The following is a 144179-nucleotide window of genomic DNA, read 5'->3' on the forward strand; positions in this document are numbered from 1 at the left end:
AATTTCTGGGACTGTTTTTACAAGTTAGTTATAAGACTGAAATTATTTCATTAAAAAAATGTTAAAACATCCCTAAATAAATTAAAAGACAAACAAAAAACACAAACACCTAAATACATAAAATGAGAGGGAGACAATTTCTATGCAAAGAAAGTTATAAAGATTTATGTTTTCAGACAGGGTTGGTTCAAAGCACAAAAACAAGATGAGCAGAAAAACAGAATGGATCCTATTGTGCCTATGCTCCTCAACACAATGGAGTTCTTTATACAACAGAAGAAGAACAAATCGCCACCAGTGGTCTCAGCAGACGCAACAGTAGTAGCACAGAACAAGTACCAGCCCTCCAGATAGGACCCAGAAGCCTTAATTCTAGTGGCGCCCATTAAGTATAGATCTAAGTCTTATCTAAAGTGGCTGGGCATCAGGTCTGCTCTGTCCAAATACAAGTACGCCACCAGTCGTTTTCAAACAGACACCTAAAAACAAGTCACATGCTGACATTTCAAATATAGCATTGGTTCCACAACTCAGACTGCTGTACTGTAATCAAGTTATTTGAACTATTTTACCTATAAGGTCTATAGACTTCAAACAGAGAAGCTGCTGACCAGGGGGGAAATAAAATCTTTTTTCAAAGTAGTATCAACAAAAAAGCAGATTGTGTGATCTGTTCATGATGATGGAGTAGGTAAATGCTGTGCTCACCTCCTCTCACTACCATATCAAAATTACAACTAAACTGCAGAACAACCATCATTGAGAATTGCCTGAAATCTAGCTGAACTGAAACCCTACAAGTAAGGACATACAGAAGATGCCACTTCACAACTGGTAGGAGGGGCAGAGATGCAGAACGGGCCGGTCCCACACTTGGTGTGACCATTGAAACACAGGAGGGATATCTCAGCTGTGGACGGCCTCCCTGGAGGAGTGAGGGGTCCCAGCTCCATACCACACTCCCCAGTCCAGGGTTCCAGTGCCAGAGGAGGAGATCCCATAATTCTTGGCTGTGAAAACCAGTGGAGATATGGCTGAGTGAGACAGAAAGTGGCTGTGCTCCCAGGCGCTCCACTTACAGGGCCCGCACATGGACTTCCTTGCTGAGGGACTCACTCACTCTGAACTCCAGTACAGGAGCTGTGATTAGAGGAGCACCAGGGACGTGTGGGGAGGAATTGAGTTGTCTGGCTTTAGGATGAGGGCTGGAGGGACAGCTTTCCCTTGGACGGAGGAGCTGGCGAAAGCCATTGTTTTTGTTGTGCCCGCCCACTCACAGCGTGCATATGAAGGCAGCTGCCATATCTCCATGTCCATCAACCATTAGCCTGATTCCCCACCACACCCAACTTCTGGGCCCACCCAACCTGCTTCCAGTGGCTTTTCTGTAAAAATGTCTTGTCTTGGCTCAGGCTGCAGACTGTCCTAAAATCTCTCAAAAGTTTACAAACCCAAACAAGCAGCATCTGGCTTTGGTGTGTCCTGTACCTCTGGCTGAGCAGCCATACACCTGGCACTAGTTACTGTTGGTGTTTGTTTGCGGCTTGCCTTCTTGAGATACCTCCAAGCCCAGAGCAACTGGTGGCCATCTGCAGATTGCTTTGTGGCTCATGAAAGGTGGCCCTGGGCAGGGCACAGGCTGTGGCTGAATTTGGCCTACAGTGGGTACCCTCCCAGGAAGCCTTTGGGCTGGCATGCCTAGTTGCCAGCTTCAGACCCAGCCTGAGGATCACGCAAAGGGCAAACCCAAAGGTTATACCGGGTGGGCACCAGAGCCCTGCTAAAGTGAATCCTGCTCCACAGGGTCAGCCCCTGCTCCACAGCTCCTCCACTGTAGTCATAGCCAGTCCTCACAACAAATCAGCCTGAGGATCAGTCTTTCTCATTGATGTGAAAACAAGCAACCAAGGTTCAACTATTATAGGAGGACACACACAACCCACACAAGGAACACACCTGAAGTGCCCCATTCAGGTGACATGGGAGACTGCACCACTGAGCCCCACAGAACCCCTGTTATATAAGGCCACTCTCCTAAGACTGGGAGACGTAATAACCCTACCTAATACAGAGAAACAAACACAGCAATGGGGAGACAAAGAAAAAGTTCCAAATAAAAGAACAGAACAAAGCTCCAGAAAAATAACTAAACAAAATGGAGACAAGCAATCTACCAAACTGAGTTCAAAACACTGGTTACAAGGATGCTCAGTGATCTCAGGCAGGACTTCAACAAAGAGATAGGAAACACAACAATGAAGATAGGAAACATATAAAAGAACCAATCAGAAATAAAGAATACAGTTAATTGAAATAAAGACTATGTTAGAGGGAATTAACAGTTGATTAGGGAATATAATCAATAATATGGTAATAACTATATATGGTGTCAGGTGGTACAGTGTCAGATGGTTGCTGGACTTATGTTGATCACTTCTTTAGGTATATAAATGTTGAAAAACTTGTGTGTACCTAAAACTAACATAATATTGTATGTTAGCTATATTTTAATAAAAATATTTTTTAAAAGCAGATTGTCCCAAAGATCCTTCTCTTTAAAACAATTATGATCCATGTTGTCCATGAAGAAACCTAGGCTCAAAGGAGCTTACTGACTTGCTGAAGATGAAAGGGGATTAAAGCGATCCCGGTGATTTAAGCCTAAACCCAACACACCACTGAGAGGAGTGACTCCTCTCATCCTCCCAGGCTTCAGTTTTCTAACTGGTACATGTAGGCAGCTGAGCTAGGTCATTCTCAATGTCTCTTCTAACTTTAATAACCTATAATTTAATTAAAGAATATTCATTCAAACAAAGAATAGAAACCAAAACCAATTGCCACAATTATTAATATCATTACAATCAAAAGTTTGGCATTACTAAATGATAGGTACTTATCTCTCGAAGGGAAAAATAATGTGTTATGTCTCTACCTGTGTGCTCTGGGACCTATGTCCGCTTAGCTTTTCAGGTACTGTATCATATCCTTTTATTTGTGTATTTTCAATCCTCTTCCTTTGGCATTTACGCATCTTTACATGTCTTCTCTTCTAGCTCAAAACAAATAAACATATGAAAATCTTTCTTCACAGCCTCTTTGAAGAAAACCTTTCTTCAAACCTTTCTTCAAAAGCCTCTTTCTTCATAGCTCTCTCTACCCCTTCACAGTCAAACTTCAGGGAAAAAAAAAAAAAAAAAAAAAAAAATATATATATATATATATATATATATATATATATATATATATATATATTTTTTTTTATATATCCTCTGGCTCCTCAATCTACTCTGTCATGCTATGGGAGTGGAAAAGACACTCAATAAGTCACCAATAACCTCTATATCATAAAACCCAAGGGTGATTTTCAGTTCTAATCTAACTGGACTTCTCAGACCATTGAGTACCTTGAACTATGTCCTTGAAATACTTTCTGTTCTCAGTTTCCCTGATACTATCCTCTTCTGGCTTTTCTCCTATTTCTCTGGCAACTCCCCCTCAAAACCCTTTGTATACTTGTCCTGTGCTACCCAGCCTATTAAATGTTGGAATTTCTTAAGACTAGATCGTAAGATCTCAATTCTTCTACTTGTTACTCTTTCCCTAAGCAATCTCATCCAGTGGTTTTAAATATCATTTGTATGTTCAGAATTTCCACATACTGAACTCTGAATTCCTGACTAGCAACTCAACAGTTCTACTTGGCTGTCTCAAAAGCACCCAAAATTCAACGTGTCTAAAACTAATCCACTTTCCACACCCAAATCCCTGCACACCTGCCTGTTCTTTCTTCATTGTAATTGTGCCATCCACAAACCTGGGAGTTTTGCTGACAATTTCCTCTCCATCATCCCATATCCACACCAAGGAAATACTTCCTATCTTACTACCTAAAAATCTCTCATATCCATTCACTTTTCTCTATTTCTACCACTTGTAGCCTGGTTAGACTACATTTTCAGCAATTTCATGGATGAGTGCAGAACACTTCCTAATTGGTCTCTTGTCACTTCCCCCGCACCCACACCATTCTACCATTTCTTCTCTGCAGTCTCTTTTCCATAACATATTCAAAGCAGCCTCTTTTTTTTTTTTTTTTAACTTTTTGTTTTAAAATAATTACAGATTCACATGAAGTTAAAAAGAGAGTACTGAGACAATCCATGTATTCTGCACCCAGCATCGTTACTTCAATGGTTACCTCTTACATAAGTATGGTACAATACCAAAACCAGGAATTTGATATTGATACAAGATGTATGTACAGGTCTGTGTCATTTGATCACACGAATAAGTTGATGTTACCACCAGTACAACAATCAAGATACAGAACTATTCTATCACCACAGAGATTTCCCTCATGCTACGCCTTTATAGTCAGTCATATCTACCTCTCTCCACTGCCTGACCCCACGATCTCTAGCCCCTGCAACCTCTAATCTGTTCTCCATCTCTACAATTTTGTCTTTTCAATAATTCTACATACAAAAATATCATCGAGTATGTAACTTTTTTGAGACAGACTTTTTTCACTCAACATAATGCCTTTGAGATCTATGTAAGTTGTTGAATGTATCAATGGTTTGTTCTTTTTTATTGCTGAGTAGTATCCATGCTATGGATGAATGAATTTCTATAATTCATTTTGGTTGTTTCCAGTTTCTGGCTACTATAAATCAGACTTAAATGAATTACTGTGTACAGGTGTTAATGTGGACGTAAGTCTTCATTTCTCTGAAAAGCCTAAGAGAGCAACTGCTGGGTCATATGGTTTGCATATATTTGGTTTTATAAGGAACTACCAAACCATTTCCCAGAGTGTCCGTATCATTCTTCATTACTACTAGCAATGTGTGAGTGAGTCACGTTCTCCACATTCTTGCCAGCTTTTGCTTTCATCACTATTTTTTTATTTTAGCTGTTTTAATGGGCACATGGTGATAGCTCATCTTGGTCTTCATTTGCATTTACCTAATGGCTAGTGGTGTTGAACATTTTTAATTTGCTTATTTGCCATCCATACATCTTCTTTGGTACAATGTCTCTTCATATCTTTTGCCTATTTTTCTAATTGGATTGTTTGCTATTGTTTCTGAAGTTGCACTTAGAGAATTCTTTATATGTTCTAGATATAATTCCCTTGTCAGATGTGGTTTGCAAATGTTTTGTCCCAGTCTGTAGTTTGTCTTTTCATGCTAACAGCTTTTTGAACAGCAAAAGTTTTTAATTTTGATGAAGTCAAATTCATTGATATTTTTCTTTTGTGGATCATTCTTTTAGTGTCATGTCTAAGAATTCTTAACCAAACCCTAGGTCTCAAAGATTTTCTCCTATATTATCTTCTAAAAGTTTTATAGTTTTACGTCTTACTTTTAAATTTATGATGAATTTTAAGTTAATTGTTACAGAAGGTGTGGAGTCTAGGTCAAGGCTCATTCTTAAGCCTGTGGATATCCAATTGCTCCAACACCATGTGTTGGAAAAAAAAAAAAAAATCCACACCAAAAATACCCCTATTCTTCCTCCACTGAATTGTTTTTGCAACATTGTCAAATGTCAGTGACTGTATTTGTATAGAGCCTATTTCTAGGTTCTCTAATCTATTCTGATCCTACATTAATGTATCTTATAGAAGAGCTTGCTGATTTATTTAATTATGATTGTTATTGCTGTTAACATTATTATTATACCTCAGGCTTGTATAATGTTTTATAGAGCACTTCCATGTACATTATCTCATTTTACCTTCTAACCAACTAGTGAAATAGGCCAGGAAACATTGTTAGAACCTACAATTTATTGAATAAAAAACAGACTCAAAGGACTTCCTGTTACATTCAAATTGAATTATCTAGTAATAGACTTGTTCTTTAATTGTAAACAAATATAAACCCAGGCAAAATATATAAAACAACTATTTCAGTTATTGGAAAATAGGCAGTGTAAAACTATAATCATTAAAAGAACAAAAGCAAGTAATGTGAGTATGACAATTTTTCCAACTTTCTTCTTGTAGGCAGTTTCTGGACCTTGACACATAACAGGGGAACCCAAGGAACGCATGGCAGTCTCAGTAAATAGAAAATACAGACATTTCATTTCAGGGAGGCTGAGGTGGTTAGAATATATAGGGCAGTATTGGAGAAGAGGGTGCTACACAAAGAAAATGCTTCATAAATTTCCATAGGGCTAGCCTTGATTTTTTGCTGAATATTATCTTGTGGATACATAAGGTAAGTTTCTACAAAGCCAGGTATAGAATAACTACCATCGATTATAAGATGAATAATTCCTAGGACTCACTGTAGCCATAGGAACATTTGCATTCCAACCAGCTAGAGTGAAGAGAACGCACTAAACACCAGGGCATTAGCATAGGCCCCAGAAGAATCATACCTTAGAAGTAGGGTTAAACTGACCCTAAAGTAAAGGCTACTCTTGGCCTGCCTTAATAAAACTTAAAAGCAGCCTATAAAGGACCACGTTCATCTACAAAATAAATACCTGCCAACAAAAAATTCAAAATCTTAAAGGAAGGAAAAAAAACCCCAGCCCCTCATCACATAATATTCATATACTCCATCATCCTATCAATAATCACTAGACATAAAAAGAAACAGGAAAATATGATAAATAATCAAGGAGGAAATCAGTAAATCAAAACAGACATAGAAATGACAAAGATGATAACATTGCTTGAAAAATGTTAACATAGCTATTATAAATGTTCTCGAGGATTTAAAGAAAAATATGAATATAATGAGAGAAATAGAAAATATATAAAAATCAAATGGGACTTCTAGAGATGAAAACTCTAATAGCTAAAAACATATTTATTCTATTTATTTATATATTTATTTTTCGGTGATAAAAATGAGTTATCATTTTGTGATACTTGATATATTGTGTGTGTGTGTGTATATATATATATATATATATGTATATTACTTTTTTCACAGAAGAGGGCCACCTGTGCCTGGAGTTCCTCACCCAGCCCCCAGCCCAGGTAGAGAAGCATAGATATCCCAGGAACCTCTTCCCAAGAAGGCAGGACAAAGACTAACTGGGTGCATGGGAACAGCAGTGCACCCAGGCTGGCCCTTACCTCGATGATGCTGCAGCATCCTTCAACCTTTAGTCACCAGGAAGATCTTAAAGTACTGACTGTCCTCCTCAGGGATGAAGGCCTCAGGCCCAGCAACAGGAATCTGTGGCTGTCCCCACAGAGGGGCTTCAGATTGACACAGAACCCAGAGACCAAGGCCCAGATGTTGTCCTACTGCAGCTGTGCAGCTGTCCTGCACCAAGAGCCAGGTGTGCAGCGTCAGCCTTGGTCTGGACAGCACTGCTGCCTGGGTGCTCCAAGTGCTCTCGGCATGTCCTGCATGAGGTGGAATGTCTCATGAGTGTTCATTCTCAGGGAGGTAGGACGTGCTGACTTTGTTCTCACTCTTTTGGGAGTGTCAGTCACTTTTTGTGAAAGGACAGGTGATAAGCATGTGTTGAGGCCCCATTATATATTGCCCTGTACAGAAAGTCAGGGGTAGACTCCATGAAAACAATCTGGAGGACTTGGCGGAGTAGGGAGCACTCTTCCCAGTGACCTTCTTCTCCACGTCTGGGATCACCAGTCAGGTCACCTCCACAGGCTCCGCTTTGCTCTCAGACAGAGAGCCTGCGGTGAGGCCTCTGAAACTTTCTGTATAGACTCTGGCTGGGGAAATGCTGGGGTCCTGGACTGTTTTCAGGACCACCAGGTGCAAAGCATCATCCAGGAAGTAGGAGATGGCACGTGTCATAGATGGGTACCCTGAAACAGTGTCTTTTCCATCCCTCCAGCCCAGCTTGATATTGTAGGCAGGCAGGCTGATCACAGCATCGTGATCCTGAGTCAAGTGTCGGGGAGCTGGTGGGCTCTCTGACTGTCTGTGAAATGCAGGATTTCATTTCTACTGAAGGCCTTTGAGTGTCCTGGTCTGGATGTTAACTAACGGAAGTACTTCACCTCTTTCTGGAAATGGTCGCTCAGCAGTCTGTCAGACTCCACATGCTCAGGGGAGGACAGTACCACACTGTGCAGAGGACGCCTTTTTGTTACCTTCTCCTGGGCTTTCTCTCTCTACTCTCTAACCTTTCAGAAATACTCATTTAAATGGCAACACAATCCCAGGCTTCTTGTGTTTCTTACCTGCTCGTCCGTGTCACCATCAAAATTAAGTGACACTAAGTATAAATTTTATTGGTCAAATGTTAATACATTAACTGTGTCTTAATTCAGTGTTTTACCCTAGTAATAAGGAGGAGGACTTTAGGTTTTTTTTTTTTTTTACAAGGAGAGCTATTTTTACAGCTTTTATATACGAAAGGCAGTTGATAGCAGTTTGCATGTTTGGTAGTTTATCAAGTTAAAAAAACTCTGCATTTTAGGCGTTCTGTACCATTTAACCTTTAATTTTATTTTTGGTATCAGATTTTATCTACATCTGTGTATAAAACCAACACTCTTATGCACACAAGCAAGATTTTTGGTAACAAAATAAAAAGGTATTCTTAGATATCATGATATTTATATGTTTATAAATATGTAAATATTAATATTTATCATGATAGATTTCTTTTTTTTCTATATTAAGAAATAGTATGTAAGATAGTTGAAGAAACACTTTCTTCTCTAAAACAATTGATAATTTAATACATTTGCCACTAAAACTGAACTACCAAATATCTCAAATTCATTTATAGAAATAGCATGATTTTAGATTTTTAAACTTTATTTAACAGGATAATATGCATAGTTTCATCTTCCACTGAAGTCCCCCAGTGACCAGGTCTAGAAAACTGAGAAAGAATATTTAATAAGATAATTATTTAATAAAATAAGCCAGGTAATTCTAAATTATGTCAACATGTTATAGTTCCTATTTAAGTTGTTTTTTTCCCTAACATTAATAGAAATACTTTTCTTGTATGAAAACATTTAAATATAAAATACCTAATAATTATTTTTTCTCCTCCGTATGTAATTTAAACTCAAATTTTTAATGAAAGTTTTAAAACTTAAAGATGTATTCATCTTTAAATAATAAAACCCAATATTGACAATAGTGCTTAAATTAAAATTGCAATAATATAAAGTTAAAATTATAATAAATGGTGTTAAGCAGTACATATTCATGCAACATAGGATAGTGTTTGAATAATTATGTTCAAGAGTAGCACATCATTACACATATTTATGAGTCATTTCAAATCCTGCTAACTCCAAATATTTTTGTGATTTTATTGGCATCATTCACCAAGAATTTATAATAGTTTTATTCAAACAATGTTCTTATTTTATAATATCAATGAAAGCTTTTTCCATCATATTTTATATATTTATTTATGTCTATGCAGTATTATATTCAAGTGAACAAAATAATTATCACTTTATATTGAATGATTACTTCAACTACATTAAATGTTACAGAAATGATTTTGAAACATTTTTCCAAATCAACATTTTTATTTTAGTAACCTCACAAAAATTATAGTAGTAAATGTATACTTTGATATTATACACTTATATGATAAAACTTTATTTTCATGACAGAACATTTTTTCTACTTTATAAAAATGTTAGTAAAAAGTAAAAATGTTTTTGAATGGATGCTTATAAAGACAAGGCAGTCATGTCTATGAATAAAAATAAATTCAGAATATTTTCAATCATAATATTTTACTTTTAAAATTAGAATATGGCATATCATTCAGCAAAGCTTCATTAATTTCTTTTAGTGATATACAAAGTAACATAGATATTTTTCAGAGTATTTTTACACATAACATATTGGAAATCAGAGCAAATAAATATGAGAATTCAAAGAATATATGATTGCGGAAACATATTCCAAAGAAATCTGTTGTAAGATTCAGAGCTCTGAATGCTCAACATTGTCTAAACATAATGCAAGTGGATAAATATATGTAATTTTTCAAGTTATGAATTCTTCTATACATGTAAAAGTTGTGTATGGAGGAAGGACCAAAACTGATGAAAAGCCAAAACAGGATAAACATCTAGATAATTCAAGTTCCCGTGGTCAGCTATTATTACTTCAATTTATCGTTAATATAAGACCAGGGTCAGATCTAGGACTATCAAGATCTCTTATGAATGCTTCAAATTGGTTGAACACTAACTTGCAATTTAGCTGCCATCTGTTAAAAAGGTTCTGCATAAAAATTCTAATGTAAGGAGTCATATTGGTATTTGTGTAGGATACAGTTGATTGACACCAGGCCGGGAAAGTTTTAACCTTATGTCTAAAAAAACTGTTTAAAAACCATTTGATGGGATTAAGAGCAAATTGAATAATGGTCAGTTACCTTGAAGACATAATTACAGAAATTATCCAAATTAAAGCACTGAGAGAAAAGACTGAAAAAGAAAATGAATAGAGCCTTAGTGGCTTGTGGGATAATATTAAACAATCTAACATAAGAGGTCAGACAATTAAATTTGCAACCTTGTTGCAATGATGTTGCTAACCTTTTTTGATATCAGAGGGATTATTCATTATGAATTTGTACCAACTGGACAGTTAACCAAGTTGACTATTTGGAAGTGCTGAAAAGACTGCGTGAAAAGTTAGATGACCTGAAATTTTGCCAACAATTCATGGCTCTTGCATCATGACAATGCACTAGATCACATAGCACTGTCTGTGGGGGGAGTTTTTAGCCAGTAAACAAGTAACTGTATTGGAACACCCTCCCTGCTCACCTGATCTGGCCCCCAGTGACTTCTTTCTTTACCCGAAGGTAAAGGAAATATTGAAAGGAAGACATTTTGATGACATTCAGGATATAAAGGGTAATATGACGACAGCTCTGATGGCCATTCCAGAAAGAGTTCCAAAATTGCTTTGAAGGGTGGACTAGGCGCTGGCATAGGTGCATAGCCTCCCAAGGCGGGTACTTCAAAGGTGACCGTAGTGATGTTCAGCAATGAGTTATGTAGCACTTTTTCTAGGATGAGTTCATGAACTTAATTGTGAGACTCCACATACTATGTTTTTTTCCTGTATGTACAAACCTTTTCACTTAAAGGAAGCCCTTTACGGCTTTTTTTCTTTCTTTCTTTTTTGCCTATCCAAATTGCCAGTATCACTAGTCTTGTCCTTTGGGCCATTATTTAGTAAAATAAGGGCTACTTGAACACAAGTACTGTAGTACCTCGACAGTCAATCTAATAACCAAGACCGCTACGAAATGACTAACAGGTGAGAAGTGTGTAGTATAGCGTGGATGCTCTCTGGACAAAGGGATGATTCATGTCCTGGGCAGGACAGAGCAGGGCGGCATGACATTTCATCACACTTCTGAGAACAGCATACAATTTAAAACTTATGAACTGTTTAGTTTTGGAATTTTCCGTTTAATATTTTCAGACCGCAGTTAACTGCAGGTAACTGAAATAATGGAAAGCGAAGTTGTGCATAAGAGGAGGCTATTGAACTGTGAATTCGTGGTGTTCAGCCCTATACTCACAGTTTAAATGGATGCATGCTTTAGAGATATTGGGTTGAGAGGAACACCTAATTCACTCCACAGCTCCAAGGCCAAAAGACCTTCTCCAATTAGCACATATATTTATCAGACTAGCAAGCGATCATCAGTACTCAATCTTGAGAGCCTGGGTAGTTCATTCAGTGCATTTCACCATCTCGTAACTGCATTTCTGTGGGAGCAAGGAAAGATGAACACAGAGGAGGAAGGAGCGTGAATGTGAGGCACTGGCAAGGACGTGCAAATCAGAATGGGATCGCTTAGGATCTGAGCAACATGGCAGATGCTCAGGCATCCAAGACAGGGCACCCACAATCAGGGGATGGAAAAACACCTAAAGCATACCGGTGGTGACTCTGTGTTTCCCCTAGAGCATGGGACAGTGTGGTTTGGTGGAAAGTACATGACTTTCAGAGCCAGGCAGATTCTGGTTTGAGTGCTGTTTCATTTCTGGGTAAACTTGGGCAAATGACTTAACCTCTCTGAACTTATACTTCCTCACCATGCAATTAAAATAATATAGTTTTCCTTTTGGTATTACTAGAAGAATTAAAGAGTCATGACACATGAAAAAGTCACAATAAATTTTGTGTTCCTCCCTCCCTTCCTTTCTTCCTTCTTTTCCTCCATCCTCTCCTTCTACCTCCCTTGATATATAAAATGGTGGAAACAGAAGAGAACTTAAACTCCTTTAGTTTAATGCCTTCCTCATATAAGCAAGAGAAGCAAGAGTCGCTTATGATCCCACCGTTGGCCATTGGCAATGCTGGGATCTCCTTAGTCATGTGATCTTTCCACCACACCTATGAGGGCACATCTAGCTGGATAATTAGTCATTCTAAGTTCCAATTCCCAAAATGTATACATGCATGCACTTAGAGGTCCAAATCCAAGGGGACATCAAAAAGGACAACTCTCTTATCTCACATTTTCCACTCAAGAAGACCGAACTAGACTGCCTCCTTTTTAAAAAGCTGCTCAGAATAATAGTTTATACAAACCTCTGGTTTATAATCCAAGACATACTTGATGTCTCCCCATAAGCACCTCTAAGTAAATTATATGTTCTGGAAGGAGACAGTACCAGGAGTTCCCAAGATGGAGCCCTCAAACCCTCAATGTCCACAGTTGTTCAGAAGTGAACAGTTATCATTTGGGGCTGCCCTATATTTAGACCACCTTCAGATTTGGAGAGAAGAACTTCCCTATTTTGTGAGTCTTCAGGGAAAGCTAGACTCAGAAGGAGAGGTAAGCAGATGTTCCCTCTTTCCACCCCTACAGCTAGGAGTGGGTCAGGTGACATATGTTCTGCCAATCAGATATTCCATCAGACCATGCTCCTTAAGTCAGTGGTACTCAGATTAAAATTCAAGGTCGCATCATTAGGAACAGCAATATAGCATTCATGGCAATAGTGTCTCGAGCTGTGCTTCTCAACCTTTTTATCATTATTGTTTTCCTAAGGAGACTTTTTAGACATTTTTCCCTATATTGCCCTCCCATGAAATTTTCAGACAACAGTTACACTATCTGTCTGTTTATGTCCATGTTTTATACATAAAAAGTAGGATGGATGTTATGTTTACCCATTGGAGGGAGGTGATATCCCCCTATTGAGAATGCATGGTCTAGAAGCTTTGAGATCCCCACCAGATGTCCCTGTGAATTGATAATGGCGGCGTATCTTATTCTCTAGTGTCTCTTGTCCCCTACTCATTTTCACAGCCTGGATCTTTATCCATCTGTGACTTACCTGGGATTTTTCCAACAAGATCCTATCTTAGTTTGGGTTTTCCTGGAAGCAGACTCTGAGACAAAGATTTAAGTGCAAGTTGTTTATTTGGGAGGTGATCCCAAGAAACTGCAGCAGGAGAGTGGGAAAGTGAAACAGGGAGGAGAAGGGAGCAAAACAATGGTTACATTACCAAGTCAGTTACCACCATGGAGCTCGAACCGATGAGGGTGCTCTAGGAAAGAGAGGAAGACACACGCCAGAAACATCCTAACCCAAGGGACAAGGCAGCTGGAGAGATTGTACACCAATCCCCACCAGTAGTTGAATGCTAGTACTTCCCCGCCCTTCTAGTCTGCTGTGCAGAAACAGAGCAGCTCTGGAGACCAGAGAAAGTCTTGTGGTAAAGCGACATACACGCTGGCCACTAGAAGTCTGGTATGTGCGCACTGAAGTGAAAAGGATCAAAGGGACATGGTCAGGACTCTGACATTGAAAGACAGATGAAAAGTACAAATCATGGATTTCAACTAAGGATTTCTATGACTATGTCAAAAGAATGAGGCTGAGGTAGCTGGAAACCAAAGGCAGAGTTTGACCTGAGGTTACCAAATTACACTACCAGTTGAACTCATAGCATCATGATGTTTCTTTTGTATGTGTAAGGACATTGATTAGAAGAGAAATAGAATGGGATATATGGGAAGATTTAAAGACCTCCAGTTTTCCCAACCCTCAACCCACTCTTAACCCCACTCCCCACCCCTTGCCTCCTCTTCTTCCTTGTCTGATTAGGCTCTTCATGCCCGTCCTGAGGACACTGCTACCTTTTCCCAGAGGCCATTAGTTACCTTGGAGGTGGGAGGCAGATTCTTTTCATTCTTTATCCTCGCGCACCGTCACCACTTATACACAAGATATCATCAATCCTTGGTATCTCCTCCAGACATGTAACTAAAGTTAGAACCCAGCATTTCCTGGGGGAGAAAGGAGATTTACAAAGTCAAACCCAATAGGAGATTTACCCACAAAAAGGCTTATAGGACTTTACTCAAGTAGATTGGCTAGGATCTCAGACTGTGTGAGGAAAGGAATTCTCAGGGTTCTTGATCAAAGAGCAACAAACATCACTTTGATCAGGATAAATATGGGTACACTCACCAATGATTCTGAATGCAGTGATGCCAGCTCGAGTAGCTGAGAGTGGTTCTGATGGTTCATTTGCTGGCTAAGGAAGAAATGGGCTCAATTGGAAGTGTAGTCTGGGGAAAGTGCAGATGCCAGAAATGGTGTGGCTCAGTAGACGAAAGAATTCAAAGATGTTGAGAGATAGGAAGGTGGCTGTAGATTTAGCTCCTCAAGGTCTGAGATATACACTGGTGAGGGAACACCAGCATCTTTGGAAAACAGCATAGTGGCTGTTCTCTATGGGCCGGGGATAATGGTAGAAGATACTGCCAGTGAAGAGGGCTCCTTGATTATGTTGAACAGGGAAAGTCCCAAAGTGGCAAAGGACAAGTACTTACACCAGAACAGTCAGATACAAATGGGTATGGCTATCTCAGTAGGTACTTAAGGCTCATCAGAATACATTGACTTGCTGAATATTTAGAGTGTGATAGATTAATCATGGGGTTTCTGGCATAGCTGGATGAATATAACTAAGAAAAAATTTCAGGTCTGGTGAATCCAGGCCACCTACCACCATATCAGAAAGTTAAGGCCATTTCTAAATCCCAGTTAGTTCAGAGATCTACATCCCATTCTAGAAACGGAAAGAGAATGTTTACAGAATCACTTTCTACTAATATTGCAAGTGTATTCTGTGAATTTTTCCTCCTAGCCTTCCCCAAAGGTGCTTGTGTCCATTGACATGGGTCACTGTACTGGGAACAGAAAAGTGCCCAAACTTTTCAGAAACATTTGGTCATTAGCTTTAGGCCAACAATACTCATAAAACCAGGGGACTAGTAGAGATCAGGTGATTAATAGAATTTTGGAATGTGTGTTGACTTTTTTTTTTTTTTGGAGGGGAACATAATAAACATGGAGAATAGTGCAAAAACCATGATGAGTGTTCATTCATGTAACAGCACCTATTCTTCCCTTCCATCGCTGAGTTCCTTCCTCACCTGGATCTCGGTGTCTCAAACTCTCCATTCCCCCCTCCCACTCTGAGGTCTTTAAACTGGCTATTCCCCAGTCTGAATATTCTTCCTACCTCTTCTCACCCCTTCACCTAATTAATTCCTCCTCATCCTTCGAATTTCAGCTCCAGGCAGGGTTACTTTCTTAGAGAAAATTGCCTACTCCCATCTCCCCAGGAATCTAGGAATCGAGGTCAACTTCTTGGTTCAACAACATCATGGAACAGTGTTGCTTTCCTTCCATCACTTTCCTCAGTCTGTTGCTGTACATTCACGTGCATGACCTGATTAGTACCTGCTTCTTCCACAAGACGACGAGCTCTCTGAGGGATGGAACCACATGTGTTTCTTCACCATGTTATCTCTGGCTTCTAAGTAAAATGCCTGGCATGGTGGACACTCGGTAAATATGTCCAATGACTGAATGGATAAATGAATGATATGCCTTTTTATTTTTAAAAAGTCTTATAAGAATTGAAATTTGACATAAATCGACCAGTCTTTTTCAGGATCTTTAGTATGGCAGCACTTTCGTCTGGTAACTGAGAGCAGAGACAGAAAAATACCATCCGGCTCCCCACACACACCTGAAGGTGTAAGTGTGCCCCTCCAAGACAGGGCCTGGATCAATAAGGTTGCATTGCGATACCCTCTTTCCTAAACAGGACAACATTTTAACCAGACCATAAAAGCTGGCTTGGGATCTGTAAAAAAGATAAGATTGTGTAGAAAGTGATAAAAAGGGAAAGTCAAACCATCCACCATCCATCTCACTGCCCTCTGCTTCAGCAGCCCTTCAGCATCCCATATACTCACTCACAAGCCTGGAAGGGACTATTGGGAGGGTTTGCGGGCTGACAGATTGGATTTTAATTGGTCTGCAGGACTTTAATAAAACTTTCAAGACTTTAATCTCACCATATTTCCCTGTTAACAAACTTCAAGGAAATAACTCACTCTGAACTGCAACACCGTGCTGCCAAAGAGCCACCAAATAAGAAAGGCACATGTTTCCTGAATTTGGGTGAATGAACCCCAACACGCCCATAAAAGGCTTTTTTACTAGCAGAGAGGATGCAAAAGAGGTTGTCCTTCACGTTGTTATTTTTCTAATGAAAACACTTAGTGCCACCTGCTGGCAAAATTCACACTGACGTCTTAGCATTCACTGAGTATAACTCTCTCAAAAGATTATACATAAAAAAAAAACACCCACTATCATTAATTTGGTGAATTTCTAAGCATATAGAGAATTTAATCGTTTTTTTATTGAGAAAAATTCCCTTCTGAGATATTCTACCACTTGGGGCAATTTGTTCCTGCAAAGGTGTCTTTCTTTCAGTGAAAAATTTCTTTAAAATAATATACTTTATGCATAGTTCATTTTTAAGTTGAAAGAAAGACCAGTGAGAGAAGAACAAAGGAGGAGCTCAGAGGCCTTAGGCTCCTTCCATCTCTAACATACTATTAATAGAAAGCTAAGAAGTTTCGAAAATGTTTCCGATGCTAACATTTGGCCCAGGCAAACTAATCCAGTTGGTCAGCCTGCACTTTGAGAAAAGTCTCACATTCCACAACCTTGGGTAAAACATAAATAGACCCAGTTAGCTCCTCTGATGTTTTATGAACTGGAGCTGTACTCCTTAACCTACCATTCATTCCTGAGTATGAGAAAAACAAGAGCAGTGATATTTAATGTCTGGACAAGCACATGCTACAATTCCAGTTTTAACTAGCTGACATAATTAACACAAATTATGTTTCAGAGTAATCCACCCCTTATAAATCAACGGTGTTTGAAAATCTCCACATGCACACGCCATGTGTATGAATAGCAAGGAGAGAAAGTAATTTTCCTGGAAATGTGTAGGTTGATTAACAGAGACAAGGCCTATCTGCGTCGTACTCCAGAGGAATGTTCACAGTGAAAGCATTACTTAGTGTGCTGGCCGCATTTATGCTGACCGTAGGAAATTTGGTCCCAAGTTTCAGCCTGTGCAGAAAAACATCTGCAAGACTTAGCAAAGGTAGTGTTTCATGCACTGGCCAGCTTATCACCAGAATTTAAGTTTGTACTTCAGAGAGAAGAGATGCTGGAAACAGACCAGCAAGAGCCTGAAGTGACTGCAAGAACTTTTAGTTCAAGCCTCTCTTTTTACAGACAAATAAATAGAGGCCGCAAGAGTGTAGGTGACTTTTTCATGGGCCATTATCGAGTTAGAGCTGAGCCAGAGAGAAATAGATGATGGAGGGATAGATGATGATCGATAGATAGATAGATAGATAGATAGATAGATAGATAGATAGATAGATAGACAGATAGACAGGCAGACAGAAGATGGATGATGGATGGATGGATGGATGGATGGATGGATGGATGGATGGATGGATGGATGTGAAGTCTCCTGATTTTGCACCTTCTGCTTCTCCCTCATCACCATGCTTGCTCTAACCAATGTCCTCCTGCAGGGTAATGAAAAATACAAAGGTGATGGAAGAAGTGGCAAAAGCCACATGAGTATATATAATTTACGTCACTCAGACTGGATGTCTTTCTCCTTTGAAGAAATAAATAAAGCCATTAATGTAAAATAAAAAGGTAAGGGAAAAAGCAGTAACTCAGCTAAGCGGAGGGCATGAAGCAAAGCAAATATTGATGTTGTTGGGCATCTACTATGTGCCCAGGTATTTTGCACACACTATCTTCAAGTCTCATGAACACTATTTAATACAGCGTCATTATGTCCATTTCAAAGGAGACAGAGTGATGTTCAGATGGGTAAATTACCTGCCGTTGTGTGGTAATAAAGGGCAGAACCCACATGTGAAACCAGGACTCCTTCACTCCAAACCTCATTGTCTGTTTGCGTCATCAGGCTGCCTTCTCTGCCTTCTACAACTGCACCCATTCTTACGTGAAACCTGGATAGGAAAAGGGGCAGAGGTCCTAAAAATCCACTTAAGTAAGTCCTGTTCCAAGAACCTAAAAAGGGGCTGTTTCTAATAAGCCAAATTAATACACGGGAGCTACTCCAGGCCATGTCACCTGGGTGGTTGTTGAGGTCAGCATTTATTTTTAAAATGTGAATTATTGACTCAGGATGAAGACTTCAGTTCAAGCATGAATCATGCATCCTAGCAGACCTGGTTTGGTTTTAGCCAAGTGTGGGGTGTCTGTGTTCACCACAAAACATGTCACAGAGGATGTACACACATACACTGTCTGCCTGTTCCAGCTGCCCCAGGCATCTCTCTCCCGACAGAATAGAGTCTGTTTCCAACCCCCACATATCCTGTAGGAATGTGATCTTTGCAGAGATCATGGACAGGAAATGACCTTGAGGAAAGTCACTTGATGTCATTCCTTGAATGTTCTGCTGTCAGCTCCCCGAACTGTCAGGAATGAGGTCGTGAGTATCCTTCAGCTGCACAAACAGAGGCCACCAAAGGATTCCCGGGGGGGTGGGGGGGGGTGGGGAGAACCAGCTGGTAATCACAGTCATTCACATTTGGACCAAATATGGTAGGAGGTTGCTTGGTATTGTGATTCAGACAAACTCAAGATCAAACCCTACAACTGCCATTTTCCAGGGGTAGGACATTGAACAGTGTCATGTCTCAGTTTTCCCATCTGTTTGGTTGGCCTCAGAGCATGATACAAGCAGGCTGCTTCTTGTTCTTTGTCTCTCCAACCCTCATGTTGTGGTTAGGGTTCGCTGGTGCCCACCCCAAACAAGAAACGTGGCCCATACAAAGGGCTTACCAGCCAGCTGCCCTGCCATCAAGGTCACGCTGATGTTAGCATGAAGCAAATCAGCAAGCTTGACAATTAATATAAAACTGATTGCATAACATTCTCAAAGGGGCCCATTTCCCTGCAAACGTTTAAGAATCACTATTACACATTCTTCTTCCTTGCAGCTTCCAGAAGTTCCCTCTTCCACTTGGTAACTGTGACCACTTCAGTTCAAGGCCGCATCACCTCTCCCCAAAGCCTGCAGCACCTCTTCACTGTTTCCATCTTCAGTTGGTCCCGGCCGCCTCATTCTCCACACTGCAGCCAGAGTGAGCTCTCTGACATGTCAATCAAAGGCAGCGGATATTATTAGTTGTTTCCCAGAATCATTCCCCTCTCTCCTTTCAAACAGAGCCTGGATTTTATTCAAGTACCCATAACGTTTGCCTGTGCCTCGAGGAAAGCTGTCCCTGCCCCCATTACCTTGGGGGGTCTAATTGGTCTAAGAGTCAGCCCATCAGCCTTCCCAGTGACTGGTTTAGTATTGGTCCCCACTCAGCTCTGGTCAATGACATGTGAGGAAAGGATTTTGGCTATTTCTGGGAATGTGAATGTTCTTCATCACTCTTATCTGTAGGTCATGAAACATGCATAACTCTGTCATATTAGCACAAAGCCTTATTCATTGACATGTTTTGGTCCCTACTAAGACTGCAAGCTCGTAAGTAGACCTTTTCTTAAGTTACTTTTCATCCCATTCCTAATACAGTACCTGGCATATAGTAGGCCTTCAAATAACATTTGTTGAATGAATGAATGAATGAACGAATACTATTATAAGCTTTCCAGAGTGGTGAATTTTCCTAATGTGCTTTCTAATAGACAAAGATCCTAGTTCATAATAAAAGAATATCCACTTGGTGATTAAGTTTGGCTACAAATTCTTATCTGTTGTAGCTGTCTTTTTCAGAATACGATGGCCAGGCTAGATTTTAACCTTCTTTCCTAATTAGGAAATTGTTCCTAAGTAATATACACAATGAGATTTCTCTGCAGGCTGTTATGATCACAACAAATCAAGGTTTTAGGACACCATAGACAAAGAGCCTTTCAACATCTTGTCCTCTCCACATAGACAATCCCACATACTAGAATGAGTCATCACAATCAGCATGACAGACAGTCCAGAAGGGATCGTGGTGGCACCTGCATGTGGAGGAAGTGAGTATAAGGCATCAGGTCTACGCTCCTAATCACCAAAAATATTGAATTAAAAATCCTGCCTGTTCCTATACAGTCCAGAGGACAGAATGGTGCATACAGATTGCTGTGGAATCATTTGCAATTAAGAGCAGTAACTTAGCTTCTGTTCCTGTAATTAAAACTTGTCCTGTGTGGACAGACAGATCCCTCATTGTGTCTGGAACAATCACAGCATTCCAAACACAAAGCGAGCCAAAGCAGCATACCCCAGGGCCGGCTCTTTCAACAATCTATCGCTCAACAGCTTCTGGCTGTAGCCAGCTAGAGGACCCAGTTTCCTGCCATTGTTAGCACGGTGAGCTTGGAATTCCATCCAAATGGATTTGACCTCTTTACTAAACAGCAGTGCATATTTCCCTGATTAGTATATTCCTGTGTTTAGATGGGAAGTGGCAGGATTGGGGGAGAGAGACAAGGAAAATAACAAGGAAAAAAAAAACAATTTCATTCTATTTGTGTTATAATGATAACAACCTGAAACTCTGGCTTTATCCACCACTGTAATGAAAATGCTCACCCAAATATAAATACACATAGGCCTATCAAAAAATCCTGTGTTATATGTGAGCAATAAAATAATTCGACACCTGGACTCATTAATAAACAGTTATTGTTATGGGGGCTCTGTTCCTTCTAAACAGGAGGACATAGAACATTATAAACAATATTCCCTTGCAAGTGTCCTTATCTACATGAGTTCTGTTCCTTAAGGATATGATTCTTCCTCATGGTGACACTTCAGAGGCCTTTTGGTAGTAGGTAACTGGGTGATTCCTAGATGTGTAAGGCTGTAAGAGCGCTTCACCCAACACCTTCTGGCACCACACCCAACTTTTTGCTCTTTCCTCTAACGCTACTTGCTCCTATCCACGTTTACTACCTTTTATATCAAGCTGAAATGACCTCATATAGATCAATCCACAGATGTTCTACAGTAAATATTTTATGACCACATATATATTAAGGTCTATTTATAAATGACCCAAAGGCAGGAAAAACAATCACCATTTAAAAAACTTCGAAGTTATCAAAATTTAAAACTTATGTGCTTTAAAAGACACCATCAAGAAATTAAAATGACAACCCATAGAGTGGAAGCAAAGTTTTGCACATCATATATCTATTTGATAAGGGACTTGTTTCTAGAATACACGGGACTATTACAACGCAAGACAAATAACCCAATTAAAAGTGGGCAAGAATCTAAATACGCATTTCTCCAAAAAGATTTACAAATGGCCAACAAGCACATATAAAGATGTTTAACATCGCCAGCCATCAGAGAAATGCAAATCAGAGCCACAGAGGTACAATGGTACCATTGTACATCCACAAGGATGGCTATAATAAAAAAAGACAGAAAATAACAAGTGCTGGTGAGAACGTGGAGAAGTTGGAATCCTCATACACTGTGAATAGAAATGTAAAATAGTGCAGCTGCTTTGGAAAACAGTCTGGCAGTCCCTTAACCACTTAAACATAGAGTTACCATATGAGTTAGCAATTGCACTCCTAGATATATACCCAAGAGAAATGAAAACATTTGTCCACACAAAAACTTGTACATGAATGTGTATAGCAGCATTATTTATAATAGCCAAAAAGGGGAAACAACCCAATGTCCAACAAATACTGATGAATAGATAAATAAAATGCAATATAACCATACAATGGAATGTTATTCAGCAATAAAAAGAAATGAAATACATGGGGTGGCCAGTTAGCTCAGTTGGTTAGAGCGTGGTGCTGGTAGTACCAAGGTTGCCGGTTCGATCCCCGCATGGGCCACTGTGAGCTGCACCCTCCTTAAAAACAGAGAAAAAAGGAGTGAAATGAAGTACAGTTGTGACCACATAATGACGTTTTGGTCAATGACAGAGCACAGACATGAGGGTGGTGTACTATATAGCCTAGATGTGTAGTAGGTTACACCATCTAGATTTGCGTAAGTGCACTCTATGATGTTTGCACAGCCATGAAATTCCCTAACAATGCATTTCTCAGACTGTATCCCCACTGTTAAACAGCACATGACAGTACAGAACACGCTGCAACACGGATGAACCTTGAAAACATACTAAGTGAGAGAAGCCAGTTGCCAAAAAATGGTATTTTATGACTTTGTTTTATTAAATGTCCAGAATTGACAAACAATAGTGACAGAAAGTAGATTGGTGGTTGCCTAGGGCTGAGGGGGCAAAGTAGCTGAATAGAAATTTCTCCAAAGAAAATCAAGAAATGGCCAAAGGGGAATATTTGGGGCTGAGAGCTAAGGGGGTTGGGGTTTCTTTTTAGAATAATGACAATGTCCTAAAATTGATTTTAGTGATGAATTCACAACTCTGTGAACCCATTAGAAATCATCAATCTAAATACTTTAAATGAGTGAATTATATGTTATGTGAACTATATCTCAAGCAAAACTTAAAAAAACAACAACTGTAAGATTAATCAAATACTCATAATGTGCTGGCAAACTTCATTAAAAGAGCACGGAACTTAAACCCCGAATCTCTGAGATCCTGTGCTAATATTGCCCCTGCTCGAAACAGCTAAGTAACCAGGGCACGTTTCTAGTTTCCAATCTCTGTGCTCACCTGTGAATGAGGAGGTGGACAGATGCTCTCTGAGGACATTCCTGCCCCTATGTCTTTTAACGGTAACCTCCTCAACAATTGTGCTGATAAAACTGTCTGACTGTTCTTTGAACTCTCTGAAATTATATGTTTTTCCTTTTGGTTCTTAAAATTCCACCATGAACTCCACTGGGTAGTTAAAATAATAAGTTAATTGTGTTTGATTTCAATGAAAGCAAAGTGTTTTTAAATTAGCATGCTCTGTTTATGTGCTGATAACAGTCTTTTTCTGCAGACTGGGTTGGGGAGCAGACTAGTGAAATCTGCACACTTAGAACCAATCAGGGTCTGTGGGGTTTCTCAGCTGAGGACCTGGGAAGCCCTTCCAACTCCTTCTAGGGAGGACCCATCCGTTCTCCTTGTCCCACCAATGCTAGTTCTTATGTCTTAGTACTCTCCTTGTATGATTTTGAGTCTGTTAATTCGCTAGCCCAGCACTACATAGACCTACAAGTTAATCACGGCCTGTGGGTGAAGCATCTCATGGCCTGACACTTTTTGGATGTAAGTGCTGTTGTTGTCATTTTAACTTTTTTTGACTTAATGGAGGTAGGCACAGGCGCTCTCCCCACCATGCTGCCACATAAATCACTGGCCAGATACCTGCTTGACACGATGTAATTCAGCCAAGACTGGCTGCAAAGAATGAGGAACAGGGTCTCTTGTGTCCCAAGCCTTCACGTTTATGGGGGACATGGCTGCACTGATGTAGAGACTGTTTGCTTTTCCTCTTTCCCATGGCCAGCCCCTTGGCTCTGTTCCAAAGAGTCTCCTTTCCCATCAAAACACATATTTATGCTTTTAAACTATAGCTTCGGCTCAAATCCTAGCTTCTCCTTAAAGCCTTCTTGTCTATCTTCCCTGAGCTCCTCTTTCTCTAAACTCCATTATAATAATGGTCATGAGCATAAATGCACAGAATGGGTCACTAATTAATGTCTGTGAAATTGGCATCCAAAACCAGTTGTTGAGGTCAGAACTGAGTGATGTTTCTCTGCTTTCCCTCTAAGTGCCTAGCACAGTCACAATAGACATTTCATAAACACTTATTAATTGGCTTTGCTAGAAATGGAAGTCAAAGAGAACGCCTACAAAGATGTGGTCAGTGTCAACATCAGGAGACAATTAACATGCTAATAGTTCTTAAACACATTTCTGAAAATGGAGGTAGAAAATTTCCGGAAATATTTTGTTCATTCCCTGCTTATAATCCAGTTAAAACTTTTCTTTTCTGGAAATAATGAACTCATCGTTTTCTTTCTCAAATTTATCTACTGGGGGTGAGGGAGGAATAAAGCTTCTGTCCTTTCATCCTGTTCAAAGATAAGGTCTCCATCCATCTGTGCCCCCTCTCCCCAGTGCTTTAGAACAGATCTTCATCTGTACTCTGAAGGCCTCCTCTAAGCAATCTTCCGTACAAGTTCTGACAATTAAGTCGTGAACTTGTTGCAATGATGTTGCTAACCCTTTTTTTGATATCAGAGGGATTATTCATTATGAATTTGTATCAACTGGACAAACAGTTAATCAAGTTTACTATTTGGAAGTGCTGAAAAGGCTGCGTGAAAAAGTTAGACGACCTGAACTTTTCGCCAACAACTCATGGCTCTTGCATCACGACAACGCACCAGCTCACACAGCACTGTCTGTGAGGGAGTTTTTAGCCAGTAAACAAATAACTGTATTGGAACACCCTCCCTACTCACCTGATCTGGCCCCCAGTGATTTCTTTCTTTACCCAAAGATAAAGGAAATATTGAAAGAAGACACTTTGATGACATTCAAGATATAAAGTGTAACACGATGACGGTGCTGATGGCCATTCCAGAAAAAGAGTTCCAAAATTGCTTTGAAGGGTGGACTAGGCACTGGCATCGGTGCATAGCTTCCCAAGGGGAGTAATTCGAAGGTGACTGTAGTGATATTCAGCAATGAGGTATGTAGCACTTTTTCTAGGATGAGTGTGCGAACTTAATTGTCAGACCTTCGTACTTGCCTTTTTATCCCTTCTTGGTCTCACTAAATCCTCTTCTACAGTATCCTTTGTCTCCTCACACTATTTTTTGGAGTAATAAAATTGTTCAGAATCCATGTAGTAAATTCTACATCACATATATAATTAACAACTCCCTGAAAAACAGGATTACTGCAAATTACTTAGTTCAATTTGGTGATGGACAACTTTCAGAGTTTGGTTTGGTACATCACAGTAGGCTTCAAGAGCATTTGAGAGGGCAATAATTAGCTTTCCTCTACAGCCTTATTAGCAAGTCATAACGAAAATAAGTCTCAGGCCAAATTCTCATACACACACCAACATCTATTTGATAAACAGTTTATTAACAAAGCAGGCTCAGAACAGTTAATCAACCAGTTCTCTAAATGTGATGAAGTCCCAGCTCTCTGTCCCTTTAGGTGCTCCAAACATGTCCTATTAAAGGTTTGCTTAGCAGATGCAGCAATGTTCCTGGGCAAGATTCAAAACACTGTAATGGACACTCTAATTTTTTAAACCAATGACTGGACGTAGGACCAACTGGGGCTCAAGTTAAGAAAATATCCCCCAAAAGACAGGCCTGTGGTTGAGTGGATTCTTAGGCCCTGTTCTTTTAGAGAAGGAGCACCTCTAAACTCTAATTTACATATTTTAAGTCCCTTTAATCTCTCCATGAGAATTAATTAACAAGATACTCCTTTCATCAGTGAAACCCCATTGTTGATACCTGGTGTAAGAATTAGCAAAGCATTGGTAGTTGAACAAGGAGGCCTTGTAAACAATGTGTCTGGCCTTTCTGATATGCTCCGGCTGGCCGTATCTTTACTAGGCATTCTTGATTAGCTCCTGGGGTTGATCTAAGCTAAAGCAACACATACAGAATATCACATACTTTTTATTCAACTGTTTCTGGTTAATTTGCAGGCATCGTAACAAATCTATACATTAACATTTTATCATTGAACCTTTTTGAAAATACATTTTGCATCATTTCACAAAGTAAAGAATTGCCCCACCTCCATACTGATCATTTAAATTACTTTTAAACTGTTTTTTATTTTACAAGTGAATATTTAATTCAACACTGAGATAAGAATTGAACGATATTAAAAACAGAAGTATATTAGAGGCTTAAAAATATATATTAATCATTAGTTTCCTTTGGAGGAGTTTTTTTGATTGCTAGTTCTCTACAGTAAAATGATGCTAGGAAAATGTTTTTAGAAGACAAAAATTCTCTGTGAATGCAAGTCTAAAGTGTTTTAAAGGGATTAAAGGTTTTTAAAGACTCAAGTCAGATATTAGCTATATCTCATTTGAATCTTAAAAGTTTGTCATAATAAACATTACATATTTTTTTTAGAAAGATGGCCACCAAATTAACAACTCAGCATTTTCTAGACACCAGCATCCCAGATGATCATGACTCTTACCCAGCACCTGGCTGTGCTTCATCCACTATCACCTGCTTTGTTCTTCTAGATCCTTCTTGGCTTCCATACGGGAACTCCAAAGGCACTGTGAGGAAAACAGATGCAGAGATGGATGCCCATTTCTTCTGCAGTCCCTCTCAGCATAGCAATTAGGCAAATAATCAATGAGAAAAAGGTACATAATCCATACTTTATAGTCCCCACAAGGCCTCACTCAATTTGATATTACTAGTTCTGTCAAATATGCCAATACTCCAATAAGGTATTTATGAGACGGGATCTTTATTTGTCCATCAGTATGTGCTGGAGCTACAGATATTGAAACACGAACCAATCTTGTGGCTGATTAATGAATTTTGAAATGCCTACAGAAATGTGAATGAAGGTGGTCCATGAATAAGTCAATTTCCTCCTGGATAACTTTCCCAGGTGTTTTGTGGACAGTGTCCCACAAAGCGTTTGCATCCTCTGGATGTATGGCATAAAAATGTCCAGACTTTGAGGGACAGAGGGTACAGACCACAGAAATTCAGTAATAGCCGTGTAATGGTCCATTTTACGTGTAGTCCACACAGCAGCCATGCAGGAAAGATTACATGTATTGATTGCTAAGGGACTGAAATAACAGTCAAAAGTTTTCTGAAAACAGGTTCCAATTATGGCTGTATTAGTCTCTGCTCCATTTGCAAGGAATAAGGGTAGACAGGTGAACTCATCTGAAACAGTATCCAGAAGACGTCTCCAAATATACAGCAGAACCAACCAGTCCACAAGACTTTACCTTCTCTGTTCTCAGATGGCAACTGAGGTTTTGACAGAATCTGGACAAGAAGTGCTTCAACGTCTCTTTGTGTTCCTTCCATTCCTTGGAGAGTAGAGAAAACCACTTTGATGTTGAGGTCTTCTCCCTTCTTGCTTTCCAACAGCCATAAATGCACTCAGAAGTTTAGAATACGCTTTGATGTTAGTATAGGAGAACTTATACGGGGGAGTTAAACTATATAAAAGTTCACTGTTTATGCAGAAGGAATGCAAACTTTTGAGGCTCAACATCTTCTGGCAACTGTGAACACGGGACAATTTTCCTTCGAGGTGGAGTCGGGACAAATGACGTCTGCTTCCTGATTGATTCTAACCTTGTCTGCAGAGGGGTGGAGCCTATAAACTAGTCTTGAAGTCTTGAGGCTGCACATTGTCTGGGAGTGGATTCTGGGGCACCGTAAGAATCCGTGGTCAATAAAAGGTTGTGATGCCGTCAATCCATTCCGGCTTAACGAGTCATTCTTCAAGTCTGGATCCAAAACTACATTGAGATGGAAATCCCCTCAAGTAGAAACGTCACCCAAAAAGCAGCTAAGAGAACAGAGGAACACCTGGCCCTCCCCAATTCTCTCATTCTCCACAACGAACGAGTTCACCAGGGAGACAAACGTGCCCAGTAAGGAGCGCTCTGCACCCTCAGACGCCATGTGAGCCCTGCCACTTCACCCCAGGAGGGGCATTTCCGTTGACCGAGCCACCCAGCTCTGCAACCCTCCCTCCAGCGGGGTCGGCTTCTGCCGGAAGAGGGGAAGGGCGAGGGACGGTGTGCCCCAACTCGCCCTCTGCACCTGATCCTTACGTGCCAAGGCCCACTACGAAATCCCATGGTTGAGAGGCAGCAATTCATCCCTCCACCGCCTCCATTTGAAATCATTTCCCAACGCTCTGCTGCCTGATGCAGGAAGCCTCCCTGGAGCCGATTCCGGGTCAGTGAAACAACTAAGGTCATCATATGAACTGAGGGCACCGTCAACCGACCTAACCATTGCCATCAATTTTCCTAGGAGGATGGCAGGTGCTGTACGGGAGTGCTTTCCTCCCAACTTCCGCCCCTAGTAAGCGTGGTGGCAGTGCCTGTGGTTGGTAGGATTGCTTGAAAGCCTTTAGGAAGTAATCTTGGGGCTAGTGGGCCTGTTTGAGGAATTCCACCCACCACCCTCCAGCCCCCACCTCCCCAGTGATCTGCTTGTGGTTTGGGGCCCTCAGAGCGTTTTGGATTTTCCCTCCTTCCTCTTTCTGCAGATCCGAGGTCGGCAGCCAGGTCTGGGAGATCTGAAACCTGAGGTTGACTTTCTCCCTGTTTTCTAGTTCTGCCCTACATCTGGTTTTCTGACAAGGCTTACATGTGACAAAATGCTGGTATTGTACAAGGCAGGCCTGTGAGCATATGGAGAGCCCTCTGAATAAGTAATGAAGATGGAAGGTGGGTGTCCACCTGGTGACATAACCTGCTGCTGCAGGAAGGGTCCTTTAAGAAATTTTGGGAGTGGAGAGACTGTGACTCCCCAAATTGCACTCCCCACTTCACCTGTGGGACCCAATATCTTACCAAAAGGGTTATGCTTGGTGAAGTTTTTTCCGGACCACTCTAGTTACACACTGGAAAGCCTGAAGGTCTTATACTTCTGTGGTTCAAGGAGCACTTTGAGAATGTTGTAAAAATCTCTTCAATAAAAATGCATGTATGCACATGCAAAACATAATCTTTAAATACCATGTCAGAGAGTTTACAGACCCCATAATTATCACCACTACCACCACCACTACCAGTTTTATCCATCAGTCTCCCAGGAATCCACTGAGGTGGCCAATAGACCACCTCTGACATTATGACATTAGGTAACCCAGTTAACTTCCCTGAGCTCCCAAGTTTCATCTTTTATAAAACCTGCTGTAGTACTTCATCCTACCCTATCATAATACTCTGAGAGCAAATATAGATTATGGAAGCACATTGGAATCGTGGATTACTGTTAAATGCATGGTGATTCTGTTAATGAAATTACAACCCATAGTGAGGACAGGCTTTTCCTGGACACGTACAATGTTATCTGGCACTGAGTCTGCCCACACTCTTCTGTGTTTTATCAGAACCAGGCAAGCAACCCTGTTTCCCAGGACTGCCCTCTGCAATGATGGGAAGTAAATAAATCCCACCTTGGGTGTCTTCTCCCCTCTTGAAACATTGCCCCTTGCTGCTGCTACCTTCTCAGTTTTCCTTCCTTGCCCATACTGACCTAGAGCTGTCAGAGGGCCCTGAGTCCCTGAGCTGCTGAAGTCACTGTAACTTCATGTGGTGTTTGTCTTCAGGAGTATTTCACATTTTAAAAGCAAGATGCACGGTTAGGGCTAGAGGTGATGTGAAAGAATGAATCTCTAATATTGAAATTCCAGTAACAATTACCCCAGTCTGAGGAAGCTTATTTTTAAGGAAGGGCCTCAAGTCAATCATATAGGCTATCACATCTCCTTCATAAGCCGGAAGACTAAGTTTGCCACTGGCTTGAAGTTTTTAGAGGAGCTGAGAAGATCCTCCCATATCCAGGCAGGAGTATTTCAAAAGGGATAGTGAAGAATTCTGCCTCTCTTTCTAGAAAGAGCTTTTCTCTAAAAAGGAAAGAGTCTGGGGTCTATTTGAATACCTGTAGTGCCAAAACCCAAGTTGGATGACATTGGTTTTCCCAAGGGCTTCCATTTCTTAGTCCTGCGGCAAGCCCTCCTGACCTTGAGCTCATGGCACATGTTCTTGGAAAGTGTATGAGCACCAAGGGATCACTTTGGGATGGAAGACTCTCCCCTCACCCCACCTCTTACCTGAAAATCATTAAAGACTCAAAGCCAAGGGACCCATTTAGCTGCCCCCACGTGGCCCTTTCACACTCAACCCTACAAACACACACCAAGCACATCTAGGCCCAGACCCCTTGATACAGCTCTTGCCTCACCCAAATATCTTATCTGACTTCTAACAGCCTGACCCTTGCCATTCTTGCTCTCCTACTGCATTTTCCCATCTGTAACCTCCCCTTGCCCAGGATCCACCTTGCCTAATGAAGTGTTGGTTTGAATGGATTTGAGAACCTTTAGATGTAACTTATGCTCCCTGACAAGTCTGAGCCCAGCCCAGTGCTGCAGGAGGAGCAGGGCTCTGCTTGGCTCCGGTTGCCAGGTTCTCTCAGCATACAGACAGCTCTGCCAATTCCTCACCACAAATTTACATTCCAAAGAAGAAACTTACAAGTTTATACACTATCCTAGAAGCCACTGGTGATGGTGCAAAAGCTTCTAAAGCAATCACATCTTTTTGAAAAATACCTGAATCTGTATGAATTTCATTTTTAATGTAATCCATCTACAAATTCTGGACCCTGTATTTCCCATCTACCTCCTATTTTCATTTTCCCTTGCTTCCCTGTCCAAGTTTTAATGGCTCAGCTGGAGTTGAGACCATATTTGCTACTCCTGTTTGTTTGAACACTTAGGTTCTGTGAAAATATTTGCCTCCCAAATTCCCAATGATAGACAGATGTCCTAGCTCATCGCTGTTGTTTTTTAAGTATCTTGGCAGGGAGAGAATTGGCTTCATATTTCAAAGAATCCCTTTTCTACTAAAAAGTTCTTGTATCACCGCACATAAGCACTTATAATATGAACTCACAAAGTGGAGCCACCAGGACGCCCTTTAAAAATAGGCAATGACTCTTTCTCTCAAGGCCTAATAGTTAGCTCAGTGAACTGGAGCGTGACCTCTCCAGGCCTTGGTTTCCGCATTTGTAAATGAGGGATTTGCTTGCTGTCCAAGGTTTCTTCCAGCCATGACCTTCTACAATCTTATCAAAACAGGTCACAACAAAGGAAACTATAATTTTACTCTGAGCACAAGGATTTTCAGGAAAATATTACGAATCTGCAAACAGAGTTTAAGATGTCATCAATGTCCCTTTGCTAACAAAATATTTCCATTTGCTCCTGCTCTACTCTTTCACTGAGTAATTGGAAATAGCTTTGAGGAGTAAAGATCTGATGGGCCTCTATGACATTAGGGCTCATTCTCCTGCCTTTAGATTCCAAAGCTGAAAAACTGTTGAAGCCAAATTTTCTCACCAGGCCGGATCCAACAGTAGCCATCTCAATTGGGTCCATCCCATCGTGAAATGAAATGAATACAAGCACATGTTTCATAGATGAAACACACACAGGAAGGACCCTTTTAATCTTGTATGTTTAATCCTTGCTTGTTTCACAGGCAAGGTAAGTTTCCCCTTTCTAGAATCAAAAAAAGTATACAAAATCCATGATCTGTTTCAGCTATCTTTGACATGCATCCACCTAAGCATTGTTCATTGAGTCAGGGCTCCGCTGGCCCCTTAAGTCCTGGGGTTGAGAGCATGGTGGGGCAGGGAGTGAGGAGACAAAGTTGCCATCTGATGATTTCTCCTGGCCTGACCGTGAGTTGATTAACACAGCTACAACCATCACTACAGCCCCTGACCTCCCAGCACAGCTCTGAAATGCCTCTGCATAGAAAAGGGCAACTCAGTGAGAATATCCCTGATCATTTTAACAACATCATGAGTCTAACAAAGACTGAGGGGTGAGCTATAAAGTAGTTAGCTGCAGAAACTTGGCCTGCTGCCTGGAGCTTATTTGGTCTTTTCTCTCCCCTATTCCCTGGATACTGTGTCTCTGTCACTTTACCATTCCTTTGGGTTTTTATTTAAACCTATGGGCTGTGTTTCTACGCACAAGCCGTAAGTGGAGATCCAGGTTGTCAGTTTCATGCAACACTCAAAAGAAATAGGTAATCTTAGCCCTTCCTTTTTATAGAGCTACAGTCACATAGGAACATTTTTGACTCATAATTCAGTCCTCAGCATCCACTCCTCCACATATCTCTTTTCTGACGAAAAGATGAAAAATAATCTGGGGGGAGAAAAACAGCTAGCTGAATCTTCATTTTGTTCATTGTTTTCTGTGAACAAAAATGTAGCTTTTTATTTTTTCCTATTAAGTACATGGTTGTGTATAAGAGGAACGTGTTGGAAAAAGCTGTAGCATGTACAAGATTTCATATTTTTAAAACAAATATTTGCTGTTAGAATTCAGAATTCTCTCTAATAACCACGAGTTATTCACTGCCAATGATTCAGTTTATAAAGGTTTAGAGAAACATTCCACATGGGATAAAATAAGTCCAAGCAAAGAGGAAAATGGAAGTTTCCACTACCAGAAACAGGGAAAGTGCCCTGCAAGGAACCAAGTGACAAAAGCATCTCCAAAAAAAAGGAATTCTCAGACAACAAAAGGTGCATGAGCACACACAGCCCCGTCCATACACACATGCACACACACACATGCATATATGGACACATAGACACATACATATACTCACATAGATCTGGACCCAATGGGCTGGTATAACCATGCTCATGTTTCATGGGCTCCTTCTGTATTTTGTCCATGACAAACCAGTAATTTCTAAATTCTGCTGCAGAAGCAAAGTTCTGTAAAGTTAAAACATGATTTTATACTTTTTTTTTTAACATTGAAATCTCTGACGGTATCTCTTTTGGCTTCCTACAGAGATGACCATTCATTTATTCAATGATTTTATTTTTTATTTTTTGGTGAATATTGGTAATATTCTAGGCACTGTGGATACAACATCATAGAACACTGGCAGTGACTTATGGCAGGCACTCCATAATGTTTGCTATGAAGTAGTATGTGAAAAGCACATGAGGAAACACAGATAAAGGAATGACTAACTCTACATGGAGAAATCTAGAAGGAAGAGGTGGGGTTCACTAAGAAAGCTGGAAGGGCCTCGTGAACAAAGGGAAGAGCACAAGTGACAACAGAAGAGAGACCGAGAGTGGGGTGTTCAATAGGCAGCAGGAGATCCCATGTGGTTGGAGTTCAGGAGCTTAGGAGGTGAGTCAGATTTTGAAAGACACTGCCCAACATGCTAAGAAATTTTAATATTGTGGCATAGGCAACATGGCAGCATAACGGGATTCTCTCTCTCTCTCTCTCTCTCTCTCTCTCTCTCTCTCTCTCTCCCCCCCCCTTCCCTCTCTCCCCCACATAAACTATTAATTTGTGTATTTGTGGAGATTTTGTTGATGCAGGATAACTTTGGCAGCAATGGAAGAAAGGACAGGAGGCAGGTGAGACAGGAAAATCAGGCAGGAGGTTGTGGCAATAGTCCTCATAAGAGTTGATCATGGAAGCCCTGACTTAGGGAGTGAGAATAGAAAGGAAGATTCATAGATGGAGGCCAGGAAGGAGCCAGACCATCCTTGTACCCTTGATTCCTAAATTACCCCTATTGGGGTCTTCTGCCTCCTTGCAGGCCACGTGCCCACAGCACGCTCCGTGAGTCTTCTGGAAACAGCTGCCACGTCCCATTGCAGGGGGCTGAAAACACCCAACTCCGTTTCATTCAGGCTTCCTGCCTGGAGGCTCAGTGGGCCTCACCTTGTGAGACCAGAACACATGCCAGGTTAGAGTGGGAGAACACTGTTTTTCCCCTCAGAAATAACCTTCAGTCTGGCTTGTCATGAGGGTAAAGGTGATAGTTTGACTCACCTTGGAAATCAGTTTTAAAAGTAATCAGATTCCTGGGTTATCAGAAGCAGCTTAGTAGTGGCGCAGAAAGATGGACTTACTTTTTTGCAGCTCTGTCATCACACCTCAGGATCTCTCTCACTTTGACTATTAACTGGCAATTCAGTTTCCAACAAGGTGACCCAGTTATGAACAGATGAGAAAATACCCAGATTATCCCACCATTAGAAATGAGATGGAAGTAGAGACCAAGGAGACTTCCATGAGAATGGTCAGGAGGGAGGGTTCAAGTTCGTCATAGCTCTGAAGGCATCAGGGGGAAAAGTCAGCCAGATTGAGCAAATGAACATGGATAGTGCAAACCACCTGCTCCCCCCTCCGTTAATGGAGAGCCACCATCATCCTGAGCAACCTTCAAACATGGAAGCACAGTTAAAGGAGAAATCAATAAGGATGACTGACTTCTCATATTTAATTTTCCAATGAAGCCCCAAACACGGCATATTGTCGGTGCTCAATAAATACGTTTTGAATAAATAAGTGGCTTGGAGTACACAAGTGGTTTTTGAACTGGGCTTTACTGAGGCCTATGGTTTACTCAGAGAAGCACTGGGACCTACTGTTGAGGAAATATGTGCTGGGGACCATCGCAGCTGCTTCATCTGTGTTTCCATGGCTATCCATATCTTCTTTTAAGAAAAATTTCCACAATTAAGAGTAGGTAATTTGCCAAGATCCTCCCATTCCTAAGCTGTTGTTTGGATCCAATGCAGCAGTGAGACCTCAATGAACCGATGACCAGTAATCACTCTACTCTAGCACGTCATGTTTAACATGTTTTTAACTGACTGGTGACAAATAAAAATTAGCTCTCTTCCCTTGTATTTGGGAAAAAGGGAATTCTAGACGTGGCCTTGGTTTAGGAGCAATGAGGCTACCCTCATGGGGTTTGCCCAGCTTGCTTTATAAATATTATTCTACCCCGGTCTCCAGTTCTCTCCACAATTGGTGATACCACTGTGGCTTAAAATGACAAACTCTTGGCTGCACCCTGACCCTTGCTGGTCACCCCCAACCTCTCTAGGGAAGCTGGACTTTCAAACCAGAATGCCTTCCTCACCCCCCAAGGAATGAGGCCTGGATTTTTCTCCTCTTAGTGTATCTTTCTAACTTGTTATTTCCATAATTAGCTTTAATTACTCTCCTCCTCCTCTTCTCTTTCTTTCCAAACAACACACTATTTTCATTCTTTGTGGGGGTGGCAGACCTCCAAGATTTTGGCTTCTCTCCCTTTGACCGAGGTTCCAGGGATGCATTTCAGTTGGTCAGCTGATGGCATCCAAGACAACTGCATGAAGAACGAACGAGGCTTAGACCATGATGAGGGGTTTGGGGAAGGGGAGCTGAGGGGAGAAAAGAAGTTTACCCCGAGGAAAGGATAAAGCCTATGTATTGCAAGTCCCATCAAGGAAGCTGAGACCTAATAAGGTGAAATACCTCACCCAAGGTTGCCATTTGGGGGCCTTAGGGGACATTAAATGAGCAAAGTTAGGGGGCAGGGTTGAAAGTGAGACATCCATTATTGGCTTAGGGGTTGACCTGAGTGTTTTGTACTCTTCCAAGTGAAAGGTGGCAGTAGCAGGGACCAGATTTTTCTGAAAGCTCCAGTTCATGTCTTAACATTGAAGGCATTTAGTTGGTGAGGCCTCTTTTGTAGATGCAGCCATATCTTCCTGCTGGCTGTTCGTCAGCTCTCTGTGCCCGGGTGTTCAGGGTCTCCAGGGCCCAGAGGAGATGAGGAATCTTTTCATGTAGAGAAGGAGGTTTACCAGCATAGCGGACAGCCCACACTTTCCTCCCATAATCTTCTCTCTCCCCTGTACCGGAGCCTACTGCATTTCATATATGTTTCTGAACATGACCTCTCATTCACTCATTGGCGAATCTTAATTCATAGGACACAAAGGCACCATTCCCTGTGTGCTGCTTAGGGGCCCTGATCTCTTGCAGCCTCCCCAGCCTGGGGCCTGCTCCCCACATAGCCCTGACATACCCTGTTGGAAAACAAAAGGATATACCAACTCAGGCTACAGGCACCAAAACCGGGGGACCCACAGTACAGAGAGGAGAAAGATGGAGGGAGGCGGGGCAGTTGGCAGAGAGGGTTTAGGGGAGGAGAAAGAAGGGTTTTGTTACAAACGTTTAGTTGAGTTAGTAGCTTCATTACCGGGTAATAAAGAGACAAAAGGCAATGAGGTCCTGTAAGATTTCCCTGCAGAATAGAAAGGTTAGTTGAGGTCTGCAATTTAGAAAGAAGAATTTAAAAAGCATAAAGAAATGAGAAGAGAAGGAGTAAAGTGATTTTTCTGCTGGGAGCAGAGTCGTGACGAAGGACCCTGGGAAGTGTAGAGCCCAGAGAGACAGGGAGCTCAGCATCAAGACCCGCCCTGCCTAATGAGGGGGCCTGCCCAGTGCAGCCCAAACCCAGACAGAGATTTTCTTAAATTCCTCCTCAGCAAAGGCGGCCATCTTCTCTTCAGTAACACTGGACTGCGCACAACACAGAAGAAAGAATGACATGGAACATTCACAGGACGTTGTACTTTGTATTTATTACAAAGTAATAATTTATGCAAATAGAAATAATTTATTACAGAGCAATAAATGCAGTATGAGCCCACTTTGTCAAAAGCAAACACACACACACACACACACACACACACACTCACATGCTCACACACCTACATGCACAAAAAATGCCCTTGTTTCCCTAAACCACCTCAGCCTCTGAGGAGCAATGGAGTTGCTTTAACAATAGTTAGTACTAAAATTGCCTATCTGGTGCCCCTTTTGCTAATGTGGAACTCCCAGCCCTCTGAAGCTACCTCCAAATAGTTCTGGAGTCCCTAAGGTGTCTTGCACCTGGCTCATCACTAAGTCTCAGATGCTGGTTCTACCCTGCTCCTGGGAGGTTGAAGCCATCTCAGAAAAGTAAGGAACAGAGTGCGAGACAAAGCAGGGGATATGGACCCAGGTCCAGCAGCCCCTGACTCACCACTGCTACTGTGGGGCAGAAGCGCGCCTGGGCCTGTCCTCCTTCAGGATGATTCTTCAGCCTGCACCAATTTTGTTCCTCATGCAAACAGGCACCTGGCAAACTTGCCTCAGTCAATCCCTCTTGAACTCAACCTGAGACCCCAGAAAAGTGTACACACAGGCCCAGGCACAAACTCACGCACGTGTGCAGACATCGCAAAGAAACCTAGAAAACAACAGGGAAGGATGACTTTATATGTGGTTCTATTTTCTTCTCTTTGTTTATCTCTCCTAAATTTTTCTCAAGTTCACTTGAATTATTAATTCAACTTGATTACCAAACTGTAAAAATTTGTTACTTTTAAAGCATCTGTAAAAAAATGAGTTAAATAGGCACAGTCTCTCCTTCAGGTATGCTTCATTCATTCAACAAACGGTGGTTTTCACCTTGTTGCCAGACACTGCACGCTTAATGCCAAAGATAAGAAGAGATATGGTAGATTATTTCTGTTCTCAATCTATCACTTATCAAAGAAAGAAGAATACATTATAGACATTATAGACACGGATTAAATAAATTGTGTAAACCCAATCCTGATATTAAAATATGATTACAAAGATTTCTTAGCCCGAGTTAATGATCAGTGTTACAGACTGAAACATTGTCTAACAAAAGAAGTTTCTGATTCAACTGAAATGTCTCTCGGGCACATAGGTCATGGGGTTTGACCTGTACAAGGTCTGACTAGTAAGATAATGAGCCTCGACTTTCATTTTGTTTATTCACCAACACATTAGAACTCTTGTCTCCAAATAAATGGTGTCCTTCTGTGTAATCATCGCAGAAGACTATGTGTTCATTCTAGCCATAAATGCTCTTTTGGAACTTTGCTTATAACAAGTTTACCAGCCACATGGGAAATCAGTCACTGTTTTTATGGTCTGCTTTAGAATTCATCTTTTAAAATACAGGTGTGGGGTCTGTCACTGGGGAATCAGGACACACAAGATGCCAAATGTCATGGAGACCACGGAGCCCAGACTGTGAGCTCTCGGAAGGCAACCACAGTGCCTGTCCTCCCCTGGTGCCCAGCACACTGCCTGGCATACAGTTGGCAGTTAACAGATACAGGCTGAAAGAAAAAAATAATTGAAGAAAGGAAGAAATGGGGCAACATCATGGCAACATTGAGGTCCACTTGGTAATCCCGATATACCATGCTCACAAGTTGTCTGGACCAGCTAAGGCCCCTCCCCTAAGAGATGGGCTGCCACTATTGAAATTCCAAAGAAAAGAGGGTTTCAATGCCCTTTTTTTTTCTTTTCATCTTTGTTTCTAATGAAGGCACAGGGTTAGGTTTTAACTAAAAATATTCTCAGCCTCCACGTCCATAACCATGTACTTGACATGAAGGCAAAGGGATGCCAGAATCATCATAACAGCCAAAGGCAGACAGGTTCAAAGCCAAATCTTTCACACTTGGGTCAAAGCCTGCAAGATGGGACACGCTCTTATGGTGGCCAGAGGCCTTGTTGGCCCTGCCTTTCATGCTTGCCCTCTTTTCCAGGGTCAGGGCTTCGGGGCTTGGGTGGTGTCAGCCAGTGACAGCCAGGTCACAGTGTGCTGGCCCTGCCCCCGGGGAAAGCAGACACCTGTCTGTGGAGGGGCCCTGTTTTGCTCCTGTCTGAGCCTGACATTCTTTGAATTCAGCCAAGACCCATGGAAGCCCTCCTTGGCACCCCATCTGCCAGGGGACTCTGGAGTTCACTGCTCTCCAGGCAGGGCTGGCAGGGGACAATAGCTCTCTCCAACTTATTCTCTAAAAGAAAAGGGATTCAGAAGACATTCCTTTCTGGGGTGGAGTCAGAAGTGTTGGGCATGGATAAGAGGTGAGCTTTGTCTGTACAATCAAGATCCGCTGTACATTTCAGTTTTCTGGGAACATGAATAAGAAAGGCTTTTTTGGTCCATTCAAATTAAACACACCTTAAATAAAACAATGGCCTGCAAGTGTGTCATTCAGTATCTGGCTCATTTTTGTACCTCTGGAAACCCCTGAAATGGGCAAGCCAGTCATATCTGGCCCCAATAAGAAAATCTAGCATCCTTTTTCTTCACTATGCTCTCCATTGGGCATATTGCAAATTTTATTGGTAATCAGATCAAATAAAATTATTGATTATATTATTAACTACATTCTATGAAGGGTTTACAATATGCTGAACTTTGTGCTTACCGTCAATTCTCTCACCTAATCCTCATGAAAATGCTATGGAATAGGGTTCATTCCAATTTTACAGAAATAAAAACAAGCTATGTAGGTAGCACCCCAAACAGAATGACAAACAAATGCACAATGTCCTGGCGTTCCCAATATAACTAATGAATATAGTTACAGGTTATTTTTTAAGAGTTGCCTGGGAATCAGTTTTTTCTTTTTTCTCTGTGTTGTGATAGTTGAAAGACAATAATGCTGTGTGAGCAGAAAATAAGAACTGTGAAGGCATAGAGTAAACAGTTGTGATCAAATAAACTTCAGAAACCTGGTTAATCTGACCTTAAGCCAGTAACAGCCAGAGCTTGGCTGCCAGGTAGTTAAGTGTGAATTATTTAGGAGGTGAATAGCCACACTCAAATTTTAGCCCCTTCTATCCTCCAGCCCAGCTTCCCAATGCTGGCTTATCTGACTCCGGCCTATATCAGGCTGACTCCAAGGCATCTTGTGATCTAGAAGTTGTAGGACCCAGAGAAAGTGATATCACAGTCTGATTCACTAGGACCTAGCATATGCCTTGCACATAATAGGTGGTGAACAAATACTTGCTAAATTACTGATGTTTTGCCAGAGACTCTTATTGGCCAAGTGAGAGCCCACCCACTTCACCCTCTGGCTCCTGATTTGGGCTTTCTTAAAGAGCCCCCTGGTTCTGTAGATGTCAAATGGTTACTGAGTTGTCATCTCCAACTGGGTCCACCAGAAAAGCAAGTATGGTATACAGGGGTCCATGTGTTGACCGCCACTGGCTTTTCCCAACTCCAGGTCTGATCTCAGGCAGGCAAGATTGAAAGCTGCTTCTGCCAGGGTTGGAGGTTTTCAGGATATGAGCCTAGGCCGCCCCAAAGCTGCTAGATCGGTAGACCCCAGTATGCGCACATGGCATTTGTCTTTGCTGCTGCCTCCCCTCTTCTTTGTCTCTAATCTCTTTGGTGTCCAGAGGCTCATTCCATTAATTAATAACTGAGGGAGGATATTTATATTTTAATAGCAGAACTCAAATCTGGAAAATTCTCCTCCCTAAAGCTCTGATGGGGAGATAATCTGTGAGGATGGAATAGTTGAAACCAGGACTCTGCCTGATTTCCCTAAAAATCACACTCTAGCAGTAATTAGTTGCAGCAGCTAATTAAGAGGCTATGGCCTCCCCACTCTCTATGAAGGACTGTGTACAAGAAGGTCCCCATTATAGCAGCCTCACCAGAAAAATGCTGGAGAGTGTCAGCATCCTTTTCTATAAACCACTGCATGTTTGAGGAGAAGAGGGTAAGAGAAGGGTGGGGAGTGGAGACTGACTTAGCAAATAGTTTCAGGGCCTACTGTTTACTTGCCACTCTGCTGAGCCCTGGGCATAGAGAAGATAAAAGATAAATGCACTCAAGGAGCTCATGGGCTAGCACAGGAGATGAAACATACAAGCAGAAACTGTCAACATAATGTACCCAGTCTTACAAAGCCAACAGGATTAAGGAACACATGGACAGGATTACCCACCCCCTAGCCTGGGTTTTTAGAATTTTCCCAAGGAAAGTTCACTCACATTACAGATATGTATTTGGCCTGGTTTCTGATAATTTAGTGGTGAAGATTTCCTCCACCTGGCTCTCCTCTGTCAACACTCTTCATAGAGCAGCCATCCATGCATGTTTCTGTAGCTGGAAAGCACCCCAATTCAACCATGGAGGTTGACTGCCTATCTTGCCTGGCCAGTGAGCCTCAGGCTCATGAAGGAGAGGAACGCTGTGCATTGGGGAGCCAAAGGTGTAATGAGGAAGAAAGGCAAATGTTTGTCGAATCTCCAGAAACGTTTGTCAACAATATCAACCCAGGGAGATCCAAGATGGCAGAGTAAATAAATCACTATGCCTGCTTCCTTCTGTGAACACATTAAAATTAAAATGAAATTATAGAACAGTCAACCTGGAAACCATCTGAAGTCTAGCTGAACAGAAGTCCTGTGACTAAAAATATAAAGAATAAGACACTTTGAGACTGGTACAAGGGGCAGAGACACGGAATGGGCCCCAAACCTCTCTGTGATGGTTGAGAACCAGGAGGGATAGCTCCGCTATGGAGGTTTCCCCCAGAGGAACGACGGACCCCAACCCCCTACACCAAGCTCCACATCCTGGAGTATTGGTGCCAGGAAGAGGAGCCCCCACAACATCTGGCTGTGAAAACAGTGAGGATTCTGACTACCCAGGTGGGATGGAAGGCTTGGGAAACCCAGATGTCCTCTTAAAGGGCTCGCACACAGACTCACTCACTCACAGGCACTCACATTGGGTTTCAGCAGAGGGACAGTGACTCAGGAGGCATCAGAGACATAAGAGGGGGTAAGACTTCTGGGGGAAAGAGGGTGTGTGGCTTCCGGGGAAAGACTGGAGGACAGTCAGCATTTTCCTTGAATGAGGTCCTCCTCCAGTGAAGCTGGCAGGCAAGCACCATCTTTCCTGAATTGACCATGCCCCCACTATGGCTAAATCTGAATCTGATTGGCCTAGTGAACTCTGCTGATCTACTGTGCTGATTCACCTCCCCCAACGGTCACTTTCTCCATGAGCAAACAGCCCCATCCACATTGCAATCTTTCTTGGAAGACAGTCAGAGTCTCACAGGCCCCAGGTGGGCAGCACTGGCCTCAGTGTGCTCTGAGACTTTTGCTGAGTATCTTCAGGCTCAGCACTAGCACCAAACCAGAACTTACATTAGCCTGGTGACAACAATTCTTCTCACTTTAATGACTCCCTGGGACCCTGCCTCACCCAACTTGCAAACTGCATGAGGCTCTATCAGCAGCTGAACCTTAAGGGAGCTGGCATGTGGCAGCAGACCTCGGGGTGTCCTGGCTATTTTCAGAGTTACCCCCAGGCCCGGTCCCGGTGGCAGCAATCCTTGGTTTGCTACGTGGCCTCTCCCACATGCCTCCAAATTTAGCACAGGCAGCAAATAATCATGGATCTCTTTGTAGCTCCTACCAGGTAGTCCCCAGCCAGTCACAGTAAGTGGGTGACCTGAGCCTGTACCAGAGCCCCTCTCAAGAGGCCCCAAAACCAACATACTTAGAAGTTGGCTTCAGACCATTGCAGAGCACTGCCTATTAGCCCCACAAGTGGCACACATAAAGGGTGGTCTCAAAAGGCCCCAGAGCCCACTGGGGCAAATCCCACTTAGTGAGGTAAGGTTTCTTCACAGCAGCCTGTAAGCTGTAGACATGGCCAATCCCCACAGCCAATCAGCCTGAGGGCCAATGCCACCACTGATGTGCCAATAGCAATAAAGGCTCAACTACAACAGGAGGACACACAAAACCCACATAAGGGACACTACTGGAGCACTCAGCTTAGGTGACAAGGGGAACTGTGCCACTGGGACCCGCAGAGCACCTACGAAATAAGGCCACCCAGCCAAGACTGGGAGACATGCAAGATCTAACTAATACATAGAAACAAACACAGAGAGGCAGCCAAAATGAGGAAACAGAGAAATACATCTCAAATGAAAAAACAGGAGAAAACTCCAGAAAAAGAACTAAATGAAATGGAGGTAAGCAACCTACTAGAGACAAAATTCAAAACAATGGTTATAAGGATGCTCAATGAACTTAGAACTTCAACAAAGAGACAGCAAGCGTAAAAAGGGACATAGAAACCATGAAAAAGAACTAGTCAGGAGTGAAGAATACAATAACTGAATGAAGAATGGTCTAGAAGGAATCATCAGCAGACCAGATGAAGCAGAGGATCAAATCAGCTATGCAGAAGACAAGGTAGCAGAAAACACTGACTCAGAACAGCAAAAAGAAAAAAGACTCCAAAAAACTGAGGATAGTTTAAGGCACCTCTGGGACAACATCAAACATAACACATTCACATCATAGGGGTAACAGAAGGAGAAGAGAGAAAGCAAGGGTTTGAGAATCTATCTGAAGAAATAATGACTGAAAACTTTCCTAACTGGGTAAAAGAAATAGACATACAAGTCCAGGGACCACAGAGAGTCTCAAACAAGATGAACCCAAACAGGCCCACACCAAGACACATTATAATTAAAATGGCAGAGGTTAAAGTCAAAGAGAGAACCTTAAAAGCAGCAAGAGAAAGACAACTAGTAACTTATAAGGGAGCCCCCATAAGTTTGTCAGCTGATTTCTCAACAGAAGCTTTGCAAACCAGCACAAAATATTCAACATGGTGAAAAACAAGGACCTACAACCAAGGGTACTCTGCCCAACAAAGTTATCATTTAAAATTGAAGGACAGAGTATGAGCTTCCCAAACATGAAAAAGCTAAAGGAGCTCATCACCACTAAACCAGTATTACAAGGAATCTTAGAGGGATGTTTTTAAGATGAAAAAATAAAAGATTAAAATTATGAATAATAAAACAGCAATAGTTACATATCTATTAACAATCACTTTCAATGTAAATGGATTAAATGTTCCAATCAAAAGACATAGGTTGGCTGAATGGATAAGAAAACAAAACCTTTACATATGCTACTTATTAGAGACTCACTTCAGATTGAAAGACACACACAGATGGAAAGTAAAGAGATAGAAAAAGTTATTTCATAAAAATGGAAATGAAAAAATAATAATAAAACTGGGGTAGCAACACTTGTACCAGACAAAATAGACTTTAAAACAAAGGCTATAGCAAAGAGACAAAGAAGGATCCAGTAATACCACTTCTGGGTATTTATCACAGAAACCCAAAATGCTACTTTGAGGGTACATGTGCGTCCTTATGTTCACTGCAGCATTGTTTACAACGGCCAAGATGTGGAGGCAGCCTGGCATCAATGGAAGACTGGATCAAGAGTAGGTGGTACATATATACAACGGGATACTGCTTGGTCATGGAAAGGAATATATTCTTGTCACCTGTGGCAGCATAGATGGACCTGGACGGTACTGTGCTGAGTGGAGTGTCAGACAGAGAAAGACAGACACAGTGTGATTTCACTTACATGTGAAATCTAAAGAACAAAACAAACAAAAATATCAGAAAAAATTTCATAGATACAGAAAATATTTAATGGTTGCCAGATGGGAGGGGGTTTCAGGGTTTGGGTGAAAAAAGGGGAAGGGATTAACAAACACAAATTGATTGTTATAAAGTGGTTATGGGGATGTAGGGTATAGCACAAGGAATACAATGTGTGACAATTAAGTTCGTGAACTTGTTGCAATGATGCTACTAACCTTTTGTGTTATCGGAGGGATTATTCATTATGAATTTGTACCAACTGGACAAAGAGCTAACCAAGTTTACTATTTGGAAGTGCTGAAAAGGCTGTGTGAAAAGGTTAGACAAAAACAACCAGAACTTTTTGCCAACAATTCAGGCTCTTGCATCATGACAATGCACCAGCTCACACAGCACTGTCTGTGAGGAAGTTTTTAGCCAAAAAACAATTAACTGTGTTGGAACACCCTCCCTACTCACCTCATCTGGCCCCCAATGACTTCTTTCTTTACCCAAAGATAAAGGAAATATTGAAAGGAAGACATTTTAATGGCATTCAGGATATCAAGGGTAATACGTCAACAGCTCTGATGGCCGTTCCAAAAAAAAGAGTTCCAAACTTGCTTTGAAAGGTAGACAAGGCACTGGCATCCATGCATAGCTTCCCAAGGGGAATACTTTGAAAGGTGACTTACCATGGTAAGTCCAGGAACCAGGAATATCGTAGTGATATTCACCAATGAGGTATGTAGCATTTTTTCCAGGATGAGTTCACAAACTTAATTGTCAGGCCTCGTATAGTGAATAATGTAATAACTGTATGGTGTCAGATGGGTACTAGATTTGTTAGGGTGATAGATGGGAGGGGGTTGGGGGACAGGGTGAAAAAGGTGAAGGGATTAAGAAGTACAAATTTGTAGTTACAAAAGAGTCATGAGGATGTAAAGTAAAGCATAAGGAATGTAGTCAATAATATGGTTATAACTATGTATAGTGCCAGGTGGGTAATAGACTAGTCAGGGGGATCACAAATTATATAGATGTCTGATCATTATGCTGTATAACTGAAATTAATATATAATGATATTGAATGTCAACTTTAATTAAAATAAAAAGGAGGGGAATAAGAGGTCCAAATTTCCAGGTATAAAACAAATAAGTCGCAGGGATGTAATGTGAAGCATAGGGAATATAGTCAATAATATTGTGATAGCATGATACAGTGTCAGATGGCTGCTGGACTTACCATGGTGATCACTTCTTTAGGTGTATAAATGTTGAATAACTATGGTGTGCTCCTGAAACTAATATAATATTGTATGTTAGCTATATTTTTTAATAAAAATCTTTTAAAAAAGGATACCCTCCCCCCTCCCCCCAAAAAAGCAATATCAACTCAGAGGCAAGGGCAGATCCAGGATTTCTGGACCCTGGAGTTTAGACAATTTGGGGGATCATCTTTAAGAAAAACAATTTGAAAAGATTCCTCCTACAAATTTGTTCTATAAATTCTCAAAAGCACATGACTTATGAATACATCGGTAGGACCCTTTGCAGAAAGGGGCCACTGCAAGTGAGGGGCCCTAAAGCTGAAGCTTCATGTACTTCGTGCAAACTGCCTTTGCTCAGAGGCCAACAAATGGTCTTTTACTGGACGAAAGAATTGGGATCCTCTGCACCTCCCATTACTTAGTTATCCCAACTACAGAGGCAGAGTGGCAGGTTGTCAATGACAGAGAGTGGAACATGTGCCAGACAGGATTTCCTCTGCCTGCTCCTGTGGGTCTCCAGAAAGACTCAGTGTTATTTTTGGAGTACAAACTTTTTTAGCGTTTCAGTTTGGCCTCTGAAATTTTCATAGCAAAGCAACTTGCAATCCTGGATGGAAACAAAATAGCTTTCTTATTGCTTTTTGTTGTTATTCTAATGAGCCAAGCGCAGAAGATATTAATTTTAAAACAACACATCAAAACTAATTGCTATTAATACTTTTGTGTTTTTGATTTTTTTTAAATTAAAAAGGTCAGAGGTTCAAACATCTCACTTTAATGGCAGTAACATATTTATTGCCTTTGTTTCCATCTAGCATACAGAGTTGCTAAAGGTTAATAAAAATAGTCTAATGAGCAGATGGATATTGATAACTCTGTATCATCATCATTATTATTGTTATCATGACTATTACCAATACTAATTATTAATGATAGTAACCAGCTATCCCTAAGACCTCACAAGTGAAATGAAAAATGAATTAATTAATCAAGTACCAACTTAAGAAGTGTTTAGTAAACAAAGAGCACTGGAAATGCTGGCCCTGTTGAGCTTTTCACTCCAAATCCCTACCCATGAGTCCTCCCCAGATATTCCAGGCCATGAGGCACTTCCAGTTCTATATTCAACCCAATGCTTGGAATAGGGTTAAGGCAGCATGGCTAACTGGCAAACTCAATCCCTCTCTTCCCGACTTTCCTCGTTAGAGAAGCATCTGCCACGTTACTCAATTCTGGCTGGTAATACGCAGGCACAAGACCCTGAGTAGGAGGCCCCTTCTAAAACCAAAAGGCAGAGTATTGCAAAGAGAAAGTTCTTCATTTCTGTGGCCCCCTTTACCTTCTCTTTTTCTCCCTTCCCATTTTCCCTACTGTACAGCCAGGACGTGCAGCTACCTTACTGGAAAACAAGAGATGGCAAGTAAGAGGAAGGGCCCTGCATGTTAAGCATGACACACTGGAAAGACAGAAGGCCCCAGTTCCTGGGGCATGGGTGGGCCACCCATCAACCCTGGCCTGGCCTCAGGCTATTACTTTGTTAGATGAATGAGTCCTTATTTTTTGAAGCCACCACTAGTCAATATTGTTGATACTTGTTGCCAAATACATTCCTAACTAGTGCAAAAGAAAGAAATAATTTGCTCCCTGCTGACTCCATCATAAATGTATTAGCAAATAATGGAACAAGTATAATATTATAGTTATATGTTCTCTAAGCTTCAATTTCCTCCTCGGTAACATAGGTGACTGTCCTTGGACTCCCTCCGAATTGAGTTGTTCTGAGGATAAAATAATGTATATGAGAACATTTTGAAAACTGTAAATTGCACATTATTAACCAGCAGGCCTCATCTGAGAGCCCACCTACCTTGAGGTACTAGAATAAGCCACCAGGACACCTATTTTTGTAAGTCTTTCCAGAGGTGGTGCACCAAAGAGAGTAAAGCGTCAACTAACAAGATTTACGGAAACTAGGAATTCATATTACATGATGGCTGCTTCCTTCAAAGCAGAAATGAGGGAAAGACAAAGGGGGCCAAGAACAAAGGGATTTCTTCTAGCCAGACCTTGCTTTTTTTATTTGAGAAGCGACATTTATGGGGACTTCCACCTATAGCTTTGTCAGTATTGTGTAACATGGCCACTCCTAGCTGAAAGGGAGGTTAGAGTGTGGGGGGGATCACAGTGGCACCCCATTAAGGGTTCCAGAAGAAGCACAGATCCATGAATGATCAGGAGTTTTCAGGTATAACCCCACATTAGTTTCCAAGGATTTCTGCAACAAATTACCACAAACTAGGTAGCTTAAGCCAATAGAAATTTATTTCTCTCATTGTTCTGGAGGCCAAATGTCCAAAATCAAAGTGTTCTGGTAGCGTTGGTTACTTCTGGAGACTCTGAGGGGGAATCTGTTCCATGCTTCTCTCCCAGAGTCTGGTGGTTTCCAGCAATCCTAGGTGTTCATCGTTTGTAAAAGCATTATTCCGATCTATGTTTCCATTGTCACATGTTCTCTTCTCTCTGTCTCTATGTCTCCTTTTCTGTCTCTTATAATAACACTTCTCATTGGATTTAGGTCCTCTCTAAATCAGGATTGTCTCAATTTGGGTTTCTTACTTTAATTACATTAAGACACTTATTCTAAATCAGGTTATATTCTGAGGTTTCAATGGGTGTAGCTTTTGGGAGCCACAATACAAAACCCAACAGCGTTACTCAAATGCTCTTAGGCCTGGGTCCTGGGTATCTGGTCCACATTCTTGCGGAAAGGGGAATTTGAGTTTTCCTTTGGAGGCCCAGTAGGTCTTTGGTTACTGAGAAGTCCTCACCCTCTCCAAAGGCTGAGCTGCACGAGGGAGACCTGGTTCCCACAACAGCAGATGAGGCTGTGAGAGAAACAGAAACAGTAGCAACCTATGCAGGAAATAAAGTTATCACTTCCCCTGTAATGCCTCTTCATCTCTTCTGACCAGCCACCTGTCTGTCCTACCTCAGGTTCCAGAACAATCCTAACAGGATGTTCCAAGCATACTCAGGACTCCTCCTTGCATCCTTCCCCTCCTTCCCTCTGCCAACCTGGTAAGCCTGCAAACGACCTCACTCTCCCTTTCTGTCTAACCTTGGAAACCTCTGAGCCCCTCAGGTCACCTTAGTTACAGCTTCTTCCCACGGGTGTCACCACAATGACCCTTTCTGGTCCCCAAATCTTTTTACACAATTTTCTCATCTTGAGTCCACCTTGCACCTCGGATCACTGAGCTTCTCTTCACTCTCTTTCTGAGGCCTGTCCTGTCACCTGATAGAGGTCTCCAAAATGTCTCACTGGGACCCCACTTTGCACTTCCCAGGCTTCTCGAATTCCACTCTTTCCCACCACATTCCCTTGCTGAGAGACAATGGACATACCTTGGAGAATGCTGAGAGAAACTGAGGCACAAGGAAGGAAGTTTTGTGAAGGTGTTGGTGTTAATCTACCATATCCACGGATCTCCCATGAGAAAAGGAATCCATGCTAACACTAGAAAGTCTGTGGCCAGTGTCAAATGGACAGGCTGGACATGAAAGTTCTAGAGGAAACTATGGAAGGGAGTGACCACTTAGACATGGGGAAGGTAGAATTTGATTTAATGAAGAAAATGTTCTCTGAGAGTTCTTGACTCTCTTTTCTTCTCACGCTTCTGCAATGTCCTCCCCGATCATATGGCTGACGACTTCCTGACCTGTATCTCTAGCGCAGAGCTTTCTCCCAGTTTTGCACCTGTTAACCATAGCACTACTGGATCCCCATAGGGATAGCCCACTGGACTACAATGTCAACATGGCCAGATTTGAGTTCCTTGTCTTTCTCCTCAGCATATGACCACTTTCCCAAAGCAAAAATCTAGGAACCGTCTTCAATAATTTTCTCTCCTTTACCCTCTTAGCCAATCAAATGGACACAAAATGAGTATGTCTAAAGGAGGGAATAAAGGAAGAAAAAAAGGGAGGAGGGAGAGAGGAGAAGGAGTCAGGTATAAAGCTTCAAACACTAAATTCTGAGTTATCCAGAGGCTCAATTTGTACAAGGGGCCTTAGAAGCCACACTGCTTATTGCCTGGCTGATAATTATGCTTCCTTTCTTCCTTGTCAACAGAATCATTACTTTTCTTGGAAAAGGCAAAATATCCAGCTAAAATGATTATATTTCTTAACCTTCCTCACAGCTAGGAGTAGCCATGTTACACATGCTGGCCAATGAGCTACAAGTGGAAGTCCTCAAGAAGAATGCCCCTTCTCAAATAAAAAAAAAAGCAAGGTCCAGTTAGAAGAAATACCTTTGTTCTTTGCCCCTTTGCCTTCCCCTCATTCCTGCTTCTAAGGAAGCAGCCATCATGCAACTAGGAGGGGATGAGCATGAAAGTTAGGTAGCTAGAGAATGGTAACATGGAAAGATGGACAAAGCCCACATCCGTGATACTGCAGATGGCCTGTTGGACCATTCCTGCCTACGAGTACCTACCTGCAAACTTCTTACTGCAAAGCACAAGATGAGCCACTCTGTTTAATCTGCTCTAGTCAGGTTTTCTGTTATTTGTGGCCCTGATAGCTGCCATTATTTTAATGTTCATATTCCTTTCCATATCTTTTTTTTTCTTAATCTGCAAATTCCTCAATAATCTTCCACAAGGCATAAGGGATTGTCATGGATGCAGTGTTACTGTCCAATCTAGTCAGTCGTCTTAGGGAATTAGCTTTGCTAAAGAGAGCCATTCACCAGTGGTCATTCCCCCTCCTGAGCAGCACACATCTGATAGGTGGCTGATGCAGGGTGAAAATGCCTGACCCCTCTCCCCAGCTCAGGACATCTCTGAACGGCCATCTCAGCTGCAGAGCCCCTCCACCCTTGGGGTCTGCTGAGACCTTGTGGTGACCGCATTGAGCCCAACTTCTCTCTCTGTCCCCACAGGCGATGGTCCTGAGAACACTCCTCAGTCACACCCCTGCAGAAAAATCATCTCAGAGTCTACTTCCAGGGGAGACAACATGCTAAGACTTGTCCTAATTACAAAATGTTAAGGAGAAAACTCAGCTGGCACTTAAGATGGGCTAAAGTGCTCACATTATGTTATTCTCAATTTTACAAGGAAATGACTTTTTTTTTCTTTTAAACAATCAAGTTATAAAATAGTATTGTACAAACAGCATTAACACCAAGCCAGGTCTTAAGCAGCATCCATACTGGCTTGACAACAAGGGTCCAAAGTGACTTCTTAGCCGATCATGTGCTCTTTCAACTTTTTACTACGTACTTGTAAATGTTAACAACCTATTGTCTGACTTTTATGGACTTTAAAACACTGTTGCCAACCTTTCTGGAAAAGATTTGTTTTGTTCTGTGTTTTTTCAGCAATTCAGGCATGAATATTGGAATTTGCAAACAAAGAAAAAAGATCTAGTCAACTCATGGGACTTAACCTTCCAGAGGAAAATGATTCCCATGCATTACACTCTGTCACAGACATGTGTGCCCGTGCTCCTAAAGTCATAGGTGTATCCACGACCAGATGTATTCTGCTTAGGGCTGGAGTAATCACATATAATTTAGATGAAATGATTGTGTGCCAATAGTTTTCTGAGTCATGGAGCCATGAACTTGAAATCCATGCTGCCTAGGTGGACGGGGAGCTCTGGGTAGTTGTAAGAAAGAATTGTAAAGATGTTTAAGAATTCCACAAAGAACTGTGAGCTCAGAGGACGATGAGGACACTTTATAGTGAGTTCAGTATAAATAACTTGAACATAGGAAATGTGATCAGAAGAGAGTTGAGTTTGGTTCCGGGAAATTCCCTGAGCTGAGTCCTGAGAAGACACTGAGTTTCAGCGTGGGTAAATGTGACACAGAGAAAACATACTACAAGAAGCACCTGGGTCTCAGAAAGGAGTCTAAAAGAGTTGTAAGAGAAAGATTTTTGTTGTTACGCTAAGCAGAACTGGAAACAGCTGAAAAAAAAGTTGGATGTTTCAGTCAACCTTGAGATTTTTCTCAAGCAGAGAAAAAAGAGAGAAATGGTTGGAGAGGACAAAAATTGGCAAGTGGTGTGTCAGTGACCAGGGACCCAATCAGAGATAGAGAAAGCCTTTAGATCTTACGTGGAGGTGGGACGAGCTCCTCCAAGTGTCCCCTGAGTTGGAGAGAGGGCCTTAAGGGTAAGTGTCCCACTTGAAGTCATGGTTCTTCTCTTTCATACACATCACCACACCACAACAACTACTTCATTTGTGTAAACAGAAAGCTCAGTTCTGTGTACAAATTTCCACAGAGACAAGAGGCATAGATCTCTATGCAATGAGATCTTCTTCTTGGTCAGAGGGTCTTCATAGCTAGCTCAATTGCACATGCTGGCTTCCCTGTGCCCATGAGATGGCCTTCCCCAGGATCGGTAGGTGGGATGGGGCTGTTGGTTACATAGAATCTCACAGAATAATTCCTGGCAAGGTGAGCAATCAGACAGTACTCTGTTATGGGCTGAACTGTGTCTCCCGGAAATTCATATGGTGAAATCCTAATCCCCAGGACCTCAGAATGTGACGGCATTTGGAGATGGGGCTTTTAAAGGGGTATTTAAGATAAAATCAGGTCATATGGGTGAGCCCTAATTAAAAATGACTGTTATTTTTATAAAAAGAGGTTAGGACACAGACACACACAGAGATGAAACGGTGTGAGGACACAGGGAGAAGACAGACATCTCTGCGCCAGGGAGAGAGGCCTCAGAAAAAGCTAACACTGTCGACACCAAGATCTTGGATTGGAGGTGAGAAGCCTCCAGACTGTGAAGAAATACATTTCTGCTGTTTCAGCCACGCAGTCCGTGGTATTTTATGGCAGCCGGGGCTGACGAATACACCGTCTAAGGAGACCAGTCTTACGAGGCCCCTTGGTGTGTTCATGGTGGAGGGCTGTGTCTCTCTCATTCACCCTGCGCTCCAGGGCACAGACCAGTACCTGGCCTACAGGATAGTCAGTGTTTGTGGAAGATGTGAATACTCCAAATAAACCTTTCTGAGAGTAAAACTTTCCAGGTGGTCTCACTGGATTAGAGAATTTTACCTTAGTGGCTGCCAGGAATCCTGCTGTGTCCCAAGAGGCTATAAATGCATAGCAGTAGTAACCTGGCAATGATAACAAGCCTCTGGGGGGAGGGGAGGGAACCAAACCCTTTTCAATCTGCTTTCCTCCGGCCCTCAGCACAACAGCCTTAGGCCAATCAATGCTTAATTAGTATTTCTTTTCATGAAGGTAACTTAGTATTGTCCCATGGGCTGGTACCACAAAACCCAGGCTAGGAATATAGTGCCATCCAAGAATTTTCCCTTTAGGCACTCATTGCTCCAGCACTGATCCCATTTCATTCCTCTCACTCTGTCAATGGTACCCCCATGCTCCTGTGGCTGGTGCTCAAGCCCTTGGAGTAATAGCTGATTTTTTCTTATGCTTGAATCCTTAAATCCAATCAGTAATACCTCCTTTCCAGCTTTCCTTTTACTTGCCTCTCCTATCTCATCCTTTCCAGGCCCATCGCCATCAGAACCCAGCCCATGGCTCATGACTGGTCTCCCTGCCTCTGACCTTTTCACTCCATCGCAAGATTTGTTGTGCTGCCAGATTCACCTTTGTCAAGCCTTGTAAGCTCTTTTTAGGGGTCCTGGATCAATAGTAAAGGTTAGTCTTAGTCATTTTGTGCCTATAAGCAAGCTAAGAAGTTCGTAGAAGGAGGGAGAGTGAAAGGCTAGCCAAATTGCTGAAAATATCTGCTACACTAACCTGCAACCATTTCTGTGGGGTCTTCTGGAATCAGAAACCCCATTTCCAGTTGATACTATATAAAATACACACGACAAGATTCACTTAGCCTCTTAGACATAAGCACTCAGCTTTTACAACATACTGCAGTTCATATGTAAACTTAATTACACCATCTTTCCCATTCATTTATTTTTGCAGGGATCGTTATAAGATGGGGTGGGGTTAGGGGTGGGAGGCGACATGTGGAGGCCAGAGGGACATGGGGAGAGAAGACTGCTCCCAGCAACACAGAGTGATCGCCAAGAACTGTAATTCTAACCTTCACCCTACATGGTTCAGTGGCTTGTGTGCTGGAGAAGAAAAGTGACATCTGTGATTTAGTCCATATGAGGTCCTTGACCTCCTTAGCTTCATGCTTCAACAGGCTCAGTGTGGGGCTGAGGCCAGCACACAGAGCAGGAAGAGCTGCGCAGGGGAATGTTGACAGAAGAAACATTCATATGTTCTTCTTTGGATGTTAATTACAAAAAGCCTACCCTGCTACAGGCTGTCTTGTGGCAGATTTTTCTGCTTATGTAAATTTTTAAAACAAATTAATATGTTTGGTTTGGTTAGCCATGGAAGGACGATTTCCTGAACAACACTGGCATAATGAAAACACCTCTGCCCTGGATGTTTCCTGAGACCATGTCCAGGCATGAGTCATAGACATTACTGTAGCTCCGAGTCCAACAATGGCCAGTGGCTGACCCCAGCTCGGGCTTAGAATCTCCATATTTGACATGCAAAGGTGGTTTGGAATTAATAAGAGACTTGTGAAAAACAGAAATTGTGTTTCTTGTTAATCATTACAAGTCTAGGCAGAGGTAAACCGTCCCTGACCTGTCCATCAAAATCCCTGCACCCTGAATTTGCTCCCTTATTCTGCCTCTCCAACCCAGACTGCAATGACAATTTGAATACCTGACCCTACAGATACCTCCTATCTTTGAAGACTGAGAGCTGCAACTTGGAGTAAAAGCACAGAAAGAGGATCTGGCTTGGATCATCCAAGAAGGATACAAAGCTCTTCTTATTCAGGGTCAATTTAGTTTCGTCATCTGTCAAAAGGAAAAATATTTTGCCTGATTCCTAGCAGCTCTTTCAGCACACGGATCTATGATTTTACAATATTGCCCCTGTAAGCATTGGTAAACTATTACTGTTAACAAATATTAACATATTGATATTTCTTATCTAATTAATTGATTACGTTCTTTAATTAACTATGATTAACTGTCACACAAAAGGGATGGGTTGGGGACATGTATATGTAATTGTATGCTGGCAAACTGGGTCTTCAGAAAAAAAAAAAGAAAGAAAAAAGGCCCTGATGGGTAGCATTTGCAAGTTTTCAGGGTGTAAATGGGCTTACCATGAGCAATGTCAAGCTAAGAAGCTCCCATTACTGAACCACCGAACAGGGATTTGGAAGACACACATGCAATTGGCTCTTGAGAGCTAGTTCAAGCTGGCTCTAGCAAACCACCTGTTGGATATAACCTAAAACATGTCCACATTGGCTGAAATCATTTTAAATTCCTATATTACATTTGTTTTTTGGTTTTTTTTTCCTCCTTAAGACACACAAAAATTTGTGACAGGTAAGTCTAGCTTGACAATAGAGCGACATATATTTTGAAACTGAACTTCCGTGGGATTGGATGATAAGAGGGGAAAATACTGAAACCAGGTTGAGGTGCAGGCATCTGGCTTTTCTCCTACAGGTCAGAGAATGAGGGAAGCAGCCAGACCACGAAGTTCTCCTATCACTTTCAGCCAATTGCTCTTTTAACTACAGGAGTAGGCTATGCGGGTACAGCACCACTTTCATCAAACTCATATTGAGCTATGTTCCAGGAACACAACTCAACCCACAGCCCAGGATAGGTGTTCAATAAATGTTACTCAAATATGAATGTATTCTACACCAGGGTCTCACATTCTAACCATTAGGGCACTCTACAGTTTCTGTTCTGATCAAAGTTAAACATCCCACAGGCTGTTGGTCAATTGAGTGGGGAGAAAAGTAATGAGTCATACACTAGAAAGCAAGATAAACACTATTTTCTGTAATGATGGCTGGACTCATTCTAGGGTTAGACCAAGTTTACCAACAGCAGAGAGTTTCTGGGAAGTCTATAAATATACTTTCTTTAAGGAAGGTAACTCTCGTTATTAAAACCACGTTCAGAAACATCATCTCTAGTATTGACAAGTAGTGGTCCCTGGACACCCACCTAGAATGGAGGCTGTACAAATAGCCTGTAATACTTGTACAATTCAGTTTCCTTGTCTTTAAAACAAAGACATCAATGCCTGCTTTTCTGGCCAGTTGAGCAGATTAAAGGAGATAATGTGTGTAGAGTATCTAGCACTGTGCCCGGAACATAGTAGAAGTTCAGTGAATAATAGCTGTTATGATCATTGCATTCCTTTAACCTCCTACATTCCTTTTTTTATACCTTCTCACCTCTCCATATCAACTCCATTCTATTAACAGTAAAAACACATCTCTGAGGTCTATCGAAAGTATGGTTCTGCCTCCCCATCTCTGAGGCGTCTGGGAATTGTTATGTGGAAATTCCAAGCAGCTCAACCTATTGGCAGTAAGTAACGCTCCACCTTAGGAGGTGGTACAGGTTGAAGGTCACAATGTCAGTATTTTTGCCTTTTAGGTTATGGTAGACAGAATAACAGCCCCCTGAGGATGCCCACAACCGAATCTCCAGAACCTATGACTATGTTATCTTATGTGACTATGTTATCTCACATTTGCGAATGTGAATTCAGTTAAAATTCGTTAGATGGATGGATGATCTTGAGTTATCTGGCAAGCCCAATGTAGTCAGTAGGGTCCTTATGTGAGGGAGACAGGAGGGTCAGAATTAGAGGAGATGTGATGATGGAGGGAGAGGTAAGAATGACACAGGTGTGAGCCAAGCAATGCTGGCAGCCTCTAGAAGCTGAACGAGGCATGGACTGGTTCTCCTGTAGAACCTCCAGGAGGAGCAGCCCTGCTCACACTTGGACTTCTGAGACCGATTTTGGACTTCTGACCTCCAGAACTACAAGATAACAGATTGTTGTTTTAAACCACTAAGTTGGTAGTAATTTGCTACAGCAGCAACAGGAAACCAATGCATAGACAAATAAGAAAAGGGATTCATGAGTCCCAGAAGTGGGGGCAATTCTTTCTCTCCAAATCCCACATGTGAGAAGAAAGGATATAGTCTCCTTGGCCTATGACTATGTCAATTCCTCAGATGAGATTTCTTCAGAGCAGGGAAATACTGGTCACCACAGGACCCAAACCTTCCAAGATCACAACAATAACAATCTAACTGGAAGAAGGCAAGCAGGTGGAGGTTTAGTGCATAAAAAATTATATTAAAAATTATATTAAATTATATAAAAAATGTTGTAAGCCATCAGTATTGTTGAACTCAGGTGTCATACACACGTACACACACACACACAGTGCATATATACACACACATATACAAGTGTGTATATATATATATATATACACACACACACACACACACACACACACACACTGGGGGTGCCAAAAAAAATGTATACAAGTGGACACTTTAGTCCGCGTTGCTCAAGCAGCAGTTCACCATAATCAGAAGTGTCTGGACACTGATGGTAACCACTCTGAGCACCTCTTGTCATTGCAGATGTCAAACGTGACTTGTATTCATCTTTTGTTATCGGTATATATTGAGTATTACAATTTTAATACAGTTTTCCTTTCTTAAAATGTGTATACATTTTTAGGCACCCTCTGTGTGTGTGTGTGTATTAATTTTAGAAAGATTCAGAGCAATAACATTGTAAGTGGATCAAGGAATTGGAAAATGATCACCTCAACTGAATTATGGCCTAGTTTTCCAAGAAGGACTGAAAGCTCTAGTTTAGAACATGTTAAGGATATTTTAAAGCAATTGGAAAGTATTTGTTAATACACAATCCCCTCCCTGTAGCAGTCAGGGGCTCTTTCATGACCCCACTAGGGGAGCATAGCCTGAGCCACTTAGTCTCAGCTGGCCCCACCCACCATGTGTGAGCCACATTTGTAAACCCCAGAAGGCCGAGAGGAGTCTTTTGAGAGTATCCTACATGCTATATTGAGTTGGCAGAGAGACCTGAAGAAAGCAGAAAGGAAAGCAGACACCCTGGCCTCCCATTGAGTTTGGGTTGTCCCACTTTGCAAAAGGCCCCCTGCGATCCTCTCTTTAAGCAAAATGCTTTCCAAACAGAGCTGCTAATAGACTTTAACCAGAATGCCTTTCAGTGGGCTTTCTGTAATATTTTTAATTGTGCTAGGTTACAAAGCATATGGGAAAACCTCAGTAAGAATGGTCATCTAATGGTGTGTGTGTGTGTGTGCGTGCGTGCGTGCGTGTGTGTACCCAAACATATAAGCACAGGAGCATCTTGGTGTCTTGGGTGGTCTACAAATGAAACTGACTACCAATGGATACTTTTGTGGGTGGGATTAGGAAAGCAGAAGGGAAACATACATTTTTTTCATTCATATGATCTTAAGAGGGGGCATTAAGAGTGCTTTTCCTTTTTGCGTGTATTATTTCAGCTATTTTTTCCAAATACATTTTTTAATAGAAAAGAAATCTTTCTTTTTGCCTGGAAAAGTGGTAACGCCACAGAGTAGAAAACAGACGAAGTTCTGATTGTGCCTACTGAGTTTCCTGAATTAAGTCCTTTCTTCTTAAAGCTGAATTATCCTGGAGCAGGGAATGGCTCATCTGTCTCATGGATGTGCAGGATGGTACAGCTATATTTCAGGTATTCTAGCTCAGGGCTTCTCAAACTGAAATGAACAAATGAATCACCCCGGGATCTTGTTCAAGTGCAGGTTCTGGTTTGGTCCATCCGGGGTGGGGTGGAGATTGTGCATTCCTAATCAGCTTCCAGGGCGTGCCGATGCTGCTGAATGAGGTACCAACTGTGGGTTGCAAAAGCCCAGACCGCTGTCAGACAAGGTCCTGTGTTCTGATTTAGGGATCAAAACCCAGAGGCTCCACAACTGTGTGGTTCTCAAACCAGTAAGTCAGAAACTTCCCAAAGCTAAGACCAAGGTCTGCCTAAGATCAGACAAGACAGTAGACCCCAACACCAGGTCTGATAAGTGGTGGTCGGGGTCTCAGGGCCTCCAAGGCTTAAGGCAGTTCCTTGAGGCCCACCGATCTCAGCACTGGAACATCTGGGAAGTACTGCCACAGCACAGACTGCCGAGGTTTAAGCATCAGCTCCTCACTTCTTTACTGCTTTTACCATAAATGGAAAGCCTTCTCCTGAGAGAGGTCCCTGAGGACCTTACACTGCAGCATGGTCACTGTTGTTACTGCTGATATTACAGTAAGGGCTGTAAGTAAAGCAGAGGTTGACACCCTGCTTTCCCAACCAGCTGGGACGCTTGTTCCAAACACCTGGCTGCCCAATCCTTTCAGCAAGAACCTCTGGCATTTTGAAACTTGCACACTTATTTTAAAAATTCAATGCGAGCCAGAATCTGAGGGAATTTCCCACCCTGAATTGCACATGCCAAAACTAACCAAACCACCTGGTAGTGTTTTCCTTTTCTCTTGCTGGCATGCAAACAATACAAGCGTGGTAGTTTATGCTAGAGATACGGTATCACTGCTCACCAAGACAGAAGATCAAAACAGGCTTTGTTCTAGGACTCTCTGTTCTGTGGCCAGGGAGTTCATGAAGGATTTCTACTTGTGGGTTCTTGGAGTACCAACTGGATTCCTTTAAGTCCCCCGTAGACTTGTTCTTGTAACCAAGATGTTAGTAAGGACTGGCCGCCTGATGTTGTCTGTGCCACTGTTTCTCCAATTCCAGCCAAAAAACATCATTGCCCTTGGTGAGGATTTCCCTTCTTCCTGAGAAGACGGGGGCAAATCTCTGCCTCCATATGTCTCTGGCTTCTTACCAGTCTCTTAGGGCCAGCCAGATGCTATTGGTACCTTACCCGCCATACCTGGTGCCACTTGGAGCAGCAGGGCACCCTGGCTCAATGCCTTATCTGAGGAGCCACCAGGTGCCCTTGCCCCATCCACCCCAGCCACGTCAGACTCCAGCTCACACTAGGCTGTGTGATTCCCACCACTGCAGGCAAAATTCGACTTCTCTGGAGTGTCTCTGCTCCTCCTTGGATCCCTCTCATTTCGAGAAACATCTTAGGACCCCAGGTACCCGCACGGCACCTATTGGCCTGAAACCTGACCTAGTGCATCTCTCTCTCTCTCTCCCTCTCTCTCTTCCCTCCCCCCACCATGGTATTTTTAGGGATCATCTTCCAAAAAACTACTTCCACTTAAATCTTTATCTTGGGGTGTGCTCCTGGGGGTATCTAAACAAAGACAATTACTAAAATGAAATTGTAATTAAATGTGATGTGAACACTAGGAGACCTGAATTATACAAATCTGTTATCAGGATTGAGTCTAACAACCACAGTAAGTGTTCCTGTAGACACTTGTATTTGTCACCGGCTATGTATTTTGTGGGGCTCAGGGCAGAAATAAAATTATTTAAAAGCAGGGGAAAAAGTATTGTTAAAGGTATTATAATATAAAGCTTTTTCCTTTCATCTGCAGTCTCTCAACTTATGGTGTTTTTTAAATTTACTATTTAATGTCATTCTAAGTAAAGAGAAATTACAATTTTCAATTATTCACATGAATATTGCTATTCATCTTTATATTGTACAATGCCAGTTTTAAATGCAAATATAAGAGCACGTAATTATATGCAGGGTCACTGAAATTACGTTATTCATATTTTGTAGCTCCTGCATACATGTGTATTTTGTTTTACCAGAACAGTAGAAATGCTGCACAAAACTGACTCAACTGTTTTTATTTCACTTCTTGTTGTACGCACATTAAACCAAAGGTCTCTACGTTTGGCTTACTAACGAGTAAAGAAGGACTGCCCTATTTTTCCCCTTCCTTCTATCTTTATTTTCAGCATAAGTGTTTGGTTAGCACAGAGACATAACAAGGGTAGGAAAGGACATGATGGGGTTCCTTGGTCATTTGTATTTCTTAGAAGGTTATTGCCTTTTTTCTCGTTCGCAGCCAGTTCTGTTTCAAATGGAAAGTGTGTCCTCTTGGAACTGTCAGTGCCCCTCCTCCTTCCCCACCTTCACCTGACTCAGTCATAGACAGGCTTACCTTGCATTTTCTTTGAGTCTTCTACTCAGCTCACATGCATGCACCAGTCCCATTGGACTTCACTTACAAGACGCAAGTTCAAAGATAACATTATTAAAGATTTCAAAATGGCAACAGCAGAGTGTTAAAATCGGGTGTGCACCCACTCTGAGAGCAGGGCCTGTACAAAGGCACAGTTCACCCACCTGTGACACCGGCCCTCACCACCAGGCCCAGAGAGAGGGGAACCTGGCATCTTGAACCCGCTGAAGTGGGAATCACGATTCTGCATTACAACCATGTTTTACCCAATGGGATGACCAGGGCAGGGCACTGAACAATTTGGTCATCAGAGTCCTTAGGCAATGATTGTCTTGTACATAGTATTTACAAAGGTCTTAGTTCTAAAATTGTATCATTCTACCAGCGTGAGCGTGCTCCTTAGAGCTCCTTATCATGTTCAATCAGGTCTTTTTTAAGATCTAAAATGAATTTAAAGAACATGTCTGCCCCTTTCTTTAGGGTTGCCCTGCTTTACTAGTGCCACTTAGAAAGTGAAAAAAGCCTGACAGCTTTAGGACATATCTGGCAAGAGCAAAATTCTTTCCAGATGTTAAGATAAATTCCATGGTTATTTTTCTCTTAAATGCTGAGGGTTTTGCCTGAGTGCTTTTAAGCCTGAGTGTACCCACGGTCACACACACACACACACACACACACACACACAAACACACATATGCATGCACACGACTTCAGCTTTGTTTTGGCGCCCACATCTGCAATACATGGTCACAGGGGTACCGACCTGTGGACATGATGTTTGTTGTGTTCTCTGGTTTCCAACTATGTTCCCTGCACCTGCCCTCACCTCTGTTCTGTACATTGTTGGGATGTCTGCTGGTTTTCCGTATCAATCCTGTGGAAAAGCATAAACATTTTGCCTTTTCTGAAGGAGACTTCCAGTGTGTGTGTGTGTGTGTGTGTGTGTGTAACTTCCTAGAAACCAGGGCTGTATTCTCTTGCCAGGCGCCATGCAGGCCTTCCTGTGCAGGAGGTCATTTCAATAAGGACTCAGAGCTTAGTAAGAGGAGAAAAGAAGGTCATTTTCAGACAGGATGTTGGGAAGACGCCCTGAATGAGCCTTGCTGGGCAAGAGACGCCAACAGGACCAAGAATGTGGGCCAGTCCCCCAGGAAGTTATTCATGAGCCTGCACTGTATGATAAACAGGCAACCAAAGCCTTTTCTAAACAACAAAAATCACAATGTTCCAAATTCCAGAAAATCCTCGAACAATGGCTGGACATTCCTAATCCCCCATTTGCTTATTTGTGCACCAAGTACTTTCAAAGAAATGAGTAACTAGAGTTCTGGTTTGGGATTTGGAGCAGGAATAGCGTGCAAGCAGATGTGTTGTAATAGCCGTGCTCCCCAATGCATTTCCTCCGTTATGGGGAGCGGGAGCCTCCTCTTGCCATGCCAGCCCCGTTGTCCCAAATCCCTTCTGCTCCCAGTAGCCATGTTGGGCACGTAGCTTTTAGCCTAATTAGCCGGACATGGCCCAAAGGCAGGGAGATGCTTCTGCGGTTCATGTTACCAACGGATGTCAATTAGTCAAGTTAGAAATTTCTTCCTGAGTAAACTAAAAGATGATGTGGGGAACTAGAAACTTCCTATATATCTATCTGACTTGAAAGAGATATCAAAGCTCCTTTAGGGTACATACCTTTTCTTAAATTGTACATTATTATGTATATGTGTATGCATAGGTAATGCATATAATTATAAAACAATATTCTGAATATTGTTTTATAAATAAATATAAATAGCTGCAAAATATAAAATTTAATTCTGCAGATAGTGATAACGTGTCTCAACATCCCAATGCTTGTTTATTGGCAAGACCAATTCTTCATAAGAAGGAATAGAAATTGTCATTTGTCATTTTTTTCACACGTTAAATAAAGTTGCCCTTGAAAATTTTATTACAATCTTCCCTTCCCCACTCTACCTGCACACCAAGATCCTTCTTTACCTACTCTATTTTTTCTATAGCATTTTTGACTTCTAATTGCCAAGCAATGTATTGATTGTTTATTGTTTACCATCTGCTTCTACATTCCCCTCCCTCCCCGTATAAGGTGAGCTTTCAAGGTGACAATTTTTGTCATTGTTTCTTTATAGTATGAGGTATGACAATTAAGTTTGCAATCTCACCCTAGAAAAAGCGCTACATACCTCATTGCTGAATATCACTATGGTCACCTTCAAACTATTCTCCTTGGAAGCAATGCACCAACGCCAGCACCTAGTCCACCCTTCAAAGCAATTTTGGAACTCTTTTTCTGGAATGGCCATCAGAGCTGTCATCCTATTACCCTTGATGTCCTGAATGTCATCAAAATGTCTTCCTTTCAATATTTCCTTTATCTTCAGGTAAAGAAAGAAGTCACTGGGGGCCAGATCAGGTGAGTAGGGAGGGTGTTCCAATACAGTTATTTGTTTACTGGTTAAAACTCCCTCACAAACAGTGCTGTGTGAGCTGGTGCATTGTTGTGATGCAAGAGCCATGAATTGGTGAAAAGTTCAGGTCGTCTAACTTTTTCACGCAGCCTTTTCAGCACTTCCAAATAGTAAACTTAGTTAACTGTTTGTCCAGTTGGTACAAATTCATAATGAATAATCCCTCTGATATCAAAAAAAGGTTAGCAACATCGTTGCAACAAGTTCGCAAACTTCATTGTCCGCATATATCCCAAGTTCACAGAACAGTGACTGGCAAGTACTACATACTCAAAATTAATTTTTGAATGAATGAATGAAGACATCTGCTCTGCCTCATTTCCAAAATTCAAAAGGACCAGATATTTACATGGCATTAATGAACCCTCTGGTGAGTGTGGCACTAAATAGAAGGCTGGGTTAGTATTGGGGTGGGGGGTACTTTCTGGCAGATGAATGGCTCAAACCCACAGACACTTATTTAAGAGTTGACAAAAGAGATGTCAGGGGTAGGTGTAAAACAAACAGGATAGATTTTAATAGGACCAATGGAAGAACCTCCTGGACCACCTGGAACAAAACACAGTCTTGAGTTCCTGAGCAAAGCTGTGGGACTCAGTTATCGGGAGGAAACCATTTCCATTTTGCCTGATTGTCAGACATGAGCTGCACAGAAAGCCTCTTTTTCTAAGCGTCCCAGGCTCTCTTTTTCCAAGAGTCTGTGAATTTCTCAGTCCATTTCCCGGGGATAGGAATTCACACCATATCAAATCTCTTGACAATGCTGGCAACATGGCTGGTGTGAAAGGGACTCAGCCTGGGATCAAGGAAAGATGGCAGAGTGTAAGGTGGAGTTCAAACACCGAGAGGCACAGCCTGGGGAAAGAGCCGGGGGAGAGCTGGCTTTGTTCTGCTCATTTGCAGTGGTATCTACCAGCTGCACTTTAATTCTGCAGAGCTTTCAGCAAACCTTTTCCTGGCAACATTCAGGTTATTTCTAAAATCAACACAACTCATTTTGCAGCTTCCTCTGGAGACTATGACGTAGGGATGGAGGCCATGCGGGAGCTGCAGGACTCAAGAACTGGAGCCAGGTTATGAGATTGGGTCCGTGAGGGCCAAGATGGGATGGCTTTTGGGCCGAGACTAGTTTACTAAGCAAATCCCTGTCCTACTCGTCCACCTGCCTGGCGCATTACTGATGCAAAATGCGCTGCCTGGCCTCACTTCTCTCCATTCCACGTTGTCTGTTTTAATAAAGCCGGTGAGGTCCTTAAAGTACTTTTGGGTTGTCTAAATAAGCTGTTCCTCTGTGGGATTGTGGATGTGGATTTCTTTTTGTCACAAAGACACATGGGAGGACCTCTTTTGACATTGGGTAGGGCAGAACAGGCTGCATAGTTCTTGTCTTTAAGATAGTAGTGCTAAGAATAAGGACCACTCTTAACCAAATCATAAATCATCATCCTCACTAACAGCAAATAAAGTCAGTACAAATCTACTTATAGTCAGAGATAGCTTGGAATTAAATTTGGAATCAGATTTGAGGAGGAGGGTAATTTCTGGCTTTCAGAGGCAAACTCAGAATGAGGCAGCCCCACTTCCTGTTGGGGGCACTTCCCACCTTGAAAATGAACATGAAGCGGAGGCAGGTAGATGACAGGTATTCAAAATTTAAACCATTTTGCCCCAGCGTGGGCAGCACTCCTGGCATCCACCCCGGCACACTGACGAGGAGGTCCTGGGCTTGATTCTAGCTCATAGCTTTTGTTTGGGTAAGTTAACAGCAAGCCCCAATATGCTCCGAATAGGCATAATGGCTTAATTACTACTTTAACCAGAAGGCTGAGGTTTCTTAAAGGGCAGCTTCCTTTCCTTAATTTTTTTTTATTCAACTCTGCACTCACAGCTGACTGTTCTTAACACAGGTCAGTAGTCTGTCTCTGTCATGAGAGGGCACGTGGCCAACTGGATCTTAAACCAGACTGTGGCTTGTAAACAAAATGTACCCTAATTAAAGCAGGGCAAATGCAAGGGCCTCTGTGTGTGTGTGAGGGGGGTGGGAGGGTGGAGCTGCACATGGATACAAAGTTGGTTGACTCAAAGGTTAACTACCCATTGAAATGAAGTCTAAAAGGAGAAATGACCCTTCTTTCGCATGGTTTACATTAGCTGCTAGATCGGCAAAGGAATAGAGATCCTGCACAAGATAAGGGCTAGCGATAGCCTTGACTTGAATTCCCTGGATTCTAGCAAGCTTGCCAAAAAGCTGAAGGGGTGGGGGACAGCATCTGCTTTTGAAAAAGAGTCTTAAATGTAAAATTAATGTACCATATCTTGTGTTAGAAACATGCACTCGGCAGCAGCTCTACAGCCATCTTTCCATTTGACCAGTTAGCATGGCTCGTTTCAAAGGCCTACTCCACTCTCCCACTTGCCCCCACTACACTGCATTAAACTGGGGCAGCTTCTAAGCAAGCCCTTTGCCCAAGGCCAGGCTGCCTTACTCAGAGCAAAACTTGAAGGCAGGGGCTTCTCCCCTCGCTGTGCAATATCATTACTCAACACGGATTTTCAAGTTTCAGTTTCACCCAGCTCCACTCCAGGCACTTGTGTTCCTGGGAGGTTCAGGATTTCTTTGCCGATTGTTCTATGGGAGGCCTAGACTATTTCCCCAGTCCTGATAGCTTTATATTCTATTTTCAGCATCTGCCTACGATAACCCTTTTGTTCTCTTTGGAGCCCTCATGCTGACAATGTGTCCTTCCTCCTTTATAATCTGTGTGTCTCTCTGTATATTTATCTCTGCAGGAATGTAGCTCCAAAGAAAGAAAAGGCAGTTACAGGTTTATTCCCTGAAGCCTAGTTGGCTGTTTAGGTCTATAGAAAGCATTCACCCCAGAAAGGAACGTGTTCAGCTGATCCCAGAAAACAAATCATCCCAATGTCAGGTAATCAAGTCAGGCATACGGGAACTCACAACAGAGCTATTTTTTCCTTTGTATGAGAACAAATTGTGCCTGTGAGTGCCCAAACTCGAGTGGGAAGAGAGGAAGGTGTTAGGAGAGCAAGTGGTGTTGCAATTCTGGTTTTTTCCTTTCCCAGGGCTCCGTGCACCCCACCCTCTGGGCAACAAGGCTAAGAAAAGGAGTTGATTCCTTACTGGAAGGCTCTGAGTGAGACCCCTGAAGGCCTTCAGTGGGGGTTCATGTGTATCTTCCCCATTGATCTAGAAGTCCTATCTGATGAGTCCTTTGTAGTTATATTATCCATTCCAATTAACAGATTATTCAAAAAGGAAGCTTCTGGAAGCTGATAAAAATTGCTTTAAGCTCAGAGGCAGCATGGATTTTTATGCTATTATAGTCTTCCACAGAGCTTTCTAAAGAGACATAATGAAATTTTTCAAGGCAAGGCAAGGTCTAGGGAGTGTAAGAGTAAAGGAGACTGGGGCTCTCCTGCCTTGAGCCGTTCTCTAACCACAGCAAAAATCAAAGGAAGCACCAAAGCACAGATTCTGAGCCATCCATCCTCTCCCTTCCAACATCTCCTTTCCCTCTCTTTCCCACTTTCCCAGCTAACTTAAGTCATCCTGATGTTATTGTTTTTTCCAGGGGCTACATTTTTGCACTGCAAATAAAAGCTTTCTCTCTCATGGCTACCCTGTGGGAAAGTCCTGATCTCAACTGTACGGCTAGTCCCCCCCCTGCAAACTGGGTGACATTCTGAAGCTGAGCCATCAGCTATCATCTTGTGTAGACCGTGTCTCCATATTTATGCAGACAGTCTGCCTTACCCCAGATAGACTGTCCTATGCCTTCAGTTCTACCACAGTACATTAGAGGTCATTGGTCTGGCCACTGCCTCCATTTAGGAGGGTGAATTGTGGATTATTCTGTTACCTTTCTTTGTCACTCCATGCTCTGCAATCTTAATTAGCTGATTAATTAGCCCAGCTCTCCAGAGTAGGATACTGGAGTGTCCCTCATCTATATGTATCTCAGGCAAATTCCTGCCTAGATGGGCCTTCCAAGATTTGAGGAATTCAAGGCCTGGCCACTCACAACCCACATGCTACTGTGGATGTGTGGTCCTAAGCTGAAAACGGGGCGCTTTGAATTCCAACCAGGATTCTTGGGTCTCGAACTCAATGGGGTTTAAGGATGGAATTTGATGGGAATAATCTCAGAAGGAAACCAGATTTCACCATAACCATTTCCTCTCCTGACGAGAGCTTCTGCTCCTTGGCTCTCTCTGAGTAAGTCCCATTCTTTTGCCCAATTGTTTTCCTTTTTTTTTCCCCCTCAGGGAAACTTTGAATTTGTTCTAATGAATGAATATGTCTTGTTTTTATCATTAAGAAACAAAAATACCGAAACCATCTACTAATTTTAAAAGAGTATAAAGGTTTTTCAATACTGGAACCACCTCACACGCATTAAGATGGCTACTATGAAAAACAAAAAAGAAAGAGAGAAGGAAGGAAGAAAGAAAGAACTATATCCAGGACGCCCGTGATGGTAGAAGTCAGAGGAGAGAATGAGAATGAGACCTATCAAGCGTGGACTGTGAGTGAAGATGCCACTGAAAGGGAAGAGGAAGAGGAAGATGGCAGCTTAAATGAAGAAAGGGGCTTAGATATATTTTTCCACTCAAGTTGACTAGAGAGATGTGAGACTATTCATAACTTTTAGGGAGAGTCACAATACAAGAAAGAGAAGATACAAGTGATGGGATAGCCCAATGGAGTTTGTAGGTGGACTCAAAAGCAATGTCAGAGACAAAAGGCATTAGCCTTTGAGAGGAAGCAGAATACATGGTTCCTTAAAAGAGGAAGGAGGAAGGAGGAAAGGACAGGTAAAGGTAGCAGGCAGGTGAGAGAAGTTGAGGAGACCCCCCACACACATACCTTGGATGAACCAAGGTCATTTGCTGAGCGAGGCCATCAGGTAGGAGGGGCAGGAGAGGTGGGACTGGGTCTTGGCAGGAGTGAACAGGTTGGAAAGAGGAGTAAAATTCCTCTCTGGTTAAATAGGAAAGAATGTTAATATTCACAGGAGGTCTGGAGGCCACAGAGCCTTTAAAACAACATCATGCAGGCCCTGGAGGCACACTCCTTTCTAACAGCCCAACCTTGACTGTTCAAGGGAAAGTGAGTATAACAGGACTTTCTGAGAAAAGGAAAAGACTTTGTATCCATTCCAAGCATTGTTCCAAGCAGCAAAGTACGCTCTAGACACCCAGGACAACCAAATTACTGCCTGCAGGGATGGCCTACCCACTCCCCCACCTCTGCTTTGTGATCTGTCTAGCTTTCAGCCGTGTAGCCTGCTCCCCCGGGCAACTGTGAGTCTCTTGGGAGTCATGACCCCGGGCATGGCTGGAGCCCACCTAACCACAGGGAAGAGCAGAGAATTCCCTGCATAGCAGGTACAACTGAGTGTGCATAGGAAATTTGTTCCTGCTTCTCGGAACCGAGCCTATTTCACTATTAGAGACGTGCCTTTGGAATCCCGACGAGAAGAGCACAGTAAAGCTACACATCGTGGCCAGCTGTGGATCAGCGAAGCCCTGTGCTCGCTCCTAAACGTTAGCCAATACCAGCTATTCCAGGAAATGAGAAGGCCACTTTAGAAAATAAGGAAGACAGTGTAAGTGGACAGACTGCTGCGTAAAGACTGTTAGACAACAAAACCCCTGGGTACTTGAGACTTCAGGGTGGGAGAGGGGAAAGAAATGGAGATGAGCAGCCTATGGAAAGGAACAACAGAGGAACAACAATCGAAACAAAACCCTGTATGCCCCATCATTTTCCTTGGAGTTTGACTATTTGGGGGGCAGCAGAGTATTTTGAGGAAGGACCTTTTATCAGAGAATTTTTCAAAACACAGAGTGGGATGAACTCAAAGTATTCTGGCAAAGCAATCCACCCAAGCACAACAGAATAAAGTCAGAGAGTACTGGAGTGAAACCAGAAATTATGCAAATCAAATGAGCTCTGGAGTGGGTGTCCTCACCCGCTGGCTTATCCTACTACATTCATCTCCCCTAAGGTGGACAGCAGGTTTCTACTGAGCTCCTCTCTTTCTCCTGATAATTAGGTTTTATTGAGCATGGTATATGTGCTCTCACTTAATCATCCCAACCTCCCTGTGAGGCGGGTACTATTAGTCTTCCCATCTTACAGATGAGAAAACTGAGGCCCAGAAAAAATTAAGCAACTTGTTCAAGGTCACTTGTAGAGTAAGTAGTAGAATCCAGACTCAGATTCAGGCCAATATGACAATAAATCTGTGGTAAGAGCACAGATTTATTGCTACAGGTGGAAGCTATACCACCTCCCAGGTGCTGGGAGGAGGGAGGGTGGAACAGAGAGAAAGGGAGGGAGGGTGAGAGCTAGCTGTATGGGAACATTTTGAGAATCAAGAAATGGTTCTACAGACACATTCCAACAGGCAAAGGGTGTAGTTATATGAGAGGCAAAGCAAAGTCCTGGTGCCACCCAGCTCAGGGAGATGAGCTGCCGGACACTCAAGCCCCCAAAATGCATACCACAGACGTGGATATTTTTACCTCTGGCTTATCCCACCTCCTGCCTCCCTTCCAAATATTAGTAACATAACATTCTTTTGATAATATTTCCTTTTAAAGGAGATATTACTCTCACTAAAAGGTCAACCAGCTAAAAATATTTTGCTCGCATTTTCCATGCTCTTTCTGCGGGATTTCTTTGCTTCAATTCTTGCCTATGAGAAACAACTGAGACATTTTCCACCCACAGGGAGTCGTTTTCCAGCCACTGGTGCCAAGGTTCCTTTTCTCCTTCTTCCTTTCCTGTTTCACCCCCTTTGGTCTTATCAGTAACTTTCAGAAGAACCAAAAGAAAGATTTTATTTTTCAAAGAAAGAGAAAAACATTTCTTTGACATTTAAAGCCAAAGGGCCGACATTCCTTTTTGGTAAATTCTTTTACAATAGCAAAGGCAGGTGCTATTGTATGTGAGTTATAAAATGAGTTTTCCTTGGGGCACCGACTGCAGGTGCCATGAAGCGATGATTGCGTGTACCACATAGAGTGACTTGGGTACCCTAGTGAGTTTTAGGATACCCTAAAACCTTACATGGAAGTCCTACTAGCAGAATCATTAGTTTGTGACAAGACATGGAAGGTCCTTATTTAAAGTTCTCTTCCATGGGTGGCCGGTTGGCTCAATGGTTAGAGCTCAGTGCTCATAACATCAAGGTCACGGGTTCGATTCCCACATGGGCCAGTGAGCTGTGCCCTTCACCACTAGAGTGAAAACAACGACTTGACTTGGAGCTGATGGGTCCTGGAAAAACATCGGCATTCCCCGATTTAACACCAATATTCGATATTCCAATATTCGATATCCAATATATTTAACACCAATATTCGATATTCGCCGAAAAACACCAATATTCCCCAATTTAAAAAAAAAAAGAAAGTTCGCTTCCTGGAGTGCACTTTCCTCTAGTTCTCTGCCTGGCAACCTTCTGCTCATTCTTTAACACACAGCTCAAAGTTCACGTCCTCAGGGTGGGTTTTTCTGTCTTCTAGATTCTCACAGCAACTGACTCCTACTCCTATTACAGTCCTTCACTTGTCGTTATTTGTTTGCACACATGTCTTTCCACAGCACACTCCCTCTCCGTTAGGTTCCTAAGTACTTCCATCCAGGCCAGGACCCATCTTATTAATGCCATAAAAATAAGGCCCGGGACCTAATGGGACCTGAGGGGCAGGGCACGGAGAGGAAGTAGAGGTTCCTGAAGTCATTCTCACCTACATGGCCACTGTGCCAGCCACTAACCCTTGTCCTCAAGAGGTCAAATTCTTCTCATCCAACTAAACTTTCAACCTGTATTACTTCCCACTCAAGGAGGGTTGGGTTGTTTTTGTTTGTTTATGCCATTAAAATGTTTTCAATTTAAATATGGAAAGCAACCTGCTTTTTTTCTTTCTTTCAAGGTCTTTGATGTTTTGAGAATAACTTTCAGCCCCAAAGCAGCCCCCATGGGAATGTCTTTTAAGATTAAGGAATCTTGAGAGACCATGAGCAAATGGTGGAAAGTGGAGGTGCCCAGGGGACAGGGAAAGTAAACTGAAGAGTTCTGTTTGTTTTCAGCCTAATTCCCTCAGGATCATTTCCTCCCATAAGGAGCTTCCTGTTAGCATAATATTCTCCTCAGAGTTTTCAGAACTGGGTAAAATCATCTAATCTCCCCCTGACATGTCAAAGCTTTACAAGAAAAAAGGCCACAGAGGCCGAGATAGAGGTGAAGGTATTTGCTGAGGGTCCCAACCCTTTGGAGGAACATGCTAGGACAGGAATCTCCACACCTTACTCTTGCTCTCCACCCCCGCCCATCCCTCCCCCCATCCCCCAGAGCAGAGGTTCTGTAACAGGAGCTGTTCATGTGTCAAAGGACTTTCACATCAGTTCACTCATTTGAATCCCAAGTTCTGAAGACTTGTTTACACGGGAGGTTTTGTGTAGAAATAGCCTAGTGGTTGGGTTGTCTTTGGCGGTTTGCAAATATGTTCCTCAGCTTGCACTTTGCAGTGCCTGGAGCAGGAGCCCTGGCTTTTCTCTCTCCATGATAATCAGTTCGCTCAGAAAGCCAGGAAACCAAACCCGCTCCCAGCAAGAAAGTCAGGTTACCCTCAAGCCTCCAGCATTCACTGGCATGCTGGTGGGGAAGCAGCTGCCCCGTACAGATCCGGGCCGCACGCAGATTGCAAGTGCACCCGAAACTAGAATCACCTGACGCGCTCAGCTTGTTTTCATGAAAATGTCATTTGGAGCGATCTCAGTCTAAAGGTTCAATTTTAAAAATGGATGTATTCTATATATAATGTGGTCATACTACAGGTATATGTATTATAAATATATGTATATTTTTAAACTTTTTATATGAAATAATTTCAAAGTTCAGAAAAGTTGCTAAAATAATACAAAGAACTCTCATATACTCTTTACCCAGATACACTGGTCCACATTTATTTTATCATTTATTCTCTCTCCCTTTCTTTCTTTCTCTCTCTCTCTCCCTTCACTCTCTTTCCACAGATATATATTTTTTCCCCTAAACTATTTGAGAGAAGGTTACATACAATTATACCCTTTTACCCCTGAATATACCAGTGTTTGCCTGAGAACAAAAATACCCTCTTACATAACCACAGTATAGTTATTAAATGCAAGAAATTTAACATTGATATGATACTGTTATCTATAGCTCATAACATATGCTATAATGTATCCCCAAAGTCTTAGTAAAGCTTTAAGCTATTTTATGGTTTTAATAAAACAAAGAAAGATGTGTTACTCTCTGCAGAGGTAATTCATGAGAACCTTCCCACCAATTTATAGTAAGAACAAATTGTTTGTTCCATAAATTATTTATTGATCTAGCTATTTTCAGTTTGCCTAGCTCTGAAAGCCTCTAAAGGTCTTTCTGTAAATCCAGGCAGATATTCTGGCAATCCTGCTGGTATCAAGTTGATTTGAAAGATCTGATATTTCATTATAAATGCAATTAATCAGTAGGGAAATTGAAGAGGTAAAATACAGCCTTTAAAATTTTAGCAGGATTTGGGTTACTGGGACAGATGAGAATTAAAATGTGAAAGAGAAATGTTCGTTATAAAAATTACCCCCGTCTCCATAAAACCAGGAAATACAGTCAATACCCAGAGCCAACAGCAAGTGTCGCTGAACAAGAACAGAATGGTCCTGGCTCCAATGCTCTTCTTTCTCATAAGGGAAAGGGAGGGAGGAAAGGAGGGAGGGAGAGAGAGAGAGAGAGAGAGAGAGAGAGAGAGAGAGAGAGAATTTCACAGTAATGTAGTATAGATATTGTATCAATCCCGCCCACTTACCCTCAGCAGACGCACTCAATCTTACCCTCAGCCACTATATCATTGGAACAGATGTCCTATTAGGTCATGCACCCCTCCCTCACCATGTGTGACCTTGAGTCTATTCTCTCTTTCCTCTTTTCTCCTCTCTCTCTTTCCCTCCCTCCCCCCCCCCCCCTTTCCTCCCTCTCCATTGGCTCTTTTCCTTATGACTGGGAGCTTACTCAAGCCTTTCCCCAGGAGCCAAGTCCAGGTACAGCGTCACTGGGAGCAGGCTGTGATGGTGGGTGTCGTGCCTGTGGGAAGGTGGGATGTGTGGGAGCAGGGCAGAGTGGACCCGTGATGAAGGAGCTACCACATAAGAAGAAAGTCAGATGAGGCCTTCAGTCCAGAGAGTCTGGATTGAGGGGAGGAAGTTAAAATTAAATGTATAAAACCCCAATAGGTAGAGACTGGATATGGAGAGAAACAACATATCAAGACATAAATGAATTTTTGGCTAGTCATAACTATTTGCTAAGTGTCTTACAATTGAAAATAAACTCTCACATATAAGAGTTTACTTTTACTTATTTGTAACACCTTGGGCCCCAGGTAGTGTCCAGATAAGAGATTACAGAAAATTCCCACCAGGCATTCCCTGCCCCAATTAACTAACTTTAAAAAGAAGAAAAGGAGAAGCTACAAAGGGAATTTTAGTTTTCCAGCTCTAGGCAAAAACTGCCTGGTTGGGGTCAATTGGTTTCACCTTCCTCCGACCGGCTTCTTTGCATGGGCAGTAAGTAATTGGGTAGATTGGGTTTCAAGAAGTCATTCTCCCAGAGCCAGCCCAAGTGGCTGCTTCTGTCTGCTGACAGCTAATACCGGTGCTAATGAAGAAAAGAGAGAGATAAGGGGCTCAACAGCAACCAAAATAATGCAGCAACTCCAGTTAGGAAGGAAAAATCCTTTAGCAGCATGATTCTTTCTGCTGTGGGCAGTCAGGGCAACGTGGGCTCAGGGATCCTACGGGGGGCCAGCAGATGACCAGGTGACACACTTGTCAAGGCCACATGAAGAGGGCGCTGCGTATTCTGCAGGTCAGAATGCTCCCCCAAGTCACGGCTTTAGTAAGTCTGTCCGAAGCCGTGCTTTATTCCCACGCACAGTGGTATACACTGTTTGACCATCACAGCAACCTGGTGAGGTAGCTTTGGAAATCATTTCATACATGAGGAAATCAGGCTTCTGAGAGCTTAAGTAACTTTCTCAAGGTCATAACATTACGTGGCAATAAGAAGTGACAACAGTGGGATTATCTCAAGGATTCTGATGCAGAAGCCTCGTTAACACCAGGAAGCAAACGCCAAAATGACGGGAAAGCAGGCAACGGCACCCCATCACTCGCTTTCCCTCTAATTTCAGATGGAGGTGGACTTTTCTTTCTTAAAAAGTTTCAGTGGTTTTTCCTCTGCCTATAGGATAAAATTCAAGTGCATGTGCCTAGTTTAGGGCTCTCACATCTGGTATCTATTACCCCTTCAGACTCACCTGTCTCTAACGCACTGCGCATATCCCAACGCCCCCGCCCCGCCTGGGTTTCGGTTTTTCTCCAACCGGAAGTGTCCACGTCTATCCTTTTCCTCTTCAACGCTGGCCACCACTTCTGCCTTTAGGAATATCCTTCAAGACCTGTTCTATTGCCAAGACATCTGTGGAGCTGTCCCTGACCTTCCCAGCCCCAGGGGTCCCTCCGTTTCTACAATGCGGTGACATTTTGTCTGCACCTTTCATCTGACATTTGCCAGATGCAACCTTGGATTTTATAGGAGGGTCCCATTAAATCTGATTAACTTGAGCCTGGGTCATGAATGGTGAATGTCAGCCAGGGGGCTTGGGCCCAGGAAGACCCTGAAGGACATGGAAGTTAGGAAGTGCCTGGCATAGATCTGCCAAACATGACATCATAGGGCCCGGAGAAGGTCAGCATACACTGGACGCCAGACAGGAACGATACTGGACAGTGATGGTTAAAACTTAAGTTAAAAATTACATATTAAAACCTTGGCTCAGGTTTAGTGTGATGGGCCAGCGATCTTTGGGATGGGGACACCAGATAGAACCTCAAAAATATGCTTGGAAATGCTTTCAGAGACCACAGACTCAGCCAGCGAGATCTTTCATTGTACAATATACATTTTTTCAGAGAATTTGTGGCAATTAAACAAAGTCAATTAGGATTCTTAACTCAAAGCTTTTCAAAGTCTTAATACGCCTCTGTGAACTGTGACTCTCTAAGACAGAAATATAGAAGGTGGGGAGGCCGGTTAGCTCAGTTGGTTAGAGCACCGTGCTCTTAATAACACGGTTGCCTGTTCAATTCCCACATCAGCCACTGTGAGCTGCGCCCTCCACAACTAGATTGAAATAACTACTTTACTTGGAGCTGATGGGTCCTGGAAAAACACACTTAAATAAATAAAGGTTTAAAAAAAATAAAAGAAATATAGAAGGCACATTTTATCAAACGTATTTGTCCAGGGAATTCTTTTTCTCAAGAGCCTCTCACACTTAGTGATCTTCAGAACGCACTTAATAAACGCTATTTACATTTAGTCTGACCCACGTTTCATTGTGGCTTACAAAGTGGTAAGACTGGGAAATTTTACAGCGATGGGGTCTTTTACCAAATTATCACTGTGTTAAAAGCAAGAGTTATTGGTAGCTTTGGACCAAAGAATGAGTCCCATCTAGATTAATAACAGCCAAGATAACCACAGCATTCTTTGAGGTTTACATCATAAAACTGGAACTCTACTAAATGATTTGATACATTTCTCAAGTTGACATCAGATATTTCCCAATATTAAAGACACTGAATGGGTATTTTAAAAAAAACAATTTTTAGTTATTTTTAGCTTGATTGTTCTCATTTTAGCTCATGGGACCCATGCTTTTGTAACAGAACCTATTTCAAGGGCTTTGGACTCCAAATGTCCAGGAACACTTAAATGTTGTTGGGTTTTTTTTTGGTTTTTTTTGACTTGGAAAGTTTTCCTGTCCAGATAATGGGTAGTGTGCATTGAACCAGTTAAGGTAAAGCAAGAGTCTCTGAAAATCATGCTGTTTTATTTATGAAAGAAATAATCTGCTTAGTTAAGCTAAATCTTGGAAAACCTTAATTAAAATATGGTGGCACTTCTGTTGATATGAGTATTCTATCAATACTGGCATGTAACTCTTATGACTATGGACATCTATCGCAAGTAAAATATTCCTGATAGAAGAAAACAAATTGACTCCCTAATAAGATCATGTGTGAACGCATTTGGGCCTTTCTGGGTCCTTTCTTAAAAAGTCTTAAGTCAAAGTAGGAGAAACAGCTAGTCATGGGTTACCCAGGAAGTAACCAATGTCCAAGGGGATGTCTTCAGGCCTCTGGGGATTACCTGAGTCCAGGCAACTAGGCTGCTGTGGCCATTTCAGGTTTGGTCTTAATTATTAGCATTTGTCCAAACAGCTGTCCAGGTCACATAAGAGACCTGTGTTTAATCAGGTAAGTGGTTTTGATTTAAAAAAAAAAAAATATTTTACATTTCCCCCAAATGAGAATAAAATGGGATTATAGATATGAAAAAGGTTTGAGAGTAAAAGCTGAAAACCAACATTATTACAAGGACTACCCTGTCAATAATAGAGGCTTTACATAGTTCCTAAAGATACTAATAAAACAATAGAAGCTATGGTTCAGGTTTGAAATTTCCATCCCTTTTCATTCATCTTGCAAAAAGTCCATAAGTTAAACAAACTTCAAGAAATCAGAAGATGAACTAAAACTGAGAACTACAATGGATATAGCAAATGTCAAGTTCATGATGCCAAACCGGTCCTAGTCTAGGAAAGTCCAAGGGTAATAAACCTGTATTGATGTTGTCCCATTAAAAGTTTAAATCTACGTTTAAGAAAAGACGAAAGGAGCTATTCCATTTCCGTGTTATTGCAGAAGAAATTGCATATGAGGTCTCACGTGCACAAGAGGTCAGAACCGGGGAGAAAACCCAGTCTGACCCCTTCCCCACTCAGCGAACATGCACAAGGCTTTCAAAAGTCTAAAGTCTTCAAAGTTGTTGTTCCCTTAGCCCTACAACGTCTCACACCCATCTCTGTACCTTCTCCTATTTTCCACATAAAAGATAACCCAAATATCTTCTTGTATCACATCTAGAGTCACCCATGAATGCCGATTCCCATAAAAAATAAGCAAAGGAACAGGAGAGCTGTTGTTTTATGAAAATCTGGTCCTCTTCTCTGGTCTCTTAAGTTCCGTCGTGATTTAAGACCGTGAGTTCATGGGCATGTTTTTCTCCATGGTTGCCACACACCATGCTGTGTAATCAGACTTGTGCTTTTAAGGTCAGAAACTCTGGAGCTGAAAAGACCAACACATCTCTGAGTTTGAACTATAGGCTGTCTCTGCAGAACAATAAACAAAGCCGAGAAACCCACTTGCAACAAGATCTGAGCTGGGTGATGACTGCACACCTGACAGGCGGGCCACGACCGTCTTGGGGGGATTTCATTTATGTTGGCTGCTTTGGCTTCCTCATCTTGTACATATTAAGTTTAGAGAACGCAAGGAATTTGCTAGCCGAGCAAGTTTATCCATTCTGTTTTCTAACCTGGCTCTTTTCCACTGAGGTATGTGTGTACAAAAACTCCCTCAGCTGACTTTGCTGCCAGTGGGACAGTTTAAACCTGAAACAAATCCTCTCTGAAAATGCACTGTGTGCTATGTGGAAACAGAATCTGGCTCTGACTTTGAAATAGAGGTATCTGAACTTACTACCAAAATGTATGGCAAAATCTAGAATTAGATCATCTTTCCATGTACACAATACACACGAGGAAGAAGGCAATGGGATAGAGGATTTGCTGAACACCGATTTCAAGCAGTATGAGATATTATCCACATTTACTGACGAGAGACTAATGATCACAGAAGTAAAATAACATGGCCAAGTTCAAATACTAAACGGCAGAGCAGAAATTTAAAACCAAGTCTCATGATACAACAAAGCTGATTGTGTTATGTTGGTGTATTCCCTTTTATCCCAACAAGTTGACCAAATATGTAATTAAATGTCACTAAAGTGTAAACTATTAAATTAGATAAAAACCACTATGCATTCAGAGTTGGTTGGAATGACAGATTTAAGAAAAACATATCGAAGTCCCGATTGACTTAGCAAAGTCATACAATTAATGTAATTTTCTGATTTGCACACATTCTTTGGAAAGTTAAATTTGTTAGTGGTGACATGTAGAAACTCTTGATTTTTCTTGTATTTAATTTCCTACATGTTAGTGGTAACATGTAGAATCGCTTGATTTTTGTTAGAATTGCCAAAGTACAGACTGAATTAATTAGGGTTCTTAGGTAAGAATGACTAAGACCAGGGAGGGGAAAAATATAGAACCACTGCACCATCTAGTGATAACACTCTTGCATTGCAAGAAACCCATCTAATTTTTGAAAATCAGTCTGAACCTGAAGAATATTCATAAAGTTGGCTAAAAAAAAAAAAAAATCTGATGACGAGCAATGGAAAATTAAGAGCAGATATACAGGAACGGTGGAATGGGATAGATCCTTCCATTAAGATTCCATTAGAAGATGGAGGTGAACCCAAACTCTACTTCTCAAAGATCTGCCATAGGTCCTGTTTACTTTTCACTCTGTACCCTAAAACTTTAGATACTGTTTTATGAACTAACAAAGGTTCAACTTTAAAACACAGACAACAGAAATACCTATTCAGTTAAGTGTGAAGTAGCCTTCCTCCACAAGTCTGCCTAGGACTCATTCTCCATCATAAAGCTCAATGTAAGGCCTGAGCATCTTCTAGATTACCTTCCCCTCTGGTCTTATTCTACATAGGTGGCAATAAATATGAAATTCAGTGCTTTCTTTCAGTGCTCAGTAAATGTCAAAATACCCCAAGATAGCTTACCTATTACAGAAATATTACTTCAAGAGCCAAAGATAACAGAATCAAAATAGAAAATTTATTTTTAACCTCAAAATTTGTATTTTGTTAAAGAACTTTTTCAGATTCATGGTCAGGAAGGAAACATATTTAATAATTTTATAATTCTATGGTTGAAAGTTACCTAGAAAAAAATATATTTCAATTTAGTAATAACATGAAATGTCAGGGTATGTGAAAAATTGTTTACCTCCATATTGCCTGCCCAACTTTTAAAATTAAGCTAATAAATTTTTATTCCGACGGGGCTGTAACATTTACATTGACTGGTTCTGTCAGACCCAATCTTAGTTCTCAGGAAGGAAAATACTTAAGCCTAGTTGGGTACTTGGTACCATCCCTTAGAAATCTCTAACAATTCAAAATATGCATAAATTTGACAATACCAATCCTCAGTTGGTAATTTTTCAAATCCCCATAATGCCAACCTATCTTCAATAATGAGATCTTATCTCACTCCAGGTAAGTGCTCCCAGAACACGCTGAAGAAACCAACATAGCATAGTGGGGAAAACACAGGTAGTAAGAAAGAAAACCCCAGCTCGAGTCAGCATTACTAGCTATGTGACCTTGAGAAGTTTCTCACCTTCTCTGAATCTCAAATTCTTCATCTGTAAAGTGGGGATAAAAAACTTAACTTGAAGGATTACCATAAGTGTTAAGGAATACATAGGAAGTGTCTAACAGATGATAAGCACTCAATAAGTAGTAGTCATTTATTATTAAAAGCAATAGTATACTTTTTCTTAAAATAGTAACTCTTAGAAGTGGATGCTTATGTGGCCGAGGACTGGCCTTAGATAAAACTATAAACTGAACCACGTTTGTCTTTTCAATTTCATGCTTACTTCTTCAGCACTACCTCCAAAACCCGTATGAAAAACTTGCCCAGAATAACTGATAAAAGGGTCAGAGAAAATATTTGAGTATATAGTGAATGCGTTGAAAAGACATGTCATGAAAAATGAAACCACCATAAAGCTTTTAAAGACAGGTTTATTTAAATATAAGTGCATGAAATTGAATACAGAAACTTTATTAAAATACTGTATATTACAAATTTTTAATCGAATAAATTGTGTAATGACATTTAAGTGCTGGATTCACTTTTAACAGTTGTTTTGTGTGTATCAGTAAAGAGTTCACCCTGTATGTTACAAAGAGGAGAGACACATATGGGCCTGAGAAATGGTCCTGTGATTAGACAGTGGATAATATGAATTGTGCATCTTTTTAAAAAGCAATGAACTGGACCTAGATCTCATCTTGGCAGACCAACTTTCTATAATCAAAAATAACTTTCATATGTTTATTGCTGCCCTGTGAAAAAAATGAGCGGTAAAAATAATTTAAAACAAGGATCAGTATCCCTAAGATTAACCTGATGCTTACCACAATTAAAATAATTAAAATCCACTGCAAAATTTGTGTTCTCCAGGAAATTATGCTATATATACAATGAGATTTGTACATGAATTGGGAAATTAAAAAATTGCTTATATAAAATTAAAAATCAATAGTATACAATATTTACAGCTTGTTAGGTATTATACATAAACATAGATTTTTAAAATAATCCTCCAAAATTAACTGTAATATGTAAACATGCAGTATACATACTCATACAGTGTAGTTTATAGTCTGAACAGAAGGGGGAAATTGTATTCACATAACACAGGGTACTTCATCAGATATGCCTCTGTTTTTGTGCGTTATCCCTCCAACGTTTAGTCTTCCTGTCTTTAAGCTTCACAGTACATTAAGTATTTCGATAGTAAAAATAAATCCCTGATGGTAAACACATTTCTAAAGGTTACATAAAGTGTCTGCCCTTGTACTACAATATAAAACCAACACTGTTCACACTAGAATCTCTAGTTTACAACAAAATTAAAAATTAAAAGCACACATTTAATTGTCCTGACTATATTTTTCCCCATTTCAAACATACTTGAAAGAAAAGAGACAAATGCCATGCCATGAAAATGTAATGAAAGTAGTTGTCATCTGTCATCGTGAATGGCAAAATAACTGATTTTTATTAAACCATAACGAGTTCATTCTGACACCGTTCCTAAGTTTTGAATCCCCAATAACAGGTGTACCGATCCTGAATCTCACTAAATTCACTTTGCAAAAAAATTATCTTAACTTTCAGGTACCAAGACATCATTTAGCTTTTAACACGTTGCGTACGGCGGGGTTTAAATCCCTCGTGAAGATTCTCGTGATCCGTACGCAACGTGTTAACAACTGTACTGTGGTTTACTAAATGATTCATCAGTGATCTGAAAGTTAACACAATTTGAAAGTGAGTCTTTTAATATCTATCAGTAAACTATGTTTTTGCTATTTAAATAAATACATTTTAATTGGTTAATTTCAAGATAAAGTTGATGCTCTCATCCCAGAATGACTAGAGTCAGGGGTTAGTACTTTATGGGAAAATCATATGAATTTTACCAAGTTATATGACTGAAATGAAAAATACTGTGGAATTTCATGTTGTTCATGTAAATAAATGTGTAGAGCTCGTGTGAGTGTTTGTGTGGGTGTGGGGGGAAAGGGCAAGAATTTTAAAAATTCCTCCATCGTCAGTACATTCAATATCACAAGTTTTAAGAAAGTGTCAACAATTAGACTATCAACTCATCCAGTATTGAAAGTAAATTATTTTTATCACTATTCAAACAAGTGTAGTAGCTCTTTTGCTTTCTATGGAGAAAACTTTTTAAATGTTTTTTCCCAAAGATTCTTAGTGATGATGTGCAAATACTTTAAAAACAAAGGAAACTTTTCATGATCAGTAGTACTATCAAGTTTACATTCATTTATACAGGGCTCTAAAAAAAATGATGCTTTTTAGAAATTACCAATACATAACATACTTAGGAGAAAAGTAACATACTGTTATGGTAATTATGCATTATACTTCCTCTTTCTGTGTATTTATATTACACTGCTTTCCAGTTTCAGTTACATATTTAAATGCATTCCCCAAAAGGGGGCAGTCATGTTACCACTGAGGGAAGATACATATGGGTGCAGTATCGATCTAAAAAAATCTGTAAGAGGTTCATGCTCTCGACTTGCCTATAGTATTTATTTTTCAATAAGATTATAGCTGCATAACCAGAAGGTGTTCAGAACATTCTCTTCTAACCCAGGACTCCTAATTCTATCAACAACAAATTGTACATAAGTTTAAACTATAATATATGACATTTGTATGGAAGGGGGAGGGAGATTTATAAGAAAATGCTAAATTAGTTCTCAAAATCAAAAAAAGGTTATTACAAATAACTTCAACCTATGTGCAATGAAGATAAAGAATATGAAAACGAGTCCCCTAAACTCGGGACAAGATGGTTACAGTTCACAGCTCAGTTCACTCAGAATTTGGGTGTTTCCATTAATTAAATAAAGTATTAACTGGTACATCTGCACATTTACTGAAAATACTTTACATATTAAACACTACTTCCTCCAAACAAATTCACAGACACATTTTTAGATAATTTACTCAGCAACCTCCTCAAAAACATTGTATTGCCTGCAATGAACAGAGATCCCTAAGTTAGAAGGGCAAACCTACCACTACACACACACACACGTAATACGATTTCATAGCGCTTTGTGTTAAGTCAAGTCTCACATATAAAGAAACACAGAATTGTGTAAACATGCAGTACACATATTCATACAGTGTATAGTCTTAACAGAAGGAGGGGGTGTTCACATAGTGTGGGGGTACTTCTTCAATACACCTTTGTTTTTGTTATCCTTCCAATGTTTCCTCATGTCTTTAAACCTTTCTCTGCTACATGTTTAAAAATTGTTATAATTTTTAATGAAATAACGTCCTTTTAATCCTGGAGAGTCTCACCCTCAGATGTTATAAAAGTGACAGAGAGTTAAGGGAAATTATGAGGTCATTTGATTACTAGTCAGTTTTAACCACTGAGATTCTCACCCCGATTATTAAAAGACACAGCAATTTACCCAGTTACCCACGTGCTGCCAAACTTCTCTGCAACCCAGGTCTACTAGAATTTCTTCAGTAACTTTCCACATTCTTCACATCTTAAAAACAAATAACAACTCTTTGAAGAGATTCTGATTAAGATGTTCTGAGAGAAAAATTTGTAATAGCCAAAGGAAGTGATTTGAGAGTATTTCAGAAAGTACTCAGCATCTTAATTCTTGAATTATAAAATGGACATAAATGTAAAATAACTGTATTTCTTTTTAAGTTGAAAACAACCAACCAACCAACTAACCCTTACAGCTGAAGCACCTTGGTCCAAGGAAGAAAGATTTGGTAGAACCTGCAGCCCAGTCTATCTCCCTACAGAATTTGCACGACACTGTGAAGCCAACCTCGGAGGGCAGAAGAGAGGTGAACATATGGAGGAGACACTTCTCTAACCCTTTAACAAGGATAATAAATTGCCCGTAGTAGAGATTCAGTGGATGGCAGTTGAACGAATCCAAGGGAAGTGGCAGGATATGGCAAAGGAGTAAATGCTAACTACCTCTACCGTTTTCCTATTTTAACGAGCAGTAAACACAACCTGTAATTTAATCCCGCTTGCTCTGCCATTTCCACTACCACCAACTCCCCAAAGTGCTCTTAGATAAATATCAGCTGATTTTAAAAATAAAGAGATGGAAAGGAGGTAAAGGAAGCAAGAGTATACGGGAAATATTTCAGTTTTTCCTTCTTAAAGTACATGTAAGAAAAATGTGGAAATGGAAGAGAAGTGATGAATTTTACAAAACAACATATTCAATTGGTATTCCAAAATGTAATTTAAAATAATTCCAATGACTGACTATTGATCATTTACTGTCAAACATATACTGCTTTGCCATTCATAAACAAAAAGTCAACAAGTGACAGGGCCTGGATTCAAATTTATGTCACTGGCTTAGATTCTAGCATTCTCTTGACTATGTTTCAGTTACTGAAACTCCATTTGGTGGATAAACGGGGGAAATCAGAATTTGGAAGGAAAAAAAAAACACACACAAAAACAGGACTTGATCTTTCAACAGGAATCAGGAAACAAAATGTTGTCCCAATCTTTTTAGGATTTGAAATCATCTTGCTAGCTCTTGATGGACTAAGAGGAATCCTGGGCAGGAATCCTGTTAGTTATCCGCAATTCCTGTAGAAAATACTTGGTACAGGGCTTTATACATAGTAGATCCACCAAAAATGTTTTAAAAAATTGAATTAGCTGGTGCCCAAGTGTCAGCTTGGGCATGTTAACATGTCAGTCCCACTCTCCTCCTCTTAATTAAAATTTCCAAAGACCTTTTCCAACAATGTTCTTTGATTTTTTAATTACCCCATTCCTTACATCACAAATACATGACATACAGGGAAGCTCACTTTTTTATTTCTCACTTAAAGTACAAACAAAACCCTTATTCTTTTTAGGGCAGTGGAAACGTATGCAGCAAATACTAAGACAGTACATTGGGTAATAAACGATAACACTGTTTGGTAAACATTAAGATCTAAAGGAAGAATAATTAAGCTGCAAGCACTGAATATACGGTAGCCACTCTTTAGCCCTTTCCTTATTCTAGGCAACCAGTAAAATCGTTCCATGGCACAGATTACTTGCACATCCTTCACTTAAAGGTTTTAAGCATCATTATAGCTTAGATGAGGCCCCCTGACTAAACTCTGATCTATGTACGGACTTTTCTAAGCAGTACGTTAAATAATAATTAGTTTGGGCATATACGAGTCTCTTCTTTGGGGAACTGATTTCACTGTCAGCAATATATTACCAAACATTTTTTTAAATAAAGAAATGTAAACTGCAGAGGAGTTCCCTGCCCTTCTGCATTTATCACACAGAAATTTTACAGCTAAATCACATACACATTTTAAGAAGTTGTAACACAAATACATCAATAAGGGCTTTTGTCACATCACAAACAAGGGTCTCCAGCACTACTGAGCCAAGAAAAATCTCCCCAAATTAAAAAAAAATCTCAAATATCCTTAAACTTATTTAAAATATCATTGAACTGAACAAATTCTCCACTAGAACGTGTTCACTGAACAAAAGCTTTCTAATTAGACTATATTCATCTATAGCAGCTTTATATATATGTATATAATGATATATATGTATGTAGATATATATATATCATTAAACAGTTCTTGTCTCTATAGGAAAACCACTAACTTTTAAAAAAATCTCAGCATAGAAATAGCTATTAAGACAATTTCATCAATTCACACTATTTAACTGTATTTCAAAACATCAAAAGAGTGACAGTTACACAAAATCCCAATGGAAATAATTGAAAACAGCAAAGAAATAAAAAATTCCCCCCAAAGTACACACACATACACACACGCCCACAAATTCACAACGTAAAGCAACTTTATAATGAGATTAGGACACTCTACAAATTATTAACCATCCAATTGTACTTCCATTCTAGAGTAAAAACAGAAGTTTAAATCTCTTTGGTCCACACATTCATACACTTAATGTATCCAAGTTATTTTCTGGTTAATTTTGGATTCTGAATCAGGTGCTCCAGAATACCTTACCATGATAAGTTTCTTAAATCATAACATAACCGTATGTTAAAATATTCATTTTGTACATCTTCAACATGTTTTTCTTAATTCCTCTCAAAGACTATGAATACTTTTAATTAGTGACAGAATAGACAAAGAAAGAACACAATTCAAGTCTATCAGAAAAAGAGAAATCAAACCGACTTGGAAAATGTATGCCTAAATTTAATTTGGGAAAACATCAAGAATATAAAGAACACACAAAAATAATTTCAGGGTTATACATAATTTAAAAAATCATTGTTTTTTACTTCAACGATCTCTAAGAATGTACAGCCGCTAATTGTTTTTCCTCAAAACAAATTTCCAAGCCACATCATTAGAAAACCCCCCAAACTGGCTTTTCCGTGGTAAAAGTAACCCCCCTCAAATCTTCACTATTGAGCTGTTGATATATTCTGCATTTTGGTGAAGGAAAAGTGGCATGGGTAACCAAGGTCTTAAGTTTAAAGGGGACCTAATAAAAACATACTTTTTACCAAACAGGTTATAAAACAGCGAGGCTAGAGTGTGCGGATTACTTCTCTGGATTGAACTTAATTTCATATTCTCTGTAGTGGCTCTTCCTTTGAGTTAGTACATTTATAATTGTACCTGGTATAAAAAAAAAAATCTCAGTAGGAGGTAAGTTCAACCAAGTTCTGTTTGCCTTAATTGCTATACTCTTAAAAACAAGTATATATTGCCCAAACCCCTTAAAATGTTTTATACTAAGGACTTTTTCATTTCTAATAAATGTCATCACACATTCTATTAAACTCAAATAACAGCATAAATGAAAAACTGGAAAACTAAGATGAATCACTCAAATATATGTTCAGTACTGTTCGGATACGCTGAGACGAATTGCCAAATTTTAAAATTTACTAGATTCCCCAATTTTTACTTAGTGAACTTATGTTACCACATATCCAAAGAGTTTATTACTCTTCCTATATAACTTACTACTTATCTATAAATGAGGCTTTTTGTTTTCACAGCCTAATTTAGGCCACTCTTTAAATATAGTTAATACTCCAGAATGAAAGATTGTTTACATTTTGTCAAAAATCAAGACATATGCAACAAGTAACATAATCCCACTGAGATACTAGTTATAAAGATGTTTTCTCCATTGCATACATGGCAAAAACTTTTAGAAAGGTCAAAGAATGCAACATGCATTTCAGACTTCTAACAAAATTTTAAGAAAATTTTTATTTTCAAATTATATTTTTATGCACACAAACTACAATCAGTGTGTGTGATCCGTAAAGTTTTTGAATTCATCTCAACAGAACATTTACGTATGAGGGAGACTATTAGAAGAGCGTTATTTAAATGACTGAAAAGGATGCACCCTACCGATCTACTTTGAGTCTTTAAGAGTTTAGCTAGTTTTCCATTAAGTATTATTTTCCACATAAATTAAATAACAATAGTGCCTAAGCATGTTAAAGCCCTAATCCCAGAAACGTTCAACATTAAAAATCAAATAATTTATCTCCTATTAAATGATTCCATACTCAGCACTCATACAGGGTTTAGCATTAGAAAACAAAAATCTCACTGTTACCTGAATTCATGTCAAACATGTTCACAGCACTCATCTACACTTGCAAATTGTCACATGATCAATTTATAAAAAAAGAAGAGAGTTTGGCACATATATCAATTCCTCGAAATGTCCCTGTAACTCAACACTGTTAAAAATGATGATTTAACACCAATGTTAACCTGATTTGGCAGCTAAACAAGGTGCTTTTTCTTGCAGCTTCTCAGTGTCATTGGCCTTGCCTGGGACGGAGGCACGTGAGGTGCAGTGCGGTAGTGCAATCACTTGAACACCAGAGGGCAATCTTTCCACGCAGCTCAAGGCCTTAGCTTCTGCCCTGCTCCTTCCAAAATCTTGTACAGTATCCTTCCCACCTGTTAACAATGCCATTTTCAGAGAATCTGTACATCTGTTTCCTTACGTGAAGTAAGACATTCCCACAGAAACCTCAAAGTGTGGCGAGGATCCTTGAAAAGGAGATGATTAATGTCAGAACAGTCTGCCCAACGCCCCACACCAGCGCTTCCAAAGGAGCCATGTTCTTCCCTGCTACTCTGTAAATGCCCGCTACGGCCGCACCTGGATGACAAACGAGTGGGAGAAACAAAGTAACACGTTAGTTCATTTTATAATACCTTCATGGTTGCAACTTAGGATCTCTTTTCATTTTATCAAAACAGAGTAAGGCAGGGCCCACCCTGTGGCTCAGGCGGTTAGAGCTCTGCGCTCCTAACTCCGAAGGCTGCTGGTTCGATTCCCACATGGGCCAGTGGGCTCTCAACCACAAGGTTGCCAGTTCAATTCCTCGAGTCCCACAAGGGATGGTGGGCTCTGCCCCCTGCAACTAAGATTGAACACGGCACCTTGAGCTGAGCTGCCTCCCGGATGGCTCAGTTGTTGGTTGGAGCGCGGGCTCTCAACCACAAGGTTGCCAGTTCAATTTCTCGACTCCCGCAAGGGATGGTGGGCAGCGCCCCCTGCAACTAAAATTGAACACGGCACCTTGACCTGAGCTGCCACTGAGCTCCTGGATGGCTCAGTTGGTTGGAGTGTGTCCTCTCAACCACAAGGTTGCTGGTTCGACTCCTGCAAGGGATGGTGGGCTGTGCCCCCTGCAACTAGCAACGGCAACTGGATCTGGAGCTGAGCTGCGCCCTCCACAACTAAGATTGAAAGGACAACAACTTGACTTGGAGAAAAAGTCCTGAAAGTGCACACTGTTCCCCAATAAAGTCCTGTTCCCCTTCCCCAATAAAATCTTTAAAAAAAAAAAAAACAGAGTAAGGCATTGTTCAGTCTCATAAATTTTCTATGAAAGAGTTTCTATGTGATTGGTAAAAGTTATACTTTGCCATACCACTTAATTGAAAAAAAAGGTTTTTATTCAACCAGAAAATGTATGCTTATAGTAGGGCTGCTTACTTGACTCCAAATATGTGCATAAAAAACGAATAATTCATTACTGTACATAATCTCTCACCTGAGCACTGAATTGGCAAGAACTCGTTACCATTTTTATAAAACATACACCAGAATATATTGATAATTATAAATGAGAATACAAAACTACACAATTTAATGTAACTTCTAAATGATTCAAGGACATTTTAATATTAAAGGAGCTTTTTAAATTTCTTTCAGTAAATTAATTCTTAAATGTCATGTAAGATATCGAGAATATTTGATCAATTCATTTCACAATCTACCATATAAAATATAGTTTAAGCTTTTTAATAAAGCATACAATTGTAAGGTTATTTGGAGATTACTATTATGATATTTAATAAAAATGGAAGATGAACTTGACGTCTGTTTTAGGAAAAGTTTTTTAGACAATGTGCACTTTTGAGAACGAGAGAATCTCAGAGTCACGAGGGGCCTCAGAGCCCTTCTGATTCAACAGTTCACCGTATTAATATAGTACCTACAATGACGTGGTCCCTACGTGGCTGATTTTAAAAGCACATTTGGAAATCATAAAGGAAGCAGCATTTAAATTATAGTAGTCCATCTCACAGATTGAGATGGCTTTAAAACTATTTTTCTAGAAGAAAAACTGTGTACATATCCTAGAATGGTCAAATATATAGAAATAATAGGAACAAAATTATTCAAAGACACTCAACTGACAATTAATTGAGATAGAAATCTGTTCATAAAAATTAGCTAATGTAGTTCACTTAAAACCTCCCAAATAAAAATTACTGTATTCCTCCATAAGAGCTGTAAATGAAAAAAAGCAAATTATTACTCTAAGCTGAGGACCTTCATATGCATATTTTAAGGAGGAAATTAAAATGTATAGTGTATTTACTGTATATCATCTATCTTGACAGGAACTTTACAAAAATTATCTTATTTAAATATCATACCACTCCTGAGTAATATTACCTAATTTAAAGATGTAAAAAGGAAGTTCAGAGAGATTCAATTACTAGCCCAAGGAAACACAGTAGAAGCTGGAATTTCAATCCAGGTTTATCTGGCCATAAATCCCCCAATCATTCCATCATTTCACAATTACAGTAAGTGAAATATAGTACAAGGAAGTCAGAAAATAATAAAGTAACTGATAATTATCTCAATAATAAATAAAACTCCTAGTAGTACCAAAATTTACTTAAGTAATAAGTCTCACTTGTATAATTGCTCATATTGAATTTTAGAACTGAATGGCATTTAAAAAAATTTTTAAAGATCCTATGCCTTCATTGACAGATATTATGTTAAAATAAACCTGAAAAAATACTATTTTTATTCGGATTTACCCTGAATTTCCATGAGTATCTTCAATTTTTAAAACCACAATTTGGTCTCTATCTCTCCAGCCCTAAGTTTCCAAAAATGATCCATCCAAGAAGTAGAAAATCTAAGCAATTACTAGCTCAGGCTGCCTGGGAAACAACAAACAAATCTGTCAATTCAAACATCTCATGCTTAAACAAGGTTAAGAGCATGGGTTCTGAGCTAGACTTGTGGATTAAAATCCAAGCTCCACTATGGACCCAGGGAATCAGTGTTGGGACATCTCCCATATGGGTTTAGAATTTAGTTGGAGGCCAGGAGCCATGGAAAAGCACCCTATGAAATGTGAGAAGGAAGTAAGAGAAGAGTTTCAGAAATAGAAGAATGAGTACTGCAAACATTTCTACTTCACTGTCATCTTCTTTTCCAAATAAGCTGACTCCTTTACTTATTATGCAGCTGTTCTGGTGAGGATAAAATGGATTTCACCGTGGAAGGCCCTGTCGTTTGAGGGAAAAATAAACAAAACTACTAAATATTCCACTTTTCTTTATAACAATCTTTCAAGGAACAGAGGGCAAGAATTTCAAGCGTAGTCTATAATGATGAGGGGAGAAAAATGAATTTAAAAAAAGAAGAAAATCCAGGATAAACTCCAGTTTCCACAATCAAAGGAGACATTTTAATAGTGTTACACAGAAAATAAAGTCATTGCCAATTTCCTCCCAGTGGATAATCAGTTAGGAACCAATTTGTAAATTATAACTTCCCTCCCAAAGAAGGAGATTTATAAAAGTTCCCATTGCATTGTATCATTTCACAGCCCAGAAGCACTAGTCAGAAAACCCTGTTCCAGTGAAACTCTTATTCTAAAAGGTCTGAAAGAAAATAATTTTGTGAGCCTCTTAAATGATTTTGGAAATGATTTTGGAAATTAAATATTGAGCAGATGTGAAAGAGTATTTATAAAATTATATGTAGACTATAAAAATAACAAATTCCCAAGTACCCATCATCCAACTGAAGAAAGTAACATTACTATTTCTTTTGAAATTCCCACGGACCCTCCTCAGTTGTGTCCCATTACCTCCCTGGTTTTTATCATTCCTTTACTTTTCTTCAGCTTTACCATCGGCATATGTTAATAAGGATATACATTACTTAGTTTTTTAATAAAGGAATTTTATATACATTGACACTGTAAGTATTCTACAATGTTTGGCTCAATATTGATGTTTGAAGTTATCCATGTTGTATATGTAGCTAAAATGCACACATTTTCATTGTTGTATAGGATTCCAAGTATAAACAGATCACAACTGATTTATTCATTCTACTGCTGACGACATCGGTTCCAATCCATCACACTGGCATACACTGCTTCTGTGAACACGCTTATACATGACACCTGGCACACACATGCAGTCAAGGGTTTCTCTACAATACATACGAGTAGGTAAAAGTAGAATTGCTCAATCCCTATATTTCCGGCATTTCCAACTTTACTAGAAAATGCCAAATTGTTTTCCAAAGTAGTTGTACTAATTTATACTCCAGTTACTATTCCATATCCTCAGTTATCTTTGTTGTTTAAAATTTTTGAAATCTGGTAAGTGAAACATGTAATCTCTGTGATTAATTTGCATTTCCCTGATAATTAATGTGATTGAGCTTTTTTTTTTTTTCACATTAATGGCCATTAAGGTTTCTACTTTCATGAAATGCTTGTCAAATCTTTCGTCCATTTTTCTACTGGATGGACTTTTTCTTATCTGAGTCACAGGGTTTTTTTTTTCTTTTTTTTTAATATAGCTTGGATATTAATCTTTTTTACAAATGTCTTTCCCCAATTTGTGCTTTAGTTTTCACTTGCTTTAAGGTATATTTTGCTGAAGCAGCCAGCTGAGGGAGTACAAACATTATAGTCTTCTTTATTTTCTTGGTGAAATATGAGATGAAGATATATGAGAATGAAGAACACAGAAGTGGAAATAGGGTACTTGATATAAATGATACAGGTTAGGAATTTCCAATACAAGCAATGACAGGAAGAATCAGTTAGGAATCAGGAAAAATCCCCCAGGTATTAAGGGGCTAGAGAAGACTGGTACATCGAAAATAAAGTGGAGAAAGCAGCTGAGTTGATCTGAAGGTGAATAAAAGATAAAACTATAAGGACAAGATAGACTAGGAGAAGAGTCACCAGTGGACAGAAGATAGTAATATAGATACAGCAACATAAAGTGCCTGCAGAGGAGTACACCAATTTAAAGTGATTTGATTTGCCCTCCATATTTCTTGAGAGAAAGCGAATAGAAAGGTTAAGGCAGATTTAGTTTTAATAGAGTGTTGATTCTATCCGTTGTACAGTTAGATACAGGGTCAGGAAACTATAGTCCACAGGTCAAATGTGGTCCACCATCTGTTTTTTTTCACAGCATGCAAGTGAAGGACGGTTTTTATATTTTTAAACAGTTCAAAAAATCAAAAGAAGAATGCTATTTCATGATACATGAAAACTGTATAAAATTCAAATTTTAGTGTCCATAAACGTTTAATTGACAGATAACCATACTCATTTCTGATACTGAGCTATCTTTGCATTCCAAGGTAAATGAGCCTGTATATTTCCGTTCTTGTGTAGTTTTCATCTTGTCTAGCAACAAGATTACTTTGGCTTTGTTTTTGTTTTTTAATATACATAATTTTTTTAAATTAAAGTTTATTGGGGTGACAATTATTAGTAAAGTTACGTAGATTTTAGGTGTACAATTCTGTAATACATCATCTGTATCTCACATTATGTGTTCACCGCCCAGTCAGTTCTCCTTCCATCTCCATATATTTGAGCTATGCCCAGTTTTAACTCTTTCTATTTTTTTGCAATAATTTGGATAAAATTGGAAATATGGTAGAGATCATCTGTAAACTCATTTGGGCCAGGAGTTCTTTAGGGAGCAGGGGTCTTTGACATTTCAATTGTTTAAAAATACTTATTGTCCCATTCATATTCTCTATTTTCTTACCCTAATTTTGATACTTTATATTTAGGAATATATAGCTGACCACAAAAGTGTTATCTTTATAATTATTTAGTCTCTTTAATATTGGGTCTGCAGTTATTTCTTCTGTTTTGTTCTATATGTTACTTTTCTGCCTTAATTCATTTTTAATTAGTTTGCTAGCAATCTATTCATCTTATTATCTTTCCAAAGAACCAGTTTTTCGCTTTGCTAATCTTTCATAACCTCAACTTAGAAAACGTAACAGCATTTCTTTACATTAATAAAAGTAAACAATGTAATCAAAAGAGATACCATGCATGACAACCATAGCGTAATGAACTTAGGAAATAACTTAATTAAAAATATACAACCCTCCTATTGAGAAAAATATTCTTAAACGCTAACAAAAGTAATAGAAGTTGATATGAATAAGTGGAGATGTATTACATGTTCTTGAGTGGATTAATTTAATATGCCAATTCTTCCCAAATTAACCTCTGCATTTAATTAAGTCCCAATAGAAATCACAGTCATACTTTTTGAGGAACTCAAAAATTCACATGAAATAATAAAGGTCCACGAATAGCTACGTTAACTTTGAGAAAGAACAGAAAAAAGAGGGACCTAGTCCTACCAGACATTAAGCAATACAGGCATATCTCGGAGATATGTGGGTTTGGGTCCAGACTACCACAATAAAGCAAGTATTGCGATAAAGCAAGTGATAATCTTTTAGCTCGTATAGGGTCTTGCCTTCAATTTGTAAAAAAAAAAATGCAACATCTGTGAAGTACACTAAAGTGAAGTGCAATTAAATGAGGTAAGACTGTACTATAAAACCATAGGGATAAAAAAATATGGCCTTGCTGCAAGAACAGATAAAGAGACTAATAAATCAGAACAGAGTTCAGAGACATATCTATGTACTTGGAGAACATAATACACAAAAATGGTGACACTACAAATCAATAAGGAAATGGGTATTTTAGTGACTGGTGTGGTAAAAATTGATTTACTATATGGGAGGGATAAAAAGGCACCTGGAACCCTATCTAATATCAAATACAAAGGTATGCAAATTATGACCTGAATGGCAGACACCTGTTTTTGTTAATATAATATATTATAATATAATGTAATATAATACCGGGTCTTATATTAATTTTCGCTCCAAAAGACGCATTAGAGCTGATGGTCCAGCTAGGTCTTATTTTCAGGGAAACACAGTAACCAAAATGAAAAAAAAAAAAAAAAATCACTCCATTCTGGAAATAAAATCTAAGAAGTGGAAAAATATAATAATATGTATCAATATTCAGTCAGTATCTAACGCAATATAGATATTCAGGAATAATTTAATGAACTGAAGATAAAGCTATGAGTATGCTGGCACTCACATACATTAAGAAAATATAGTTAAAATATTCACATTGGCTAGTTTTCTTAATTCAAGTGTTTGCAGGTCAGAAAATCAGCCAGAAGAAATTTAAATGTTTTATTGCTAACCTGGATGCAAATTTTTTATTTGAAATTGTGTCAGCTTATATTTTTAAATATTTTAAAATATAACATTGCAGTTTCTAAAATGATTGGCTTGTTTTATTCGTGACTGAGTTGAAAGCAGTGTGTGTGTATACACACACACACACACACACATCGAGATAAATGGAAGTAGTATGACATTTCTTCTCCTCTAAGTTTTACAATAATTTATACCAATAAATACACACATGCACACACACACTACTTACGACTTCTGAACAAACTGCTCCTCCTGCCTCTGTTCACTGTCCCACAATTACAACAGGGCCCACATCAGAAACTGGCAGCCCTGTCATGGCTCTGTATGTCAGCACAGAGAATAACTAATTTGAATGTTTCCCCCTTTGCCATAGTCCTTACATTAATTCCTTCTTTTCTAACTCACTGCCATTACTAGAGGTCAGATCCCGACCTCAACTTCAAATTACAGTTAACGTCTCTTAATTCCTCTTCCTTCCCCCTTTTCCTCCATTGTTCCCTTCGCTTTCTCCCTTCCATAGGTCCGCTCTTCCTCCCTCACTACATCCAGCCCTCCCAGTATTTTGTGAGTATGTGTTTTATTTTGGGGATACAGCAGTGATGAAGACAGACAAGGTCCCTGCTCTCGCCAAGTTTTCTCTTTGCTCTTCACATGTATTTTATAGTCAGCTATAAAACACGTCTTCCCATTGAACTGCTTAGCTCCTTGCCAACTCCTTTCAAAAATATCTGTTTCTTTTCCACAGCCTGCAGAATAAGTCCAAACTTTCCAGTTGGCCTTCCAAGATCCTCTAGGATTTGGCTCCATTCTATCTTTCCAGTGGCATCTCTTACGACTTCACTATGTATATCCTATACTTCAGCTAAACCTGAAACAAGTTTGAAACTTGTTTTAAACCTTATCTATGGCAAACTGGGTGACGTACCATATGAAGTTACAGGCTGAATGCAGCAACAATAGACGCAACAAAACCTAATACAAGATAACACAGAAACACCAAACACTAAATTAAGAAAGGATGAGAAAATAGATGACTCATTACTAGTACTACAACTGTTTTATGATCGTCTTACCAGAGACATAATAAGAACAGCTCAAAGTATGCCAATCACCCTGGGAAAAGATGACGGTGGGACACAAGAGGATAGGCCTTCGAGCTACAGAAGAAAAGGACTTCCTCTTATCTCTGAGGCAAAGAACCAATTAGACAGGAAAAAGTCCTTCTTGGAGTCTCGAAACAGGTCGAGTGGGAGCAGTGAGCTGCCCCAGACATTTGGAAGTTGGTCAGAAGCAAGCGGCAGTATAAGACTCTGTTACTCAGTCGCAATGAGAGAATCACCAGCAGCATAAAGCTGCAGCCAATTTCTGGCAGGACCGCATTAAGGAAGCAGCTGGGGCACGCTCCAGCCTCAACAAGACGCACCTAAGTTGTGGCTCAGCGAGCACAGCGGAAACCAGAACTAAGTCTTTGAACCCGAGGCTGGAGTTGGGGCCTAAGGAGAGAGTTAAGAGAAGGCCAGAGGGAATGAACTGAGGACCTGTATGAAATGCACAGGAGGCAGCATTGTAGAAAACTTGCAAAGAGCTGGAGGACACTGTGAGGTGGCTAATTTCTTGTAGGCCAAGGGAGATTTGTGTCACAATTTGTGACATAAGAAGGAACCAGTTTTATTTTGTAGTCACAGGCAGATGACATATTTTCACTCTTTTTAATGACAATTATCACCATCCCATTTGTGTGCCTACCTTTCTCCCTTCAGATATAGTGAGCTCCTTTAAAGCAGAAACTATATCCACTCTAAGATAAATTTTCTCATGAATTGCTTTGCCCCTTGCCAATTTTTACAAGTTTTTGTATTTCCCATAAAACCTTTCATGGGCCAGCCTGGTGGCTCAGGCAGTTAGAGCTCCATGCTCCTAACTCTGAAGGCTGCCGGTTCGATTCCCACATGGGCCAGTGGGCTCTCAACCACAATGTTACCAGTTCAATTCCTCGAGTCCAGCAAGGGATGGTGGGCATCACCCCCTGCAACTAAGATTGAACACGGCACCTTGAACTGAACTACTGCTGAGCTCCCGGATGGCTCAGTTGTTTGGAGCGCATCCTCTCAACCACAAGGTTGCCAGTTCGACTCCCGCAAGGGATGGTGGGCTGCCCGCCGCAACTAGCAACGGCAACTGGACCTGGAACTGAGCTGCGCCCTCCACAACTAAGATTGAAAGGACAACAACTTGACTTGGAAGAAAGTCCTGGAGGTGCACACTGTTCCCCAATAAAGTCCTGTTCCCCTTCCCCAATAAAAAATCTTGAAAAAAAGAAAAACTTTCATGATGAGTCTTCACATAGTAGAAATACAAAAACTACTTCGATGAATAAATGGACTGATCTTTACCTTCTAGGTGAAGTGCCATTAGTCCTGAAAAAATATTCTACATGAAAGATTACACTCATATTACACTTATAATAAGAACAAAGTTACCCAAGCCATATGTGCATATAGACTTCTGTCTTTAAACAAAACAAAATCAACTTACTAGTAATCATTGCTCCAGTGACGGACGCCAGAAATCCAATGCTGACTGCAATGACAGAGATTACTCTCCCGTGCCTATGTCTCTGCAGCATCACAAACATCAACACTCCTGCAGCACCATGGACAAACAGAGAGGAGAAGAGAGCCCAGAGAAAGATCCAGTACCACATCTCTGAAAGGAAAAGCAAAGTGTTAATAATTCTGTTGAAAACATCTTAGAAAATTCAGTTTAACAAGCTTCCCCATGGTTTGGGGAAGGTTAAATGAGATGATACAAAATTGCCTAGCACAGTACCTGATACATACCTAGTAGAACTAAATCCATTTTAATGATTATCGTCATCACCAATGCTTGATGGGAAAACAATTCCCTCCACGACTTCTCTAGGGTAAGGCTAAGCTCTAACTTCCTCTAAATGTCTGCATCATATAGCTATAATACATCAATTTGTCTAAGATAAGACTAATATATTTTTAAAACTCCTGAAATAAATTATATAATTTATTGCCATCTGACATATAATTTTCTATTTTCAACACTAAATAGTAGTATTAAGACATTTAAAAATCTACCCTTTAATTCAAATCATTCCAGAAATTAGTCAATGATTTTATCTTTTATGATTTTAAGAATTTGAGGAAATTCCCCTCTTGGCTTTTAACTTTACATAACACTACTAAACATTCAGATTTTTTTAAAATTTTATTAAGAATTCTTTGCCTCAGATCACTTTAATAGTTTTTACCGGAAACTTCTCACACTTGATTATTCTTCAATATATCCTCAATTACTATTAATTGAAGTTGCGTTTATACAGCGTTGATGAGCACACCTTTCATTCTGTCTCTAGCTTTCATTCCCTTTCTATCTGGCAACCTGCGGCTCCTGGTCGATACATACAGCTCCCACAGACACTGCTAGGTCCCTGCACTGACTCCCTCTTCCTGACCACGCTTGTGGTGAGCATATCAGGACAGGCCAGTGATCCCAGCTGTGTCAGTCACCCCCTTCCCCTGGGAACTCTGGACTGGGACCAACTGAGCAACTCAGTCTTTGGGTGGCTGTTCCTCAGGATCTGGGAACAGACATTTCATCAGCACATGATGAAAGCGACGATACACAATGAAAAAAAAAAAAAAATCTGTCGAAGACAAGGGACAGCCAAGTCCCATTTCCAGTCGTTTTTAAGGCCCTACCACATTACTGTCCTTAGAGTCAATCCTAGTTTCCTTGTAATAAAATCCCTCTTTTTATTTAAACTAGTTCAGGTAAGGTTTCTGTTACTTATAACTAAAAGAGCTGACCCAAGAATGTTCAGATGTCACCTCGAGAATCATCTTTGCTATGCAAACATTCTGTAATGGAAAATATCTCATCTGCTATTTGTACTAGTATTCTCTCTCTATCAAGTATAAAAGTCAATAACAGCCATAAAATAAAAGTGACACCTTAAAACTAACTTACCCAAACATCATTAGAGCACAGTTATACACTGTTGAGGGGAATGTCAAATAGTACAGCTGCTATGGAAAACACTGTAGTGTTTCCTCAAAAATTAAAAACCAACGACTACATGATCCAGCAATTCCACTTGCGTGTATGTATCCAAAATAACTGATAGCAGGATCGTGAGGAAATATTTGCAAATCCATGTTCATAGCAGTATTATGAACAATTGCCAAGAGGTGGAAGCAATTCAAGTGTCCACAGATGAATGAATGAATAAACAAAATATGGTCTACACAAACAATGGAACACTATTCAGCCTTAAAAGGGAAGGGAATCCTGTCACACGTTACAACATAAATGAACCTTGAGGACTTTATGCTAAGTGAAATACGCCAGTCACAAAAGGACAAATACTGTTTGATTCCACATATAAGAAGTACCGAGAGTAATAAAACTCACAGAAACAGAAAGTACAATGGTGGTTGCCACAAGCCTGGGAAACGGGAAATGGGGAGTTGTTTAATGGGTACAGAGTTTCAGTTTTGCAAGATGAAAAACATATGGAGAGCTATTGCACAATAATGTGAATAAACTTAACATTACTGAACTGTACTCTTAAAAATGATTAAGATGGTAAAGTTTACATTATATATTTTCACCACACTTGAAAAAAATGAACTAAGTAAAATTTGTTAAAAGTATAGATAGAAATTAAAAAAAATAACTATTTTCAGTCAAGACCATAAATGACGATCCACTTAAAAACAAAACAAAAAACTCTCCTAAGAAAGGAAGGAGAGTGTGGTTAAGAAAGGTAACACGAGGGATCTTTGTGGCAATAAAAGTCCTCTGGATTTTGGCATGATGGTGGCTACATATATACCGACTAGAACTAAATACACACACAAGTGAGTACTAGTATCCAAGTAATACTGGTGGAATTTGAATAAGGTCGGTGGATTGTACCAATGTCAGTATCTTGGTTTTGGTATCATACTGTGGGTTTCCAAGATATTCCCATTGGGTAAAATGGGTAAAGAGCACATGGGCTGCCTTTGCATTACTCTTACAACTGCACGTGAATTATTTCAAAATAAAAAGTTAAATTAAAACAAAAACAGAACATTCAAAATCATTTCAAGGAAGGTACACCTGATATATTTTCCAATGTAAGTTAAAGTACCATGCAAGCTTCTCAACGGCATAGGAGATAGATGCTAGTGATTAAGGAAATATGAACAAAGTTTGCCTTCTAAAAGGTTTTTCTCTTCAAGCTTTCAGGGAAATAGTATCACTCCCAATAGTATCTCATACTATCACTCCCAAACAAATGGCTTCAACTTGTAATAAATACATTAAAAACAAAAGAGCTTAACTTGCTCAGAAGATGTTTATATTTTAAAAGAGGTGATTGTCCAAAGTGAACCTAGTGAAACAAGGATGTAAGGGAGTAACAACATGGGGGAGGGCATGTCCATCCAGGGAGCTCGGCGACAGGAAAGACTCGGCAACACACGTGCAACCCTAAGAAGAGACGCCAATACTTTGCCTTGCGTCCTATGGCCACTGCTCATCAGATCGGTTCCCCCCAAAACACTTTTGTCTTTGTCATACGAGTAGAATAAAAAATTTCTTGACTATATTTAACACTATGAACAAGGGACTATTTGACACTATACATTATGTTCTTTGCCTACTGGTTATAGAGCTATTGACCTCAACAATAAATTTACCTAATAATTAGGAAAAGCGAATTTTAAGTTTAATGTTTTATCAAACCCTAAAGTATCAAAGAATTATACAACTAAAATGGAACACTAAATGGTCCTCTAATGACCAGGATTATCCCTTAAGCAAAATGATCACAAACTACCTAAATTCAAATTTTCTTTTATGTTTCTCTTTATAAAAAGAAAAATAAATCATACTATTTATCATGGAAAAAAGTAAACTCCACTGAACATATCTACAAATAATTTAAGTGTCATGTTATTACTATTATTTTGAATTATCTGATAGCTTAACACAACCCTCTCAAGAGCAGGACCTCTGACAATCTTGATCTACTCTGGAAAAACAAGTCTCTCTGAGGTCCTACTCACTACTGGCAAACACAGGAACCCTACGGGGTTAGTTCAGGTGACGAGAACTGACAGATCCTAAGAGCACAGCAAGGACAGACGCCCAGGAGCCCTCGAGGAGGAACAGGTACTAAGAGGACAGAAATAGAATATCATCTTTTCTTAAGCTGTCCACGTCCTAAAGCTACATGACCACCCAGAGGCCCCAGTTTTCCCTTTGCTTCCATACCTCACCTAATCCAAGCTTCTAGCAATTGAGCAGCAATGAAAGGAGGAAGCCAGAGGGACACTTGCCTAGTGCTAAGCAAAATATGAAACAAAGTTTTAAAAATGTAATGCGCAAAACAATCTTTGAAGCATGCTATCCATACAATCACTTTAATTCAATGGAAAAAATATCCTTTCTTCTTAGGTACATCTTATAAAGTCTTTTGGTTATTTTTCCCTATCCAAGGCTGTGCATAATCTTCATTTTAAACTAGTTTCGCCTGGATTTTTGCAGTGTGTTTACTTTTTAGTGAGATAAAAGCCAGGAGAGATGTGGTTTGTTCCAGCCTCCAAACAATACTAGAAATAGCTCGGCTCTCAGTCTGTATCTCTCATCAGCCCTGGTTGCCAAGTCACTCAAAAATTATATTCTGTGATTTCATTTTTAATCCTTGGAAAAATTAGTTATGAGAAATTAAGTTCTCTAGATGTCTAGAATATATTGAGTAAAAAGTCAAAGAACAGTACATACTGTTTGATCCTATTTGTTTAAAAATTACATGTTTGTATAGGTACATAAAACGTATAAATAAAAGACTTAACAGTGGCTATCTTTTAAAGATAAGATAGATGAATGCTATTTTATATAATCTTTACTATTTATTTTTTAATCTGTATGAAATGCTTTAAAAATTTTACTGCAAATATACTGTCTTTAAAAAACAGTTTTTCACTCTATAATTCATCAAAGCCAACAGTTCTCAACCCAGGCTACTCATGAGAATTACCCACAGAGCAACTAAAACTCTCTGGCCAAGGACCTAAACTATTATATTTTTATCAACTCAATCAAATAATCATGACATGCAACAGAGATAGAAATCACTACTCTGGGCTAAAGGAACATAGAGATATTTATTTAAAAATCCAAAGTCAAAAAAACAAGAAAACTTATCTCATTAGACAAACACTAAATATATATTTTTAATCCTCTGTGGCGTATCTAACCCTTTAATATCATTAGCAAGTAGATACTGAAAACTTACTATGTATTCAACATACGCTGTCTCAAGCTGAAAACAACATACTGATAAGGATATATTTGGGGACTGTTCATAATTTTCTACTTTCTTTATAGAAATGGTGCATATTATGTTTAAATAACCATGTTCAAATTAGGTTATCTCAGTATCTCAAACTTTCTTTTTCACTCTAGCAAATCTAAGATGTGGAACTTGCTCTCCTTAGCTTCTAACAGCATTGATTTCTCAGTCTGGGGATATGTCCCACATAGGGGCTCACTCGATTCTCAGGAAGATGATGCATTTATATCTGGAACAAGGCCCCAGACCAGGGGTCCGTCTCAGATATGGCTCATGAGCCATGTCTGGCCCACCACCTGTTTCTGTACAGTCTGTGAATGAAAAACGATTTTTACATTTTGAAATGGTTGGGGAAAAAAATCAAAAGAACAATATTTCAAGGCACATTAAAATTACACAAAATTCAAATTTAATTATTTATAAAGTGTTATTGCAACACAGAGATGCTCATTTACACTGTCGATGGCTATTATACTGTTGCTGGCTATGCCACAATGGCCGAGTTGAGTAGCTGTGACAGAGCCCATATGGCCACAAAGCCAAAAATCCTTAGTGCAGTTACTGCGCGTTGCGTATGTGGAGCAGTGCCCTTTACAGAACAAGTCGCTGACTTCTGGTCTAGATGATTTTGACATGTGTCCTGGGGGCTGGCTCGCCCCACCCCACACCTCATTGAAAATTACTGTCATGGTAGTTTCACATATTAATAACAGGTGACATTTTTGGTGTTTAATTAATGACACCTCAATGGCATATATTCTAATACCCCAGGTTCTTCAGAGCATAGCATGTAGCTGATACCATGGGGTACACAGTCCTGAGCAAGGAAGATCACCAGAGAATACATGGCTACACCTGAATTTTTAAAAAGTAAACAGGATTAGCCAAATGATAAACATATTGGAGATGGAATGAGGGTGAGGAATGGGGAGTGAAGCACTGTAAGCCAGTGGTTCTCAGGCTTGGTTGTGTGTTAGAGTCACTTGGGAGAGCCTATAAGAAATACCATCCCCAGAAATTCTGACTCAATTGGGCATCAGAATTTTTTGAAGTTCCAGAGATGACTCTCCTGCATAGCCAAGAATGAGAAACAACTGCTATAACGCATAATGATCAAATCGGAATTCCACGCAATGGGGAATATGAAACTGTAAAAGCTCTAGTCACCCTGAGGGTGACAGAATTTGCTATTATCCCCCAATGGCTTAAGGCTTTTGCTTTGAATAAGAGAAAGTGCCAAGAAGCAGGCAAGGTTATCACATAGAAGGAAGAATGTGGCTACCATCGTTCAGAATGGCAAAAATACTGAGAGCCCCACTGCCAAGACCCTAAGATCCAGGGATGGCTAAAGACTAACAGTGGACAAGGGCAGCACAGAAATCCCCCTGCCCCCACCATAAGCTTAACACTAAGAAAGAAGCAACGGAGGGGGGGTTGGGGGGGCAAATGCGCCAACAGACAACGCTTCCTTCTGTGGCACAGGCATGCAGAGACAGTTCCCACCTAACAATGGAGCACTAACCCTGAGAATAACCCTGCAGCACCTCGTCCCCACCCTAAGCACGAGGCCACAACAGCAATTTCCAGAGAATTTGAAGCCTGTGGTACGCTGAAGGGAACCGTAACAACAAAACTCAAACTCAGCGCACTCCTGAGTAGATTAAATCAGCTCTTCACACTACCATTGGAGCAGAAGCAGCCCATTTCCTGGCATAAATACGATGTACATCAGTCTCTACTATTAGACATACAAAGTACTGCATTTAACAAAAATGCATGGGACACACTCAAAAACTAGAAAAGCAATCCATTGTTAAGAAATAAAGAAATCAACAGAACCAGACCCAGAGATGACCCAGATTTTAGAACAACCAGACAGGGACTTTTAAAACAACTATAATTCACATGTTAAAGGCTCTCACAAAAAAGGTAGACAACTCACATGAACAGATGGGAAATTTCAGCAGTAAGATGGAAACTCCAAGAAAAAGTCAAATGAAAATGCTAGAAATTAAAACACACACACACACACACACCAAAAACATGATATCAGAGGTGAAGAATTCTTTTAATGGGTTCACCAGTAACTTGACACAGCTAAGCAAAGAATCAGTCAACTTAAAGACAGACCAATAGAAATTTTTCAAACTGAAATATAACAGGAGGAGCAAACAGAGAAACAATCCAAGAGTTATGGAACAATTCCAAACGTTAGTTTAACATCACGTAATCTGAGTCGAAGAAAGAGAAAATGGAGAAGAAAAATATTTGAAGAGAGTGGCTGAAATTTTTCTAAAAATAAAAAGATATCAAACCACAAATCTAAGATTTTCAAAGAATCCCAAAGAAGATAAAGACCTCCCAAAAGATCCAAAAAACAACAATAAAACAATAAACCATGCCCACACACCTAGATACATCATAGTAAAATGACTGAACACCAAAGATAAAGGGAAAATATTGAAGGTAGCCAGAGGAATAAAGACATTACACACAGAGAAACAAAGATAAAAAACACAGCAAACTTCTCATCTGAAACTATCAAACCAGAAAACAACAGCGTGACATTTTTAAAAGACTGAAAGGGGGAAAAAAGCAAATGGTAAAGGCAGAAATCCATATTCAAGAGAAATACCTTTCCAAACTGCAGGTGAAATGAAGACTTTTTTCCAGAAAGAAAAACGCTGGGAGAATTAACTGCCAACAAACCTGTGCTACAAGACATATTAAAGGAAGTTCTTCAGACAAAAGGACTAATACTAGATGGAAGGTTAACTCTACACAAAGAAATGAGCAACAGAGAAGGTTAAAATGAAGGTAAAGATAGACATGTTTTCTTATTTTTAATCACCCTTAACATTTTAATCAGATTTAAAAATAAGTTGCTCTATTTGCACTTGAAACCTAATTTAACAGAAATTAAAGCTACTGTAGATATTTAATAGTTATCTGCTTCTGTTTCTTAAGAGAGCAAAAACACTAGTTTTTAAATTTAATTGTGACACCTTCAAGAGATACTTTAATATATTGCCTCTCCTAAAGCTTATGGCAATACTGTTTATTACCCACTCAAAGTAAATTACCCTTTTACTAGCTAATTATATCATTTTAAACTGTAAATTACAGTATTCATCCCTGAATAAAATTCTTAGGAAAACAGATTTTCAGTTTAAAACAATGTGAATATGATTTGCTTTAAAGAAATCAGTTTAAGCTATTTAAAATAGTTCAAAAATTGCTCTATAATAAAGCCACAGTACTCTTCCTAAAAGATGCCATTCAATTTGTTCTTCCTCATAACTGATGACTCAGTTATAAAAGTATAGGGTTTAGAAGTCAAAATCTGAATCTATTATAAAATTATAACAGCAATTATACAATAGTTCAATTGTTATTACTCATACGCTCTCAAGCATCTTATACAAGTAAGTTAGTAACACATTTGTTTGATTCAATCACTGACCTAAAAAATCTCAGCAAATGATAATATGTTATACAATCTCATGATACAGTATTTACAAGAGGTATTTACACTTAATAATGAAAAATGAATTTTTTACATCAATGAGCAGAACTTATAATGAAACTCCCAATGTTAGAAATTCCTAAAATTAAATGAGACCAAATGAATGCCAAGTCAGAAAATAAAAGCACAACCAGAAAAAGTTAGCAAGTAATGTACTCTGTGACGACCAGTCACACCTTAGATATTAATTATTGACAGCAGTCCTCAAGGAGCAGTTACACCACACCGGGGTTAAAACCAACCAACCCACCCAGATAATTGCAGAACTGGAAGGGATGTTCAGATATTGAAAACCAGTTTCCTAATCCAAATTTTAGGAAGGCCTAAGAGAAACAAAGATTTTCTAGCATGTTTTGTAATATGCTACAAAATAGCATATTAAAGGCTTGAAGGAGTCCCTCTTTAAAAAAGAAAGTTTCTTAATTTTAAAGATTAAAGAAACAAGTTTATATGCAAATGTAAATGTTTCTCTTAACTCATAGTAAAATCTCTAAACTTTTTTCTCAACTCATTAAAATATCTAAATCAGCTCTCCCTTAACATCAATATGAAAATTGTTGGCATTAGATTGTATTATGGATGAAAAAACCCAGGCCTTGGAAATATGTGGCTTGTCTGGAGTACAAATGCTAATTAGCAGCTTTTCAAGGGTAAAATTCAGTTACTTGACTTATAAATTCAAAGACCCTAATGCTTATTTAGACTCTTTATTTGCATACAGAAATCTAGCAGAATCCAAATCATACGAGGAGGGAAAATTCCAATAACTGCTCATTATGTATGTATTTACATAAATATTTGTTAATGTTTAATTCTCCCATATACTTCAGATTTAATATTAAAAAATTTTAAAATTTTAAAATACTATTGTTTAATAGCAATTATTCTCTACAGCTAAGAGCTCATATAAATATTTTTTAAAAATAAATTCTAATATGATCCTAATGTTAAAAGAGAGTCACTTTAAAAAACTGGGCTATAGCATCCTATTGGAAATAAATAAGTCATTTATATTGAAATTTTAATAAGTTTTTAGCTATACTAAATACTTCATATTAACTTACATTATATATTTTAAATAGCTACAGATTCATCACAAAATTTAACGTTTTAAGATCACATGTTCCTAATCCTTGAACTCTCAATAACAAAATCACCTGAAGAGCTAGTTAAAAATGTATTACTAGATTGGTGCAAAAGTAATTGTGGTTTTGGGGGTAGCCGGATGGCTCAGTTGGTTAGAGCACGAGATCTGAACATCAGGGTTGCCGGTTCGATTCCCACATGGGCCAGTGAGCTGCGCCTTCCACAGCTAGATTGAAGACAATGAGCTGCCACTGAGCTTCCGGAGGGGGAGCTGGATGGCTCAGTTGGTTAGAGCACCAGCTCTTAACAACAAAGTTGCCGGTTCAATTCCCACATGGGATGGTGGGCTGCGCCCCCTGCAACTAAGATTGAAAAATGGTGACTGGACTCGGAGCTGAGCTGCGCCCTCCACAAGTAGATTGAAGGACAATGACTTGGAGCTGATGGGTCTTGGAGAAACACACTGTTCCCCAATATTCCCCAATAAAAAATAAGTAAAATTACAATTAAAAAAATAATTGTGGTTTAAAAGGTTAAAAATAATTGCAAAAACTTCAATTACTTTTGCACCAACCTAATAGTTTCCTATACTCGGTTCTCAAAGATCCTAATACCAATGGGATGTACCTTCTACCAGCCCTAGTGAGTCTGATATGTAGCAAGGTTTAGAAACCACGTCAGATTAACGTAATTGATGGTAGGGGATGGGAGACAGGAGAATTTTATAAGGAAAATCTAGTTTCACATTAATGATGAAAACAGCTTAGCTAGATATAGATATTCAAAAGCAGTGTAATACTTTTAAACTTAATCAAGTCCAGGACCATCCTACAAGCCATTCACCTCTCCTCTCTCCATCATCCTATAAACCGGTTATTTCTCCACTCTACCTCTTCTGCTGTCTTCAAAATCCCACTACCTACCTAATTGTCCCTGAACTCAAAAAGCCATAGAAGTACTACTTAGCCTGAAGGTCAGTCGGTGTCTGAAGACCCTAACAGACAATGAATGACATTTTCATCTCTGCTTATCAGTGTTGACCACAAAGACTGACACATAACGCATGATCAAGAAATACCCAGCAAGACTGAAAAGCCCTTCAGTCTTGAAAAGGCTAGACACTGCTTTTTAGTATGATTCATCAATATATCAAGATAGTTTTCGCTTTTTCCAGGCCTCTGTTCCTCTTACAGATCCTCCATCCTCTCGCCCACTATGGTACCCCTAGGTGTCTCTTTCAGGGCCTCATTCCCTCCTCCCCACACCTGCCTTCTGGCTGTGGTGGCCAGGCTCTAGAAGGTGATCCTCACCTTGTCTATACACCCTGTACAATTCCCTCGACAACTTACCCAAGTTGGTCTGTGTGACCAACAGAGCACAGCACAAGTAATCATATATCACTTCCGAGATTAGGTGATGAGAGATCCTGTGGCTTCTGTTTTGGTTTCTCTCTCTCTCTCTCCTCTCTCTCTCTCTCTCTCTCTCTCTCCCCCTCTCCCTCTCTCTCTCTCTCCCTCTCCCTCTCCCTCCCCCTACCCCCTCCCCTTCTCCCCCCACTCTATCTGGCCAAAGCTGTGAGTGCACAGCCCCATGGAGAGCACCCCCACCGATGGTCACATGAACGTGCCTGGAAACCAGCCCACCCTCCAGCAGCAGTCAGGTCTGCAGAGACTTGACAGCTCGACTTACTGTGAGGCCATGAGCCAGAACAAGCAAAACCTTTCCCAGATTCCTGGACATCAAAAACTGTGAGAAAATAAATGTGTCTTGTTTTAAGATACTGAATTTTGGGGTAATTTGTTACTCAGCAAGAAATAACTAATAGAAAGATTTGTAAATTCATACTCACTAGAACATAAGGTTCTTAGAAACAGGCATGATGTGTTATTTCTGTATCTCTGACAGCACCATGTCCACTGTAGTTACTCAAATGTTTGCTGAATTGGATTGACTGGTGATTTTTCAAGTCCTGTATTACATGCTTTGTAAGCAGGGGCAAGATATTGTCTACGTCTGTTTCTTGACTTTTAAAAATGCAGTCAATAATGGTCTCTACCTCATGGGATTATTATAAGGATCAAAGAAAATAATAATACCCAGCACACTAAAAAGTATTAAATGTTGTTAACTATTACTAAAACTTCTAAAAAAGGAATCCTGGATGTGAATTTTTTAACATAAGAATTAATTACAAGCCACGTCAGGATTATGAAATAAATTTAGAAAACTGATTTATGTTCAAGTATTCAGATAGCATATCAAATGAAATGCAATACTGGGTATGTTAATTAATATTAATTGATCTAGCAATCTATATCCTTCAAATCTATTTTCATTTTTCCCAGTCCTACTACAATAAGTACGTAACATGCTCCTAGATTATAGTCCAAGGTTTATATTATAAGAACACAAGCAACTGGATCCAGGTAAAAGTTTGGTTCTTCCTACTTGCATGAAGTTTGGTGAAAAATCTCTTTCTCTTTCGAGGCTTAATCTACTTAGCTAAGGTCACTGAAATTTGATAGTTCTACTGCCACTGTTCACTCTATGATTGATTAATGTTTATTGCTAAAAGACTTAGTCATTAAAAATACATAATTAGCCTCTCACCTGAACAAAGATAAATTTATATTGTGATAGTTTACTATTAAAAAGTCAAAATCATAGCTTCCACAGTCCCACAACTTATCCAGAAATTGCTTTAAATTTAAAACATGTCACCTATTTTCGGTATTGCTAGAGGCTATGGATGTATGATTCAAGATACTGAAATGGGAATTTTAAAAACCTGAAGATGACAATTCTGATTTTGAAAAATTACAGTAGTTTCATTCTCAATAAAATATATAGATAAGCCTTTCAAAAAGCAAATTCCTATAAAGTACAAATCATACCAGCCCTTATTAACTGGCTCTGTACCACAGAAGAGTACAGGATTTTTTCACATGTATTTCAGCAATAGTAAATTTGGGGGTGCAGCACAAACACTGAAAAGTAACACATTTACAAAACATAAATACCTGTATGTGATATTTAAGATAGCTTTACATAAACCCACCCTCTATACTAGAGCATTTAAGACGAGAGACTTTACCTAATGGGAACTTAACCTAATGGGAAACTAGGGTACAAAGTAACACTGAGAAAAGCACACCTGTTTGGGAGCACTAAGACGAAGGCGCTGGCTATACCCGCAGGAGGTGTGAACAACTCCAAATGCACACAGCAGATACCAACGTTTGTTCCCCCTTTCTCCTTTTTGATGACAATATTAACACTAAAGTGGCTTAGTAATTATAAAGGTCAAAATGGAGCTATAATAGTGTGTATATGTATATTGTAAAAATAAACAAACATATATTTTACACACACACACACACACACACGACTGACCTTCATTCCAGTGTGAATTCCCAGCATCCCAATGCTTATTCCCAACAGAAAGAAAGGAGCACCTGCCCCCACATTCTCTGCTGACACAGACAGGAGACAAGCCGAAAGCCAGCCTTTGCCTTTTTCCCAGGGACCAATTATCCCTTTCTCAACACCAGCCTGGATCTGTGTTTATCCAGGGGTTTTGGGATCCTGCCTATTTCTATGTAAAAAATTCTCTAAACCCTTAGCAACCAAATTTGGGTCAGAACTCTAGGTTGGGAGCCAAAGTAGTTGAAGAAAATTAAGGTAAATCAAAAGAATACTTTTCACTGTACATCATTAAAAAAAAAAAAAGTCAACTTCCCCATAAAACTGAGAGTATATACATACTGACTCTAACTTTAGATTGGGAGGCAGGGATCTGTAGAACAATTCAGGGAAACTTTCAGAACCAAAGGAAGCCATTTAAGTCGCTACTTTAGTAAGCTGAAGAAGCACATAACCAATGCACAGCTAACCAACAATTGAGGAGTCCTGTGAATGACACACTTTGGCAAGCGATGGATACAGAAGAGAACTTTGGCAATGGTGATTAAGTGACAGAGTTGGAGTCTCCAGATATTAATAATCTACTCTGGAATGAAGGTCAGCCGTGTGTGTGTGTGTGTGTGTGTGTGTGTGTGTGTGTGTGTAAAAGTCCCCATCCTAGTGTCTTCCAGGAGGGAGAAATAATAAAATGCAGACTGAACTTGGTAGGACTTCTAAAACTGGATATATACTAAATAGGGATCATTAACTTTTACATAGGCAATGGCAACTTAAATCTTTAGAAAGCATTATTATTCAATAAGATCTTGCATTTTCTAATATCTTTTATTTGCTGGACAAAAATTAGTTCCACTCACACATTCTTGGGCTCACTGGAACAAATACCAAGCTTTCCTTAAATACATTAAGTTTTATCATCTATCAGACCTGCCTGAGCTAAATTAAGGCTACATGGAATAAAAAAAAGGAAAAGGCCCAGAACTAAGGGTCAGGGAAGGTCAGTTCCAAGTCCTGCCTCTCTCATTAAATAACTGTTTGATCCCTGCAATGTCACTTCAGTGGTGTGATAGGCGGGATTTCTAAACTGAAGGAGTTGAACAACATAACTTCTAGCTCTCAAATGTTAAGCTCTCATTATTATCATTTGTGAAACATGTATTTCTTTCAAAGTAATACATACACAAGACTACTTTCTAAAGGTCGGTCTCTAAGATAAAAAGGTCAACATAAAAATTTTCCCACTTCACGTATGGGATAAGACACAAAAAGAAGAATAAATCACACTTGTTTTCTGTATAAAGAAAAAAATAAAGATGATAATACATTCCCCCTTTATTGGTTTTAATTAACCAAAATTCCTATTAATCAGATTTCTGCAAATCCTTCACACTCATTTCTTACATCCAAATCAGTCCGGTTCTACACTATGGCTCCTCTGTATCACCTGCTTCTCTTTCAACTTTATTATGATGACAAAAATGCCTTCTGACTTAATAACATGTTATCATAATTTAAAAAATGGTAATAAATTTTCAGTTATTAGCTATTACATTTAAGCAAGTTGCTCTGCTTCAATGTCTGAATGTGTAATATAGGAGTAAACAATCTCTCTCAAGATTGTTGAAAAGATTAAATAAAATACATGAAAGTATGGTTAACTAGTAGAAAAAGTGCATTCAATAAACATTTGTATGTTTTAAAGGTATGACAATTATCTACAAAAGTTATTTAAACACCCCATTCCCTAGTTAACAACATATTCACGCCAACAGATGGAGCTGAAAAATAACACCACTAGAATGTTTACATCACGCAACTATTCAGTATTATTTGAAAAATTCCAGATATATGTATTGAGCATTTACTATGTGCCAGGTACTATATAATACAAGGTTTCCAGAATTCAGTGATTGAGACATTGATTCCACCCTCAAAACCTCAGTCTAGAAGAGACAAATAAAAATTACAATGTAGTTGAAAAATATAATTTTAAAAGCATGTACAAGGAGCAGAATTAGCAGGATGAAGCAAGTAATTCATTTTGTCTGAAGAGGGACAAGAGGAAGCAGCTTAAAGCGTCCTGGAAAAGGGGAATGAGTAGTCCTGCAGGCAAAGACTGGGGTTTTAAGCCTAGCTCGGCCATTTACTAGCTATATGATTTGGGAACAACTTAATTTACCTCAGTGAGTCTTTCAAAATCTACTTTGGAATTATTCTAAAAATTAGAATATATGAAAAGTGCTTGATACACCACAGGAATTCAACAAATGATAGCTGTCTCATTCTAGGAGTTATAGTATTTGTTTTCAATAGACTAAGTTTAAATGGCACTATAGGTAGATTAAGCTACATATGGGATCACCAATGTCACCAGCACGCAGACGACCACAAAGAGCCACATCAGTGTTACCACTTCCAAAGTCCACTTTTGGATGGGATGTGGTTCCTAACGTGGGAGACATTCACCTGCTGGTGAAAGGTATTTCTATTTCTGTCTCCATTTTTACCCTGACAAACAGAATTTTGCACACTCACACTCTAGTTATTTCAGTTGTCCCTCATTCCCACCTCAGTCCTAGATTCTGATGTCCTTTATGAAATGGCAAAGTCCGATAAACAACTGATAATTATTAAGATAGTATCAGGAGATAATTAAAGCTAACCCTGGGATGAAACTATTATTAACCTAATGGTTGACTTAGGGAACTGGAAGCCACTATATAATGAATAGAATCTTTAAGTAAATACTTTGAAATATTGTTAAATTTGGCCAAGAGAGGTAAGTTACATTTACTCTGTCTCCCAAAGCTAATTTTTTCTAAATATCCATTGATGAACTAAGCCAGTTAACACATAAATATATATACATATTCTTAAGTCCTTATTTTCATTTCATTCAAATAAAGATAATTGATACATTTGAAATATTAACAGTGGACAAATACAAGCAAAACCATAAGTAAAATAAAGCAGTCTATCTCTAAATTCAATTGAATCATGAAATGGTCTTTATGTCAATGTAGTTTTTCAGAACTAAGAACATATTCTTGACCTGAAACCACCATGTAAGGTCAGTTTGCTCCAAGTTAACCAACCATGTATTAAAAGTGAAGACACCATGAACCAATCTAGAATCTACTTATAGTTTCTGCATTCAAGGAAACCAGTGTCTTTAAACTCATCCTTTGGGTATATAACTCCAAAAAAAAAAAAAAAAAATTATCTCTGAATATCTGATTTCCATATAATGCCAGATTTTAAATATATTGACATTGTATATATGTATATATAGATGTTATATATTACATATACATACACACACATACACACACACACAAATATGTGCAAATATGTGTATGTATCCTGTCAAGGCAGGTTATATTTGTAATATAGTCTTCCTAATTCTAATCAGTTTGACATAATGCATTTTGAAATACTAATGTTCTATCAAAATTGGCTGCCTTATACATTTTCAAGAAATAAACCCTGCGTATGTTTTTAAGTTTTTTTTCTGAGGAGCAGGCACTGAGGAGTCACCAAATTGCAATTGCAAACAAATCTGTTTCTTATAAACACTTATCTTTAGAGGGTATGTTTTAAATTCAGAACTCAAGAGTATAATATATAAGCATTTCCACTTTAACTTAACCATGTTTCCTCTCACAAAGCAAACCTACAAATTCGATAAAAATATGAGTATTATTGCTCACTTTTACAACTAGAAAATTGATATTAATTATAATGTAGTTAAATCCAATTCTCTCCTGACCACCTTGTCAAATGAAGGGAAATACACAAAATTATCAAATGTCACAGAAGCAGCAGCTTGAGGCCACAGGGAGAGAGACAAAAGGAAACAGAAGAGGGAAGAGATATATGGTTAAAACTAAAATGCTTATTATGCACTAGACCTTGGCCCAGCCCCTGACTCACTATAATCTTAATTTGTCATCTATATTTGCAAAAAGATTAACAGTTGAAACAAATCGATCATTGTGAGCAGGAAATTTAAGTCCTACATTCAGTTTGAGATTTGAGAGACGGAAAAAAGGGCTAAATATAAAAAAGATCGAAACAGCAAAACACAGGATGTGTGCGACTGTCTATGTGTATGTGCACGCGTGGGGGTAAAGGGGATAAATAAAAGCTCACTGTGCTCAAGTCTTAGCACCAGTGCCATTCTGCGCGTACTACAGCAGGCAGGGCAGAAGGCGGGGGTGGTGGCTTCCTACCCACCCACCCCACCCCCCGCGATTCAGAAGCCTCAGAGTCCCGGTAACGTGTGGCGGGCGTCTGCGCCCCCAGAACCCGCGCGGAGTGGATCTAATTAACACCTTCCTCGCCAGGAGCCGGGACCGCGAAGTCCCGAGGGGGCGCACTGGGAGGTGGGGCAGCGAGGAGCGCTTCCTCTGCTCGGGTGGGAGAAAGGAGGCAAGGGGCGGCACCGCATCCCCAGTCCCACCCCGGGCGCATCAATTACCCGTGAGGGTCCTCAGCACCGTCCCGTGGGCCCAGAGGCTCAGGACCTGCTGCACCGACAGGTTGATCATGGAGTGGTCGCCCCCCTCCGCCTTCATCTTCCCCGGGGGGCGCCCGCCGTCCTCTCCTCGGGCGCCGGGTGGCGGCGGCTGCGAGGCTCCGGGGGCGGCGGCGGCTGCGAAGCTCCTCCAGGCCGCCGCCGCCGGGCAAGGCTGCGGGGCGCCGGGCTGGGCGCTGCTGCTGCGGCCGATGGGCCTCCGGGGGGGGCCGCTCAGCGCGTCTCCCAGGCAGCCCCCTCCCCGCCGGGGAGACATTGAGGACAGCGGACGGGGGAGGGGAGGGGACCCGGCGCTCTCCCCGCGCCGCCCCCGAGCTAGGACTCGGGGCGGAGGAGGCCGCTGCCCCTGCCTCTCAGGGGCACAACCACGCCGCGGGGATCGGGCAGGAGGAGGCCGAGGTCACGCCGGGAGGCTCGGAGTGATGGGCAGCCAGCAGGTGCGGCCCCAGAGGGAGTCCAGCTCATCACCACCGGAGGACGAGGAGACCTGGGACCCGGAGGAGGCGGCAGCGGCGGCGGCCTCAGCGGCACCTGCCGCCAGCCTGCCCACCCTCCGGCTGCCGACACTCGAGGAACCGCCCCCTCCACCCGCGGCCGCCGGCGGGCCGCTCGTGCGCGCGCGCACGGGTTCCTTCTTCCCCCTGCTTCAGGGGAGCCGCTGCGCATGCTCACTCTCCCCCTTCCAGCGACCCGCCGCCCTCCGACAGCCGGCGGGTCCCAAAGCCCCCGCCTCCCTCCCCAGCGCCGCGCTCGCGAAGCTGGCGCCGCCGAGAGTCGGCCCGCAGAGGGGCGGAGGAAAGCGCGGCCTACGTTACTAGCGCCACCGCCAGCTCTCGCTGCTGATTGGGTGCTCCAAGGGAACCACCACCTCCACAGCTCCCCGCCCCCGGGCCCGGGCGCGCGCCCTGGGAGAACTGGAGCCCCTTACCCGGGGCCGCGCTGGGCGCGCTGGGCAGCAGGCTGTGCTGAAGCCCTGGCCTGAGGGGCAATCCTGACCCGCTGTGGAAGGAGCAAGGGGTGCTAAAAACTCCGTCAGATGGATTCCGTCATAGTTCAGATCTTTGGCTTCGAATGAAATACTTTTAGTAAAGATGTTTGCATCATTTTTTGAAAGACGTAAATATCTCAACATTTTAGATTTATTAATTTGAGATGTTTTTGTTTTTCTGAGTAAGTCAGGTGACTTGAATAGCTCGCTACTTGCAGACTTATTTGAAAGCTGCTAAAACAGAAATAGACCTTCTTTCCCATTCACCCAGTCCGTCTTGCAACAAGAATTTGGGCCTCCTGCGGTTCCAGAATCCAAAATAACCTTGATGTAGGGCTAGCTAGTGACCTATTCAATGCCATCCCCTGATCTAGCTCTTATTTCATTGCAGTATTCTTTTTATCTAAATTGTAAAAAGTCTCCGTTATTTTTCCCCCTAGGACTTTAACTAGATGTTTCTTTCCATGGTTTGCTGACTTTCTTCATATCCAATATTGGCCCGAGGAGCTATCTAAAATCCAACTATAATGCAGAAAACGAAGCCCCTCCTTGAAATTTGAAATCTTTTAACTTGAAAAATAAAAATTAAGTTTTGGTCATAACATAAATATGCACTAATCCACCCCCACCCCCAACTCCATCCTTTTTCAACCCGTCTGCCATTTGTAAAGAAAATTTACAAAGGGAAGAAGTTCACGCTATAGCTAAATCAAGTATATCTGGCAAAATTAGAAGGGTTGAATCACCTGTAAGATGGTACACTTAGTGACCACTTTAAAAATAATATTTATACATACGTGTGTATGTATATGTATACAGTCAATGTATTGTCTGATGTCACAATACAGGAAAGCAAAATTTTTTGCATCACTAACAGGCATTGAGCCAAAACTCAAGGTAGAGTTTATCTTCTTCCTAGAACTTAGTATTAAATAGATTTTAATTAAGATTATAGACTATCAGAACTAAAAGAGACTTTAACATTTTTCTAAATCATTTTACAGATGAGGAAACTGATTCTGCAGAATGAAGTGACTTGACAGTGGTGACACCAGTTTTTTAATTCCTGGTCTGTTAATTCTTTCTAACAACCACACGGTCTACTTAACTCACTACTAACTTTAAGGTTTTAGATGAGGAGGTGAAGGTTACCTAGTGGTGGTTTTAAGAGAGTTGACTTCATACAATTAGTGGTATTAGAGAATGTAACCACATTCAATGAAGGGTTCATAGCAAACTCTGAGCAGCAGCTCATTAAACTCTAACATCAGGAAATTTTAGTTAGTTTACATGGACTCAATTGGAGTTCTTAGTATTGCACACTATTATTTAAAACAGCAGACATTTAAATATTCAGAACCTGGGACAGTGCCTAGCACTTGGTGTTCAAAAAATATTTTGAATAATTTTTTAAATTAGTTTCAGGTGTACAAAACAATGATTAGACATTTACACCCCTCACAAAGTGATAAACCCCCGAGTCTACTACCCCTCTCACATCGTACATAGCTATTACAATACCATTGACTATATGCAATAAATATTTGTTGAATGAATACTTGAATGAACTTCATAGAAAGTCAGCATTTTTCTTGTTCCACATATTTTTTTTAAATGTAATCTAAGTGTTGATTTCAGAAAATGAAAAAGTAAGACACAGCGATGAAGCCTCAAGTTGGTAATGCACTTTGATAACTCAGTAACTTGCCCCCTGCTTTTCAGTCCAATTCAATTTAATAAGCATTTATTTGGCATCTACTATTTGTGATGTTCTATGCTAGGCATTATCTGTAGGATTTGAAGATTAATAAGGTTTAGGCTAATTCATTGCATTTAACTTATGTTTGCTTTGATAAAGCTAATGGTACTCGCTGTGTTGAAAGCCTATATTCTTAAGGGAATTGAACATTTTCCCAATAGCCAAAGTTATGAAACACAAAAATGAGTTAATGCAAATGAAAGTGGTGTGATTTCTTTCCTTGCAGATTTTTGATATTGAGTTAATATACCAATCAAGGAATGGTTTAGCCACATTCCTGCCAGAAATCAGGAAATACCCCAAATGAATCCTATTATAGAGGTCTCTTTCAACCCTGTGCCTTCCTCTTAGAGCTTAGTATTAAAATAAATAACTCACAAACAGTTTCTGGTTTATTACTTACACACAAGTGAGAGAACACCCACCCATAAGTCTTAGATCCTATTAATTGTCCAGATAGGGCCCAGAATAAAGCATTTAAAATCAATTAGATTATAAAATGGTATTGATCCTTTGAGAACAACATCATCAAGGACATTTTTTTTCTTCACTTTATTATCTTTCTCGCCATACAGTACTATATCATAGAGTCACATGGCCTAGGCAACCTAATTTCATCTCGTTATACATTTTAGCAGTTCTAAATGCTGGGTGATGGGGTGAGTTCAATAGATTCATTATATGGAAAACATGGTTTAAACAGTGGCTCCAACACTAGCTCTAAAATGGGAGAAATAATAGTATCTCTTTCTTCAGATTTTTGGTGTCCTTTAAATAACACAGAGCTTCTTCCTCATGCCAGGCTTTGTGCCAAGTACTACATATTAGCTCATTTAATGTTTACAAAAATAGGTTGAAATTTGACAACACTTTTCAACTTTTTTTTTTTCAGATGTCATACTTGCAACTACACTTCTGCTGGAATCTTGTTTGTGGAGAGAGAGAGAGAGAGAGAGAGAGAGAGAGAGAGAGAGAGAGAGAAATTAGAGCACTACTGATTGTTTTTGAAGAAGACAATCAAATTCAGTTCAGAGAAATAACAGAAATAAGAGGAAGAAAGAGCCGTGCCTATGTATTGCACCGAAATTTACATGTTGAAATGCTCCTCAGAACACCTACTAGAATGGAGACATTTCCATCACAGTAAATCAGATTAAAAAGGTAAAGAGTATTTTCCTTCTGTGAAAGCTGTGATTCTAAAAACAATGTTGCAAAACAATATTGTGGAAATCCATGTTCTAAATATAGTTAGTCTACATACCAAAATTAGAATCATTCCAAATTGCCCACCTAGGCAATTTAAAAAGCTGAAATTTCTGTGACCAGGAAATACAAGGTATTTTCATTAAAGTCCTGGAATTAATGACATTTGGTCATGATCTCTCACTCTTTTAATATGCTGCTTAATTCTGAATCTTAATATTTTATTAGAATTGCGTCATCAATGTTGTAAATGAGACTAATCTATAGTTTTCTCTTTAGAGTCAGGTTTAATTTACGTTCCCCCCCCCCCAATTAATGTCATGTTGGCTTTATACAGAATAATTAGAAGCTCTTCTTATTTGGATTTATCTTTTCCTTAAGTGTTTGGTGGAATGTAAATAACTATAAAACTGTTGTTGACACTTTGGGGAAGCAGCTCTTTGTCAATTTTTTATATTCAGTATTTTTTTCCTATGGCAATTAGTCCTTTTAGATATTTTTTTTCTGCTTCTGGTTCCTTTTTATAACTTTTTTTTCATTTTGACCTACTTTTATATTTCTAATACAATTAAAAAAATAATTGCAGTGCTAATCAATACCTCCTGTAATTCTTTTAATTTCTCCATCACATAGCTTATTTTGCTTTTTGACACTTTTTTCTAATTTCATCTTAATTATGTTTGCTAATCATTTTATATTTTTCCCAATTAACTAGGTCTTAGATGTATTTATCAGTCTCCATGTTTCTGTGTATTAATTCACTTTTTGTTCCTTTTATCATTATCAGTTTCTTCTGCTTTCCTTTTGATCGTTCTGTTATTTTCTGTACATTCTGTTAGTTGCTTCATTCATTTATTTTCATTTTTTCTTGTTTCTTAGTACAGATGTTCCTCGATTTACGATGGGGTTACCTTCCAATAAACCCATCATTAATTGAAAATATCATAAATTGAAAGTGCATTTAATATACCTAACCTACCGAACATCATAGCTTAGCCTAACCTACTTAAATGTGCTCAAAACACTTACATTAGCCTATAGCTGGACAAAATCATCAAACACCATGAATACACTGTAAGAGTATCGTTAGTTTAGCCTCATGATCGTGTAGCTGATTGGCAGTTGCAGCTCGCTGCCTCATCACGAGAGAGTATCATATGGCATATTGCTAGCCAGGGAAAGGATCAAAATTCCAAGTGTGGTTTCTATTGAATGCGTATCGCTTTTGCACCATCATAAAGTCTAAATATCATAAGTTAAGCCATAGTAAGTCCGGGACTGTCTGTATGAGTATTTAAGTTTGAATTTGCACTGAGCACTGCTTTCGTTGTATCCCGTAGCTTTTGATACATAGTGTTTTGTTAACATTTTCTATTGTTATCTTCTAGAAATTCTGCCATTTTCGTTTTTATTTCCATTTTGAAGTTATTTAAAAGAGAGGTTCTTTTCAAATTTTCAGCTTTCAGGGGGAGGAGGTTCTATATTTGTTAACCATTCATAGTTTAATTACAGTGGAGTCAAAAAATGTTATGTACACTATTTCACTTTGGGGCACATACTGATGTTTTCTTTGTGGCCCAGTATGTGGTTAATTTTGGTTGAATACACAAAAAACAGGTATATTCTCTGTAGTTAGGGAATAGTGTGGTATATATGAAAAAGATGTACCATGTTTATTATGTTACTAAAAATCTATAATCTTACTTAATTTTGTTCACTAGATCTGCCATAGGTTTTGGTAGCCCATGCTGCATAACAAAGAAACTCAAAATCTCATTGATTTAAACAATAAATCTTATTACCTGCTCATGGTGCATGAGAACAGCAGATCGGTTGCTGTTCACCTGGAATCTGCTTGGTTCTGCTCTGTCCAGCTCCACGGGTCTTTTTCTCTCAGATGTGGGGTGAAGGAGTAGCCACCCCTAGCATCATGCTGTTCCCATGTATGGGGCAGGAACCAGGGCCACAAGTGAGGGACTTGCCTTGCCTGCAAAATTTAAGAGGACTCCAAAAAACACAGTGATCAAGATAAATAATATTCTAATTCAATATTTTTAAAAATCAAAATGAATACAAAAATCCATGATGGACAAAACATCAAAATTTAAAAAGAAAAACAGTATCTGACCCTGCACTTGCGTGACGCTGCCTCCCCCACCTCACGCTGAGCCCAGTCCTGGAAGGAACAAGAAAGGCAGGGCCAAACCATGCAGGTCCATTGGAAGTTCGTGCTCAGATATGGTCCATGTCACATAGACTCACATTTCTTTGGTCAAAGCAGAAATGGTCAAACCCAAAGTGAATAAGATAAAAACATATATACCGCCTACAGGGAAGGATGGCAAAGGTGGGTGAGTGGAAACAAAAAATAATTTGAATAAATAATGCACTTTAATACAAGCTGACTGAGGTCAGACTCCCACAAATGATGTATTTCTGCCTATTTCTCTATTTGTAGTTTGGGCTTTACGACTTTTGAGTGTATATTTTTGGTACACAGATATTCAAGTATGTTAGATTTAATTATGGTTTTATTTTTTTAATTAAAAATGTCAATTTGTATTACAGAATGTTTTTACAATTTAATTTAATCTTGCCTAATGTTAAGGTCATGACTTTAGAAGAAATATCAACTTTTGTTTTGTTTGTATTTGCCAAGCGTATCTTTGTCCATTCTTTGTCAACCTTTCTGAATCATTTTGTTTCAGGGATTCTCTGTTGAGTTTTACTTTATGATGCACTGTGAGATTCTTATCGCAATAGAAGAATTTAAACTATTTCTACTTGTTGATATAATAGGTATACAGTATTACTTATATCAAATTTATATTATTCTTTCTATTTTTTTTGCTTCTTTTTAAAAGGTATTTCATTGGTGTGGTTTGTGTTGCCTTTGCTTGGCCCTCATAATTTGAAAGGGTTGTTTCTGCTTTTTTTTTATCGTAATCTCTATCATTATAACTGGTATAAACTTCGTCCTCCAAACAGAGTAGCTATTGATCCACTCTAAGCAGTCCTAAACTATACACTTCTCTGTCTTCACACCTTTTCTTCCTCCTCTTCCCATCAGATTATAGTAGATTATGTATTTTTTTTCACCCTTTACCTCTACTACTAAACTACGTGGGTCTAATCCTACTTTGGTTGCTTTACCAGATGTGAACATTAGGCAAATTACTTAACCTCACTTATCTTCAGTTTCCTCATCTATAAAATGGGAAATATATATGTTTAATATATATTATTCATTTATGTATGATATTTTTAAAATGGAGTCTGGAGCTATAAATGCTCAATAAATGCAAACTTTTATTATTGTTTCACTTAAATATTAATAAATTTTAAAAAATATATGGGAATGTCAACCTTCTAAAGAATATTTCTCCTAAAGAACAAACAAAATGGACTTGTGAAGGACTCTCTTAATAGGCAAGCATCTACCTCTATTTTCCCACTTTTTTTTTTTAATGTAATACATTCACGTGGCTGAAAACTCTTCTTGAAATGTGTTCAGTGAAAAGTCCCCCTACACCCCTGTTCCCCAACCACTTAGTGCTCCTCAGGCAACCAACATTATTAGCTTTTCTTGGATTTTTCCTGAATTTTAGCCACTTAAAATATCTTTTTAACCCAAGCTATGAAAGATGAAGAAATCATCACATTTAAACTACTTCCCCTTTCCCCTTTCCCTCCCAACTGCTGTCAGTTACACAATATTATTTCATCATCGACATTAAGAATGCTCACGGAAACTTTTGTTGTTGCTTTTTTTTATAGTCGAACAAAAATTTAAGCAAGTAGAAAGTTAAGAAGTCAGGGCTCAGTTCAGGATAAGGTGGAGTAAACGAACTTCATCCAGTGTCTCCTATGAAATGTAGCTACTGAACATAGCATGCAGGGAGGAGTTTGGAAAGTAAAGAGGAGCAGGTGCATTGGGGAAGCAGATGAGAGTATAAAGTGTGATCAAACAGGCCATTAGTTTCTTGTGTCTTTTCCTCTGTGTCCCCTGGTAGGACAGCATAGAGCATGGACATGGACATAGGTGACAACAGAGAGAGCTCCAGGAGAAGTCCTCTTGTTAGGGCTTCAGGAGAAGTAAAAAGGTTTCCCTATACCCAGAGAGAGTGGGGAGAATCACCCGCTTTCTTTTTCTTTCCTTTGTGTTCATTCCCTAAGGTGCTGTAGCCTTGGCAGCTGCAATGGCATTCCATAGGGGACTGCAGGAGGTTGAAACTTGGAGAAAATTTCTTCTCTGCTTGAAAGAGCTGTGGTCCCACAAGGGTGGGACAAACCCTGCCACGGACACCAAGCCTAATGCCGCTTGACTCCAGATCCCTAAAAACTAACTGCTGCTCTCCTAAACAGCCTTCTTGTGTTTGTAACACTTCTGAGTCTCAAAACTCACAAAGGCTATGGAAGAAATCCTGCTGGTTGAATGAGTTTTGTGGCAGAGACTTTAACTGTTCACCAAAGTCTCTTCTTCCCTTCCTCCTGGGCACCCAACTAGATACATTTCCCAGACTCCATGGTAGTGAAGCATGGCCATGCAATGTGCCCAGCTGTGCACCACTCCCAAGCCTGATGTATAAAAACCACTCACAACTGTTCCTTCATACTTTCACTTTTCTGGTGAAAAGTGGGATGGTGTTACCCAAGTATCCTTGAAAGCCACATGTTAAAGATTTCAAAGCGGCCATCAGCCCAGGTTCTTTGTAAGGATGTGTGGAACCCAGCACAGAGCACCCCAGTGATCTGTAACCCACTTTGAACTTTCTCAGTGTTGAGCTATTGTATTTTGAAACTTTGGTTTCAGCAGTTTAGCCAACCTGATTAATATTTCAATGCTGCTCTGATAGGAATACGTTATTTTGATTGATGTTTCCAGTGATCCTATTTCCTGGAAGTCTATTGGTGAATTCAATTTAATAATCAGATTTAGGTGATCCAAACTTTCTATCAGACCCAAACAATACAAGTAAGTCTCAATTTACCCACAAAACGCTGCTGTCCAAGAAAAAGTCTTGCAGCTAACAGAGGTCATTTCCTGGAGAACTCACCCAGACCACCTTCCTTCACCCATTTTGTCTCATTTTTTTAATGTCACATGCAGAATGAATGTTACCCTATAACTCTACTCCATCTTAAAGTTCTGTCCACTTAAGTTACATGACCAATCTTTCATAGATTGAATTCAGCTGGAAATTGTTTTTTGCATTTAAAAAATAAAATTCTGAATGTACACTTTTCCAATGGCCATTTTTGATACCATCTTAGCTAATATAACTTTTTCCAGTTCATAGAGTACATATCTGGGGTAACTGGAAATATAATGAGAACATCTGGCCCATTGAAAAAATATGAAATTGGACCCAAGTTTACAATTTTCATCATTTTTCTTTTATTATATTAATCACGTGTATTAAGAAATAGAAGACATTGTTTCTACCCTTAAAGAACTTAACATCAGTTTAAGGGAGAATAGAATACATATTAGAAACAATAAGTCAACAGGTAACAAACACCCTGGAACTGAATACATACTAATATTAGATATCTGAAACATATATATATCATATGTATAAATGATTATGTATTTCATATATGTACATATATGATATATGGATAATTCATGTATCATTATATACACATATGATATAATATTATATTATGTATTATGTGTAATATGTTTAATATATGCATTATATATGTAAAATATATCATATATTACATAATATATGTGTGTACTCAGGAAATACATTATATATAATATAAGTGTGTTCTCAGTTACATATATATATGTTTCATAAATGCTAAGGGAATTATAAAAATAAGATTGGGTGAACCAAGGCCTTCCTCATAACCAAGGTCATGTGACCCAAATCCAAGTTTGAGAAATGGTTATACCAACTAGGGCACTCAGCTGCCTCTCTTAGTTTCTCCACCTTGTCTGATGACCAAAGAAATGGAATACGTACAGTTTTTAAAATCCAACGAACAGATGCTGATTGAGCAAGACACTGAGTTGGACAATGGTGTAATAGATGTCATCTCTTAGAATTAGGCCAAGGATTCTGTGAAACCAACAAGTTGCACAACAAAATGCAACTTCCTCTCTGCAAACAGGGAGCATTTCTTGCTTCTCCAAGGGAGGCTCTTCTTTTATTTTGACCTCCTTATATTTGTTCTGGATTTCCAAGCTCAAATAAAATACAGTTTAGTATTTTACTGTGAAATATGATGCACATAGTACAGTAGAAGGATAAATAAAGAATTTAATTTACTCCAAGGTGAAGATCAGGAAGTGAAAAAATCTTGGTCCATATGTAATGAGAGGCCCATTTAAAAATATCTCATTTCAAACAAAGTAACTTTTTGGTAATGATCTTTTTTTTCCCTGTCTGGAATCTCTGGGAAAATTACTTAAAGTAGGGACAAATTAAAAGAAGATCTTTCTGCCTTTTGCTTTTCCTCCTTCCTTTCTGAATTTCTGAACATAATATAAGTAGATTATTCAGCACTTTGAAATCATTGTTTATTCCTTTCTATTTTTTGTAAGTCTTTGAAAAATAAAGCCTTTTATCCTCGTGCATACTGCGGTCTAAGATATGGGGAGGAATATATAAATCTATGTATTTAAATTTACTTACTTTGAAATTGCTTAGTGGCGTCAATTGGAAGAACACCACTGAAAATTTCATCATTGTATCAGTGAGTAGCCAGTTAGAGCTAACCATTAAGTATCTGGGGAAGAATTGATACATAATACATAATGAAAAGAAATTAAAATTAATGAAAATAAAGTTATGTCAAAAAGTTTGCCTGGTTTGAAGTCATCAAGCATTTATACCAACAAGATTAATATTTTATTTGAACTCAGTATGTTTTCCTCCGTATTTGGGCACTTAAGATGAACTTTGATAAATATTTGGCACACTTTTTAAAAATGCCCTCAGTGGTGCTAATGTTTATAATTTGAGGGTGGATTTGGTGTTTGGAAATAGTCAGAAGTTGTTTGTTGTCATGCCAGTGAAGTGAACAGCCTGGGAAAATATTTCTTTTCATCGAAAATGAGGTGTGCCATACATAGGTGGTGAAACCTTTGTCTGCATAGTTTGGGACTACCTGGTTTGGAAGAAAATTTTTAAAGTTTTTGAAGTAATGGCAGTGTTATTAGAATAAGAATCTAACCTTTCAGAGTGTCTTTTCTGAAGCATATTAATTTGGAACTATAAATGATAGTAAATCATTAAAGTATATAGTCTATTACTTTAAAATCACATTTTATGTAAATATGTTAAGCAGACTTATGCTACTTGACTTCTGGTCTATTAAAGTATTTTTCAGTTATGCTTGAGATGTTTTCACCCAATTTCATAGCTCCAATTCTCAAACTTCATCAAGGAAGAAGATACAGGACCATCAGCAATGCACAGACGTTAAGAAAAATGTGAAGGGAGATTTGTACATGTGGATGGAAGCTCTATGTCTTTTTTCAGTGTTTTGACTTAATCTTCTGACCAAGAAGGTTGGCAAAGAGTATGCTGGGATTGGATATGTCACATTGGTACCTGTTGGCATGGCTTTGAGTGTGAACTGTTCTATGAATGAGTCTACCAGGTATTAAATACCATAGTATTTAATAACTATGAGGTGCTGTTCTCAGAAAACATCTTTAAGATCCTGAATAATGTGCTTCATTGTTGGAACATTGTAGGACAGAACCAGAAGTGCAGTTTCCAGGCTCTTGGCCTCATGTGGAAAGGTGCTCACTCGGGTAGTAAATGGCCATCAACTGTGGTTGGATGGCCATCAGCTGTAACCAGTGAGCTATTGGCCACTAATATAACTGCTGTGGCTATGCTAGCAGAAAATGGGGGCCTAGCAAGAAGATGGTGGCTGAGCTGGCAAGCGAGGATTGCAGTTAGCACGGCAGATTGCAGCTAGCAAGTGAGGTTGGTTGGCAGAGACAAGTGGACGGTGGGTTGCGGATTGTGTTGCTCCTGCTTCCTGTGTCTCCAACCCAGCTGCCAGTGAGAGTATAGTGGTATGGCTTCCCTACCTATGGCTCCGTGGGTGTTCCTTTTCAGCCTCACCGTGTCCTGCATTCTTATGTGGGGAGGGGAGCGGAGACCCCGCAGGCCGCTCCGCATGACAAATGTTAAGTATTTCTTTATACTAGTGCTCAGTGGTTAGTTGAGATCCTGGATTGTCTTGCTGAGCCCTGAGGAATTTCCCAGGAAGTTTCATTTAAATATCAATTTTGGTGCCAAATTCATGGCTTTCTCCAATCAAAATTTATGCTAAACATAAATATTTTCCATCTTGTCACATAATTTAACTCTGCAGTGAAGCTGCCAGCTACAAAGCAGACATCAGTCGTGTGGCCCTGGAGAATTTTCCCAAGGGTTCTTTTAAAAAAATAAGACACTGTTTTATGAACAACAATGAAATAATTGAAACAAAATCTGTTAATGTGCTACAGAGAACAAAAGCTCAACCAGCTATAAAGTTATTCTAGCTAACATTTAAATCATTATTTAAACCATCTAAGCATAAAGTCAGTTTTTGCAGGGGTTCGTAAACATTTCAAAAGCATCACACCATCTTGTACACTGAAAGAGACAAATTTCCTTCCGTTAGTTTGCCTTTTTTAAAATTGTTTTTCAATGATATTGTTGAGTTATAAAGCAGCTGTGATCGACAGAAAAAAGAACAAACATCTTCCATTGCTCCCCAAACCACAGATACTCCCACAGCAGTCACCGCTTTTGACAACTATGTATTTAAGGCAGAGGAAGAACAGAATGTGTAGATAGATATCTTGGGATTTGTTTTCTCTAAAAGTCTAGTTATGACGATTTGCATTTAGGGACAAAGTCTACTAGACATAGTCTAAGTCAGACCACACCAATGCTCCATGTTCTTTCCCCACTTCTTAGTTACTCTAGTGGGAAATTTCACAGCCAAATTTCTGCATCAGGTTCAGAAGGTAGAAAGCCCACATTTCCCTCTGGTCTTGGGATTCATCGATGAACCTCACCAATACTGGAGATTACCTTTCCCTTGCTATGTCTACCATATTATCAGTGATGGTGGAAAAAGGTGAGTCTTTCACTTCCCTGTGTCTTCCCAATGGAGCTCTTGCAGATCTCAAGCAACTGTTGCTGCAATGTTTTCAGATTGATGTATTGACAGCTATTCTCAAAGCACTTTCTCAAAACTGTCTCATCAGAATGTACCCTGCACCCCAGCAGTGTTTGGCATTACCATAAGAAAAGAGACCTTTTGAGATTGTTGTCAGGCTAATTAATGTTCTGCAGACATGTGCTTTGTAAGAATCAAACTTCAAATGAAGACTTTTGGTAAACGTTTTCATTCTCTTCAAAGTTTAAGGATAAAATATCTTCACCTTTTTCTTTACCTTCTTCCTCTGCATTGGAGTTCTGAGTATTGCTGTTGTTTATTTTTGTGTTTGTTCCTGTTCAGAAGTTTCATCACTCTTTTCTATTTGTGTCCTGATTTCATCACTCAATTATTTTTTTCATTTTCAATGTCTACCATGTGAACTGTTCATTCAGATGACTGGTAAAATCAACCATTGCGGGCACAGCATAGTCTCAAAGACTCTCCTATAAGTACTAGTTCTACAAAACATAGAGCTCTCCCAGTCTTTGGTAATAATGTTTACTTAGCTAATTAGGTGTTGTATCTTCTAAGTCAGCTTTCCTACATATCTTCACCCACTTCTGGCTTCTGTCCAGATCTTGCAAGAACCTGAAGATGGTCAGATTGAATTGCATTGCCTTCCATTTCAGTTGGGGGCTGTCATAAAGTATGACAGTATAGCCCACCTGCCAGCCAGCCTGCCCTCCCCTCTCTGCCCTCAAATTCAGGGCAACTGCTGGTAGTGGGGAAAGAAAATCAAACTAGGTGGCCAGTTTGACAAGACTACTGTTTTAGTTTTCTTTCTTTGAAATGTCTTTGTACGATTTAGTATGAGGGTCATGCTGGCTTCATAAAACACATTAGGAAGTGTGTCTTCCTCTTTTGTTTGAGTAAGTATTTGTGTAAATTGGTATCTTTTCTCATGTAAATAAGTCCACCAGTGAAACCATCTGACCCTGAGATTGTATCTGAGCAAAGATTTTTGATAACAAATTCAATTTCTTTAATAGATATAGGGATAGTAAATTTTTCTATTTTATCTTTTGTCCATTGTGGTAAGTTGTATTGTAGAATTTATTAGCCAAAAGTTGTTCATATTTTCTGTAGGACCTGTAATATATTCATACATTTTTTTCCTGATATTGGTAATTTCTTTCAATTTTTTCTTGGTAAGTCTAACTAGGGTTTGACAATTTGGTTATCCTTTTAAAAAAACCACCTTTATATGTGTCACTTTTCTCTATCATTTATCTGTTTTCTATTTCATTGATTTCTCTTTATTATTTCCTTCCTCTACATACTATGGATTTGCTTTGCTCTTCTTTCTTTAAGCCTTACTGTAGAACCTTAGGTGATTGCTTTTATTCCTTTATTCTTTCCTTACCTAAGCATTTAAAAGCTTAGCACTGCTTTAGCTATATCTCACAAATTTTGATGTACTATATTTTCATTATAGCTCAGTTTGAAATATTTTCTAATGTGTCTTGTGATTTTTTTTTTCTTTGACCCATGGATTATTGTGTTTAATTTCCAAATGTTTGGATTTTATCCCTCTACATGTCTTGTTATTGGCTTCTAATTTAATTCCATTGTGGGTAGAGAAACATAGTCCATTATTCCAATCATTTTAAATGTATTAATACTTGTTTCACAGCCCAGCACATGGTTTATCTTGGTGAACGTGACATATACACTTAAAAACAATGTTTGTTCTGCAATTGTTGGGTGTAATGTTCTATAGATGTCAATTACATAAAGGAGGTTGACAGTATTATTCAGATTTTTGTCTATTTTTTTCTATCAATTGCTGAGAGAACACTCCAGTTATCATTGTGGATTTGTCTCTTTAATTTTATGTTATCTTTTTATCTAATGTATTTTGAACCTTTTTCATTAAGCACGTACTAATAAGTACTTATGTATGATTCTTGTGTCTTTTTGTGTATTTGTGCTTTTATTGTTCTAATATGTCTCTGCTTATCTTTGGTAATACTCTTTGTCCTTGGCATCTATTATATGTTATATTAATATAGCCACTCTAACTTTCTTAGGTTTATTGTTTGCATAATATATATTTTACTATCATATACTTTCAACTCATCTATATATTTATATTTTAAGTCTATCTCTTGTGAAGAGACTATATTGGGTCTTGCTCTTTCATTTATTTTGAGAATTTCTGGCTTCTAATTGGAATGCATAGTCCATTCATATTTAATCCACTTATTGATATAATTAAGTTTAAACCAACCATGTTACTGGTTGTTTTCCATTGGTCCCATCTGTTTTTTTGTGTGTGTTTGTTTTTTGATTCTCTGTTCCTAATTCCATAATTTTTAAAAAATTTAATTTAATCTTTTTGAGAATTCCCTTTTAATGGGGTTTACCTTTTTAATGATATCATTTTGCATTACCTCAAGTGGTTGCTCTAGGAATCCCAATATACATCCTTAATTTTTCAGTCTACTTAGATTTAATATTGGACCATTTCACATAAAAATCATAACTTTTCAAAGAATATAAATCTTTAAAATCCTTTCCTTTGTTTTTTAGTTGTCACATGTGTTTCATCTAAAAATGTTATAAATCCCACAAAAATGTTATAATTTTTCCTTTAAACAGTCATGCATATTTCTAAAAGAATTAGCAGGAAGACAATGATCTTTTATATTTAACCACATGTTTATCATTCTTGGTATTTCATTCACTTCTGAAGATTTGAGTGTTCCCCCTAGTATTAATTATTGTCACCTGAAGAATTTTGCATTTTTTGTACTGAAAGTGGGTGGATAAAAATCCTCTTAGTTTTCATCTATCTGAGAATGTCTTTATTTTGCCTTCATTCTTGAAGGTTATTTTCACTGCAGTGAGTCAATTCTTTTCTTCTTTCAACATTTTAGAGATGTCATTCGAGTTTTGTTGTGTCTATTGTTTCTGACAAGAAATCATTGTTAATTCATATCATTCCACTTCATGTATGTGGTTAGTCTGTGGTTGCTTTCAAATGTTCCTCTAAACTGTTGTTTTCAGAAGTTTTACTCCAATGTGCCCAGATGTAGTGTTCTTTCTATTTTTCCTGCTTGGGGGTCAACTGTTATATGTGTGAATTTGTGCCTTTGACCAAATTTGGGGAAATTATCACAATTATTTTCTCAATTAGTTTTTTTCTCTCTTTTTTTATTCTGAGATTACCAATATATATATTGAGGATGCCAAAAAAAGGTATATACATTTTTAGGATAACATCTCTTAAATATGTATATATCTTTTTGTCATCCCTGTATATTAGACCTTTCTTCGGTGCTCTCATAGTTCACTGCCTATTTTTTTTTCCAGTCTTTTTTTTTTTTTTTTTAGCTTAGATACTTTCTATTGGTCTGTCTTCAAACTTACATATTTTTTTCTCATTTCAGACTGCTGTTAAAGTCACTTTGCAAATTTTTAATTTCAAGTACTATATTTTCCATGTCTAGAACTTTCATTTTGTTCTCTCTTCAGTTTCTATTTATCTGCTAATATTTTCATTTGTTCATTCATTACAAGCATGCATTCCTCTAAATCCTTGAGATGGTTGTAATAGCTGTTTTAAAATCCTTATTTGCTAATATCTAGGTCATCTCAACGTCAGTCTGTACTTACTGCCTTTTGTCTCAAGTTTAGATTGCATTTCCCTGTTTCTGTATAAATCTAATAAATTTACATGACTTGGACATTGTGCCTGATACATTGCAGAGACACTAAAGAGTAGTCTCTCTGAAGAGTGTGTTTTCATCATTTGTTTGTTCTTAAGTAGGTAGTTAATTTGACTTCAACTCAAATGCTAACCCTGTTTTTCCTGCAGTGGAAGAACCAGTTCAGTTCCTTTAGACTTAATTGGACTATTTGGAGTCTATCTCATGCATATGTAGTTCAAGGATCATTGCCCAAGATTTTGGGCAAGTTTATGTACAGAATCTCTTCCTCTCTACCCTGCCTATGGCTTTTACCTTTCCAGGATGTCCCCCTTCACCTTCCAGCTGTGTGTCTCCCCAAACTCTGTCCTACGCCCTCCAAGCTAGTATGACTATGGATTTTTATTAGAATGTTAGCCACCCAGCAAGCTGCAACTGGGGCCTAGCTTCAAACAAAAAACTGTATCAACACAAAAAAAAATTACCTTGTGCCATTTACTTCTTTCAAATGTAGGTTTACTTCCAGTTTCTTTCAGTTCCTTCAGAATGCCTTGAGATTATCATATTTTGTATTTTAGGTAGGGTTTATAGCTGTTATCTGAGAGTGGGTTGGCCTGACAGAAGATATATATATCCATTATTGGAAACCTATCTGCATTAACTTTTTATTCATTAAGAAATTAGTTTATTAATTAGTTTCCCCAGTACCTCCATGTAGCAGTTGCCTGGTGTTTGTGGTAAACAGATCTTTTTCCCTACTGTACCACTGTAAAATATTTTATTTAATCTCCATGTATTTGTGTTTTTTCCGCTTTCTTTTTACAGTTGATATCCAATTTCAAAGCCTTGTGATCAGAGAATATGCATGGTATGATTTCAATCTTCTTAAATTTGTTGAGACTGATTTTATGTCCCAATATATGGTCTATCCTTGAGAATGTTCCATGTACACTAGAAAAGAATGTATAGTCTGATGTTTTAGGATGAAGTGCTCTATAAATGTCAATTATGTCCATTTCATCTAATGTGTCATTTAGGGCTACTATTTCGTTATTTATTTTCTGTTTGGATGATCTATCCATAGCTGTCAATGATGTATTTAAGTCCCCTAGTATAATTGTGTTTTGGTCAATTTCTCCCTTTAGTTCTGTTAGTAGTTGCTTGGTGTATTTCGGTGCTCCCTGATTGGGGGCATAAATATTGATGACTGTTATGTCTTCTTGTTGTACAGTCCCCTTCACCATTATGAAATGTCCATCTTTGTCTCTTGTTATCTTTTTCACCTTGAAGTCTGTTTCATCTGATATCATTATGGCTACACCTGATTTTCTCTGGGTACCATTTGCTTGGAGTGTCAATTTCCACCCTTTCACTTTGAGTCTATGCTTGTCCTTGTTGCTGAGATGTGTCTCTTGGAGACAGCATATGGTTGGGTTTAGTTTTTTGATCCAATCTGCTACTCTGTGCCTTTTTATTGGTGAGTTCAGTCCATTTACATTTAGGGTGATTATTGATATGTGAGGATTTCCTGTCATTCTATCTTTAGTTTTCTGGTAAGGCTGTGTCTCCATTGTTTCTTTGCCTATTTGTTGTTGTCTATTATTTCTGTGTGGTGGTATTCTATGATGTTTTCTCCTGTTTCTTCTTTTATTTCAGTATATATTTCAATTCTGGATTTTTTTGAGTGGTTACCCTTAAGTTTATGTAAAAGAAAGTTTGATATTTAGAGTATTCCATTTTCTTCAGCACGCTTACTTTCTCCATTCCCATATTCGGTTCAGGCCTTTACTCTCCCCTTTTTGAGTTTTGGTTGCCACAAATTGTCCCTGTTGATGGTGGTCGAATAGCCTCCTTTAGTATTTCTTGTAGTGCAGGTCGTGTATTAGAAAATTCCCTCAGCTTCTGTATGTCTGGAAAGGTCTTTATTCCTCCTTCATATCTAAAGGATATCTTTGCTGGATATATTATTCTTGGCTCATGATTTCTCTCTTTCAATAGTTTGAATATTTGGTTCCACTCCCTCCTGGCTTGTAGAGTTTCTGCTGAAAAATCTGATGATAATCTAATGGGCTTTCCTTTGTAAGTTACCGTCTTCTTTTCCCTGGCTGCCTTGAGGATTCTTTCTTTGTCGTTGATTTTAGACAACTTCAATACAATGTGCCTTGGAGAAGGCCTGTTGGGATTGAGGTAACTAGGTGTTCTATTTGCTTCTTGGATTCGAGGGTCCAGTTCTGTCCACAAATTTGGGAAGTTCTCATCGACAATTTGTTTGAATATATTCTCTGTTCCCTTCTCTCTTTCTTCTCCTTCTGGTATGCCCATTATTCTTATATTGCTCTTTCTGATGGAGTCAGAAAGTTCTTGTAGAGTTCTTTCATTTCTTTTAAGTCTCAAGTCTCTTTCTTCTTCTATCTGTGTCATTTCCAGGTTTCTATCTTCGATGTCACTGATTCTTTCCTCCATCTGGTCAACTCTACTACCTAAGCTGGTTATTTCATTCTTAATTTCTTCTATTGAGTTCTTAATCTCCAGAAATTCTATTTGGTTCTTTTTTAAGATTTCAATCTCTTTCGTAAAATGCTCATGCTGTTCTTTGATTGAGTTTCTGAGTTCATTTAACTGCCTATCTGTGTTTTCTTGTATCTCGTTGAGTTTTTTCAGAACTGCAATCTTGAATTCTCTGTCATTTAAGTCACATATTTCTGTATCTTTAAGTGCCTTCTCTGGAGATTTTTCACTTTCTTTCTGAGCTATCTTGTTGCCTTGGTTATGCATGGCAATTACTGGTTTACTATTTCTCTTCCTAGACATCTACAGGAGTGACTTCTGCAACAGGTTGATAGGAAGAGGTCTTTCTTTTGTTTTCCAGTACTTGTTGGTAGAATGTTTTATTATTTCTCCAACTGCAACTTATTTTTCTTCTCCCACACGGTAGTGCTATGTTTTCTCTGCACTATTCCTGCTTCTCACACAATGGGGGATTCCCTGGGAGACGGGCTTCTCCTCTGTTAATAGTTCGTCTAGGTCACAGGGCAGTGTCCCGTGGGTATGCGGAGAGCTTTGATGTTCCAAAGCTCTTCCAGCTCCTGATTCAGAGCCCGTATGTTTCAGCAGTTCTGTTTACTCCTGCAGGGATCCGCCCAGATAGGTGGGGTCAGGGGCGGGTGAGTTGTGAGAGGTGGCCCAGAGCAATGGCGGCGACCACCACCACAGCCGGTCCTGCTTCCACAGCTCCTCCCTTTGCCGGAACTAGTTGGGCTGTGAATTTGTGTCTGCGTCCACAGTTCTCAAAACAGCAAATTTTCTGTTGTTTTGATCTGACACTGCTACTGTTCCACTTCTAGCACCGGGCAGGTGGGGGCGGGCGAGCTCTGGGAGGGAGGGAGGGGCGGCTAGTCTCAGTGCCTAAGGCTCCGTTCTCTGCTCGGCAGTGCGGGCTTAAACCACCGTTTTCAGCCTTTTTCCTCAGTCTTTTCTCCGAGGTCTCTGCCGTGAGCGTTGGGTTCAGCCGTGTTATATGCTGTCCCCTCAGCCCTGTGGAGCCCTGGCGGAGCCCTAGCAGTCCGATCTCCCGCAGCTGCGGTAGTTCTGGGAAGCAGCGGGCTCGGCGCACTGAGCTGGGTCTGCGTCCTGCGCCTGCCTCTGCCTCCGCAGACTTCTCCCTTTCCTCCTCCCTCCACTCGCGCGAATCTCCCACCTGTAGGTGATTTCAGTCGGTAGTGGGCCTCTTCGTCTTGCCTGTCTGCTGTGCAGGGAGTCCTTTGTGGAGTTTTTGTTGTTCGATTTGTTGTAAATTCCAGGGGAGCTTTACAGAGGCTCACCTCACGCTGCCATTTTTCTGGAACGATTTATACATTTCAATGTATGTAAATATTCCCTAAAAAAACTAAAGCGAGATATTGAGCTCTGGTTAGTAGGAGTTCTTTATACAGGGGTATAGTTTGGCAATTCTGAGAAGTCTTTCTGTGTTTTCTAAGCTTAATTAAAAAAAATTATACACACAGGGCCAGACCCGTGGCTCAGGCGGTGGGATCTCCGTGCTCCTAACTCTGAAGGCTTCCGGTTCGATTCCCACATGGGCCAGTGGGCTCTCAACCACAATGTTGACAGTTCAACTCCTCGAATCCTGCAAGGGATGGTGGGCTCCGCCCCCTGCAACTAAGATTGAACATAGCACCTTGAACTGAGCTGCCGCTGAGCTCCCAGATGGCTCAGTTGGTTGGAGTGTCCTCTCAACCACAAGGTTGCCGGTTTGACTCCCGTAGGGATGGTGGGCTGTGTCCCCTGCAACTAGCAACGGCAACTGGACCTGGAGCTGAGCCCTCCACAACTAAGACTGAAAGGACAACAACTTGACTTGGAAAAAAGTCCTGGAAGTACACACTTTCCCCCAATAAAGTCCTGTTCCCCTTCCCCAGTAAAATCTTAAAAAAAAAATTATACACACACACACACAGTGCGAAAAGATGTATACACATTTTAAGAAAGGAAAAAACTGTATTAAAATTGTAATACTCAATATATACAGATAACAAAAGATGAATACAAGTCACATTTGACTTCTGCAATTATAAGAGGTACTCAAAATGGTTACCATCAGCATCCAGACACTTCTAATTACAGCGAACTACTTCATAAGCAACCTTGACCAAAGTGTCCATTTGTACACATTTTTTGGCACCCCAGTATATATATATGGTAGATACATTTTGGATATCCCAATAGTTGTGTTTTCCTGGAGGAAATATAGAAAGTAAATATTAAAGACATGTTGTACCTTTTGACTATCTTCACTCATTTTGCCCACTCCCCCACCCTTTGCTTCTGTCAACCATTAATCTGTTCTCCATATCTATGAGCTGGGTTGTTATTGTTGTTTTTAAGATTCTATACATAAATGAGATCACATGGTATTTGTCTTTCTCTGTTCAACTTATGTCACTTAATATAATGCCCTCAAAGTCTATCCATGTTGTTGCAAATGGCAGGACTTCCTTTTTTTTTAATGAATATGCACTTATTCCATTGTTTATATGTACCACGTTTTCTTTACCTAGTTACCCATCAATGAACACTTAGGTTGTTTCCATATCTTGGTTATTATAAATAATTCTGCAATGAACATAAGGGTGTATATATCTTTATGAGTTAGTGTTTTTGATTTCTTCAAGTAAATACCCGGAGGTGAAATTACTGGGTCATATGGTAGTTCTATTTTTAATTTTTTGAGGATTCTCCAACCATTTTCTGTAGTGGCTGCACCAATTTACATTCCAACCAACAGTGTACAAAAGATCCCCATTTTCCACATACTTACCCGTACTTGTTACTTCTTGTCCTTTTGATGATAGCCATTCTGACAGGTCTGAGGTGGTGTCACAGTATGGCTTTGATTTGCATTTTCCTGATGATTAGTGATGGTGAGCACCTTTTCATGTACCTGTTGGTCATCTGTATGTCTTCTTTGGGAAAATGTCTATTCAGATCATCTGCTCATTTTTAAAAATTAGATTGCAGGTTTTTTTGATATTGAATTTGTAAGAGTTATTTATGTATTTTGAATATTTACCCTTTATCAGAAATATGATTTGCAAATATTTTCTCCCATTCAGTAGGTTAACATTTTGGTAATGGTTTCCATTGCTATGCAAAAGCTTTTTAGTTTGATGTAGTCCCACATGCTTCTTTTTGCTTTTGTTCCCTTTGCTTTTGGTGTGAAATCCAAAAAAACATCTCCATGACCAATGACAAGGAGCTTATTGCCTATGTTTTCTTCTAGGAGTTTTATGAGGTCTTACATTCAAGTTTTTTATCCACTTTAAGTTAATTTTTTGTGTGGTGTAAGATTTCATTCAGTTTCATTCTTTTGTATGTAGCTGTCTGGTTTTCCCAACACCATTTATTGAAGAGACTGTCCTTTCCCTGTTGTGTATTCTTGGCTCCTTTGTCATAAACTAGTTGACCATATACAAGTATGCATATGTTTGTTTCTGGGCTCTGAATTCTGTTCCATTGACCTGCGTCTGTTTTTACACTAATATAATACCGTTTTGATTACTATAGCTTTGAAATATAGTTTGGAACGAGGGAGTGTGATGCTTCCTGCTTTGTTTTACTTTTTCAATATTGCTTTAGTGATTGCAAGTTCTTTCTTGAAGGGAGATCTGAGTAGCACCTCTCCATGGCTGCTATACCTACCCTTTGGGAAGAATTCACTCTCTGCTTCCTACCAAGAAGATGGAGAGAGAGTAAGATGTATTTATTCATTAATGATGAAACCAGCATGATGACAGTGATATTTCAAAGAAGGAGAGGAAGAACTATTATATCTAGTTAGTGGACAAAAAAAAAATGCTGAAATAAGATTGTAAATTAAATTGAAACTGATTGATGCCCTATAAAGCAATAAAACCATAATCTGTAAGATTTATATTTTCTACTAGACAGAAATAAATTGCAACATATAGATTTTCTACAAGTTAACATTATGGATTCTGACCTTAGTAGTAAATAGTCAAACAAAATTACTTTCCCCTAAAACAGTGGTTCTCAACTGATGACAAATTTGCCCTCCTCCTGCCTGATATATTTTACAAAGTCTGGAGACATTTTTGGTTATCACAACTGAGGGGAGGAAGGGATCCTAGTGGCATCTGATGGGTAGAGGCCAGAAATACTGCTAAATCACTTACGAAACACAGGGCAGCTACCACAACAAATAATTATCTGGCCCAAAATGTCAATAGTGCTGAGACTGAAAAAACAGGTACAGATAACACTTCAGATAGCTTATTAAACAATGCTCTAGTATGACACTGAAAGGATATATGAAGCAAAATTTTAATGTCTTTGAACCTCATTCCCTTAACTGTAAAATTAGGATAATGATAGTAGCAACCTCATATAGCTTGGGCGAATATTAATTAAAACAATTGTGGTTGATTGTATTTTTACAAAGCTGGCTGCGCGCGCGCACACACACACACACACACACACACACACACACACCCATTCAAGTTGGGGTTATGTCCCTCCCCTTAAACCTGGCTGGACCTCTGTAACTGCCTCTCCCAAAGAACACAGTGGAAGTGACACTGCATGATTTCTTGGGCTAAGTCATAGAAAGCAACACAGCTTCCTCCTGGCTCTCTTCTTTGGGAAACCACCTGGGAAGCCCTGAACCAACGTGGAAGAAGCCTGGCGATGCTGGAAAATCACACAGACGACTACACGGAGACAGGGACAGGCGTCGGATGTTCCTACCCCAGCTCTTGGCTCATAATAAGGGCATAATTGGTCACTTTTATCTGTTTTAGTACTTCATAGTTTTAGTATTTTTAATGAATATTTAATTAGTAATGGCATTTAATTTATAGTTTTACTCTGCTTATTTGCACTAGAGGGCTCTCTATCCATTAATAGAGGGCCCTCATACGTCAGGTGCAGTTTTCTAACTGAGGCACCAGGTGGAGCCAACCCCTAATTTTTCACTGTCCCTTTCGGCCGGTGAACTTAACAAAATGGAAAACGGCTTTAGAATCAATGCCGTGGTGTATGTAAGGAAGATGTGTTAGACAACACCCCGTAAACACATTCTAAAAATGAAGGAAGCTTATTTTGATGAGTAGCACTGATCCCAGACTAGACGTGCAGACAAAAGTCAAGAACTCTCTCTCTTTTTAAAAAATTTAAATGTGGCAGAGCAGGTTATATTTTCTTTAATCCTGAAAAAGGGGATCTGCAAGCCTATGATTTCTAAACAATGCTGTACCTAATCTTTGCCATATCTAGAAACATGGCAAAAGCGGTTGCTATGTTGTACTTAGCTTCCGATGGCCAGAGGATAATTCTGAATACTGTTTTATAGGGTCCCAAATAACATTTGTACCACCACTTTAACTTAAGTGGAAAATTTTAAAGTTTCCACTTTTTCCTAGTAGTTTATATTGTATGCACAAGATATGACAGTCTAGTGACTGTGAAAATGGGCCGAGATTATGATTGCAGGAAATCTGGGAACCAAATCCCTTAAAGTGAATAATGGCCTGAACCAAATACATTGTAAGTCTTCCCTTTTCCGAATAAATTCAAAGCAGACTTTACCCATAATGATTCACGGTAACCTGAGAAGGTTGGCAACCTGCACTTACGATGACAGTCTGCCAGTCTCCGTGTAACTGTTGAAGGCTGCCCCCTACCCCAAGATGGCTCAAATATAGCAATGGTCTTGAAAATAAAGGAGGTTTTGTGGTCAGCTTATCTGATTAGAGCATTACACTAAGAGGTCAGCACTTTGCAGCCTGGTAGAGTATAAATCAAAGGGGACCCGGGGTGGGAGAGAATTGAACTCTGAAATGCTGATTCTCTAAGAGTATCCTGTAACTATGACTCAACCCAACTCTGGCTGACCTGCCATCTTGCTCATCTGCCACAATGAGAACTGAGGGAGGAATTAAGGTTTTATCAACTCAAACCCTATCTCATGCTGGGGATTGAAATAAACAAACAAAAAGAAACAAAGACAAATACATGGTAAGTCAGTAGAATAATGTGTCTATAAAGGATGGGATTATTTTCAGGTGTAATTTACAGCAATGTCTCATCATTTTGTGCTCACAGATGTACACGTAACACGCTTTTCTGTAACACACTAGTAGTAGCAAACGCTGTCCTCTTTGTCTTAACTACAAATTGTAGACTATGAGAGCCTCAGAGCACATCTAATTCCTCCCAGCTAGCTCTGAAAATTCCAGGGAGTTTCATGCACATGCTCCTGAGAAGCCCTCTTCTTAGCCCTCTTGGCTCCCCACACTGCCTTATAGATCTGAAGCAACCGTGGTGACATGCTCACTGACCTCTTTAGAGGCTACTTGGCTGGGTCCCTAGGTCACTGATTCTGACAGCAGAGATTCAGGTCACCGCTGGAACAGCCCCTACCACTTCCCATCGATGGCTGCTACTTCATTCCACACTCTCAGTAGCTTCTCAGTGCAGTGACGGGACTATGCGGAGGTAGGGGAAATATCCTGTGTCCTTACAGCTGTTGTCCTCTATTCAAAGACCACTTTCTAGAGGTCAACTTCTAAGGGCTCTTTCTCAACTCTATGAGGGGTTGGTCAGGCATCCAGTGGTATCAGCAGCCACCCATACCTCCCAGACCCTCCAAAAATTATGAAAGATTAGATTCTGTGGCCCTTATCTGTACACGTCTACCTGGTGTGACTTTCTTCTCATAAACCATTCCGTCCTCAAGCCAAGAAAGTCCCACCGTGAGCCCACCCTGTTGATATGCTTGGACACACCAGACTTTACAATGAGCAAAAGTACTTTGGCCCCTCGGCTTCACAGGTGAAGGACTCAATAATTACACTTTTTTGCAATCCTTTAAATCTGAACTGGATTAAGGCAGGATTTCGAATCTTTAGGCAGGGTAGAATTTTTTTCAAATGGGCACATTTCCAAGGGATGGAGTCTCTGGATAAAGTTTTCCAGTATGATGGCCCTTCTGGGGTGCAGGCAGCATACTGAGGTAGGGAAAGGAGGGGAAAGCAGAAGCCCAACTGCAAGGCCCATAGATTTAGAACTCTGCCCCTTTTTAACAAAGTAGCATATTTCACAGCCTTCTTCTTTCACCTGCAAATATTAGATTGTCCTCAGGAACAGGCCAACCCCCTTTCTTTCTGTACTTGTAGACTCCTATTTAGTTCTCTGAGTTATGCCCTTTTCCTGTAATTTTGTAAGACGGGGTCTTGTAAAATTATATCATCAGACATGGAATTGTTTGACATAAATGGTGGGTGCTCATGAACTAGATGAGACATTGCAAGGACACTGCAATCATGTTTTCCTTGCCTGACCCCTTTTCTCACATTCTTTTCCTTTTCCCTTTTTAAAACCCTCACCAAACTTTGCTTTACTGTGACTTGGTAAAGCTGGGCATATGTGTATCACTTTTTCATTAGACCTGCCCAAATAGCTGTTTCAAACTCTAATGGTGTGCGAAGATTGGCTCTGGTGGGGATGGATTTGGTATTTACCCCCTGTTGCATGAAATTTCAAATGCTGACAGCAGCAGGAGGAGGAAAAGCTAAACATGGTGGCATTTATGAGAAAAATCTGTTGACTATAGTTGTAATTAAGAGGAGATACTGGGGGAGGTTTGCTGGACCTTACGTGAATGCTGACCAGGTACCAAAGTAACTCTATCCTAAACACAGACAATTTAAGTCATCCTATTTATAATCAGGAAACCTGTCTGTTTCATGTGCTACCCCAACAGGGACCATCTCCACGTCTTTGTAGACCAACATTGTGATAAAGGGAGAACAGAACTCCAGCACCTCTAAACCTCTCTGCCTGCTGGTAACAGATGCGTTTTAATAATTGCCATCCAGAGAAGACGTTCGTTTCTTGGCTGACTAATCAGGAGATCCAGCAGTTGGAATCCCACCCAGGCAGGAATTCTGCAGGGGGAGACAGCAGCGGTACTTGGAAATGGGGTAGTCACAGTACCTCTCACATTATTCTGAGCAGATCACTTTCAAGTTTCCTATACTTTGTGCTGCCCTGTTCCCACTTTTATTTCACAATTTTTGGGAAAAGTCTATGAGGCCCCAATCTTATCCCAGACAATCGCTCCCCAAACTGTCCTTCCCTCCCTAAACCTGGGGCCACTGATGCCCCACCAACAGGCTCAGCCCATGCTGGTTCTCAGACCAACCTCTGGATTATTTAAGCAACTTAAACCCCAAACCTACACATCTAGTGTGTAACTCAGGATTTGGTGAGTGAGCCGTGACCCAGATTCCCGACTGCCATGTTACACCCTTAAATGCCCTTATTACAAATTTGGCCTAGAATGAGGTATCCCAGAGCTATCCACAGAGATCCTGAATTCACAATAATAGCTCTTCTCCCCTGAGAGTTTATGGCCTGGGCACTTCTTTTATCCTCACCTCAGTCCTTGAGGTGGGCACTTTTACCATCTTCATCTTAAAGGTGAGGATTCTGGGACCCAAGAAAGAATACATAGCTTCCCCAAGTGAATGTCAAGCTGGCATCGGAAGATGAGCATTCTTGAAATGACAGTCTATGGGCTATGATTCTACCTCAGGGCTTATAGTCACAGTCTGAGCCTTAGTTTTGACACCTGTTCTGAGCTTCTACCTGGTCATCTGTCTAATCCCACCTATTATTAGGTTCCTCTTTGGTGACTGAATTGGCCCGGCCCCAGCCAATACCCAGCACACCGGTTTCATCTTGCCGGGTCTTCTATACATTGTTCCCTGGAATTTCCTATTGCAATTTTCTCCTCCTCTAGGGACACCTGCCTGCTTTGTGGGCCTCCAATGCCACCTGTGTGCCTTTCATCACTGGAAGAGATCCCTGGACGCAGAAGAGAGCAGTCTTATAATGTTCCTCGCTTTTTTCCTGAAACCTCAGTTGTTAGCCAATCTGTCTTTGTGTGTGCCAGCCCCCGCCTGGGCAAAGCTGGGGCTACAGCCCAACCCCATTCTCTATCGTCTCTCTGAGAAATTACAGCCATACCTCACATATTCAAAGATCTAGTCACAGGCATCTGTTGTGCTGGAAGCTAGGTTTCCCATTAAAATATAGCAGAATTGGTAGGAGATAAACTGTAAGAAATGAAGAGGGAGGCTGAAAGTTCATTCTTGGTGCTGAAATGTGCAATTTGCAGGGATGGTAAATGAAGCAATGAGGTCAGGACATATAACATGTTTGCTTAAGGGCACTGTTTTGGCTACTACCAGAGGAGTAATAGAGATGGAGAAGAGGATTTAATATGGGCGATATTACGGAGGTGAAAATCAATAGATCTTGGCACCTAATTGGGTATAAGAAGTAAGATTTAAGTATCTGTACATCTATTCTCTCGCTCATCTAAGTCCAAATTATGGTGTTATGGTGTTATCTGGAATTCTTCTTTATTACTCAGTCATCGCAAATACAATAGGCACACAAAAAATAAATTTGTTAAACTGAATAAAATTAACACACACAATGCTAACAGATGTTGAGTGGTGGGAAGAATCAGGATCCGTGTCCAGCTCCTTTGACTCTAATGCCTCCCCTGCAGCTTGCTGAACATCCCCACCCCTGAATAATGCAGTTACAGGAGGCAAGACAAGGGATTTTGCAAGGAGGGGAGGTCAATGAATGGTTTTAAATGCCAGAGAAATTTAAGGAGAATATCATAAATGGATACTAAAGTTGGGAGTTAATGAAAAGGTGAACTCAGAAGTCAGAGTGTAAAGATTTCAAGGATTAGAATACTAGGGAATGAAGATGAGAAACTGAAGGCATGAAGATAAACTACTCTTTAGCTTCTTGGTAAAAGGAAGGAAAGAGGTGAGATATACTGGGAATACTTAGTGAGGTTACTGCTGGCTCTATTTTCTAATTTTGTGAAATCTTAACATACCTAGAACACCCAATGCTCTTTCAGAGGAAGTCCTTGGTCATCAGTTGCCTTACTTAGAATCATGTGGTCTCCCCATCAGGTTGATAGGACCAGCGGTAGGCCACTGGTAGGAGTCAGCCATTACTGTGCTAACCGACAACCAATGGGGTGGCCTGTCCCACAGATGCCGTGTGTACCGACTGCTGGTAGGCCATCCACTCATTCTTCATGTCAAAGAGTTAGGACCAAAGACACCAGAAAAAGACTCAGGTAGCGGTGGGAACAGTAGAGGTACAGACAGAAAACGCAGATCACTTTGTCACCTGAAGTCACTTGGAGCAGAGGAAAATGGATATCTTCCCTAAGAAACAAGATGACAAGAAGCTGAAAGCTTCATAGTGTCTTTTGTTAAATATATTTTTATTTTCAATTACAGTTGACATACAACATTATATTAGTTTCAGGGCCACATAGTGATTAGACATTTATATGACTTACAAAGTGGTCACCCCAATAAGTCTAGTATCCATCTGATACCACACATAGTTATTACAATATTAATGATAATATTATTGATTGAAAGACACACATAGACAAAGTATAGGGATGGAAAAAGATATTGCATGCAAATGGAAACCAAAAAAAAGCTGAGGTAATAATACTTGTATCAGACAAAATAGACTTTAAAACAAAGACTATAACAAGAGATAAAGAAAGATCCAGCAATTCCACTTCTGGGT

The 144179-nt window shown here is 39.8% G+C and overlaps 1 protein-coding gene, 1 long non-coding RNA gene and 2 pseudogenes across 2 annotated transcripts; all 4 read right to left on the minus strand.

Annotated features, from left to right (window-relative positions):
* Positions 1 to 6987: 6987 nt before the first annotated feature.
* On the minus strand, positions 6988 to 18338 carry LOC109453340 (cerebral cavernous malformations protein 2 homolog; annotated as a pseudogene).
* An 8101-nt stretch (positions 18339 to 26439) lies between these two features.
* On the minus strand, positions 26440 to 67953 carry LOC141572403 (uncharacterized). The gene is made up of 3 exons (XR_012497766.1): positions 67868 to 67953; positions 32708 to 32819; positions 26440 to 26578 (listed from the first exon to the last, which is right to left on the minus strand). It is a non-coding gene; the product is annotated as an uncharacterized LOC141572403 (long non-coding RNA).
* LOC109453341 (centromere protein L) lies at positions 26574 to 29179 on the minus strand (annotated as a pseudogene).
* Positions 67954 to 79844: 11891 nt separating the features above from the next.
* Positions 79845 to 114965, minus strand: TMEM170B (transmembrane protein 170B). The gene is made up of 3 exons (XM_019742995.2): positions 114176 to 114965; positions 96821 to 96991; positions 79845 to 87592 (listed from the first exon to the last, which is right to left on the minus strand). The coding sequence occupies exons 1-3, from the start codon at positions 114486 to 114488 to the stop codon at positions 87462 to 87464; spliced, it is 615 nt and encodes a 204-aa protein (XP_019598554.2). The 5' UTR covers positions 114489 to 114965; the 3' UTR covers positions 79845 to 87461.
* Between the last annotated feature and the right edge of the window lie 29214 nt (positions 114966 to 144179).

This window comes from Rhinolophus sinicus, linkage group LG06 (genome assembly GCF_036562045.2).
Source record: "Rhinolophus sinicus isolate RSC01 linkage group LG06, ASM3656204v1, whole genome shotgun sequence".
Classification (NCBI taxonomy): Eukaryota; Metazoa; Chordata; class Mammalia; order Chiroptera; family Rhinolophidae; genus Rhinolophus; species Rhinolophus sinicus.

Coding starts and splice junctions, on each gene's coding strand:
- TMEM170B (XM_019742995.2), bottom strand. CDS start 114,488: ATGTCTCCCCGGCGGGGAGGGGGCTGCCTGGGAGACGCGCTGAGCGGC. Junction 96,992..114,175: donor GGTGCTGAGGACCCTCACGG/GTAATTGATGCG, acceptor TTTTCCTTTCAG/AGATGTGGTACTGGATCTTT. Junction 87,593..96,820: donor CACTGGAGCAATGATTACTA/GTAAGTTGATTT, acceptor TTTGTCATCCAG/GTGCGGCCGTAGCGGGCATT.